Source organism: Lithobates pipiens, unplaced genomic scaffold (genome assembly GCF_037356315.1).
Source record: "Lithobates pipiens isolate NorthernLeopardFrog02 unplaced genomic scaffold, aLitPip1_a1.2 Scaffold_19, whole genome shotgun sequence".
Taxonomy (NCBI): domain Eukaryota; kingdom Metazoa; phylum Chordata; class Amphibia; order Anura; family Ranidae; genus Lithobates; species Lithobates pipiens.
Window position 1 is genome coordinate 479,781,318 of NW_027507764.1, and position 144,179 is coordinate 479,925,496.

General features: G+C 44.5%; 1 protein-coding gene across 2 annotated transcripts; it reads left to right on the top strand.

The window, feature by feature from the left end:
- The first annotated feature begins 21,946 nt into the window (after positions 1 to 21,946).
- PKIA (cAMP-dependent protein kinase inhibitor alpha) lies at positions 21,947 to 114,452 on the top strand. 2 transcript variants are annotated; one of them, XM_077492914.1, is made up of 3 exons: positions 21,947 to 22,109; positions 92,114 to 92,288; positions 113,325 to 114,452. In XM_077492914.1, exons 2-3 carry the CDS (start codon positions 92,141 to 92,143, stop codon positions 113,405 to 113,407), a joined length of 231 nt encoding a protein of 76 aa, XP_077349040.1. In that variant the 5' UTR covers positions 21,947 to 22,109; positions 92,114 to 92,140; the 3' UTR covers positions 113,408 to 114,452. The 2 variants fall into 2 exon arrangements, with proteins under 2 accessions (XP_077349040.1, XP_077349039.1); XM_077492913.1 differs by lacking the exon at positions 21,947 to 22,109 and adding an exon at positions 58,715 to 58,859.
- The last annotated feature ends 29,727 nt before the right edge of the window (positions 114,453 to 144,179 follow it).

A 144,179-nucleotide genomic window follows, 5' to 3' on the forward strand; every position in this document is an offset into this window, starting at 1 on the left:
AGGAGAGAAAGTGCCAGCAACCTTATCATAGTTTTCAGTAAGGCTACCTACCAAATGTTTCACGTGCTCTTCCTGTAAGGAAAATAAGTTAGACTCCTCACCTATTTTAGGGCTTTTGTGCTGGCCTACCCATTAGGTTTTCAAAGGGAGAGAGACCTGTCCTGGCATGAGGGGTGGTCCTTATCTGGAAGAGTACCCCTGGCAAGAAATGAAGCCAGTTCTTCATAGTACCCTGTGTGGCCTTCCTTAGCTTGTCCTTAATGTTCCTGTTCATCCTTTCCACTACTCCTGCACTCTGTGAATGGTAAGGAATGTGGAACTTCCATATCCCCAAAACCCCTGGTCAGAGTATATGGTAGCAGGTAAACCAAACCTACTGACTCCCTCCTTGTTTGACCACAATCCATCCGGATTGCGTGTCAAACCTGCATGAACCCAGCAATCCATGTCTTTGGGTTGTGCTTTTCTTTGTACAAGGTATCTTGTTGGCTGCTCTGTCAGCTAAATTGTTACCTTTAGTAGTTTCTGTTTTGTCAAAAGAATTGCCTTTCACTCTTATAATATTAACTTTGGATGGTAAATGGAGTGCTTGCAGGAGGTTTTCCACCCATTTTTAGTTGGCAATTTGTTTGTTGTCTGCAGTTTTAACCCCCTGATTAGTCCAGATCATTCCATAATCATGGGCCACGTTGAAAGCGTATTTGCTGTCAGTGTAAATGTGTAAATGTTCACTTCCTGTCCCTGAAATAACTGACATGTTCTAGTTAAGGCATGTAGCTCAGCTTGTTGTGCTTTAACTGGTCAGGCAAAGTAACTACTGCATACCCTGTTTTGTACGTGCTATCTGAGGGCCTGGAACAACTTCCGTCAACAAAAATGTCTTAAAATTCAGGGTTGAGAGTGTCAGTCTTGGTGAAGTTGTATTAGTCAATTCTTTAGAACAGTCATGGGTGGGAGTGATTGCACTGGATCTCTGAGCTGTCATGTGTTGAGTTGACATGTTTTGTAGAAGATGCACTACAGTGTGTGTGGTATACAGAGTTGTGTCAGTGCCGAGAGTAATTTTACATGCCTCCTTTACAGTCATTGCAAAGCAGCCACAGCTTGTTGACAGGCAGGCAGGCCCTGGACTTGAATTGGTAGTTTTTTTTTTTTTTTTTTTTTCAAAGGTAGGCCACGGGGCGGTAGTGAGTACCGGGCATTTGTGCTAGAACCGCAGCGAATGCAGGGTCCCTGACTACAAAGGATTTTCTGTAATCTGGCAAGCCCAGTGCTGGGGCACTGGCCAAGGACTGAAACAAAGAGTTAAAAGCTTGTGTCATTTCCTCAGTATATGTGACCTGTTTTGGGGCAGTCAATGCAGTGGCAGGGCGTAGGACTGAGTCATAAAAAGAACAGTCTGGGATCCATCACCTACAGTAGATGATAAAGCTGAAGAAGGAAAAGAACGCTGCCTTATCCTTCAGGGGACTGAGACAGGTCAGGGTTGTGACTTGTTCAGGTGACACCTGTCGTGTCACGCCTGAGATAATACATCCTAGGTATTCCACCTTGTCCCTGCACCACTGGATCTTTTTGCAAGACGCCAAGTGGTCCTTGAGAAACAGGTGATTCATCAGGCTTTTCAAAGTCTGCTGCACACTGCATCCCGCTCACACTACACAACAGTAGGTCATCTACATATTGTAGTAGGACAGATCCCTGGGGTGATACCCATCCAAGGTGACTTTCAAAACCATTGAAAAGGCTGCCAGACTGTCCACACATCCCTGAGGGAGACAACGTGTCCAGGTCAGTTGTTGGCCAGGGGCCCCAGGTAAAAAGGGAAGATTTCCTGAAAATCCTCATGTACATCAATGCTAAAGAAGAAACATTGGATAAGTCTAGTACCGTGTAAGTGGTTGATGTGGCAGAAATTTTTAAGATCCCAGTAATGTCTGAAACTATTTGTTTAATCCCCGCAGGTCCTGCACCATCCTCCACTCCCCACTGGCCTTTCTGACAAAGGATTCCCCTTTGTAAATACTCTTCAATTTGTGGCTGTATACTCTGTAGTTTTTAGTGTTTAGTGTGTATTGTTTCTGAAAGATGCAAGAGGTGCCGGGCTTGAAAGTAGGGACATATGAAGTGCATTTGATATGTCCTACATCTGTCTTGGACTACGCCCAAATTGGGTGAGTCTCCGGGGGGGGGCTGGTATGGACATGAAGTAAAATGTCAGGTCCCTTCGCTTAGGCATAGTTAAGTCACAGTTAACTGCTTTAGCTGTCATACCCCCTTGTAAGTCAAATTTAATGGCTATCGCCATCCTCAATGAGGACATAAGGTCCCGTCCCATTAGACATAAAGGGAAATCAGTGAGGATGGCAAAACTTTGCTTGGTTAAGGGTCTATCCTGCAAGTCTGACACCTGAAGTGGTTCTACGGGGTGTTTGTCATTAGGTTGATTTGGAGAACGACCGGGAGTTCTACTTTCACTTTGTATGTGAGGAGGTTTCCGTTCTTGCGGATATCCCTGTTGGTGTTGTTGACCCCTTCCATGATACCTGCCTCTGAAATCAGCTCTCCTTGGACACCTCACCGTGGTCTATAGCCCTTCCTTTGAGGACAATCAGATTTCCAGTGGGAAGAATCCCCACAGTTAAAACACCCTTGATTGTCATAGGGCTGAGGATATGACCCTCGTGGTTTGTCATTGAGAGCAGGAAACATGGCAGAAATACCAGGGGAGATTTCAAGTGTGGTTTGTGTGAATAATCCCCCTTTTGTATGAAAAACCCCGGAGGATGCTCGTTTTTTTAACGTCCTCCATAAAATATTTAGGACTCTGTGTAGCCCAATCAGAATTAACAAATTTTATAATTTGTGTGACTTTAGGGTCTCCATTATTCATGGCTGTACTGACAAACAATAGTGGGCTACCAATTTCACAGGATGTGTACATTTTAAACAACTGTGACACAAAGGAATAAAAATCTTCCCCTGTTACATCTTCTGACACTAATTCTGTTTCATTTACAGACTTTTGGAGAGGCATTTTAAGGTGACTCATTTTTAAAGAGAGGTCATCATCTTGTGACTCCTCTATTTCTTCTTCCTTGCTCTCTGACAAGAGAGCGAGAACGACTTCTAGAACTATGTATGTATGTATTTCTGTAACATCTGTCCCATTTATTCCCATAGAGCAGCCCTCGGTATAGTTCTCAGTGATAAAATGGGAGTCATTACGTAGGGGACAGGGGGCATGCATCTAGGGGATGAGGGAACCGTTTTCTATATTCCTTCAATGTTTTAGACCATACTTTATAACATTCAATCACATAATCATTATTATGGGGAAATGGTGGATAATTGTACTGTTTGTGTTGCTCATAAAATTTAGTAACCTCCTCCCAATTCTCTTGGCAACAACCAAAAACTTGAAGAATATGAGCTCTGGATAGTATGTTTGCCCAAAAGGGTTCAGTACAATGTTTTCCATAATTTCCCAACACGAAATCAAATGGGGTGGGCTGTTCCAGCTTACCTCCTGGACCTCCCTTACCCAGCTGATTTTCCATATTCAATTCTTATACTTTAACTTATAATATGACTTCTATTTATATACATTAGTTGCAGAACACACTCTTAATGATTTTGGACAGACTATAAATTGTTCACTTGTTCTGAATTCAATAATATTCCTGACACCTTTTAACAGTTAAACCTTCTTGAAACACAACATTATTATATATATTAAACCTTAATGTTTGTATCCGTGGTGCACCTTCACGGAACATAAGACCCTTTTTCCCACCTTGTGATAATAACCATCATCAACATTAGCAACCAAATAGGTTTGAGATTATTTGTATACAAATAATAAGCCTGTTAAACACTCAGGGCAGCGTCCTGCCAACAAATACCCAGGAAAATGTCCTGACATTAATTCTAGAGGTTTCCAGTGACCAGTCCTTTGTAATTGAAAACTTAAATCTATATTCTTCCCGGCCATCCTAGCGAGGAAAATTCATCCTATTACTGACCCCGGCCCGCCTAGCGAGGGTCTCAACTCTTATAACTCTTTAACTTAGCGAGCTTCCTTTTTTTCAAAGACAGAGACAGATTATATCACTGTTTTGAAAACCACAATCAAGTACATGACGTGTTCTAGGTACAGCATTAAAACAGGCAAGTTTCTCAAAAAGACTTATAAAAAGTAATTTCAAAGAAAACCTACCCGTTCAAATGACTGCACCCCACTTCTGGTACCACTTGTAAGGAGCGCCCCTGTTCTTGAATTAGCCCGGGCTGGACTTTAGTGACCACTGGAAAGCCCTTTCAATCGATTGGGTAAAATCAGACAATCACACGAGTTGAGGATTATCATGACTACGAGTTCTTTATTTCCTGTATACTACTTTTTATGTGCTTCAAATTGCATTGTCAGCCAATCAGATTTAGACAAGACATTCAAGACATTTGACCAATCATGAAACATTAACATCTAGTGCGTCATACCGTTAGTGGACTTTTTTAGGGGAATTCTGATCAAAAGTCTCCAGACATACAGACATATATTTATATAAATGACCTTAAGAAATCATCTATAATTAAACCACATAGCGTCATTTCACCTTATGAATATTTCCTACTTCCTATAAATTCTAACAGCTAGCTCTAACCACAAATGCATCCTGTTTCTTGCAGACTTCAGAAGTAACTTGCAAAGCATGGTGTTTCACTAAACTTCAGTAAATATCTGTTTAAACTTGTCTTATTACATTTAGACTCTGCTTGAACTTAAAGGGTGACTCTCCCTACCCTTACAGCCTGTATAGGTAAATGTGTGCAGACTTGGCTGGCAGCCAAGCCTGTGTGTTTTTTTCCTAGGTGGGGCAGAGATCCATAGAGGGCTAGGTGCCTTGCAGGCAGCATCTCTGAGACATCCCCCCTACTTCTAGAACTTACTGAAAAAACTTCTAGAAGAATGAGAGCGGAAATAAGGTGGAGCTGTTTGGAGTATTATGAGGGCCCTGACCAATCCCCAATAGATGGGTTGGCAGGGGGCAGGCCCCCTCAAATACTCAGGGTCAGCCCATGGGAGCAGTGGAGTTCAGATGGAAGCTGGAGATGGAATGTAAGCTGTTGGAGGCCTTTGAGAGTAATGCCCTACTCTGGGGGAGGGTGTGAACTCAGGCCTGGGCTCAGGTGCAGAAGGGACCCCTCTTCAAGACACACAGGGGGATCCTTATCAGGAGGCACGGTAGCAACGAGAGGACAGCAGGGGGACACTGCCGGTCAAATCTCCACGGAGGAAGACAGCCACGTGGGTTGGTGAGTGACACACAGTCGGAAGAACTGAGAGGCAGCCTGAGAGGACTGGGAGAAAGCCGTTTGGGATGGATGCAGAGTTAGTCAGGAAGACTGTGGTGGAACAGGCAGGGAAAAGGGGCAGCTGCAGCGAGGTGGGCTGGCAGTGCCTAAAGAGGTGGTACTGGGAGCAGTAGCCACAGATAGGACAGCTGTGACTTTTCTACACAAAATAAGCCCACAGTCCCTGCCCGTAAAGGGCATTTGCTACTAGTCTAACTGAGCTTTGTGTTAGACTATCCAAACAGTGCCAGCTGGTCCAGGGAGTTGTGGTTCCATGAGCAAAAATTGTGCTGGAGGAGAAGGAATAGATCTGCAAGCACGTTTATGCAGAAGGCAGAGGAGTGTATTTACTGGATGTATATAGCTGATCCTGAAGACTTTACTACACTGATCAAGTGGGCATTCCATATTCCCCATCCAAGTGTATATCCCCTAATAAAACAACAAAAAAAACAAAGCTGTTCAAACTTTTTCCTGACTCAGTGTGCTGTGGAAAATGCGGTGTGTCTGGCTATGCAAGGTGGGGGATCCCATTCACCAGCGTCTCCCACGGAGTAGCGCTACATTACATTTGTAAACATAAGCAAAGCATTTCTTTTACTATTTAAGTCCCAGTTGCTTTGAAAAGTTTTTTTTGTTTTTTTTTAAATCAGTAAGCATGAAACTACAAACACACATATACACTTACACACTAGATACGAATACACTGTATGTTTCAAAGATTTACATTTTATGACTGATTTGAAGAGATTTTCATGTTTTATCTTAAAGCACTGCAGAAGTGTAATCTAACAAAGCCCTGAGGATTTTCCAGCCCCCGCTTCACATGAAGTTGCTTAGAAAAACTCATGTGCGCTATGCAAATGTGCTACATACATCATAATACTGTCCTGCTCATTGCAGAGTCAAGTGCGAAGATGATTGTTTTCTGTTTTACCTACCTGATAGAGCTGTATTAAAAGGACAAGTGTATGTTTGTGTATACATGAACTTTTTTTTAAATGTACCGTTTCTTTTGTAACTAGCACTGCCAAATTGAACCATTCAGCTTACAGATCCATCATTGATTCCCTAGGGAACCACTAGAAATAATTGGATCCTCCTGACTATCCTTTGGCTACCTACCCTATATATGTATCCAACAGTTTATTGGCAAGCCTCTGGCATTAATCAGGCTCCAATCACAAGTGCTTTCTTTACTATTTATAGCAGTACTCTAATTGGAGAGAGGGTTTAGGGGTGCTGGTTACCAAAACACAAATTAGGAGACCAGATTTACTGAATTAGCAATAGGTCTCACATCAGCGATCCCCAGATATAAATGCCAATGATCAAAGGACAGCCATATAAATCTGTGACCCTTTGAGAGCAGTCAAAGGGGTGGATTTACTAAAGACAAATAGACTGTACACTGTGCAAAGTGCAGTTTCACTCTGCAAGAGCAGTTGCTGCAGAGCTTAGTACATAAGTAGAAGCTCTGCTGCCTTTCATTATCTAATCATGTGTAGTAAAAAATGCATTTTTTTTTATTTCCCTTGCTCGTGATTGGGTATTCTTTGCAAAGCTAAGCCCTACTTCATTTACTAAGCTCTGGAGCAGTTGCACTTGCACAATGCAATTACATTTTACAACATGCACAGTCTTTTTGCCTTTGGTAAATCAACCCCATAGTGTACTCTTGCTCCTGAATCTGCCTTCTTTAACCTCCCTGGCAGTAATCCCGAGTCTGGCACGGGTTGGGATTTTACTATCATAAGCGGTAACCCCGAGCCAGACTCGGGATCGCATCGCTGGATGCAGGGAGGACACAGGGAGAAGTTACTTACCTTGTCCCCTGGATCCAGTGATGTCCTCCGCGCTGCGTGATTGAGCTGTCCTCCGCTCGATTCACACAGTGCCGAATGCCGCCGAGCTCCATTCCCTGCGACATTACGGCGCACAGGAGCAGAGATCGGCGCCAAATTCAAAAAAGTAAAAAGACGCAAAACACACACAGTACTGTAATCTTACAGATTACAGTACTGTAAAAAAAAAGACACACCCACTTTGTCCCTAGTGGTCTGTGCAGTGCCTTGCATGCACTTTTATATTATAAATACTGTTTTTTCTGACTGAAATTTGGAGATTGACCATAGCAACCAAAATGTGTCCCTTTTTCAGTGTTTTAGGATTTGATTACATTATTGAATAATTTTTATTATTCTTTATTATATTATAAACTTTATCATACCCGGGATGTCTGCTAGACTCTGGTTTGAACAGATTTAAGAGAGTTATTCCTAAGAATTACAGGACTACAATATAAAACGCCAAATTTCCATGCAAAATAATTGTACCGCTTTCAGTACCTAAAACCAGAATGAATCATACCGCCAGGGAGGTTAAGCAAGTAAAATACCTGAGTTCATGGCCAAGAATCCTTCTTCCAAGATCCAAATGGCAGCTTATAGCCAGATCCTCTGCGACCCTCTTCAGACAAGAGTATCTCCGTTCAGTCCAGCTCCCTGCAGGCACGCACTTCAGCCTGTGGCATGGTATCTGGGGCCCTCAGTTCATTGCTTATTCTGCAGCAGTTCTTTACAATGGCCTCCTCCGAGAGAGAAACCCTAGGGGAGACAGCTCTGGAAAGGCAATTCCAATCATTTATCATCTAATCAAGCTATGGTGCTGAAGAACACCATTAGTGATTGGCTGAGTCAAATAAATATTCATGACCTAGTGCTTAAAGCAGTATTAAACCGCCCATAACAAAAATGTATTAAACTGAAGCCCACCAATTTTTCAACTTACTTTAACAGACCAAGTTGTACAGACAAAATAGCAGTAAGAGGGTGGAGACAAACCATTTAAACCTGACTGTATTGCATGCAATGGTCAGCTTTTATTTATTTACCGTATGTAGAATTTATATCCCAAAAGGAAAAAACTGTTGTCGTAACTGCTTATAAAATGTTAGCTGACATTCAGCTTACCCTTTCCCACACGGACTATGTTCCTGTCCAAATGTGTCTGCTTCACTAATTCAATCAAAATGGAGACACCCTAATATAAGAGGTGTGTTACTGGCTGGATCACCAAGTGAAAATAAAGTGAAAAGCCTTAAAGTGGTTGTAAACCCACTTTGAAAAAAAAAAAAACTAACACCTGCAAGACAAAGGCATAATGAGCGAGTATGCATAGCATACTAGCTTATTATGTAATACTCACCTGAGATCGAAGCCCTCGCTGTGGTGCCCGTACACAGCACCGCCGGTGACATCACTCCTGGGGGTTACTTCTGGGTATCGCGGCTCCAGCGCTGTGATTGGCCCGAGCCACGAAGACATCACTCCCACCGGTAACGGCACACTTACTGAAGCAAACGTGCCATTGCTTCTGTTTGCTTCAGTGCACACATGCAATAAAGGGGATATCTCCTAAACCGTGCAGGTTTAGGAGATATCCTGGGTAGCTACAGGTAAGCTTTATTATAGGCTTACCTGTAGCAACAAGTGGTCTGTAAGGGTTTACAGCCACTTTAAGAAAAGAAAAACAACACATCAAGGACTGGTAAACTGCAAAAGATTTCATTTTTGTTTCTGGGTTTTATACCGATCTAAGTTTTCCCACACTGATTACTTGAACGCCCTTCCAGCAGCAAACTGAAGCAATCAACCCACCAGGCTTAGGGAAAACCTACAAAAATGAAAAAAAGAAAAAATTTATTTTCTTAAATTTCCCAAAACTTGTGGCAACAGATGAGATCTGCAAAATACTCCCCATGCCTCTTAGCAAATACTTTAAATGTCTACATTCCAAAAAGGGGTCATTTGGGGGGTGTTTGTACTATCCTGGCTTTTTAGGGTCTTCAAAACTGTGAAAGGTAGTCAGGAAATCAAATGCGCATGTTATGTCCTTTGAAAGATTAAAGGTGCTCATTGGAATTTAGGCCCTGTACGTGGATAGGCTCCCAAAAAGTCTCACACATGTGGCATCCCCATACTCAGGAGAAGTAGCAGAATGTGTTTTGGGGTATAATGCCATGTATACCCATGATGTGTGAGAAATATCTAATTTGATAAAACTTTGTATAAAAAAAAAAAGAAAATGCTTTGTTTTGCCATTCTCCAAAAAATACAATCCTCTAAGGACTCAACATGCTTCTCAACAAATTCCTTGGGGTGTCTAGTTTCCAAAAAGAGATCATTGGGGGGGGGGGGGTTATACTGCCCTGGCATGTTAGGGCCTTTGAAAACGTAATAGGTAATTGGGAAATTCTATGCATAATTATCTCCTTGAAAGCCTGAAGGTGGTCATGGAATTTTAAACCCCTGCACGTGGTTATGCTGCCAAAAAAGACTCTAAAATGTGGTATCCTCATACTGAAGAGAAATAGCAGAATATGTTTGGGGTGTAATTCCATATGAATCCATGTTATGTGTGAAAAATAGCTAAATAAAGTTTGTGTTAAAAGTAACATTTTTGGTAATTTTCCAAAACTTTGTGGAAAAAAATTACATCTTAAATGGACCCACGATGCCTCTCAGCAAATACATTTATGTTTAAACTGTCCTGGCATATTAAGGTCTCTAAAAACATGTGGGCTGAATGAAAAAAAGAACATTCACATCAATCGATGTGGATAAAGAAATCTCTGCCAGAAAGTGAAAGTGAAAAAAACATATGCTGAAACATAAGAACTACCACCCACTGGCTACCCCAAACTCCTAATGCTGGGCACACATGTACTTTTTTTTAACTGCAGAGGGGAGAAATCTCCTCCTGCAGTGCTGCAGGCACTGACATGTGTATTTTAAGAGCAGCACCCTGCAGCTGATTGAAATGCCTGCAAAGCAAGAAACAACAGTTAACAATAACACACAGTAACAATATAACATTACCTCAATAAAATTACTTTTGTTTTCCCTTTTTTATATATTTTTTACTTTTTTTAACCTTTTTTGTAACTTAACTTTTTACAGCAATAACCTTTCCAGCCTTTCATTTTAGAGCCCCTCAACACGTGATAGACAGCTTCAAGTATCCCATCGGCAGCATCTGCATTATATGGTACAAGATTATGTAGGAGTGAAAACAGACATGGAGAGCTTTCCAGTAGACGATCCACTGAGTTACTGGGTCCTTAGAATAGACCACTGCCCAGAACTTGCCCAGTATGCAATTGAGCTGCTGGGCCACCCTGCACCCAGCATGCTTTCCAAATGGACAGTCAGTGTGTCTGTCCACAGACTTCATCCTGGATTAGCAGCAGCTATCAAGCCCCTGATGCAGATGTTGCTGAGTTAAGTTATTGTGTTAAGTATTTGTGTTAAGTGTTATTGGCATCTTGAATCTCTGCAAGACTGTCTAGGCTGCCTAGCTTTCTGGGTGTTGATTTTATCTTGAAGTAATTTTTTGGTAAAGGTTTCATGGGCATAATTTTTCCACAACTGTTTGACAGGTGCATAAAATTTAATTTTTTTACAGCAAAGCCAATTCTTGCTTTCATCAAGAGTACCTCTAGAAGGTTATGGGATGAAGGCATCACCAACACCCAAAGACCTATTTTTCCACAACTGTTTGAGGTGTCAAATTTCAATTTTTTACAGCATGGCCAATTCTTGCTTCCATCAAGAGTACCTCTAGAAGGTTTCGAGGTGAAGGCACCACCAACACCCAAAGACCATTTTTTCCACAACAGTGTGACAGGGGCATCAAATTTTTATTTTTCTACAGGAGAATCAATTCTTGCTTTCATCAAGTGTACCTCTAGAAGTTTACTGCATGAAGGCACCACTAACACACAAACACCAATTTTCCACAAATGTTTGACAGGGGTATCAAATATATATATATTTTTTTACAGCAAGGCCAATTCTTGCTTTCATCAAGGGTACCTCTATAGGGGTACAGTGTGAAGGTACCACCAAGGCACCAAGGGGACCCCTCAGGCACTATATTTAAAGGAAGTATTCATTTTTATTGTTTCATCATTAAAATCACTTCTTTAAAAACAAAAAAAATTAAGTTTTTTTTTGCATTGGTTCATGTCCCCCAGGGCAGTAGCCAGATCCCCATACCCTGTTACCCTGCCCTATTCTTTAGATACAGCATGCAATACACCAATTAAGAGAGACACTTCAGACCAGGCATTAAATAGTTAACAGCAACTTTACTGAAGAAAGCCTGCATACAGGAACAGTTCTTATCAGCCAGCTTCTCACATGAATTCTTGTACAAGGTGCTTTAGTGCCCATAGGATATTCATACTTGAATAACAGAAGAGAGTTCTTAATGTCCATTAGAGTCCATGAATAGTAAATAATCCACAAGAGATAGCACAGGGTCCATATAGTCAATGTTTGGAAAATATCATTAAAAGGCTATTGGTCCGTCCTTGGTGGTTAAGGTTCCAAGTCCCTCGGGGAACCCCGATTGCCCTACCTCCACAGCTGGGGGTGCCGTCCAGCAGCATAATGGCCTACATCCTGTATTTTAAGAAGTTCTCTCACCACTCAGCATTGTAACAGTTTCACAGGAAGGACAGCAGACTTGACCCAGATAACTGCAGAACATGAGTCAGCATAGAAATAAACATTAACCCTTCTGTAGGCACCTGCCTACAAGTGTATACAAATGTTTGACTTTAGTTGGTACATAAAAGGTAACTGGGCATCTTTAATTAAAAAAACAAGGACATACATTCAATTCACAAAGATAATACACCAGCATAAGGATTCCTATTTTCAAAAAAGTGAGTTATTTTCATTTGAGTCCTGTGATATTTGCAAATTAGTCTCATGCCTACTTTTACTTGTGTTAAAAGTCCCTTTTATTTTTCCTAATGATTGAGCCTTTGGCGGTGGCACTGTGCTCCTCTCAAGTGGGGGCATTAGAAATTGGATCCATAAGAGAATGCCTTTCGCTTTATGTGGATGACATGTTTTTATTTTTGAAAGATCCAGGTCTCCTTGTGTGGTTTTCCATTTGTTAGATCAGTTTGCGGTTTTCTCGGGCTTCCGAGTGAATTGGGACAAATCTACTATACTCCCGTTATACTTTCTCTGCAACTCTCCTGTTTGGGTCCCACGTTCATTTTTTCACAAAATATATGGTCTTTTCAGCTCATTTATATGGGGGTTCACTTCTCCCAAAATTGGACTTAGGGCTCTAGAAGATCCCTGGGAGCAAGGCGGCTCGGCACTTCCTGACCTATACAAGTATGTTCTGGCAGGACAAGGGGTTTTCGTGCATAGGTGGCTTCTTGGGGATGATGAGCACTCTGCCACAGTGTTGGAGGCAGCAGTGTTAGGCTCCTATGAAAGCCTCTGCCTTCTATTGCATAGAAGATCTGAGGCCCGGTTTCCCTTGACCATAACTATGAGAGCTACACTTAAAGCATGGGACTGTGTTCAGGACATGCTGCAGCCCGACTCTGACTCTTTACAATTGTGGGTGAACCCCCGTCTCTCTCAATTTCTTACCATTTCAAACCCCATTATATGATCAGCTAAAGGGATAAAGACGTTAGGGGATATCACCAGAAGGGGGTGAACTTTTGTCCTTTGAAGACCTCATGTTGAGATTTAATTTACCTAATCCCTACCAATTTAGATACCTACAATTACAACATGCTTTTACCTCCCAATTTGGCTCTGTTAGGGCCGGTTCACACAGCGATGCGCAGCGAGGCGTCTCCGACTTACCTCGCCGTGACTTGCGGGGAGCTCAGCGGCGACTTGCAGAGGACTTCTGCATAGAAGTCAATGCAAGTCGCCCCCGAAGTCGCCCCGAAGTAGTACAGGAACCTTTTTTCTGAGTCGGAGCGACTCGAGTCGCTCCTCTCAGAACGGTTCCATAGTACTGAATGGGGGCGACTTGCGGGAGCGAGGCGAGGCGAGCCGTGTCGCCTCGCCTCGCGTCGCAGTGTGAACCGGCCCTTAAGGTGGAAATTAAGCCATCAAGTTTAGAAAACATTTTGCTAGATGAGTCTCTGAAAAAAACACTCTCTGAGTTATGTGAATAACCCTGTACCTCCTCCCTTGGTGGTTAAATGTAGAGAGCAATGGGTAGAAGTTTCGGATTTTGGAGGGGAGGACTGGGATGATATGTGGAGTTTCCCCTTTACTCATCTGGTCTTGGCAAGGGATCGGCTAATCCACTTCAAATTCCTACATAGGATATACTGGCAAAACTAGAGTTGTTTAATTTGTTGTTGTAATATGCCCGTAAGGCATTACTCTTACATTGGAAACAACCAACCACACCTTCTATTTCCTACTGGAAAGGATTGGTTAATAAAATGTTGCCACTTTATAGAGCTGCATAAGCAGGGGCTGTCCCAAGAAATTTGAGAAAGTTTGGCAGACTTGGATTGATAGCCATGCAACCGTTACTCAGGATATCTAGGAGCACAATAATCAGGGTATGATTACATAAATGGAATGGTGGTTGCTGGGGAGAATTGTGCTTGAGTTTATCTCACACCTGTTGCATGGTATCCCTTTTTTCATCTCATTTGCTCCTTTGGTCCTTAGGGCCTCACTCTCTGGCATAATCTCCCCTGAAGGGACAAGTTGTGATTGCCTATATTTCTATAGACATATATATATACATTATGTCTCTGGTTATACTGATATGTAAGAAGGACGGTATGGTGGCCTGAATTTACGGGAGGAGCCCGGGGGGTATTTAACCAGCCCGTTCGCCTGTGGTCTTTGTCTGTTTCCTGTGCCCAATATGTTATATCACCAGACCAACTCTTCGAACTCATTGGCATTCATGAGTTGCATGTTTGAAAGTTTCCGAGGCTTTCGGTTCTGTTCGCAGTTTTTCGTACAATGTGTCTGGCTCAGCTGTCGCAGGTAGGGTTTTGTATAAACATTTCATTTCATGCATCATCATTTTCTAGACATCTGGTGTCGCACAAACCCCTAATCAGAACTTGCGAGTCATTCGTTAAAGAAACCCTGCACATAGCCGTAGTACTTAGCCACGGATTTGTGCCTCTATCATGCCTAAACATTTCATTCATTTTACGTACCTCACTCTGGTTCGAATCTCACTCTGGTTCGAATCTAGTCGTGTCTGCAGCGCACCGGTTCGTTCAGGCATGTCTCAGTTATTTTTTGCCTCATGTCCATACCACGTTTCATTGTCAGTCTCGCAGTTTGTGGCTCACCAATTCATGCCTCTGTCATGGCAAATCATTTAACTCATTTCACTGTCACGTATCACGTTCCAATTCAAATCCAGTCGCATCCATGATGCACCGATTCATTCCGGCTTGCCCCAGGTATTTTTTGGCCTCATTTCAGTGCATGCTCCAGAGGCCGGTTCGTTGCCAGTTGCAGTCACAGCACGCCGGTTCATGCCTCTGTCATGGCAATTGATTTTACTCATTTCACTGTCAGGTACCGTGCTCTAATTCAAATCCAGTTGCATCCGTGATGCACCGATACATTCTGGCGTGCCCCAGTTTGACCTAATTTCAGTACATGCTCCAGTCCGGTTCATTATCAGTCGCAGCTGTGGCATAATCGAATCGTGCCTCTGTCGTGCAAAATCATTTCACTGTCACGTACCGCTTTCCGATTCGAATCCAGTAGCACCGAGATGCACCGATTCGTCCTGGCGTGCCCCAGTTGCCTTGGTCTCATTTCATTATGTGCTCTACAGTCCGACTCATTGTTTGTCGCAGTCGTGGCACACTGATTCGTGCCTATATCATGGCAAAACATTTCACTTATTTCATTTCACACACCTGTCGCTTTGAGTCAAATCCACTCAAACCAACAACGTATCAATTTGCACACATCATTTCAGCCTTACGGGTATCATTTGTTACGTTAAAAATAAGGTACTAGTGCGCACAACCCCTATAACTAATAATAAATAATTTCTAACAAGTGCCTAATTAGTAACAAAGGAAGCTGCCAACACAAATAATGTTCTCAGCACTATCTAAACAATTGCATATAAAAGTATGTGGCGCTACCTTTAGAATAAATATCAAAATATGTGAAATACAAAGCAAACTAAGATCAAAATAAATGTGCAAATAGCAAAACACTGTGCTTACATACACATGCACAACACAATTGTGTATAATGACTAAAAAGTGCAAAATTACCTATGACAAAGTGATACATACAAATCGCATAAAGTGTGCAAAAAATTGCATAACGTGCAAAAGTCGCAGAATAATGTGTAACAAAATCTCAATAAAAATATCTAAAAAAAGAAAAAAAGAAGAAAAAAGGTGTCCATAAAATGTTCAAACTGATGTTCCAATGCTTATTCAATAGACTCAATATCCAAGCGTGCTGATGAAAACATGCCGTGTTCACTCAGATGAAAACATGCTTCACAAAACATGTGGAACAATCCACCTTCAGTGCTCCACCAGTGCACCCCCCGTTTCCCCCAGCCTCTCACCTCAATGATAGACCCCGCAGGGTCAAATACACATGCAGGGGAAATAGATGATATGGCTCCTTCTCAATAATTCCACCTCACAAAGTATTCCAATGCCAGTGATCATAAGGGAAGAAAGGGGACTCTCATGTGTAAAACCGCATCATTTATTGAAATAACAAAAAATATCCACTCACATGTCATTTCGAATTTGGCCCTTGTAAACAAAGGAACTTCCGGTCTTGGCCGGAAGTGACGATCGTAACACCTGGCTCCTCCCTGACGCGTTGCGTCACAGACACGTGACTTTTTCAAAGGGTCAAGGAGTCAGGTGTCACGGAGGTTTAAATAGAGCGAGCGGTGCTGCTATGGCCACTTCAGACAACAACCGCCGCCTATATCAGTAATATTCAATCTTCAAATGTAACTAAAAACTAAAACGCCTATTGATTATTAGAGCATATTCAACATAAATTATTATTGTTTTTTTTATAATTTTATGTTGAAAATGCTCTAATAATCAATAGGCGTTTTGTGCAATATTAAATGTACTAGGAATGTTTAGATTTTAGTTACATTTGAAGATTAAATATTACTGATATAGGCGGCGGTTGTTGTCTGAAGTGGCCATAGCAGCAGCGCTCGCTCTATTTAAACCTCCGTGACACCTGACTCCTTGACCCTTTGAAAAAGTCACGTGTCTGTGACGCAACAGGGAGGAGCCAGGTGTTACGATCGACCGGAAGTTCCTTTGTTTACAAGGGCGAAATTCGAAATTACATGTGAGTGGATATTTTTTGTTATTTCAATAAATGATGCGGTTTTACACATGAGAGCCCCCTTTCTTCCCTTATGATCACTGGCATTGGAATACTTTGTGAGGTGGAATTATTGAGAAGGAGCCATATCATCTATTTCCCCTACATGTGTATTTGACCCTGCGGGGTCTATCATTGAGGTGAGAGGCTGGGGGAAACGGGGGGTGCACTGGTGGAGCACTGAAGGTGGATTGTTCCACATGTTTTGTGAAGCATGTTTTCATCTGAGTGAACACAGCATGTTTTCATCAGCACGCTTGGATATTGAATCTATTGAATAAGCACTGGAACATCAGTTTGAACATTTTATGGACACTTTTTTTCTTCTTTTTTTAGATATTTTTATTGAGATTTTGTTACACATTATTCTGCGACTTTTGCACACATTATGCGATTTTTTGCACACTTGCGATTTGTATGTATCATTTTGTCATAGGTGATTTTGCACTTTTTAGTCATTATACACAATTGTGTTGTGCATGTGTATGTAAGCACAGTGTTTTGCTATTTGCACATTTATTTTGATCTTAGTTTGCTTTGCTATCATTTGTTACGCGTTGCCTGTCATTCCCAGGTCTGGCAGTCACTTCATATCGAGTCATTCTCTATTTTTTTAAACACGGCTCCACGGATGTTCGACCTCTGACGCCTCTATGACACAAAAAAACAACAACCCCGTCTTCCTTCGAAAGTTCAGTCATGGTCTTGATTCTTGATTTTTTAAACTTTCGCCTCACTGCTACTTCCCCTTATAGTCGCACAATCTGATTAATGTTGGTTTAATTTCATACACTTTACAACCAATTTGTATTGTATTAATTTCATACACTTTACAATCGATTCCTATCGGATTAATTTCATACACTCTACAACAATTTGTGTCAGGTCCATTTTCATATCCATCACAGTCTGATTCGAGTCCAGTCGCGCAGGCGGCACAACGTTTCGTATCGGATTTATTTTCTTACACTCTTGAGCACAGGTACAACCGGTCAAGCCCCATACACACTATCAGTTTTTCTGCTGAGTTTTTCCTTCAGGTTTACCAAAACCATGTAGTGCAAGGGCCTGCCTGATTGCATACACACTTCTAAGGTTTGACCTCATATTAGATGGTTTTGGTAAATCTGAAGGAAAAACTCAGCAGAAAAACTGATAGTCTTTATGGGGCTTGAGAGCCCGTTCACACAGGGGCAACTCTGGATCCGACCTCAGGTTGCCCCAAGTTGCGCTGTTGAGAAAATCAATGTTAGTTAATTGAGCCATCTTAATGTACACTACAGACTAATTGTCTGTCCAACCTGTATGATTGTGTAGCCCCCTGTTCCCAGAAATAGGGCTATAAGGTAAATTTAGTTTTTGGATGAGCTGTAACCAGCTCAGATTGATTGTACATAGTTTATTTGATTCTGTCCTTAATTTGACCGTGTCATGCATTTCCCACTGTTGCCAGTAGGTGTCATTGGTACTACAGGACAGTGTGAGAATAACAACTAAGTTAAGCTATAAAAATTACCTTTTTCCAGAAACAGTCCAGTAGGAGGTTCCTGCCTCTGTGCATTCTGGGAAGGGGTATTTACTGGACAGACGCCACGTGCTTAAGGGAGTTCTCACCTCATGACCTTTCAGGCCTGATGCTACACTGCTGCCAGCCTCCTTTCCCAGTCGAAGCCTCTTACAGAGAAACGCATAGGGTGGAGCTATAGGACCAGACGTACGTTGCAGCTAGCTGGCTTGTGCCGCAGTTGTTGTTTTTATATCGATACACCGCTTTTTTTTAATTTCTTGGATGTCAGCTATTTACCAAATCACCAATTTTTAAACTGGAATAAAGAAGCCTTTTTAAAAAAGTACTGCACCATAAAAAATTTTCTCTTCTGTCTTATGTGGTCATGTGTGAGGGATCCCAGCATGTTCAGAATTCCAGTGAACACGAACAGCACTGCAAACAGATGAGTGCTGTGTGGAGGAGATATCCCGCTTGCTTACACCAGGGAAGTGGATGATCCATATCCAGGGATCGGTTGAACTTATCTCCTGGTGATGAGGATTCATCCTCATACATGCCTATACAATCTCTATCATTTGAGATCCTACGGATCTGGTAAGCGGCCACCTGGTCAGACCTTACTTCTTTGATTGATGTTTTGCTGGACTGATCTAATGCAGTGTTTCTCAACTCCAGTCCTCAAGGCGCCCCAACAGGTCATGTTTTCAGGCTTTCCATTATTTTGCACAGGTGATTTGATCAGTTTCACTGCCTTTAGTAATTACCACAGCCATTTCATCTGAGGGAAATCCTGAAAACATGACCTGTTGGGGCGCCTTGAGGACTGGAGTTGAGAAACACTGATCTAATGTATGGTGCTTCCGTGTGAAGGAAGGAAAAGGAATCTACTACATTTTGTATTACTTGGCCATCTTTGCTACATTGAAAAGGACTTTTTTGATATATTATTTGAATATTTTGCCACATTACGTCCATGGATATTGTGGTTTAATACAGACATTTGTTTGAGCCTAGTAATTGATTTCTTAATTGATTTTATAAGTTATTTCCATTAATTAATAATTTTATATTTATTTTCATTTATTTTCTATTTTTATCCATTAGGTTGATTGGGTATTATGACACACGGATTATTGAAATTATCTCTTGGTGGCAATTTGTATAGTGTCACCATTCACTTATTTATTTAATACACGCAGGTTGCGCAATTGAAGATTTTTTACACAAGTAGGCCCTCTGCTGAAAGAAAGCTGTGTTTGTGTATCTTTAACCTAATGCCCCGTACACACGACCAGACTTTTCAACATCAAAAGTCTGACGGAATGATTCCGGCAGACTATTCGAACGTGTGTAGGCTGCAGCGGACTTTTGATTTGCAAAAGTCTGACAGACTTTAGAAATGGAACATGTTTCAAATTTTTCTGACAGAACTCTGCCGGACCCAGAAATCCGCTCGTGTGTGTGCTAGTCTGACGGACTAAAACCGACGCTAGGGCAGCTATTGGCTACTGTCTATGAACTTCCTTATTCTAGTCCAGTCATACGTCATCATGTTCGAATCCGTCAGACTTTGGTGTGATTGTGTGTGGCCAAGTCCGTTCATTCCGAAAGTCCGTCAGAACTCTGTCAGAACTCCGTCGAAAGTCTGCCGGACTTAAGTCCTGTCGTGTGTACACGGCATAAGGAGTCTGTAAGTGATCTGCTACAAAAGGGTATTTATAACCTCCCCTCAACCTCTTTACTACTACTTCTTTCAAGTTGTTCATTAAAGCATTTGAAAACTACATAAAGTGGCGCCCATGCATTTTAACTCCAAAAAATAAAAATAGAAAATAATTCTAAGAGATGGTTTGATTTTATTTTTTATTTTTTAAATAAAAGTATCCGGTTCCCGGCCAGCGCAGGCCGATGTACGTCGGCAGAATGTCACAGCTGCACAAATGGGCGTACCTGTACGTCCCTTTGAATTTGCGCCACCATCAGCGAGTGCGTCGGCCGAGAGCTCCATGAGTAGGATCGCGGGTCCCACAGACTCGCTGTCCGCGAGGATACCTGCAATCACCTCACAGAGAGGAAGAACAGGGAGATGCTAATGTAAACAAGCATCTCCCCGTTCTGCCTAGGGACAGTGTCAATGATCATGGCTCCCTGTAATCGGGAGCTATAATCAGTGATGTGTCACAGCTAGCCCATCCCCCCTACAGTTAGAACACATCCCTAGGACACACTTAACCCCTACATCGCCACCTAGTGTTAACCCCTTCACTGCCAGTCACATTTACACAGTAATCAATGCAATTTTAATGGCACTGTATAAATGTGAATGGTTACAAAATCATGCCAAAATTGTCTGACGTATCCGCCATAATGTTGCAGTCACAATAAAAATCACTGATTGCTGCCATCACTAGTAAAAAAATATTAATAAAAATGCCACAAAACTATCCCCTATTTTGTAGACGGTAACCCCATAACTTTTGCGTAAACCAATCAATAAATGCGTTTTTTTTTTTTTACCAAATATATGTAGAAGAATACGTATCAGCCTAAACTGAGGGAAAAAATGTGTTTTTAATATATTTTCGGGTGATATTTATTATAGCAAAAAGCAAAAAATATTGCTTTTTTTCAAAATTGTCGCTCTTTTTTTGTTTATAGCTCAAAAAATAAAAATCGTAGAGGTGATCAAATACCACCAAAAGAAAGCTCTATTTGTGGGGAAAAAAAGACGTCAATTTTGTTTGGGAGCCACGTTGCAATTGTCAGTTAAAGCGATGCAGTGCCGAATTGCAAAAAGTGCTCTGGTCTTTGGCCAGCAAAATGGTGCGGGGCTTAAGTGGGTATAGAAGCAATGAAGCAGTTGATTTACTATATGTGTGGTCAATCATAACTTGACAAAACAGTTTTTTTTCGAGCAGCTAAATGCAGAACATCATTTTACTTCACTATTCTCGCTTATGAATGCCCCATACCTCCTACAAAAAAATTTAAAAATAAATGAAAGAAATTTAAAACAAGGGTTTATTATTATTTTTATTTTTTTTATCAAAATACAGAAACAATTGTATTACAGGCAGTTCAGGGTTAATCTTCAAAAATCGTTCTGTTATGTTACACACTTTATATTACACACTTTATACACTCTTATGCCCTGTGCACACGGTCGAACATTTTTTCAGACGGATTTTGGCCCAAACTTGTCTTGCATATACACAGTTACACAAAGTTGTCGGAAAATCCGATCGTTCAGAACGAGGTGTCGTAAACCACGTACGACGGGACTTTAAAGAGGCCAGTAGCCAATAGCTCTCGTCTCGTAATTAATTGTGGGAATGCGTGGCACTTTGTCCGTCGGAACTGTCTACACATGATCGGAATTTAAACTATCAGATTTTGTTATCGGAAAATTTTACATCCTGCTCTCAAACTTTGTGTGTCGGAAATTCCGGCGGAAAAAGTCAGATGGCGCCCACACACAATCGGATTTTCCGAGAACACGATCCATCGGAAAGTCCGACTGTGTGTACAGGGCATTAGGAAAAATCTGTCTGATTGTCTGTCCAAACTGTATGATTGCATCTTAATTCCACAAAAAAAAAAATTCTAATAGATGGTTTAATTCATTTATATAATGTTTTGTAAGAAAAATATAGAAGCAATTGGTTTACTATATGTGTCTTAATTTGACAAAACTGTTTTTTGTTTTTTTTTTGAGCAGCTAAATGCAGAACATAATTTGACTTCACTATATTCATTTATGAATGCCCCAGATTTGCTGCTTGTCTCTACCGCCTACAAATAAAGCTTCTTGAAAAAAGGGGGGAAAAAAGCCCACTAGGCAGGCGTGACAAAAGCCTCCAAAAAAAAAAAAAGAGAGAAGCAGCAGCTGCTATCTGGATGAGGAGCATTGACATTGTCTGCCTGCAATTCTAACAGTCTACAATCAACCAATCCCAGGAGCCGCACAATCACAGAGCTGGAATCAGCAGATCCACCAGGGAAACAATTTCTGCATTAGACGACCCTTAAAGGTAACAATTTATTTCTATTTGTGATGTTGGAATCAGTTGTGATCTGTGCTTGTGTCATTTGTGTTAATGTGACATGCATGCTGGTGCCTCTATAGATGGATGCATTGTGCTATTACTGTGAATTAAAACCAAACGTGGGCTCATTCTATAAAAAAAAAAGGCTGCACTCATGTGAAGACTTCCTATTACATTGCATTAATAATTAAACATGTTATGTAAGCAATGCACAACATATGTCCTGGCTATAAATCCATAATTATCCAGCTCACGGGGAGAGACTACTATTCCCATTAGATAATAGTGAGGGTGGCACGTTGTACATATCAGAACTCTCATGGTTACATTTCAGTGATTAATTGCAACCAGGCGGCTTCACGCTATGCTAAAAATCTGAAGTCCTCCTGGTGGATCATTAATTATTAAAATTGTGCAATGGCCTCGTTTGTAGCATGTGTACGGAGAGAAAAAAAAATAAAAAAATCCAGCTAGCCATTGGTTCATAGGATGGGTACCATGTAGGCCATGCACTGTTGCCAGGCAACAGCATCTGCCTGATCTTAAATTACAGATGCCTAAGAAATGAACATGCACACAGCAAAGGGAGTGGAATGGTGTACTGGAAATAAAACAGATGCTGCAGTTCTTCCTAAAAGTCTAGTTTGTATTGAATATCTAGGTGCTTTTTTATTTTTTAGGTGGGGCACTGTAATTGCAATTGTAACATGTTATATGGTAGCATTCAAAGCTGTTTTTAAACCAAACAGGTAAAAATTTGCAGCTTACCACTCATTCAATGTGGTAGCTGCATTCGTTCACTTTTCTTAGGGTTTACTCCCTCTGTTTTCACCTGGTGATCTGACCAATAACACAAATCCTGTATTTAGCCGGGTTCACACTGGTACGATGCGACAGCCGTACGACTGTGGATCTGACTTTGCCGTGCGACTTGCAGTCCGACATCCATCCGACTTCAATGAACAGGGATTTGACAGTACCAGGCAGACACTTTGTGTCTAATATGAATCTTTAGGGGGAACTCCACCCAAAATAATATAAAAGAAAACAAAAACGGCATGGGGTTCCCCCTCCAAGAACATACCAGACTGAAGGGACTGGTATGGATTTTAAGGGGAACCCCCACGCCAAAAACCATACCAGACCCTTATCCGAGCACGCAGTCTGGCAGGCCAGGTAAGGGGGTGGGGACGAGCAAGAACCCCCCCCCTTAACCATACCAGGTCACATGCCCTCAACATTATGGTGTCGGTGCTTTGGGGCAGGGAGGCCCTGCGCCCCGCACCTCAAAGCACCTTGTCCCCATGTTGATTAGGACAAGGGCCTCTTCCCGACAACCCTGGATGGTGGTTGTCAGGGTCTGCAGGTGGGGGGCTTATCAGAACCTGAAAGCCTCATTTAACAAGGGGGCCCCCAGATCCCAGCCCCCACGCTATGTGAATGACCCTATGGTCCGACTTGTGTCGGACCAGTTAAGATGGCTCTCATAGGGAACCATTGATTTGCACACGAGCTTCCAAAGTCAGAGCATTTGTCGTATAAGTTTAAACCCGGTCTTAAAGCGGAGTTCCGCTTTAAAAAAAAAAAAGAAAAAAGTCTGCAGCTACAAATACTGCAGCTGCTGACTTTTAATAATCAGACACTGTCCCAGGGTCCAGCTATGTGGGGGAACGAAGTCCGGCTCATCTCCCCATCCGCTCGGCAGCATTGTATCTGTGGGCGCCCGGCTGTGGCTTCAAAGCCGGGCACCCTCTGCGCATGAGCGAGCTGTGCCCTGCACTGTGACTGGCCGCACAATCATCTGGGACCTGTGACATGTCTCAGATGATTGCCTAGAAGGAGGGGGGAGAGGTGATCTCCCTTCCGGCGCCAAGGGTGCCAGAATACAGAATATTGGCATGCATTAAAAAGGGGATCAATTCCAGAGATAAAACAATAATTTTCCCGCTCTACAAGACTCTGTCTGGTCCGGCTGCACCTGGAGTATGCTGTCCAGTTCTGGCCACTAGTCCTCAGGAAGGATGTACTGGATATGGAGAGAGTACAAAGAAAGGCAACAAAGCTAATAAAGGGTCTGGAGGACATTAGTTATGAAAAAAGGTTGCGAGCACTGAACTTATTTTCTCTGGAGAAGAGAAGCTGGGGGGGATATGGTTTCAGTTTACAAATACCATACTGGTGACCCCACAATAGGGATAAAACTTTTTCGCAGAAAGGAGTTTAAAAAGACTCATGGCCACTCATTAAAATTAGAAGAAAAGAGGTTTAACCTTAAACTATGTAGATTGTTCTTTACTGTAAGAGCGGCAAAGATGTGGAATTTCCTTCCACAGGCGGTGGTCTCAGCGGGGGGCATCGATAGTTTCAAAAAACTATTAGATAAGCACCTGAACAACCGCAACATACAGGGATATACAATGTAATACTGACATATAATCTCACATAGGTTGGACTTGATGGACTTGTGTTTTTTTTCTTTTTTCAACCTCACCTACTATGTAACTATGGAGAGGTACTAGTATCAGTATCGGTGCCGATACCGAGCATTTGCCGAGTACTTTTATGGAGAGGGCAGAGCAGAGAGAGCGAGTCAACAGGCTGGCAGCGTAAGGTAAGTTGGCAAGGGGTGTGGGCCGCAAACGCATTTTCTATCGGATAAGGTGACCCGGGCTGTTGCATTCGTTAATGAAAGTGACGTCCTGTGTCTCCATCAGAGATTTAACAGGGCGACGCCCATCTTGGTACACCCTGCACTCGGCCGCAGTTAGCCTGCAGTCACAAGGCGGCACCGGACATCTTGTTACACCCAGCCCATATAGTTCACTATCTATATGTGCTGGTTGTAACAAGATGTTCACTGCTGCCTGTAGGCTTTCTGCGGCTGAGTGCAGGGTGTACCAAGATGGGCATTGCAGCATTTGTACTAGAGCTACAAAATCCTGCAAGTTTCTCGTACTCATTTTAGTGCCACTGCTTGCCCATCAGTTCCACCTATCATTGCCCATAAGTGCCACCCATAAGTGCCACCTATCTGTGCCCATCAGTACCATCCAGCCATCAGTGCTGCATATAAGTGCCCAACAGTCAGTGCCACCTATCATTGCTGCCTCGTTATAAAGAAGATATCATTAGTCGATATTGTGCTTTGAAAACTCTCACATGACCTTAAAAAAAGTATTGGTAATTGGTATCGGCAAGTACTTGAAAAAAAGTATTGTTGTAAGTAAGTAAGTGGTATCAGTGCAACCCTAGTGCATATGTGTTGACAGTGAACATGCTGACAGGTAAAGGCAGCAGTTCAATCAGAACGCCAGGATTGGTCCTTGACTATGCTCTGCTTCTGCTGTTGAGAATGAGGTGCTCTCTATGCTGAGTTCATTGAAAAATCACACATTTATTTTTAAATGAATGATTTATTCAGATGTCTTGATATAAATCAGCTTTCTGTAATCCCATGTACAGCAGCACAGGGAAACACTAGCAACCAATCAGACTGTGTTGAAGTGTATGTGTGTTGACAATGAAAATACTGACAGGTGAAGGCAGCAGTTAAATCCCATTGTCCAGTCAGAAGGCAAGGGTTGGTACTTGACTATGCTGTCCTGTTGAGACTGAAGATCTGTCTACACTCTCTATGCTGTTCATTGAAAAATTATGAATGTATTTTTAAAGGAAACTATTGTAAGTTTTCAGATCTGTCTTGACATAAGCTTTCTGCAATCCCCTGTACAGCAACAGTCAGAGGCCCCTTTTAGGCTGGGTTCACACCATCACCGCATGTGGTTCTCGGCAGGGGTCCGGTGTGTCCCCGTACACTGTTTCAGGTCCGATTTCAGCACAAATTTTTGGCTGAATTTGGACCTGAAAGGGAACAAAAGATGCACAGGGCTCCTGTGCAAATTTGTTCCAGAGCTACTCTGGAGATATATAAACCGGATCCATAGGGAGCAGGTCAAAATCTCCTGCTATTGCGAATTATATGCGAAAAACCCACTTCAAATTCGCAATAGTGTGAACCCAGCCTCACAGGGGGTGGACTACAGCTGCGATTTGCTTGCTCAGCAGAGGACCTCTCCACTGATCCCTGATGGAAGGTTCATGTCCAGTCCACTCATACAGAGCAGACACGGACACTAGAGTGGCCACCTCATCCCTTGAAAACCGAACACATATTAATTACAGTGATTGAGGTAATTAAACTTACTTTGCCTTATGTGCATTAAATTAGCCTCAGAACCTGTGTAATTCATAGGAGTTTGGGTTTAAAGGGATGAGGTGGCAACCCTACCAGACACAGTCCACTCTCTTCTATGGGCCACCGGATGTAAATGGACCGCCTGTCAGTTTACACCCAATTGCCATCCAATCCGATCCGCTGGATGGTGAACATATCCCCATCCATCTGTTTTTGGCAGATCGGATTGGATGTAGGGGGTGTAAACAGACACGTGTGTGTTTACACCAGCTGCTCTATAGAGAAGAATGGAGGTTCTGATTGGGTCCACCTGAAAAAACGACAGGTGGACCTGATCGGAACGTCCATGTTTAAGGAGCCAGAGAGGGGAGGGAGACACTGGGAACCAATCAGGCGGTGTTGCGGTGCATGTGTGCTGGCAGTGAAAATGCAGGCAGCAGGTAAAGCCCATTCAGAAGACCAGGGTTGTTACTTGACTATGTTATGCTTCTGCTGTTGAGACTGAGGTTTTGCCTATGCACTCTGGGAGGGGTCTGTGGATCATAAATCTAATGCCACGTACACATGACCGGACTTTTTGACAGCAAAGGTCCGACAGAACGAGTCAGTCGGACAGGTTAATCATGTGTGGGCTCCATTGGACCTTTGCTTATCAAAAATGTTTTAAATTTTCTCACCGGGAACTCCGCCGGACTGAGAAATCCGTTCGTGTGTATGCTAGTCTGATGGACAAAAACTGACACTAGGGCAGCTATTGGCTACTGGCTATGAACTTCCTTATTCTAGTCCGGTCGTACATCATCACTTTCAAATCCCTCGGACTTTGGTATGATTGTGTGTGGCCAAGTCCATTCATTCGGAAAGTCCATCGGAACGCTGCCGAAAGTCAGTCGAAAAGACCGTTGAACCTAGTCCCTCGAAAAGTGTAATCTGCTCTTGAGTGGGAATGATATTGCTATTGAAGTAGAACTATAGCAAAACTTTTGCTTTCAATTTGGATAGAGTAAGGGAGGGTTATAACCCCTGTCAGATTTTTTTTTTTTCCCCATCTGTGTCCTAGGTCACCAGAATTAGTGTTTCCATTGGAATTGTTCCCCTCTATTATATTTCTGGGGACAACCCAAAATTGGGGATTGTCTTTTACTTTAATTTTCAATGATAATGGTAAACAGGAGAAATCGAGAGAGAGGGAATCTCCTTAACAGCGGCAGAGATGGCAATAAAAACTGACAGATGTTCTAATCCCTCCCCACGCTGCCTAAAAACCCTGTTTTGTGGGGGAACTTGTTCTATTCTGATCCCTCCCCACTCTATCCAAAACGAAAAGAAAAGTTTTGCCTTTAATTATACTTTAAACGGGAAAAAGCTGCAAACATATTAGGTGATATAAACATAATCGTACAAACAGTGGCATCGGGAGGGGGGCTGGAGCCCCGAATCGGTCCCCGAAAACCCCCGGGTCTCAGGCATGCACCATTCCATTGTCCGAGCGGGGGCCGATCTTATTCCGAGCGCTGCCGAGTGCGGCCGAGTGACATAGCAGGTCCCGCCTTCTGGAGCCTGCGGCACCTATGATGGATGTCCCACTGGTCCAATGTCAGGACAGCAGGACGTGTGACATCCATCATAGGCGCTGTAGGCTTGAGAAGGTGGGAATTACAATGCAGCCGCCACAACACCGTGAGATCGGCGCTCGGGTGGGCAGCTCTCCTCTCCTCCTCTGGCTGCCTGGTGTGATGATGATGGGGGCACCGCACACCATGACTGAGCTGAGCTGCTGCAGGACACATGAAGTCTGTCTCCTGGTCAGGTAGGTCAGTGTATGTATGTCAGGTAGGTAGGTATGTATGTCAAGTAGGTAGGCCAGTGTATGTATGTCAGGTAGGTAGGTAGGTCAGTCTATGTCAGGTAGGTAGGTCAGTGTATGTCAGGTAGGTCACTGTATGACAGGTAGGTAGGTCCCTGTATGTCAGGTAGGTAGGTCATTGTATGTGAGGTAGGTCAGTGTATGCATGTCAGGTAGGTAGGTCAGTGTATGCATGTCACTATCATCAGTGTATGTATGTCAGGTAGGTAGGTCACTGTATGTCAGGTAGGTAGGTCAGTGTATGCATGTCACTACCATCAGTGTATGTAGGTCCGTGTAATGGTCAGTATGTCAGGCATAGGAGTTTAGTAGTAGTTTAGTCAGCATTGATGGGCAGCAACCAGCAATTAAGCTTACCCCTGCCACACAACCCCACCGCCCAGCCAAAAAACCCAGCGCCACTAACTCCACCAGGTTACACCGTATAGCCTTACCAGATCGATATCACCCTCTTGTTACAGAAAGGTCAAAGCACACCTAGAACATCAGACATCATACAGGCCTCATTTTTCAATGTAGTCATCAGCAGGTAAAAGGTGCCAAAACCATCTCGGGGGACATTCAATGGAACTCCTCAATCACATATGCATCCAGGTATTTGACATATCAAAATCAAAGCAAGAAGCTCCTCTTAGTGTAAACAGGTTAAAACTGTTGCTTTATTAAAAGGTGAAAAAACACTCACATTTATGATGATTAAAGTGGTTGTATTGCCCACTTGATGATTTTTACTTACAGGTAAGTATAATAAAGCTTACCTGTAGGTAAAAAGAATATCTCCTGAACTTGCAAGACTTAGGAGATATTGACCCTGCATGCAGCCGCTGATGTCAGCGGCGCATGTGCTCTGCACATCCGGCATATCCTGCCGAAACGTGCCAGAATGAAGGGCTCCCATGCATCTGCACGGGAGTGAAGTCATTTCGGTTCCAGCCACTCACATCGCAGGAGCCAGTGCACTGGAAGAAACGGCGGGGAACATGTCAGCTTCCTCAGCGGTGACCGGGCGGCGGGTGGAGCTTCGTTCCAATGTAAGTCTTTTATAATGTTCTAGTATGAGATGCATACTAACACATTATGCTATTGTCTTGCAATTTATTTTTTCAGCAGTTTACTACCGCTTTAAAGGCATTTGTAAACAAACTCCAGGGTAACAGCAAAATGGCCTCCCACTAACGTCCAGTTTGCCTGGTGACGTCAGAGCAGGCTCCACCCATGTCATGTTTGGGAGTTAGCGCAACATTTTTTGTAAATATAGTGTATGAGTTTCAACAGTATATTGATGCTCATTCTTTTGATCTGCACATTAAATACCAATGTAAATACATTGTAACGATAATATTGTTACAACGTATTTATGAATGAAGCCTGCAAACATTGTTGGTTTCATTTATACATGAGTTTCTGTTCTTCTGCAGCAGAGAGCAAGACCTATCAAACTGATTGGCAGTCACTCTACACAATGTCTGCAGTGGGGAAAGAAGTGTGAAGAAAGTACTAGGTACTTAAATTACATATTTTAGGGCCTACATCATGCCTCCTAGGTTCACATTGGGTTAAATTGGAGCACGCTAGGTACTACACTGGCATAGCGCTCAGACCGCTCACACTAAATTGCCAGAAGATACAAGTTTAATGCAAGTGCTGCATGTTACGATTTAACCACTTCAATACCGGGCACTTTCCCCCCTTCCTGCCCAAGCCAATTTTCAGCTTTCAGTGCTGTCACTTTTTAAATGACAAATGCGCGCTCATTTGATTGCCTCTGCGGTTTTTTAATTTTTGATAGACAAATAAAAAAAACGAAAATTTTGAAAAAATAACATTTTGTAAATAGGTTTTCTCCTTCACTGATGGGCACTGATGAGGCTGCATTTATGGGCACTGATAAGGTGGCACCGAAGAGGTGGCACTGATGGGCATTGACAATGTGCACTGAAAGGGGGCACTGATGGGCATTAATAGGGGGCACAGATAGGTGGCACTGATGGGTACTCATGGATGGCACTGATGGGCACTGATAGGCGGCAGTGATGGGCAATGATGAGTGGCATTGATAGGCATCATTAATGGCACTGGCAGGCAGTGCTGATGGGCACTGATTGGCATCCGCCTGAGCACTGATTGGCATTTGCCAGGGCACTGATTGGCATATCCCTAGTGGTCCAGGGTGGCATACCTGGTAAGTGTCCTTTGTAGGCAGCCCTGCTGGTTTGGCGGTGTTCCTGGTGGTCCTGGGCAGGCATTCGTGGGGGGGCTGCACTAATAAACAACCAGCACAGACCCCCCCCCCATCAGGAGAGCCGCCAATCGGATCAATAAATGGCTTTTCCTGTTTACACTGTGATCAGCTGTGTCCAATCACAGCTGATCACAGTGTAAACAGGAAAAGCCATGGTTAAAGTGGCATTAAACCCAAAACCAAACATGTGGTGGTTACATTGTTTTTTTTTGTTTTTTGTTTTTTTGGGGGGGGGCTTTTTTCCCTCTGTTTTCACCAGTGATCTGGTCAGTAACACACCTCCTGAATTAGAATGCCTACACTCTGGGTGAAGGAGCAACAGAGACACCTTTGGAAAGCAGCATAGTCTGTCTGGGGAGGGAGGGTGTTAGATGCACAGATACATACAAACAGATTTAGATACACTAACACATTGAATGAAAACTGACTATTCTAAGCACCCATGTCAGTGGTAAATGGTTTGTCTCAACCCTCTTACTGTTATATCTGCAGGACAGCTAGTTCTGTTTAAAAACAACAGACTTACTGGCTGAATCACAAGGTAAGAATAATAGAAAGAAAGCCTAAAAAAGAAAACAAATGCAGCCATCATAACTACGAACTGATAAGCTGCAATATAACAAATTTGTTGTTTTATCATATGCACTCTCCCATCAGCACTGTCCAGACAGAGGGTCAGGGGTCCAAAAGCCTGAGAGGACAGTCAGGAGAGAAAGAAAACTCCTCCTACAAGCTTTAACCAGACACTGATAGAAGTCACAAGACTCTAACTGCTGATGAGAAAAGGGATTTAGCCATTTATATTTGCTAAAACAAATGTATTTCCATATTCTGTGTAATGTGGGAGACCAGATATAGTGAATGTAGGGTCCTGGGTTTAGTAACACTTTAAGATACATTGCTGAACATTTCTTCTGAAAAAATGCTAATAGCCTGGCTGTAATGCTAATGCTGGCCATACATTATACAATTTCCTGTATATTTACTAAAACTATATAATTTTCAGGTTCAAACACCTTCAATTTGTATGCAATCAGACAGGCCCTTGCACTATATAATGGAATAGAGAAAGAGACAGCGCCCTCTAAGTGCAGCAATAAAGTTGCTCAAATTTATTAAAAATGGTTAAAAAACACTCGCATTAAATTAGTGGTGTACAGGCACATCAGGGATGTAATGTTTCATCCGTATGTCCATGGGGGTGACTCGCAGGGCTGTAAGGCAAGGTTTCAGGCATCTGACTTTATGACCGATGGTTGGTGTTTTGGTCTATTCCATGTATTTCCTCGGAATGGTCAGAGCAGTCGGGGTAGTGCTGGTAGCTGTGGTGCCTTTGGTCCGATGTTCAAGGAGTCGGTGTCCTTAGGAGACGGGCTGGGCAAAGCGGCGCTTCGGAGCATGCATGCTCCTTCATCAGGCTTTAGGTCTATGCACTATATAGTTGAAGGTAAATCTAAAGGAAATTGAATTAAAAAAATTGTATAATGTATGGCCAGCTCGCTCTGCACATGTGTTCCAGGTCAGTGACTGAGAAAGTATTGGAGCCTGTAGGTCAGCACAATAACCAACCAATTTTCAGACTTATGCCACGTGCACACGACCGGACTTTTTGACAGCAAAGGTCCGACGGAACGAGTCGATCGTGTGTGGGCTCCATCTAGCCTTTGCTTGCCAAAAATCGGACTTTAGAAATAGAGCATGTTTTAAATTTTCCCACCGGAACTCCGCCAGACCGAGAAATCCGTTCGTGTGTATGCTAGTCCGATGGACAAAAAACGACCCTAGGGCAGCTATTGGCTACTGGCTATGAACTTCCTTATTCTAGTCCGGTCGTACGTCATCACGTTCAAATCCGTCGGACTTTGGTGTGATTGTGTGTGGCCAAGTCCGTTAATTGGTAAAGTTCGCCGGAACTCCGCCGAAAGTCTGTCAGAAAGACTGTCGGACCTAGTCCCTCAAAGTCCAGTCGTGTGTACGGTACGTGGTATAAGAGGTGTAATGACATCTCATGACATCTCAAAAAAATTTCAGTCTTCGTGCTCTAAGCAACGCAAAAGTATGAGCTGTGTTAGTTGTAACCTTATTTTTTAAACTTTCTGCCAAAAATTTAAAGAAATGTACATCGTCATTCAACTTTTAACTATAGCATAATATATTTTCATAGATGTGAAATGAACATCAACACCTACAGGCAGTCCACACATTTGTTTGCCTTCAGTGTGGGACACTTATTTTATTCCCTCTCGCAAGGATTTTCTTTGGCACGGGCAATGTAACAGTATTAAGAGATCTGACCCAGTGACATAATATAATGTGAGCCATCTGTTCCTTCATTACAGGCTGCTGTAGGGAATGTACTCAGTAAGCTTCTGTAATGTAAATCCACTATTTCAATCAGTATTGTTTTCCCTTTCGTTACCTTTGTAAGGTCCACCAAAATGCTTTATGGAAAGTTTATGTAAAACCAGAACTCATTTTAGATTAGAGTGGGCGATGGTTTAATTCCTTATTGGAAGCCTCCATAATGTGAAGACCCTCCATATTAACCTACCACCAGTACCCCAATGTGCTCCCACTTATTTATTTTTTGTTTCATTAATTTTTATTAACCACTTGACAACTGGGCTCTTAAACCCCCTTACTAACCAGACCAATTTTCAGCTTTCGATGCTCTCACACTTTCAGTGACAATTACTCAGTCATGTAACACTGTACCCATAAGAAATGTTTGTCCTTTTTTTCACACAAATAGAGCTTTCTTGGTGGTATTTAATCACTGCAGTTTTTTTTATTTTTTGTGCTATAATTGAAAAAAGACTTAAAATTTGAAAAAAAAAATTCTAAATTATTTGTTTCTGTTAAAATTTATTGCAGAGTATTGGCAAAGTATTGCAGATTATTGGCACTGAGCAGTGCTGTGGGCACTACAGATCCAGCCCACAGCACTGCTACAAACGATCTCTCACCTCTCCCCCTCTTCCCCTCTCCCCTCGCACTGTACAGATTGGTACAGAGAGGGGAGGGAGGAACCGACGTCATGACATGACGTTGGATTATTTATAAGTGATCGCTCCGCCATTTGACGGAGCGATCACGTGGTAAACGGCCACTGCCAGTGGCCATTTACCGTGATCTGTAATGCACCGGGTCTTCCGGACCCGGTGGGGCACGTGCAAGAGCAACACTCTGGGAGGACGTCCATGGACGCCCTCCCAGAATAAGCTGACCGCACTGTAGCCATCTTACGGCTATGGCCCAGCGGCAAGTGGTTAAAGAATAAGTGTAATATCAAACGGTACAACAAAAGAATAGGAGTATGTAGTACCCCAAGGGGGTGAACAAGACAACAAACTTTAAGGAACCAGAAATTGGTCCCTATATACTTGGGTATGTGGTACGTGTTGCACAGGATATAAACAACAGAAATGGAGAAATCCCTCAAGGGATGGGACTATAGCGGCACTGGTAGATTAAAGTCAAAGCGGTAGTAAGGACTGTAAAAATATCACATTTAATTACAAACTGAACATATACAAAACATCAAGTAAAATGGTGTATGGGCAACCATACATGAATATATTATACAGAATTAAGTTACAAAAATAAATATCATCAACAACTTTATGAGTACCCATCTGTGCAGCCTCACCTGTGCTCATCAATGAAGCTTCATATGTGTCCATCAATGCCACCTAACCTGGGCCCAAAAATGTAGCCTACCTGTGTCCATCAATGCCACTTCACCTGTGCCCAACAATGCAGCCTACCTGTGCCCATCAAGACAGCCTACCTGTGCCCATCAATGCAGCCAGCCTACCTGTGTCCATTAATGCAGCCTACCAGTGTCCAACAATGCAGCCTACAGGTGTTCATTAATGCAGCCTACCTGTGCAGGCGAAGAGAGAGGAGAGGAAGAGAATTGTCAGCCGGATCATCAGAGCGCCAAGGAACATCACTGTAACAGCTTACATTTGAATTGCTGTGTGTTCCCGCCGCTCACCATCACATACAGCCCCACCTCCGGTACTTTGATATACGTCACACATCCCAGCATTGGATGAGTGATCTGTCTATCAAAGTACCCGGGTCAGGAGGCAGGGCTGTGTGTGACAGTGAGTGTGGGGAACACTCTGTAGTTCTAATGAAAGCTGTTATAGCGATGTTATCCGGCACTCTTATGATCTGGCCTCCTGCTCTCCTCTCCCTTCCCCAGGGCGAGCGCTAGAACGTATCCCGTTCAACCCTGCCTGCCAGTGGTGCCCCCCCCCCCCCCCGCCACTCCCAGGCAGCCCATGCTCACTAGTCCTCATTTCCTCATTTTCCACTCGCAAAATGTGAGTAGGCAAGTGGAAAATGTAAGGGTTGCACCATAGGATTGTGAAAGACCTGGGTCACCTTTGGGTGCCCCAAGGAGAGCAGCAATGGAGCGTGCATGACATACCAAATTGCGTTAAAAGTTGGAGGGGCTTAAAGAGACATGGTTATATAAAACAAAAGCATTCTTGTACCCATAAAATATACTAAGATTACTAAAACAAATGTCGCTGTAAAAATATGAACTTGGCCTACCTTATAAGTTGACAGTGTCACTCAGTAGAGCAGTGGATGGTGTGTGGACAGTGTTAGTAGGGCAGTGGATAGTGTGTGGACAGTGTCAGTTATGTAATGGATGGTGCATGGACAGTGTCAGTTGTGTAGTGGATGGTGCATGGACTGTGTCAATAAGACAGAGATTAGTGTCAGTAGGGGAGAGGTTGGTGTCAGTAGGGCAGTGGACGGTATCCGTATAGCAGTGGAAGGGGTCAGTAGAGGAGAAGATGGGTGTCAGTAGGGCATTCGATGGTGTCAGTAGAGCGAGGAATGATTCAATATTGGGTCTTGTGGCTGGGGGGTGTTGGGGTCATCTTTTAAATTATAAAGGGAGCTGTAGTAGGATGTAAAGGCATCCACGATTTCCCTTGGATTGGCATTTTTATGCTTAGAGTCTGGGTCTAGCAGGTACTCGATCTGGGATTGGAGTTTTTTTAGTCTTAAATCAGTTCACTAAGAATTTGCCCACCTGCTTGCCCGAGGAATAATCCGTTCATTTAAGAGCTTTAAGGTTTATCATTTTGTTCTACCAGTAACAGTCAAAGGTCCATAAGTAATTTGGACAGGGTTGCACATGGGTAATAATGGGTAAGGTTTGCTTTGTTAGTGGATTCTAGAGCGCTTATGTCTCCCAGTAGTTTATCAAGCTGCAACGACCTTTGCCTCCTAATACGTTAACACATTTGTATGAAGATACCTCTAATGAAGGCCTTGTGGGCACACCAAACAACAAAAGGGTCAGAGACTGAGTGAGAGTTCAGCTGGAAATATTTGTTAAAGCGGAGGTCCACCCTAAAGTGGAGCTTCCGCTCATTGGAACCCTCCCCCCCTCCGACACCACAATTGGCACCTTTCAGGGGGGAGGGGGGTGCAGGTACCTGTACAGTACAGGTATCTGCACCCACTTCCGGCGTAGATTCTGCAGAAGGTACGCCCCTTTCCGCAGAATCTACGCCCCTTTCCGAAGGTCCCCCGCTGCCTGCTGGGAAACACATGGATCCCAAAGACAGCGGGGACCATCCTTATTGCGCAGCGCGACTCGTGCATGCGCAGTAGGGAACCGGGAAATGAAGCCGAAAGGCTCCACTTCCTGATTCCCACACCCAAGATGGCGGCGGCAGCACCCGAGAGAAGATCGAGAGATCGGCTTCGGGTTCTGACATCGCGGGCGCGCTGGGCGGCTAAGTGTCATTATTTTAAAAGTGTACATTTGGAGGGTCAATTCACAAATATTCAACTTGTCCCAGAATGTCCGTGACATTAAAGCGGGAGTCAGCCGGGAGTGCGCCGTTTTTTTTTTTTTTTTTTAAAGCCAGCAGCTACAAATACTGCAGCTGCTGGCTTTTAAAAAAAACAAAAACGGCGGACTCCCGGCAGACTCCCGCTTTAATGTCACGGACATTCTGGGACAAGTTGAATATTTGTGAATTGACCCTCCAAATTTATGCAGGGTTAGCTGTGTGTTCCTCCACTATTGATATGGAAACTGGAGCATAGTCTGACCATGAAATATCATGAATAGCGGAGGAAGGCTCAGCCTGCCATAACACCTTGTCTAATAGTATCAGGTCGATTCTAGAATACGAGTTGTGGCAAGCTGAGTGGAAGATGTAGCCATGCTCCTCAGCATGCTGACATCTCCATGTGTCAGGGAAGGTTCCATTCGCTGGTGTCACCGCCTGATATTTGGCATGCAGTACTGTGGTCCACCAGCAGGTGTCTCCTGGAAGTCTGGAACTGCCAGGGGAGATTTTCCCTGTTGATAGTAGTGTTATCTTTGGGCCGCAGTACTGGCGTCCACCAGCGGATGGGTCCTGGCAGTGTGGAGCAGTCAGCACCTCTTGCAATCAGGTGTTACTTGAGACCAATTACAGGCATATAAATACCCAGCAAACACTCACATGTTTGCCTTGGTATTGTCCTTGCGCCCTGACCTGCTGCTGTGTAATCTGATCCTGATTTCTGAACCTGTTCCTGTGCCCTGAACTTGTGACCCATGTTTCTGATCCTGTTTCCCTGTCCTGGTCCCTACCCTTTCCCACCTGTTCCTGTCATCCCCACGCATGACCTTTGTCTGGCTTGCATCTGAGTCTGGAACTGCTCTTTTGTTTATCTGCTGATCCTCTGTGCATGACCCTGGCCTGGCTTTGTTTATGATGCTGGTATTTCCCATTTTGTACATATCTGTCTGTTGTTATTTGGGGGTCTCTGTCTGTTGGTTGGTTTATTGCACTGTGTGGTTGTATTTATATTATTCACTTCCCTTAATAAATCTTCATATTTCACTTATACATGTTTGGATTTCCTCTGTTGCAGTCCACACAGTTCTGGTCTTATCCAATACGTGACACCATGTATCATAGACATCTTCTTTGTGGAATAGCGTTTGGAGAGTTGAGGGAAGACGTTTTGAGGATAAATCAAGGTGGGGGTCTGCAATAAGATTAAAGTCTCCATATATCACTAGAGAGAATGGTCTGATCTTGCAAAAAACATTTGTGTGCAAAGCGAATTTGGTGCGTATTAGGAGCATAAGCATTCACTATGGTGAAAGGTCTATTGTTGATATCACACAAGAGTATCAAGTATCTACCCTCTGGGTCACAGAATCATTCAAGGAGAAGGCTGCAGGGTTTAACTGCAATGATAACTCCTTTTTCTTTGTGCAGTGCAGGTGCAGTAAAATGTGAGGGAACTGTTTGTGACTTAAAGTGGATGTAAACCCAATTCATGAAATTTTAGCACATATATCTGTATTGTTGTCCTATCTCTCTTCAAGCACTATGTCCCATAGCTGTCTCCTGCTCCATTCTTCTGTTATCAGCATGATAACTCCTGACAAATTCTCTGTCACATATGATAAAAGCAGCCTTGTGTTGGGGAGGATGCAATAAATAGATTAACAGAGCCCTGAACTATTCAATAAACAGTGCTGAAAGTCTCTACCTATGAGGAGAGGGGGTGTGTGCCTTTCCTCCAATCAGCTGTCTTGGCTGTATACCCAGGATTCACCGCAGTGCTAACCAGGTAGAGAAAATCTAACACGATCTGAACTTTCTAAAGAGTATTTAAAGATGAAGACAGTAAGTAAAACTTATGTAGGGAGATTTGTTTTATCTCTGTTTATGATCTGAGGCTGTTCACTTCACTGGGTATATGTCAGGGTTTACATCCACTTTAAATTAGAAGGTGCTGATGCTTGAAAGTGCATTTCTTGCACACAAATTAGGCCACATCCCAGTTTAAGAGACATCTTCCATAGAGATGCTCTTTTGGCAGGGTGATTAAGGCCCTGCATGTTAAACAAAGTCACTTTAAGCACCATGGAGACCAACCATTTGTGTTACCTTTAGTCAACATGTGGGGAAGGCAGCAGGCTCAAGTGTAAGCTTCCATTAAAGCTGCATAGTAGTATGCCAGTTTGATACCCTACTGAGTTTTCATCTCAAATGAAAGACCTGTTACCAAGGAGTAGAGAAGACAAAAAAAAAACATACAAAAAAAGGCAGCGAGCAGTTAGTTGCTGGGCAGTGTGCTCCATCTGACTTGGGAAGTCAGGTAGCATACCTGTTTCAAGCTTGAAGGTTAGAGGCGATCAGAGTGCATGACTCTTTTGTTTGCGCTTATAAGAGACAGTCTGCCAGTCATCTTGGGTGTTTACCCTGGTAGGGGGTGACTGGGATGTGGGTTCTTGCTCTGGAAGAATGTTCCATGAGCAGAGCAATGCTAGGCCCTCATTGAGCGATGTGGTCATGGAAGTGGTATCATTGAGGGTGATAGTGAGTTTCATTGGGTAGGGCCAACCTTAATTGATATTGTGATTTCTTAGTGCTTTCGTTATTGGCAGGAGTGATTTCATTTTTTGTAGCGTATATTGGGAGAGATCCACATACATTTGAAGGCTGGAGAATTGCTTTGGGATGTTTTGCGGAAGTTGGACATAAGTTGGTCCTTTTATGTGGTAGAAATGTACCCTCATTATAACATCTCTGGGAACGTTGTCAGGAAGGTAAGAGGGTTTAGGTAAGTGGTGTATTCTGCGGAATACCATTTCAGAGGTTGAGATAGACGGTAGGACCGTGTGGATCAGGTCACATGCGTATTGATTCAATTGAATGTATTGAGTGACAGACTCGAACACCTCTGAGTTTCACATTGTTACGCCTTGAGTGGTCCTTAATGTCTGTAAATTTAGCTTTTATTTTTTTTCCAGCTCATCTTTCTGGTCATTGTGTGCATCTATTAGGGTGTGTTGTGGGAAGATGCAAATTTACCCATTTTTTTGCTTTGTGATTCACTCTCCCACCCAGCTCCTGCACTCTGTAGCTTTGAAATTTATCACACTGTTCCACTATTTACATATCTGCATGTAAGGAGTCCTGCAGGGACACCAACATGTCCTTTAGCATGGACTCAGAGACAGGCTTGTTGGTAGCAGGAAATGAGCTAAAGGTATCTGCCAGTTCCCTGGTAGTATTTGCGTCGTTGCAGCTATGGGTTACCTCTATGGGAGAGGAGCCAGCAGATAGCCTTGGTTTGCACTTGGCAGGGCTCTGTGATGTTGAGGTTGAAGCCGCTGGTGACCGTGGCTATGAGGTTTTAGAGGCTCTGTGTGGAGTGAGAGTAGCCGCTGGACGAGACCGGCGAGCCGGCGCAATTTTGTACATATGGCCGCTACATGGGGAGGGAGAAGTGTAGCAGCTTCTTCATGCTGGTAGCTTCTTTTTTCTTCCTAGCCATCTCCGAGGATGCAGGGACACTATGGCAGGTAGCTAGGGGTATTGTGGGCTTGGTCTATAGCCTCTAGGTGTTGTATTCAACGGTGATCTGGAGGAGCTGCTTGATCAGGCTTCCATCCATAGATATACCCGCATGCCCCCCCCCCCCCTTATTAATAGTCACCATTACACCCCCACCACCTCCTTCTGTGATGCCCTCAACAAATTCTTCCAGCAATCTCAGCCCTATGTTTTCCTTAGGGATCATTGTACAGCATATGTCCACATTACATTGGTTGTCAGTGTAGATATCTCTGTTACATTAGTGGTTACATTAGATCGTGCCCCTGCACAGCTCCGCAGCTCCTTTTGAGAGGATTTCATGGTAAAGCCATTGTCCAGACATCATTCTGCTATAGGCTGGGTGGGTAGGTGTTAAGGAAAGATTGGTTTAACCACCTCAATGCTGGGAACTTTCACCCCCTTCCTGCCCAAGCCATTTTTCAGCTTTCAGCACTGTTGCACTTTGAATAACTATTGCGCAGTCATGCAACACTGTACCCAAATAAAAAAAATAAAAAATTTCTTCACACAAGCAGGGCTTTCTTTTGATGGCATTTAATCACTGCTGGGTTTTTTTTTTTTTTTTACAAAAAAAAAGAAAAAACTCAAATACTCAAAATAAAAAAATAAAGTTTCTGTGAGTAAATGTTTAAATTTTTCTCCTTCACAAGAGACCCTTATCAATTTGTGATAATCTGTCATCATGCAACAAGCAATCCCCATGGGGACAGCACAGGCATAAATCATATTAGGCAGTTAGTCAGTGTTTGGGTTTTATATGTCTTTTTATTTAGAAAACACTAGTCTAGATGGAAAGGTCTGTAAGATCTGTGTTGGAATACAATGTGTATTTTAATCATAAACACTGCTGTCTGCTGCATGAGTTGGCAAACACAAGACAGAATATGCAAGTGGGCAAAATTATAACATAATGTACTAATGGGTAGTATTAAAATGATTTTATTTTTTATAGACCGAACATTAGCAATACAATAAGAGTGGAATCTGAATTGACAGAAAATATTTAAATCTCCCACAGACTATGCAGTACACATTTAAAGCTGAACTCCTGGATGAGCAAATATTGTCTAAATACAAAAGCCACATATATTTATATTTGAATATTTGTGTATTTCTTGCATATCTGTGCAGTAATCCAGTGTGTTGCCTCTGTGCAGGAATTCCTGTAATAAAGACAGGTCACTGCTGCTCTTTGTCCTTTTGCAGGATGACTGGTCTGGTCTCTGCCCCCCCCCCCCCTTGTGTTTACTGCAAAGATTCTTTGGTGGGTGGGACTGCTAAATCCCTCCCACAGCTCTGCTGTCTACACAGGCCTCCTGCAGCAATGTTACAATGTCACTGCTACATTTACAAAGTCTGCCAGGTTGCGTGCGCGGATAAGGGTCCGGTATGGATTTTTGGGAGGGACACCAACGCCACTTTTTTTTCTTCATTTTGGCGCGGGGTTCCCCTTAAAATCCATACCAGACCTGAAGGACCTGGTATGGAATTTGGGGAGACCCCCAGGCATTTTTTTTTTAATTTTGGTTCAGGGTTCCCCTTAATATTCATACCAGACCCAAAGGGCCTGGTATGGATTTGTGGGGGGACCCCCGTGCCATTTTTTTCCATTACTTTTATCTGTATTGCCGAGACCAGACAATTCATTATAGCCGCGGGTAGTTTTAAATTACTTTTTTTCCTTTAGAAATGTCACTTTGTGCAGGGACTGTTGTAAACACGGGAAAAATGCGCCACTTTACAGGCATACTATAAACACCCCCCAGGTACGAAATTTAAAGGAATATTTCACTTTTATTGTTTCACTTTAAGCATTATTAAAATCACTGCTCCCGAAAAAAAACTTTATTTTTTTTTAAAACTTTTTTTTGCATTGATACATGGCCCCTGGGGCAGGACCCAGGTCCCCAAACACTTTTTATGAAAATAACTTACATGTTAACCCTGAAAATTAGCACTTTTGATTTTTCATGTTCGTGTCCCATAGACTTAGGAACACATTTTTTGCCTGTTCGCATGTTCTGCTGCGAACCGAACCGAGGGAGTGTTCGGGTCATCCCTATCCATGAAACACACAAAAATGCAAGTTCACCCATCAGAACTTCAAAGTGGCTACACCTGTTAAGGATTCCCTTAAATTACTAACCCAAAAAAAAAAACACTCTCTGAGCATGCCCAGAAACATCCAAGTGCTGTTCACACACAAAAAGATCAAAATCCTGAAGTCTCTGAGCATGCCCAGACCAACCCAAATGCAGCTAGCACAAAATAAGCCACCCCCTGTCAAAAATTAAGCACATCATCCAGCATGCTACAAAACTACAGGTGGGACAAACACCCCCCAGGTCCAGGGGGTGCAAACAAAGAGCCTTACATGGGCAAAAGTTATACAACAAATACCATTGCAGTCTATTGGAATTGACTTGTTAATTTTGCTAGTCCCCACTTGGCTGGCTTATCTTCTAGTTATTGGACTTAAAATGGGTATGGGGGCCCAGGTCCCACTCTGAGGGCCTGAGGGACATATATCAATGTCACCAATTTGGAAAACCCCAAAAACGAAACAATGAGAAGTGCCTTTAAAAATGCTTAAAAGCTAGTAAGCTGGGGGGGCTTACAATGCCTGTAAAGTAATGCATCTGTAGCATGTATCCAAAATGGATGCTTCAAAGATGTACGGCTTTCGAGAGAAGTTATAACTCTACACTGCAGAGAGATGAGCTCATCAGTCAGTTGTTTCTCCTTTTAATGTCCAGTCACAGGCTGGAGCAAGGACAAGATCTGCAGATTTTCTGCCCAATTGGCATAGCTGAGTTAGTCTAAAGCTGACCACAGATGGTTTGAATCTCGTCCGGTTCAACAGAGAACAACCGAGAGTCAAACCATCTATGAGCAGGTGGATTGTACCCAAGTTGATCCAGCAATCGACTTTATTACAACTAGCATGTCAGATTTCTGCCATGCAATTATTGCCAGGCACTATAGCCACTAGCAACAATCACTGTGTTCTCCCAGACGGTTTAGCTTTTAGAATATTTCCGTGGAATTGTTTTATTATAATGTTAAATAGTGCAACCAAAATAAAAATGACAAGAATCAGCACAAGCGACATGGTATAACTTATGCCGCGTACGCATGACCGGACTTTCTTGCAGACTAGGTCCGACGGATAGTCCGATCGTGTGTGGGATAGTCCGATCGTTTTTCTTTTAAAAAATCCAACGGACCTAGAAATAGAATATGTTTCAACTCTGTCTGACGGACTCAAATCCTATCGGGAAAACAGTTTGTCTGTATGCTGGTCCGATGGACCAAATACGATGCAAAGGCAGCTATTGGCTACTGGCTATTGAACTTCCTTTTCTAGTCCCTTCGTAATTCATCACATTCAAAATGAATGGACTTTCGAATGGACTTTAGTCCGTTCGTGTGTGGGAAGTCCGTCGTAACTCCGTCGAAAGTCCATCGGGAAGACCGTCTGACCTTTTCTGCCGGAAAGTCTGGTCGTGTGTACGCGGCACTACAGTCAGTAGGATGTGTCCCTTGTGCTGATGCCTCCTTGGTCCCTGTCCCCCCACATACAGAGACACACGCACACACACACACACCACTGCCTCTTCTGGCGTGGTGGGGGTTAATAGAACCATGGGAGCTGTCAGGAGAGCCCACAATACTCACCCTTTCCCATAGTTGCCAACAGTCCCAATTTTCCCAGGACAATCTCGATTTTGGGATCTTCATCCCGATCGGAGGCCATCCCGATTTGGGATTTTGCCTTTTGTCCATGGAAAAATGGGAATGTTTGGCTCTGCAGCAGTTCTGGCTCCTGGCTCCAACAAAATGGCCACCAGGAGGGCTTTCCCCTGGTGTTCAGCTACATCTCCTCTCGTTCCTCGTGTTCGGTGGAGAGAGGAAGGGCCAATCTGTGCAGCCAATGAATCGACTTCTCTTCTCACAATTCTCCAGCCGGAGGTAGCTACACGGATCGGCCCCTCCCCTCTCCACTGAACACGAGGAACGAGAGAAGATGTAACTAGACTGCAGCCAACACTCCATCTGCAGCCAACACTCTGCTGGGGGCACTGATTTAAGAGGCACTCTGCTGGGGACACCTGATGTAAGAGGCACTCTGCTGGGGACACCTGATGTAAGAGGCACTCTGCTGGGGGCACTGATTTAAGAGGCACTCTGCTGGGGACACCTGATGTAAGAGGCACTCTGCTGGGGATACCTGATGTAAGAGGCACTCTGCTGGGGACACCTGATGTAAGAGGCACTCTGCTGGGGACACGTAATGTAAGGAGGGACTCTGTGGGGAATGCCTGATGGAAGGAGGCACTCCGTTGGGGACACCTGATGCATACTTGCCAACGGTTCCGATTTTCCTGGGACAATCTCGATTTTGGGACTCTCGTGGATGTTCTGTTGCTGGGGACACAAGATGTAAATGAGGGCTCCACTGCTGGGGACACCAGATGCAACAGAGGGCCCCGCTGCTGGGGACACAGATCTGTAAGGAGGGCCTCTGCTTCTGGGGGCACCTGATGTAAGGACAGACTCTGCTGGGGGCACCTGATTATGGTGAGTTGAATGATTTAATTCTATATTACAATGTAATAATGCGCTTCAATCATCCCGACACCACAACAATCATGGTGCTGGGATGATTGAAGTGCTAACACAAGGTGTTTGGAGTATCTTTATCTGCTGATTTGTTAAACTCTGGAATACACATTTCTATTGTGGTGTATGGTCTGGGCCTGCTGTCCCTCCGTCCCTCTTTCCTTCCTTCTCTCTCCTTCCCTCCTTCTTTCCTTCTTTCCTCCTTTCTCTCTCCCTCCCTCCCCCTTTTACCCTTTCTTTCTCCATCTCTCATTCACGTCAGACTCTAACACACCCCCATGTGAACCACGCCCATATAAGCCATGGCCGCTATTTCACGTAAATCACGTAAATTTTTATTTTTCCTATGTCATGCCTACAAATGCATGCCCCGCCCCCTAATTATAATAAGACTCTGCCTACAGCCAAAAAAGCGTGAAAGTAGATTTTTTTACAATGTTGGCAACTATGCTTTCCACACAGCTCCTCCATTCATAGAAACCATTACTACAGCTTCTATGAATGAAGCATGATCAAAGAATGGAGGACCTATCGATTATCCACCCGTCCTCCAGTCATAGATCCTGTTGCATTGAAAGAAGCTGTAGCAATGACTTCTATGAATGGAGTAGCTAGGCAGCAAGGGTAAGCATAGTAAACTCATTACTTTACCTGGGGATCACTTGATGAGAGCGTATGACAGCTCCACGGTTCTATTAATCTCCACCACACTGGAAGATTACAGCAGCATGAGTGGGGGCACGTGGAATGAGGATGATTTCAACTAAAAGAAGAGGCATCAGCACAAGGGACACATCCTACTGACTGTAAGTTATGCCCCTTGTGATGATTTGTGTGTTTTTCTTTTGTTGGCTGCACTTACAATAGGACTGGTACACTTTCTATTGTGCTAAAAAGCAAAGTAAGTCTACAGCCGTATATTAGTTATATGCTGGTACAACGCCTAGTCCAATTGCAACACCCTGAAGAATTTATACAAATACCAACTGAAAGTCTATATTTGCATGTCTCCTGACACCCTATGTGCGTCAAAGGTTTTTGGTTACATCACCAGCAATTTCTGAAGAAGGCTACTAAGCTGGCTAGAACTAGATTCTGTTTCACATTTTCAAATTTTCACAACTTACAGTAAATAGCCCTTTTCCATATACAGAAACATAGGTCTGCACAGCCTATTGCAGTAGGGTGTGCAGCGCAAAGTTCAAATACATGTGCTCAGTAGAGTGGTGGAGGGTATCAGTAGAGCAGTGGATGGTGTCAGCAACGCAGAGGACGGTCAGTGGCGTCGCTAGGGGGGTGCAGTATGCACCAGGTTGCCACCCGCTACAGGGGCGACACCCTCCTGACGGTGAGGAAAGCCCAGGCTCCCTTTGGCAGTTTTTTTTTTCAGCTGGAAACCCACCTCCAGCACCACAGGTGTTCTCCTCCTCCTCTCTGTCTCTCACTACCGTGCTGCTGCCTGAGCCTGTCACGATCCATTCTCCACCCGGGCAGGCGCGACTGCACGCTGCCCTCTCTTGTCCAGCTGCTGCCTGGGTGTTCCATGTACCTGAGCTGCCCGAGATGGTGCAGTAATAAGCGGGGGGAGGGGGTGTTGGCTTTTGATGGGGGGAATGGGGAATGTCCTCCAAGGTATTATGACAGGTGGGGGGAGGGGGGGGGACTTGATGATGAGGTTTGTTTTTGTTGCTGGACACAGCTATATTATATGGATGGGGTGGATTGTCCTGGGGGGGGGGGCTGTACTGATAGAGGGGAGTAGTTTGTCCTGGGGGGGCTGTACTGATGGAGGGGGGTGGTTTGTCCTTGGGGGGGCTGTAATGATAAAGGGGTGTAGTTTGTCCTGGGGGGGCTGTACTGATGGAGAGGGGTGGTTTGTCCTGGGGAGAGGGGGGTCTGTACTGATGGAGGAGGGGGTTGGTTTGTACTGAGGGGGGGCTGTACTGATGGAGGGGGTTTATACTTAGTGGGGGGTCTATAATGAGAGACTGGGGTCTGTACTAAGTGTGGGGGGTTCTATACTGAGGGGGGGAACTAAACTTTGTGGAGGGAAGGTCTATACTGAGGGGGGGACTATACTATGTTTTACCGCATTGGGTGACCCCCAACCCTAGTGATGCCATTGGACGGTGTCAGTAGGAATGAGATTGGTGTCAGTAGTTTTTTATTAGGTTATTTTGTTTTTACAATTTTAATTTCTTTATAATATTATTTTGGTTTATTATTTTTTTCACAATTTGTTAGGAGCCCATTGAGGGGCTTTGGTGAATTAGCAGAGAAGGGACTGAGAACAGAGATACCCCGAACCCTTTCTCAGTAGCATCAGCTGCCACGGGGGTTCAGCAGGGAGAATCTGAATTGCAGTGATTAAGGTGTGCCCAGGCACTTCCAGCACACCGTATGTGCACGTCTATGTGCAGAAACAAGATATACCTGTGCTCATATCCCAATAGCTTGCACATGCATATAATCTATCAGGTGATAAAGGGGTGTGACCGCATATTAACACTACAAATACTGAATGAACTGTTTGCAGACTGCTATACCCTTTCTAGCAAACTTTGCATTACAAAAAATAGGGATATTTAGTTCACACATATGGCAGAGCAAAGTATGACTGGTTAAAGAGGGATTACTTTGATGCAGTAGACCAGCTTAAACATGCATTATGATATGTGTGAACTAAATATCTCTTTATTTTTAATTGCAAAGTTTGCTAGAAAGGGTATAACAGTGTGCAGAGGGATTATCCAGTATTTTTAGCTTTTCCATATGCAGACGCAAAACCTCTTTTCCTCCAGCTGAAGAGGGCCTCCTTTGTCTTTAGAGCAAACAACTTTGTGCAATATTTACTTTCTAGACCATTTATGTGTAGCACTGACCCCCTAAGGAGCGGCTGATTTTGTTGGGCTTACTGTTACCTTCTTGACCTCGTGTACGTTTAGGGGTTTCCTGAGGTAGATGGCCCAAAGAACTGTAGAACTGACACTAGATCCGCTTTTGGGATTTTTATTTGCAAAAAAGAGTAGACAAAACACTCAATGAGGGTTAGAGTCCATCAAGTCCAATCTGTGTGTGTGATTATAAGTCAATATTACATTGTATATCCCTGTATGTTGTGGTCGTTCAGGTGCTTATCTAATAGTTTTTTTAAACTATCAATTCCCCCCGCTGAAACCACCGACTGTGGAAGGGAATTCCACATCCTTGTCGCTCTTACAGTAAAGACCCTCCTATGCAGTTGCAGGTTAAACCTCTTTTTGTAACTTTTGAAATCATATCCCCTCTCAAGTGTCTCTTCTCCAGAGAGAACAATTTCAGTGCTTGTAACCTTTCTTCATAACTAATATCCTCCAGACCCTTTATTAGCTTTTTTGCCCTTCTCTGGACTCTCTCCAGTTCCAGCACATTCTTCCTGAGGACTGGTGCCCAGAACTGGACAGCATACTCTAGGTGCGGCCCGACCAGAGTGGGAGAATTATCGTTTTTATCTCTGGAGTTGATCCCCTTTTTAATGCATGCCAATATTCTGTTTGCTTTGTTAGCAGCAGCTTGGCATTGAATGCCATTGCTGAGTCTATCATCTACTAAGACCCCCAGGTCCTTTTCCATTCTTGATTCCCCCAGAGGTTCTCCCCTCAGTGAGTAGATTGCATTCATATTTTTTACCACCCAAATGCATTATTTTACATTTTTTCCACATATTCATTGTTGATTTCCACTTCTTAAAGCAGTTGTATCCTCCACTTGGTGATTTTTACCTACTGGTAAGCCTATAATACGGCTTACCTCTAAGTAAAATGAATATCTCCTAAACCTGCACAGTGTAGGAGATATTCGCCCTGTGCTCTGAAGGTCCAGCGGATTCGAGCTATTTGCCGAAACTGAGGACTCCAGCACATGAGCGGGAGTGATGTCATTCACAGTGCCGGAGCCACAAACCTGGAAGAAACACTGAGGAAACATGTCAGCTCCCTCAGTGATGACTAGGAGGTGGTGTGGGCGCTTCATTCTCAGGTAGGTTTTTCTTAATGAGCTAGTATGCGGTGCATTCTAGGTCATTATGCCTTTGCTTTTACAGTTTTTTTGTTTTTGTCAGACATACAACTGATTTAAGAGAGAATAAAATCAGTTTGGTTAATCTTTCCTTATAGCAAAATGAGCGAGTGAGGGGAACAGGTTTGTTTGCCACCCCTCCCAAAATACTGAGCACCAGCTGCCACTGGTTTTGAGGCTACTTAGATTTTTCTTGTTTTAAGAAGGATGCAGCTCACAGGCAGGGCCACTGATAGGGCAGTACAACTGGTTCTCTTGTATAGGGCCATTCATAATGCGCAGCGCGCCTCGCACATGTGCAGTGTGCCTGAGTAAAGCCACAGCCGGGTGCCCACACTTGCGATGCCGGTGCCAGAGAGAGGAGGGGGAGAGAAATGAGGCTTCAGGGCGGCTGCATCGCTAGACTGTGGGACAAGTGAGTGTCTGTTTATTAAAAGTCAGCAGCTACACTTTCAGGCCCTATCAAGTCAATGGAGGGGTCCAGGAGGCAGGAGTATTGCTGGGACTTTTTCTTCATTTTCGGGTTGTGTACCTGCACTGCATGCTCGATAGTTCCGGCCGGCTGCTCTCTTCCTTCCCTGGTGCCTGGCGGAGTGATCTGTATTACACTGTACGTGTTCCACTCTCTCAAGTGCATAGACTGCTGTGAGGCAGCTGACAGGGAGGGAGCAGTAATGCCGCGTACACACGACCGGATTTTCCGGCAGACTAGGTCCGACGGTCTTCCCGACAGACTTTCGGCTGAGTTCCGATGGAATTTGCGAACAAACGGACTTGGCCACACACGAATGGACTAAGTCCATTCGCTTTGAACGTGATGGTGTAAGACGGGACTAAAAAAGGAAGTTCAATAACCAGTAGCCAATAACTGCCCTTGCATTGTATTTGGTCTGTCGGACCAGCATAGAGACGAATGGTTTTCCCGATAGGAATTGAGTCCGTCGGACAGATTGGAAACATGTTCTATTTCTAGGCCTGACGGATTTTTTTTTTTTTTACGAAAAACTATTGGATTAACCCACACACGATCGGATTGTCCGCCTAAACTAGTCTGCCGGAAAGTCCGGTCATGTGTATGTGGCATGGCAAACAATGGCAGCACACAGTGAGTCACATATCTTACTTATACCTTATGATGTTTATCATTAGGATATTCATTCACATAGCGCATCAGGTGCTCGGCTCTGTCACAGTGTCACATGCTTGTTGGGTGCTTACTTTTAACTTTTTACTGTTAACTTATGTATTGTTATTGTACTATGTGTTAAAGACTATTAGCCATACTTGTTTTTAGGCTGGGTCAGGGAAAGGGCAGTGGGTGGAGTCAAGGGCGATGTCCCATCAGGTAGGCTGCATGGGGCCCCATGATTTCTAACAGTGGCTCTGCTCACAGGAAATTCTGATGACATCAGAGATCACGACACAGAATTTCCCCTGTAACCAAAATGCCCCTATAAAGCATTTTGTAGTGAGATCAGACGTCGATCAGCTGGAAACCAGGAATTCAGCTTTCTTTGACGGCAGAAGTTCCAGTACAAACAACTCTGGAACCCACCACCAGAGTCATGGAAATCAGCCACTGCACCATATGCAATTTCAAAGATGCTTTCAATAATGGTTAGGAGAGAATTAGTTAAAAAAACAATTCAGCACTCATAGTTGTATCCTCAGTAGTTTTCTGTAACTGGAAAACCATAGCCATTCCTACCTGCATTTTTTACATAGTATTGTTTGATGTAAAATGACAGGTTAACTTTAATAACCTGGATTACTATATATAATGACTGTAGTTACTTTAATAACATATTTCAGTCAAGACCTTAAGTGAAACATCTTGAAAGCTTCTATATTTGCAGACAATCTTTACCATTGCATGCCCTCCTAAGTATTTACAGGGTGTGTTCATCAGTAAAAGTTTTTTTTTTTTTTTTTTTCCAAACAGCAGCTGATAAGCCTATCCATTTCTCATTTTCACTTGTACCCTTGATAAAACAACAGCTGTTTCTTCATGAGGAAGAGATAAATTCCATACTTGCCAACATCCGAACATAATATGCACAGACGTTTTTCTGCTGGTCATGGGCGTGCTTTCTCTTTAACTGTTTGAATAAAGGCCATTTTTATCAAATGAATATAGTTTATATGTTGGCAACCCACTTCCACTTTTTAGTTTATATTCTATGACCTAATTTCCCATAATATTGTTGCTAAGAACTGTCATTATTACCCCATAGCCACAAATTAGATTTTAAATTTATCAGACAAATTGCAGCTGGAACCTGGAAATCTGAATATGATTTGTGGCAATGAGAAAATGCAGACATTTCATATTATGAGCAGCAATGAGCAAATATTAAAACATTTGCTCTACTGGTGGTGCAGCTGAGTGGTCACTGAGTTTTGCTTTATAGGGTAAATATTCACAATTTGTTTGCCATGCAACAAATTAGTAAACGGGTCATTTGCACCTTTTTCTAGTTTACTAAGGGAGCCTCTGTCTCAACGTGGGTTCCCAAGTCTCAGTCGTGTATTGGTGACACTTTGGGCCAAGTGTCCTTCATGTGTAAATTTTGTTTTTGCCTCAAAACCGTAATGGGGTTCTGAGGGTTAATTATGTAGGTTAACTTTGACATCAGTTTGGCTGGGCTGTGTTAGAGTTCTGCCTGGTCATGTGTACAGTGAGGTGCACATGACAGGCCAGAACTAGGCCTGGTTGGACGTTTTGGGTATCAGCTTCCTCGGAGCCAATCAGTGGGTGTACCGGGCCCCACTGAGGAGTTTGGGGAGGGGTACTTAAGATGTTGAGGTCACGTGTTACAGGTGGTTCGTTCATGAGGCCCTAGCGGTCTGTTCCTGATTCTGGACCGGGGTAGCCCCGCGAGGGGTCCCGGTCACGGGAGCGTTCGTCGCTCCGCAACATTCTCTGGTTGGTTAACCCCAATAGACCCACCTGGTCTGGGGTAAGGATCCGTCTGTTCCTGAGTCTCGAAACCGGCTGGTCCGAGGCGCAGTAAATGAGGGAGGATTCAAGGTGTCCGCGTGTGCTCTCGGCTTGGAGGGGCACCACAGCTCGTGAAAGTGACCGGGGGAAGACTCTTCAGAGGAGGGCCAACAAGCTAGCATCCTGAGAAGTGCCTGGTTGCTGAGTTGTGAAGGACATTGGCGAATCCACGTTTTTTCCAGTACTGTCAAGGAGACAGAGAATGTTCCAGGTACTGAGGAAAAAGGTTCCTGTTCACTTTCAGTTACAACTTGTTCAAGGTCAGAGATTTCACAAGTTCTGAGTCAAAGTGCTGATTGCCATAATTTCTGGCTAGAAATTTGTTCAACCTTGAAGTGCCCAGCTGCGAGTGGCTACTCTCTGGGGGGTACTGGAGACTTGTGAGATTTGCAGTTCAAGGTGCCTGAGTTCTTTCACCCTTACCCTTTGTTCCCATATGAGACTGTCACGTACCTGGTATAGGAGCCCAGAATGCAGGGAGCGGCCTCTCGTAAGTCTCTGGCTCGAGAACCCCTGGGAGTGGAGACAGGGACTCAAGAGTTCAGAGGGCACAAGTGCCAAGCTGGTGCAGGACTGGTCCGGACCCTTAGGGAAACGGAAGGACAACAGGAGCGCTGGGTCAGCAGGCACTCGGCAGTCAGGCTTGAACAGCAGATGGCAGCAGGCACTCAGCGGTCAGGCTGGAACAGCGGGTGGCAGCAGGCACTCAGCGGTCAGGCTGGAACAGCAGGTGGCAGCAGGCACTTAGCGGTCAGGCTGGAACAGCGGGTGGCAGCAGGCACTCAGCGGTCAGGCAGGAACAGTAGGTGGCAGCAGGCACTCAGCGGTCAGGCTGGAACAGCGGGTAGCAGAAGGGGGTCGAAGGTAGGAGCCGGATCGGTAACAGGCGGGCAGCAACGGTACCAAGGAAGAGGCAAAAGCGTAGTCAGACAAGCAGAAGGTCCTGGCAGGCAGCAAACAGACATCGTCAGGAACAGGCCGGGTAAACAGGAATCAAAGACAACTAGGTAGCAGATAGCAGGATCACCGGACATGCTGTAGACTGGAAAGCAAGGAGGCACAGTGACAGATTCCTTTAAGTAGCCCTTTGGGCGCCAAAAACGGTCGCACGGCGTGTCTGCACGCACCCACGTGTAACCGTGCGCCCGTTCGTGACCCCGCGCACCCAGGTGCGCCCGTTCGTACCGACGCGCACCCGCATGCGTCCGTTCACGCCAATGCGCGCCCATGGATACAGGTTAGCTCTTAACATGGGGATTCTCCCATATGCCACTGGATTACAGGGACGACCATGACAGAGACTGTGTTGTTGGATGTTACCCCTGCAAATGAAAACCTTTCAAAAGGACTTTATTGGTGTCAGCATCCAAAGTTGTTGGGTACCAACCCTGGGAACCCCTAGACGTGGAAGAACTACCAAGCGGAGGTAACCGGTAAGCCCAAAAGTTAAGGCCACCCTGCAAAGGGTTATGGCCGCTACACTCACAAATCTCTTGTCCATATGTGAGTGAGATCCTGCATTTACTGACTAGTAAAGGATACAATATCATTGTAGCAAGATTCCAGGCCCCCTTAAATCTAACATGAATCTCCAGAGCCAAGAGCTGCTGACATCTTTCCGTATAGAATGGGTTGTGAGGCATAATGGATGTAATGCTAGATAGATTCATGGGCGCCAGACACTTCTTGAATGCAAAGAGATTGTATTTCTCTTGAACAGAACTTTGGGAGAGAGGGTTAGGGCTGTCACCTCATTCCTTTAAACCCGATCACATATTAATTACACAGGTTCTGTGGCTGATTAAGGAGGTAATTAAACTCACTCAGTGCCTTATCTGCATTAAATTGGACTCAGAACCTGTGTAATTCATATGTGTTCGGGTTTAAAGGGATGAGGTAGCAACCCTAGTTAGGGCCAGGACACCCTTAGGTAGTTGCAATGTTAATTAGCAGACTTCCAAGACTTCTACAGGTAGACAGCCATGGCAGGGAAAGGCATCCAGCAAGACACCACATCTGCATGCGTAGGAATGCTGTCTCCTATGGCAACAGTCTTGGAACAGTTCCTAACACAAGTTGTAACAAACTCCTTTACTTTCTCTACAGTCACTTCTTGTAGGTTCTCAACCCACTGAGCTCCCAGACTCTCTTACCAGACTTTCTGATTAACCGCTACTGAATCCCTTGAGCTCTTCCAATCTTCACTTAAGTGTCTTCTTCAAGCATCACCCCCCGCTTCTCTGCTGGGTCCCTAGCTTGGTACTCCAGATACTTCTCAAGCTTCACCCCACTGTCCTGCTCGATCCCTGGCTTGGCGCACAAGGCTGCTCTGCAAGCGTCACCTCTGCTGGCTTGGTCCCTGGCCTGACACCTGCTGAAGTTTCCCAATTCTTCACCGTCCCCGGTTGGTGCGATTACTGCTTCGGTACTTGCTTCAGCTACTCACTGTGGTCCCTTGTAATAAGGAGGTTGGTCCCTTAGTGGCGACAGCTTCCCCTCTACCTCCGACCATGACAGGTTCTCCGGCCGGCAGAACCGGCACTTCTGGTTAGACTGCAAGCCGCAGTGCCAACCCTACGCTACTCTCTTGCTTCTGGATAGGCCCTCAGACAGCCTAGCAGCCAGATGTGCCCGTGAGAAGGCCAAACTCGGGCCTAGCAGCCCGGGCAGTACAACACACGTCCACCCAGACAGCCGTCCAGGTGGCACAGAACCCAGATCACCTGACTCCACCCAAATATATAGGTTCTCCCAGCAGGCAACGGATTTAAGAAAACCCCTGCCCATTGGCTGAGATACTCCTAATCTGTCCTTGCTTTGTGCTTGTCTTATCTAATGTCACCAGATAATCGGCCACCTAGCGACAGAAGAGAGAAGTGCAGCAATTTCAGACTTAGGGTGAACTCAATTGATCCCTAACAATGAGCCAAGGTAATTACACCTGACAGGTAAATTTAGGAGCAACCCCGCCTAAACATCAGTGTGCTACATAATACTTGTTTATTAAAGTCTTGACAGCCTTACAATTTAATCAGGTCAGTAAAGTCAGGAAATATATATTTAAAAAGATTCTGCTCACTAACAGAATAGAGGTCCATGCATGACAGGTCGATAGACTTTGCTCATCTATACTACTGGCAATCTAATCATTCTGATCATTGTAAGTACAACAAATTAAAGACAGTCTTGTCTCGCTTATTATATAGCCATACAGGTTCCCGTAGGGGGTTTTAGAGAAAGAAAGAGGATTGAAAAAGGTCCTGCTGTCTAGTATGAAGGATGTGACAAGTGAGCTAGAGAGCAGGAGGTCATGGGAAGAGTGGAGAGGACTTGTAAGAGGGTAGTAAGGAGCCATGGGAACATCGCATCATCCTTTTTCCCTATATGGGTTCAGCTAGGAAGATAGGTGGAAAGAATACCCCTCATTGGGCAACTGCTGACTGCTTTGAATTAATGATTTTTGTGTGCCTGTTATGGCAAGGCAAGGTAAAGTTACTGAAAAACAGCATGGACTGGTCTCTGTTATTATTGCGTGACCTTTACCTGAGTAGGAATGTATTCACCTAGTACAGTCAGAGAAAGCTACTAGAATTGCAGTCATGAAAGTAAGTATTCATCACTTGGGACTGTTCCCATATCACTCCCTCTGGGACTGGGACCAACACTAGCTTAGGTTTAGGCCAGAAGCCTGCTGGTAGCACCCATTGTTGGAATGTAGGTGCAATGTTTACTTTGCCCCGGCTACAGACGTTTTATGTAATACTTTGAGATAACGTTGGTGATGTAAGTAGAGGCCCAGTTGTGGATGGCTTTGTATGTTGCTATGAGGTGAAAGTGGTAAGATTTGGACAATGATTGTATGTAAGGTTAAAAAAGTAGGTGCAGAGGCACAGGGGGATGAAATATTATGAGCTCTGGTTTTTAAAAATCAAATTTTACGAAGTTAGTTTAGTTTAGGGCAGTGATGGCCAACCTTGGCACCCCAGATGTTTTGCAACTACATTTCCCAAGATGCTCACCTACACTGCAGTGTAGTTGAGCATCATGGGAAATGTAGTTCCAAAACATCTGGGGTGCCAAGGTTGGCCATCCACTGGTTTAGGGTATAGAGGTCTCTATTTGTCCTGGATACCAATGTCACTGAAACAGCAAGTTATGGTAAATCCAACATTTTACAGATGTCACCAGAACAAAGACTTCCAATGGGAACACCTGTTATGGTAATAACTGTCTAAAGCCCCATACACACTATCAGTTTTTCTGCTGAGTTTTTCCTTCAGATATACCAAAACCATATAATATAAGATCAAACCTTAGGAGTTTCAATGTGTATGCAATCAGGCAGGCCCTTCCACTACATGGTTTTGGTAAACCTGAAGGAAAAACTCAGCAGAAAAACTGATAGTGTGTATGGGGCTTAAGAGGGTATTTCCCCTCATTTTGTGAAGATTGACTCTCACTTGCTGTTGCATTAGCAGAACTGGAAAAAAAGGAAATCTTCCCAATAGAACACAGACAGCAAGAAAAATAAAATGAACAGGGATTGTAATGTAAACCTTTTCTACTTGATCCCCCAAAAATTGCTTTGCATACACTTAAATGAAGGGATGTTCAATGATCATCTTCTACAGGGGAATAAAAATGGCAGTATTTTTGTACATGATTGGATGCTCTATATAAACACAGTTTCAGTCCAGAATGCCTCCTGCAGGAACGTGTGCAGTGAAGCAGCATGGAAGAACTTAAAGTGTATTTAAATGCAGTTTAATATAAATATTAAGCTGTCACTGGAACAAGTATATAGGAGAATCTTAGAATGGGGATGACTGTGTAAAAGAGCATTTCAAGAGAAAAATTCATGTAGTATCTCAAGAGAGAAAGTGAAGGAAAATGGCTCCAAAGGGACACACACAAAATAAAAAATCTGACAGGGTTATAATGGATCCTCCCAAAAAATTTGGCTTCAGATGCTTTAAATATGCTTTAAAGAAGAATTTCAAGTGTAACATTTTTTACATAGTTACATTGGTCCACCTAGGACCAATGTGAGTATGCATGTACCATACCTGTGGGGAGCCTCTAGAAGTTGGAAATCACTGTAGTAGACATCACTACCATAGTGATCTCCACTAGTTTCCAGGTTAAATGCCGAGGACCTTCCCTGCTGCAGTGTGAACGCAGGATGGCAGCAGATTGGCATGGGACCCGAAAGCTAGTGGAGATCACTGGAATAGCAGTGTCTACTACAGTGATTTACAACTTCTAGAGGATCCCACAAGTATGGCATATGCATATTTACATTGATCCAAGCTGGGCCAATGTACCTCTGTAAAAAAAAAGGCCATAACTGGAATTCTTCTTTAAAGTGGATCTGTCATGAGAGCACAATAGAGGCTACCATTGTTGACCTTTTTAGACAATGCTAGTTCCTTGGCTATCACGTGACCCAGAATTAATATAGACATAAGGAACTCCTAAAGCTTTTCTAAAACTCATTAACAGCTAGAAATGGACTGAACACCCTTCCGACTCGGTTCACACCAGAACTCTTGAACATTGCAAAAGTCGGACCCAAACCGCAGACCCTATTAAGATCTTTGGGACCCGAACTTGAAAAATCAAAAGTCCCCATTTTGAAGGAAAATATGGGTGTTCATTGAATGGGCGAACAGGCGATGTTCGGGCCAAACTTTTGCTTGGCCCGAACCGTTCACCCAACACTATTTACATGATGCTTTCTCTGGTTCTTTGACTCATTGTGCTATGTTGCATGATTTATTGGTTGGGTATTTAGGGACCGTTGATGTGGATTAGGTTTTTTGGAGCATTCCTCAGCCATTAGAGAGGCCCTAACCCTAAAGCCCCCTGTGTGACATTTGTCATATCAACCAGTAACGACTGCTAGCTGTACTTCTCAGTGAATGAAACACTGTACTACATTCTGTGCTTGAACTGCCTTGAACTTATCCTTACATGACGTGTGCATGGTGTTTATCTGTCTGCCAGTCTGCAGGGACAAGCCAGGCATGTCCTGACTACCTGAGAGCATCAGCTATTATCTGTATTAGCCATCCCTTTGCAAACCTGTTCTTTTGGCAGGTGACTCTAAACCCTTGTACACACGGTCGGACATTCTGACAACCAAATCCGTTGGATTTTGTCCGACGGATTTTGTCCGAAACTGGTGTTGCATACACACGGTCGGACAAAGTTGTCGGAAAATCCGATCGTACTTAATGTGATGACGTTATTTCGTTACGATGGGACTACGTTCAAGCTAGTAGCCAATAGCTTTGGTCTAGGAATTTGATCTGAGCATGCGTGGCACTTTGTCCGATCGGAATTCTCTACAAACGATCGCACAAAGTCCGATCGGATCATGTTGTCGGAAAATTTTAAAGCCCTGATCTAAAACTTTGTTGGTCGGATATTCCGACGGAAACAGTCCGATGGAGCCCACACACGGTCGGATTATCCGACAACGCGGTTTCCGATCGGACATTTTCCGTCGGAATGTCCGACCGTGTGTACAAGGGCTAATGGTCCATAAACAAGATCAAAAATCCTATCAAAAATACCGATTTGGTAGCGATTTTAAAATAATCTGATCATTAGAACACAGCTTCCTAGTTCCCATCAAGACAGTTTATGCAATATTATCCGATGAGACAAGCAAAAAAGACATTCTCATATGATACCAGATTATACGATTTTAATTTATTCAGTACAGTTTTTGTCTGCAAATACAATACATTACATCACTTCGGAATTTTTGTTCTGTCAGATGAGAATTTCATAACTTTTATAACCTCTCCATTTTTTGATATGGAGGCTAGCATGCACTAAAAAAAAAAAAAAAAAAGAAAAAGAAACAGATGAGCATTCGTCCAATAATCGTATTGTGTGTACCAGGCATAAACCTGCTGAGTATACTCTATTGCATGAGGCATATTTTTGTTACAGCAAATCACAATCCTATTGTGGCTGTATGCAATAGCTGCCCCATGTACGTAATAAACATGGAAGACATCATATGATATAAGGAAAAGTGAAACTGCACAAGCTGAATCACTGTTTATTAACATAATGTGTATCCCATGCACATTATATAAGTGTTTATGTTAGATCAGGACCCCCAAAGACCGTATGATCAGGCTGCAGGGAGTGCTTCTATCTAGCCCTTGGTAGTTGGTTAAAACGTCACTTATAGGGACAGCTGTCACAGTCTTTAGCAAGGTGATGACATAGCAATCCATAAATAGAGAAGCAGCAATGGAGGCTGCAATCTGCCAGCAGTGAGATGTAAATAGCACTCCTAAGGCCTTTTCCACCAGGATTCTGTATGCAAGAAACCGAAAAGTGAGTAATTCTGCTTTATTACATTATTGTAGTGAACAATTGGCCTCCACACACCTTGTACTTACAGTATACCTTTTATACACTGGGTATATATGTACAGCTGACTTTACATGTGTGGCATGCTGATTGCTGTAAGATATATTTTACAGCTGCCATTTTTGGACCAATAGATTATTTAGTGTAATGTTTTCAAAATGAACAATATATTAATTATTCTTTATTTTGTACATTAGAAAAGTGGGTGGATTGATGACATGCTCTGCATACAGTGAAGAAATCAGTTTTTACTTTTTAAATATCAATGCTGTCATTGCAAAGTCATCATCTACAATTCCACATCAGCGGCTTTTGACACCTTCCGAATCTCTAGCTCTAGCTCTGAAAAATTGCATGGAGATATGCCGCGTACACACGATCGGAATTTTGGTCGGAAAAAGCCCTGATGGTTTTCCCGATGGAATTCCGACGGAATTTCACTCAAGCTGTCTTGCATAAACACGGTCACACCAAATTCCGACCGTCAAGAATGCGGTGACGTACAACACGTATGCTGGGACTAGAAAAAGTTCAATAGCCAGTAGCCAATCGTTTGTGTCCTACTTGATTCTGAGCATGACACAGACGATCGCATTTTCAGATAGGAACTTTTCCTGACCGAAAAATTAAGAACATACTCTCAATCTTTTGGTGGCTGGAATTCGGCGAGCAAAAGTCAGATGGAGCATACATACGGTCGCATTTTCCGACGCAAAACTTTCGTCGCTCTTTTGTGGGCCAAAATTCTGATCGTGTATATGCGGCATTAGAAACACATAAGGCACTGAAGAAGTATTTAAAATGTAACATTCTGGTCACTGACACTAAACTCTAGTTTTAAAAAAACAAAAAGTATGCATTCTTAACTCACAAAGTTCTTTTGCTTCTATTGCTCTCAGATGCCTCCAAATATTCAAATTCCTTTTTTTGGTTGTTGTGATCTGACTTCCTGCTATAGGGTGGCTATATTGGTTCTCCACCATCCCACTGTATGTAGGAACTTAGCCAAGGGGGGAGAAGGAGAGGTTCAGGAGCTCATAGAGGACATTACAGGAAGGCAGAAAGACATAGTGAGAAGCACTTTCATGAAAAATAGATTCCAAGGCCAGTAAGTAGTTGATGTGCATTGATTATTTTTGGAGAAATAAGGTATCATTTAGCCCTAGTTCACACAAGATTTGCACGGTTTCCCCGCATCGCATCTCACTGCTTGGCAATCGCACAGTGTCCATGTGATCTGTTGCAGGTGTCAATGGTACATTAACAACAGCCCGAAACAGAACGCAAAACACAGTGCGATGACCAGCATTGCATCGCATGGGTGTGTACAACCATGCAATGCAATTCAGGTATGGGGGAAAAAAGGGTTCTGTGCGATTTTGATGCAGATGCAATGTGATTTGAGCCATACAAAATGCATGGCTAAAATCGCACTACGCAGACATCACATGTGATGTGCACAGGAACGGGTGCGGTTCCTGTGCGGATCACATGTGGTGGTTTCCTAGGCTCAGTGTCATTTTAAAAATACCACTGCTGTTTGCTGCTTACCCATGTGTCATTGATATTTATCCCCAAAATGAGCCTTAAAGCGGGAGTTCCGCCGTTTTTTGTTTTTTTTTAAAAGCCAGCAGCTACAAATACTGCAGCTGCTGACTTTTAAAATAAGGACACTTACCTGCCCAGCGCGCCCGCGATGTCGGCACCCGAAGCCGATCTCTCGATCGTCTCTCGGGTGCTGCTGCCGCCATCTTGGCTATGGGAATCAGGAAGTGGAACCTTGCGGCTTCATTTCCCGGTTCCCTACTGCGCATGTGTGAGTCGCGCTGCGCAATAAGGATGGTCCCCGCTGTCTCTGGGATCCGTGTGTTTCCCAGCAGACAGCGGGGGACCTGCGGAAAGGGGCGTAGATTCTGCGGAAAGGGGCGTAGATTCTGCAGATATCTATGCCGGAAGTGGGGGCAAATACCTGTACTGTACAGGTACCTGCACCCCCCTCCCCCCTGAAAGGTGCCAATTGTGGCGCCGGAGGGGGGGAGGGTTCCAATGAGCGGAAGCTCCACTTTAGGGTGGAGCGCCACTTTAATACAACCAAATAGTTTAGCTATCTTATCCAATAACTTGGGGCATGCCAATAAAAAAAAACATGATGGGGTTGAAAGCCAGCAACTATGGTACTTTTTATCTGCTGACTTTTATGAAGCACTGCCCTCTCCGGGGATGCTTGGTAATGCATGTTCTCCTGCGCAGCCATGACCCTGTAAACTCTCCAGCCCTTCTGGAGAGTTTTGAGCGCTAGCAGGGCACTTTTAACCCCCGCTAGTGGCCAAATAAAGGGTTAAATAGGCCGCTGCCAAAAGAGCGTTGCAGGTGTTTTTCAGGCGCTTCCTATTGATTTCAATGGGAAGGGGGCGCTTTAGGAGCGGTGTAAGAAAAAAAAAGCGCTGCAAAGAAGCTGCTTGCAGGACTTTTTTTTGACGCCCTGCCAGCGCAGCGCCTCAGTGTGAAAACACTCGGGCTTTCACATTGGGATTGCAGATGAGGCTTCTTTCAGGCACTTTACATGTGCTTTTTTTACCACTAAAGAGCCCGAAAAATGCTCCAGTGTGAACGGGGTCTACGTTTTTTACTTACTCAAGTAGAGAGATTTAAATAAAGGATTAATCTGCCAAATCCTGGTTACAGCCAAGACTAGGTTGAAATAATGTTTGCAGCAAAAACAGTTTAGTAGTGACAAATGAATGATAAGAATATACACAGCCACAATTGGGTACCTTGAGGAAGCTATTAATGGATATAAGGAAATGCCTTAAAGAAGAACCCTGGGGCGGTATATAATACATTTAATCCTAATGAGAGATAATGTACTATATTTACCAGTAAAGTGTCCCCTTTAAGAGCAATAAACAATAATGTCCTAAGAGCAAGACCTTGCACTGTCTTCACCAGCAAAGTTGGAGCTCATAGAAGAAATATTTCAGACTATGGCAAAGTGATGATAAACAAGGCAAGATAGCTAATCTTGGGTTATAGCAATACTGTTTGTAGTCCAAGTGAGTGTCGCCTGTGCACAGTGTTCAGAGTGTGGTACTTAACAAGGCAGTGGGATCAGTGGGCATGAGCCCCCTCACCAATCCTGATAAACCTAGGCCACCTCCCGGAGGGGCAATCAAGCAATTCTTCTTACTGCAGATGGGCAGAGATGGCGATCAGTCTGTTAATTCAGTGAAGCATCTGGTTCAGCGGTGTTCAGTGCTGCTGCAGGGCATCCTTCTGCCAGCAGTCAATGGCTGGACTCGCTGGGGCTGGAGCTGTAGGCTGTGTGCTGCGTGATCTCCACTCCCAGTGGCGGGGTGTTGCTTAGGCGATGGGATCCAAGAAGCAAGAGAGCGTGGGAATGGTCAGCAGATCCCTTTATCATTTCTAACAAGATGAGGGAACAGGAGAATATAATATAATCCCATATTCTAAAATGATGCTTTAGAAGGAACTAATGATATTTGATCTGCAGGAACTAATGAAGCAAGGTATTAACTTGTTCAAGAGTATTAGCTGACTGTTTGGGTTTTCAAGAAGCATGAGGGAATTTCCTTAAACATGAGTCTTTAAACCAATGTGGTGATATGGGATAATTTTTTTTTTTTTTAATACTTAAAGAAACACTCTCATTAGATTTACAAAATGTTAACAGGGCTAGAAACACCAGTACTCAGCATCCAAAACTTCTCATGGCGAGTACACACGATTGGACTATCCACCAGACTTTGCAGCGGAGGTTCGCTGGACTTTCCGAATGAGCGGACCTGCCCCCACACGACCGGACTTTTCCGCCAGACTAAGGCTGGAGTCCGCCAGACTTTTGAAATGAACGGACTTGCCCACACACAGAGAAAAGGTTGTTCATTCTCGTCAATGGAGGCGGCGACATTGACTTCCTGCGCTAGTCCCATCTACCTGGAGCCGCGTTCAAAATGAACAGATTTTTCTCCATGTGTGGGCAAGTCCGTTCATTTCAAAAGTCCGGCGGATTAGCACACAGACGGGCCTATATCTGAATTCCTCGCCTACACTCTCATATTCAAACAATGCACATTCTCTTCCCTGTTGTTATGGTGCTGAACTCTTCACTGTGGCAACTGGTTATATGGTGCACTGTGCATGTATGGCGTTAATCCTAGTGTGTTCTTGTGATGGTAGAGGCAAGCATTAATGGCCGGAGCATCATAGCAATGTTCTAGCAAGAGGATGAGGAAATACTGGCTATGGGAGTTTTTCAGGCAGGCTTCTAGAGCTCGTTTAGGCTTGCCTCTGCCATCACAAGAGCTTCCCCTTTAAGTCCATACCAGGTGAAGGGGACAGCGAGGTGTCGATCTCGCCGATGGAGGCGGCGACATTGACTTCCTGCGCTAGTCCCGTCTACCTGGAGCCACGTTCAAAATGAACAGGCTTTACTCCGTGTGTGGGCAAGTTCCGTTCATTTCAAAAGTCCAGCGGACTAGCACACAGATGGCCAGGTTGTCTGCCGGACTGACGAGTCCAGCTGACAATTTTGAGTCAAAACTTCTTTCTAAGTTCGCCGGACTTTTGGAAAGAAAAAGTTCACAGGAGCCCACACAAGGGCGGATTGTCCGCCGGACCAAGTCCACCGGATAGTCAGATCATGTGTACGTGGCACTAGTGTTTTATTATAACAGTATCTTCCCTGGCAGCCGGGCTGAATAGTGTGCCTGCGGATTCCACCCGCACCTGTCAGATTCAAAGGCAACCGGGACTTAACACCCAATGTGCATTGGGCCGAAGACAATTAACAATCTTTAGCACATGCTAAACATTTCGTCCGGCATCAGCCTGTTCAGAGTGCTTGTCTGTAAGGCCACACAGGCCTGGACACCGGCTACATGCTTGTCTATCTACACTCATGCAGTGCGCCTGCGCCAATCTGTCCAATGATTTTTACACCTAACCTGTTACACTGTCACAATTCACTTCTCAATCTTATTTTAAATATCATTATTTGTTGCGTACTGCATAATAATTTCATGTAGACGTTCTTAGAATGCATCTGGTTTTGAAACAAATTAGTGCAGGATCAGTACAGAATATACACTGATCAGCCATAACCTTTTGACCACCCACCCAATATTGAGTTGGTCCCTTTTTTGCCACCAAATCAGCCCTTTCTGCCTAAAAAAAACAGGCCTGACCCATTGAGACACCAATTGGTCAATATCAGATTCCTTTAAGTCCTGCAAGGTGCAAGGTGGGGTCAACATGGATCGGGCTTGTTTTTCCAGCACCTGCCACAGATGCTCAATTGGATTGGGATCTGGAGAATTTGGAGGCCATGCCAACAACCTCAAACTCGTTGTTGTGTTCCTCATACCATTCATGAACCATTTTTGCAGTGTGACAGAGCACATTATCCGGCTGAAAGAGGCAACTGCTCTAAGGAAATACTGTTTTATTGAAGGGGTGCACTTGATCAGCAACAGTTTAGGTAAGTGGTACATGTCAAGTAGGGATGAGCTTCGTGTTCGAGTCGAACGTACGTTCGACTCGAACATTGGCTGTTCGGCCGTTCGGCGAATTCCGAACGTTTGGGCCGTTCGCGTCAAAATTCGAGTGGCGCGCGCGCGGACCACAATGCACTGCGGTGGCGCAGTGCATTGCTGGCTCATGATTGGCCAAGCATGCACTGTGACCCCGCATGCTTGGCCAATCGTAGCGTCAGCAGCGAGGAGAGCCATGATTGGCCACAGGCATCCTTCCTGTGGCCAATCATAGCTCAGGCTGTGTAGTGCACGCCCCACACTATATAAGGCCGCCTTTGAGGCGGCCTCGTGTAGTGTGTTAGCATCTGAAGCAGTGGGTGTACTGTGTACCTTCAACACAGTACACACCGATCGTTTTTGGCTGATTTCCTATCTTGCTGCTGTGTAGTGGTTGTTGTCTGTGCCCTGACCGCAGTATACACCACTATATTCACCTCACCTATATAGCTAATGATCTAGCTTTAACCACTTAACAACTGCCCATTGGCGATTAACGGCTTCAGGGCGGTTGTTTAACTCTGAGAGGCCGTTAATTAACGGCCTCCCAGAATTCTGCTCTCGCGCGCCCCCTGGGGCGCGCACTCGAGAGCATCCGTGACCGCCGGGTCCACAGGACCCGGCGCATCACGGATCACGGTAAACGGCCGCTCGTCGCGGCCGTTTACCACGTGATCGCTCCGTCAAATGACGGAGTGATCACTTGTAAACAAACCGGCGTCATGTTATGACGCCGGTTCCTCCCTCCCCTCTCTGTACCGATCGGTACAGCGGAGGGGAAAGAGATCGGTGTCAGCAGCGATGTGGGCTGCATCTGCAGTGCCCACATCGCTGCTCACCGAATTTAACCCCTCAATTCCCTGCCAATACTCTGCAATACCAGTGCATACTCTGCAGTACCCTGCCATTACTCTGCAGTACCCCGCCATTACTCTGCAGTACCCCGCCATTACTCTGCAGTACCCCGCCATTACTCTGCAGTACCCCGCCATTACTCTGCAGTGCAGTACCCTGCCATTACTATGCAGTACCCTGCCATTACTCTGCAGTACCCCCCATTACTCTGCAGTACCCTGCCATTACTCTGCAGTACCCCCCATTACTCTGCAGTACCCCCCATTACTCTGCAGTACCCCCCAATACTCTGCAGTACCCCCCAATACTCTGCAGTACCCCGCCATTACTCTGCAGTACCCCGCCATTACTCTGCAGTGCAGTACCCTGCCATTACTCTGCAGTACCCCCCATTACTCTGCAGTAACCCCCATTACTCTGCAGTACCCTGCCATTACTCTGGAGTACCCCCCAATACTCTGCAATACCCTGCCATAAATTGCCATACCCAGCCATACTCGGAGATACCCAGCCATACTCGGTGATACCCTGAAATACCCAGCCATAGACGCCCCCCACCCCTCACCGCCCTCCGGTGCTTCTACCAACTCGCCAGTACGATCAAAGCAGGAATCTTTTTTTTATTTTTTATTTCAGGCTTCCCAGCCTAGAGGTGAGATGTGGGGTCATATTGACCCCCAGATTTCACTGTAAAGAGGACCTGTCACCCCATATTCCTATTACAAGGGATGTTTACATTCCTTGTAATAGGAATAAAAGTGATCAAAAATATATTGTTGGGGAAAAAAATGTCAAACTAAAATAAATAAAGTAAAATGAACAATAAAAAAAAAAAAAAAAAATTGAAGCGCCCAAGTCCCCATGTGCTCGCATGCAGAAGCGAACGCATGCGTAAGCCCCGCCCACATATGAAAACGGTGTTCAAACCCCACATGTGAGGTATCGCCGAGAACGTTAGAGCAAGAGCAATAATTCTAGTCCTAGACCTCCTCTGCAACTCAAAACATGTAACCAGTAAAAAAAAAATTAAAGCGTCGCCTATGGGGATTTTTTAAGTAGCGACGTTTGGCGCCATTCCACGGGCATGTGCAATTTTGAAGAGTGACATGTTTGATATCTATTTACTCAGCATAACTTCATCTTTCACTTTATGCAAACATTGGGCTAACTGTACTGTTTTTTTTGTTTGTTTTTTAAGCACAAAACTGTTTTTCCCCCCCAAAAAACGCGTTTGAAAAATTGCTGCGCAAATACCGTGTGAGATAAAAATTTGCAACGACCACCATTGTATTCTCCAGGGTCTTTGCTAAAAAAATATATATATATATATATATATATATAATGTTTTGGGGTTCTCTGTAATTTTCTAGCAAATAAATGATGATTTTTACATGTAGGAGAGAAATGTCAGAATTGGCCTGGGTGCTCCAGAACGCCTGATGGCGCTCCCTGCATGTTGGGCCTCTGTATGTGGCCACGCTGTGTAAAAGTCTCACACATGTGGTATCGCCGTACTCGGGAGTAATAGCAGAATGTGTTTTGGGGTGTAATTTGTGGTATGCATATGCTGTGTGTGTGAAATAACCTGATAATATGACAATTTTGTGGAAAAAAAAAAAGGAAATAGGCCGTCAGTACTTCAGGTGTGATCAATTTTCAGATATTGGCACCATAGCTTGTGGACTCTATAACTTTCACAAAGACCAAATAATAGCCACCAATTTGTACTTATTTTTACCAAAGATATGTAGTAGTATGAATTTTGGCCAAAATTTATGAAGAAAAAATTACTAATCTGCTAAATTTTATAACAGAAACAAAGAAAAATTAATTTTTTCGCAGAATTTTCGGTCTTTTTTCTTTTATAGCACAAAAAATAAAAAACTGAGAGGTGATTAAATACCACCAAAAGAAAGCTCTATTTGTGTGAAAAAAGGACAAACATTTCCTATAGGTCCAGTGTTGCATGACTGAGTAATTGTCATTCAAAATGTGAGGGCACCGAAAGCTGAAAATTGGTCTGGTTATTAAGGGTGTTTAAGTGCCCAGTGGTCAAGTGGTTAATAATAGAGCTTGCAGTCAGTAGTGTTAGGAGATAGTGCGTGCTGTCTGCGTGCTCTGTACCCAGTACATACCGCTATAATATAGGGCAGGCCCCTACTTTCAAACATCCAACTTACAAACATCTCCTACTTGCAAACGCAAGGAGACAGCAGCAAGTGAGATGAAAAAAGATGGACGACAAAACAAATTATACAGGGGTGATAACCCTTCCCTATGTTTTCCAAAAAGCTTAAAAATAGTTTTTTTGACTGGAGCTACACTTTAAAAATGTACCGGTTGAAAATTACAAACAGATTCAACTTAACACAACAAACCTACACAGTCCCTGTCTTGTTTGCACCGCCTGTATACTGCTGTTCTGAGTATATAGGGCATGGGGGCCACACGCATTTCCTTTTTTTAATATGGGTACGGGGTTCCCCTTAATATGCGTACAAGACCCAAATAGGCTGGTAATGGGCAGGGAGGGCTACCCATGCCATTTTTCTCAATGATTTTCAACCATATTGCAGGAACCAGATATAACATTAAAACCGCAAGCAGTTTTAAATGGTGTTATTTCCGTTTAATGTCATTTTGTGCAGGGACTGTTCTAAACACGGGAAACACGTGGCACTTCACAGGCATACTACAGACACCCCCCAGGCACCATATTTAAAGGAATATTTCACTTTTTTTTTTTTCACTTTAATCGTCATTAAAATCAGTGCTCCCGCCAAAACGGCAGTTTTTAAAACTTTTTTTTGCAGTGACCCATGTCCCCTGAGGCAGGAGGCAGGTCCCCAAACCCTTTTTAGGACACTATCTTGCATATTAGCCGTTAAAATTAGCACTTTCCAATTCGAACGTTCGAGTCCCATAGACTTCAATGGGGTTCTAACGTTTGGACCGAACGCGGGGGTCGTTCGCAAGTTCTGGTGCGAACCGAACCGGGGGGTGTTCGGCTCATCCCTAATGTCAAGTAACATCCACATAAATGGCAAGACCCAAGGTTTCCCAGCAGAACATTGCCCAAAGCATCACACTGCCTCTGGCAGCTTGACTTTTTCCCATACTACCCCCTGCTGCCATCTCTTCCACAGATAAGTGATGCACATGCAGCGGGCCATCCACATGATGTAAAAGAAAACCTTCTTGCATTGGTAAGGATTAGGGATGAGCCGAACACCCCCTGGTTCAGATCGGACCAGAACCTGCTAATGGACCAAAAGTTCGCACAAACGTTAGAACCCTATTAATTACAATGGACGCGAATGTTCGAAATCTAAAGTGCTAATTATTACGGCCAATATGCATGTTATTGTCCTAAAAAGGGTTTGGGGACCCGGGTCCTGCCCCAGGGGACATGTATCAATGCAAAAATAAGTTTTAAAAACTGATGTTTTTTCTGGAGCAGTCATTTTAATGATGCACAAAGTGAAAAAAAAGTGAAATATTCCTTTAAATATCGTACCTGGGGGGTGTCTAAAGTATGCCTGTGAAGTGGCATGTGTTTCCCATGTTTAGAACAGTCCCTGCACAAAATGACATTTTGTAAAGGAAAAAAAGCCTTTTAAAACTGCTTGCGGCTTTAATATAATGTCTTGTCCTGGCAATATGGATGAAAATATTTGAGAAAAATGGCATGGCTACCCCCATCACCCCCCTACCCCAGCCCATTACCAGCCCCTTTGGGTCTTGTATGGATATTAAGGGGAACCCTGTACCCAAAATATGTTATGTTAAGGTTAGGCAGATGCCTGTGTTGCACAAATGAGCTACACAACACCAGCAACGAGGGGGTAGATTCAGGTGTATGCTTTGCAGGAGGCACACTACACTGACTGAATATTAGCCAGATGCCTGTGTTGCACAAATCAACCACACAACACCAGCAATGTGGGGGAGTAGATTCAAGTGTATGCTGTGCAGGAGGCACACTACACCCACTGTAACAGTGCTAGGTTAGGAAGCAAAGCAAAGCTGACACTGTCCCTGCCTATCCTGCTCTCTCCCTGAACACTACACTCACTGTAATAGCGCTATCTAAAGAAGTAAAGCACAGCTGACACTGTCCCTGCCTATCCTGCTCTCTATGAACGCTGCAACACACTACACAAGGCCGCCACGCTGACGGCCTTATATAGTGTGGGGCGTGTACTAAACCCCCTGAGCTATAATTGGCCACAATTATGTCTCTCCTCGCTGCCGGCGCTGTGATTGGCCAAGCATGCGGGGTCACAGTGCATGCTTGGTCAATCATCAGCCAGCAATGCACTGCGACTGGCGCAGTGCTTCGTGGGCCGTTCGTATCACATGAATTTAATGCGAACGGCCCACAAAGTTCTGGTTTCGGCGAACGGACGAACGGCCGATGTTCGATTCGAACATGGGCTCGAATCGAACACCGGGCTCATCCCTAGTAAGGAACTAGTGATATATGGAATAATGCAAACATATAAGTGACAGTGCACAATTAAACATACATTAATTACATTGCCTGCAAAGCAAGACTAGTATGCAAAATAGTGAAAAAACATATACAGACATATATTGAGAACCTAAATGTCCATTAAAAGTCAAGAGACACTTAGATGAGTCCAAAGTGAAAAAAAGTTATTTTTAAAACGGTGCAAAATAAATACTTTATTTGATAAATTTTTAGCCAAGGATTTTATGCTATCTGTGACTCCTTCCTGTTGACTGGTGGAGCCGATGAGTCTCTATACGGTGAGCTTGGATCGTTATGCTTTCTTGATTTTGGTCCCTGAAAGCTTGATTGTCGAATCTGCACTGCTGTACAATCCACATGCTGGTTCCTGTGATGTTAACCACTTCAGCCCTGGAAGAATTTACCCCCTTCCTGACCAGAGCACTTTTTGAGATTCGGCACTGCAACGATTTAACTGACAATTGCGCGGTCGTGCGATGTTGCACCCAAACAAAATTGACATCTTTTTTTCCCCCACAAATAGAGCTTTCTTTTGGTGGTATTTGATCGCCCCTGCATTTTTTTTTTTTCGCTATAAATTAAAAAAAGCGACAATTTTGAAAAAAACACATTATTTTTACTTTTTTTTTAATAAATATCCTCCAAAAATATATTTAAAAAAACATTTTTTTTCCTCAGTTTAGGCCGACATGTATTCTTCTACATATTTTTGGTAAAAAAAAATTGCAATACGCGTATATTGATTGGTTTGCTCAAAAGTTATAACGTCTACAAAATAGGGGATATATTTATAGCATTTTTTTTTTTTTTTTACTAGTAACGGCGGCAATCTGCTATATTTATTGTGACTGCAACATTAGGGTGGACACATCGGACAATTTTGACACATTTATGGAACCATTGGTATTAATATAGTGATCAGTGCAATTAAAAATGCATTGATTACTGTAAAAATTTTACTGGCAGTGAAGGGGTTAACACTAGGGGCGGTGAAGGGGTTAACACTAGGGGGCGGTGAAGGGGTTAACACTAGGGGGCGGTGAAGGGGTTAACTGTGTTCCCTGGGAGGGGATTTTAACTGAAGGGGAGGGACTAACTACAGGAAGTGATAGATCGTGGTTCTTAGCTAATAGAAACACACGAACAGGGAAGTGTGTGTTTAAACACACTCGTCCCTGTTCTGTGTCTCCAGCTCACAATCGCTCGTGACCCGTGGTCATGGAGACCGTCAGCCACAAGCATCGGCACCCCCACTGCACTCCTGCTATCCGGACCCCGCGAGCCCACGTACAGTTATGTGGTTTCGCACAGGGGAGCCAACCCCTGTGGTCCGGAAGTGGTTAAAGACCAGATCAATTTTGCTTGTTCGGCTCTCTGCTGCTGGCAGGTAGCCCACAGCATTTGGTAAGAGTACCCTATTACCTTTACTGGTGGTGGTAGCACATTTGATGGTGAATATTGTTTCCTTGCTGAAGGTTTTGTGTCAAAACTTGTTTCTAAAGCCGCGTACACACGTGGCGGACTGTCTGGCCAACTTAGTCCGTCAGACAATCCGACGGACAGTCCGTCATACTTTCGAATGAACGGACTTGCCCACACACGGCACTTTTTGAGCAGACTAATATGGCGGACTAAGTCCACCATACTATCCGCCCTACTTTTGAAATGAACGGACTCGCCCACACACGCGGAGGAAAGTCCGCTCATTTCGAGCGCGTCTCCAGGTAGGCGGGGCCCGCGAAGGAGACGTCGCTGACCCCGCCGCCTGGTATGGACTTAAAGGGGAATCCAATGCCGAAAAAAATCGGCGTGGGGGTCCCCCCAAGTCCACAACAGACCCTTGTTCGAGCACGCTACCCGGCCGGCCAGGAAAGGGGGCGAGCGAGCGCCCCCCCTTCTGAGCCGTACCAGGCCGCGTGCCCTCAACATGGGGGGGTGCCTTGGGGAAGGGGGGCCGCGCGGCCCCCCCACCCCAAAGCACCTTGTCCCCATGTTGATGAGGACAAGGGCCTCTTCCCGACAACCCTGGCCGTTGGTTGTCGGGGTCTGCGGGCGGGGGGCTTATCGGAATCCGGGAGCCCCCTTTAATAAGGGGGCCCCGGATACCGGCCCCCACCCTATGTGAATGAGTATGGGGTACAATGTACCCCTACCCATTCACCTGTGGAAAAAAAGTACCAAAAAAAAAACAACACAGGGTTAAAATATTTTATTGCCCAGCTCCGGGGGTCTTCCGTCTTCGGGGGTCTTCTCGCCGGACTCCTCCGCTATCTTCTTGTAGCTCTTTTGCTAGCGGAGGAGTCCGGCTTTCTTCCTCGCCGCCGGCCTCTTCTCCCGACTTCGGGGGTCTTGTCCCCCTCTTCGGTTCTTCTGCCGGGCCACCGCGCCTTCTTATAGCTCTTTTACAGGCGGTGGCCCGGTCTTCTGTCGCCGCCGTCGCCGCCTTCCGTTCTTCTTCTTCTTCATCTTCGTCTTCTTCTTCTTCTTCTTCTTCTTCTTCGTCTTCTTTGTCTTCTTCTCCAGGAGATGTTGCCTCGACGATCTCTCCAGCCGGAATGCCAGGGCCGCGCTGCGCGGCCATTTATATAGGGACAATGGGGCGGTGTCACATGGCTTCATGTCACATGGGTTGGTCACATGGGTTGATGTCACATGGGGACTATGACATCGTAAGGGGGCGGGGTCACCATGTGACCAACCCATGTGACATAAAGCCATGTGACACCGCCCCATTGTCCCTATATAAATGGCCGCGCAGTGCGGCCCTGGCATTCCGGCCGGAGAGATCGTCGAGGCAACATCTCCTGGAGAAGAAGAAGAAGAATGGAAGGCGGCGGCGACGGCGGCGACAGAAGACCGGGCCACCACCTGTAAAAGAGCTATAAGAAGGCGCGGTGGCCCGGCAGAAGAACCGAAGAGGGGGACAAGACCCCCGAAATCGGGAGAAGAGGCCGGCGGCGAGGAAGAAAGCCGGACTCCTCCGCTAGCAAAAGAGCTACAAGAAGATAGCGGAGGAGTCCGGCGAGAAGACCCCCGAAGACGGAAGACCCCCGGAGCTGTGCAATAAAATATTTTAACCCTGTGTTGTGTTTTTTTTGGTACTTTTTTTCCACAGGTGAATGGGTAGGGGTACATTGTACCCCATACTCATTCACATAGGGTGGGGGGCCAGTATCCGGGGGCCCCCTTATTAAAGGGGGCTCCCAGATTCCGATAAGACCCCGCCCGCAGACCCCGACAACCAACGGCCAGGGTTGTCGGGAAGAGGCCCTTGTCCTCATCAACATGGGGACAAGGTGCTTTGGGGTGGGGGGGCCGCGCGGCCCCCCCTTCCCCAAGGCACCCCCCCCATGTTGAGGGCACGCGGCCTGGTACGGCTCAGAAGGGGGGGCGCTCGCTCGCCCCCCTTTCCTGGCCGGCCGGGTAGCGTGCTCGGACAAGGGTCTGTTGTGGACTTGGGGGGGGAACCCCATGCCGATTTTTTTCGGCGTTGGGGTTCCCCTTTAAGTCCATACCAGGCGGCGGGGCCAGCGACGTCTCCTTCGCGGGCCCCGCCTACCTAGATACCCGCTCGAAATGAGCGGACTTTTCTCCGGGCGGGAAAAGTCCGCTCAATTTAAAAGTACGGCGGACTGGCACACACACGGGCGGACTGTCCGCTGAAATGCGAGTCCGACGGACAGTATTTCCAACATTCAGAAATACTTAGTCCGCCAGACTGCACACTGAAAAAGTCTGCTGAAGCCCACACACGAGCGGACTGTCCGCTGAAATGTGTTTCGGCGGACTAAGTTGGGCAGACAGTCCGCCCGTGTGTACGCGGCCTAAGTCCGCCGGACTTTTGGAAAGAAAAAGTCCGCCGGAGGACCGGAGCCCACACAAGGGTGAATTGCCCGGCGGAGTCTGGTCCATCGGACCAAGTCCGCCGGATAGTCTGATCGCGTGTACGCAGCATAAGTGTATCAATATGGTTACATTTAATGAAGGTACAACATTTACCAACTCACATGGTTGATGATTAAAACAGGCACATCGAAGTATGTAGGCATCCAGGGTAAAGCTGTTCACATAGACCATCCTCCGCACTGCACCGCCTGCATACTTAGATGTGCCAGCTTTAATCATCAACTATGTGAGTTGCTAAATGTCTTGCCTTCATTAAATGTAACCATATTGCTACACTTAGAGGCGCCTCTCTTCTCTTTTATACTCTGTAGCTCCTGCTGTATTTTGCTTCTAATCCCCTTGTGGAGGCTGCCATTTGTGGATGGACATTTTATGGGTACACAACCTGGTCACATTGATATAATCTTTTTATATGCACTATAAACTGAAGGACTTATGAAAAAATGGTTGTGGAATGAATCATTTGAGTTTCCACTATTTCTTATGGGGAAATTTGCTTTGCTTTATGAGTGCTTTGGATTACAAGCACATTTCTGGAACGAATTACGCAATCCAAGGTTTTACTGTATACCTCCCTCTGTGTTTAAGAGAATGAAGGAATCCCCCACATGCCTATTTATACAATGTATGCAGTATATCTTACAAGCCAAAGGATTATACATTATTTTACCTGTAAAACATCATGGACATATTCATATGATTGTAAATCATAACACAGTAATATGCCGTGTACACATGACTGGACTTTTTTCGACAGCAAAGGTCCGACAGAACGAATCCGTCGGACAATTCGATCATGTGTGGGCTCCATCAGACCTTTGCTGTCCAAAAATCTGACAGACTTTAGAAATAGAACATGTTTCAAATTTTTTGGCAGGAACTCCGCTGGACCCAGTTCCTATTGAGAAATCCGCTCGTGTGTATGCTAGTCCGACAGACAAAAAACGACACTAGGGCAGCTATTGGCTACTATGAACTACCTTATTCTAGTTCAGTCGTACGTCATCACGTTCGAATCCGTCGGACTGTGGAGTGATTGTGTGTGGCCAAGTCTGTTCATTCGTAAAGTCCGTCGGAACTCCTGGCTGATGAATGCAAATGTTCCTCCAGTATTTTTTGATAACATGCTGGATTCATCTTGCCATCAATTTTGACCAAATTTCCTGTGCCTTTGTAGCTCACACATCCCCAAAACATCAGCAATCCACCTCCGTGTTTCACAGTAGGAATGATATATATTTCTACATAGGCCTTGTTGACTCCTATCCAAATGTAGCCTTTATGGTTGTGGACAAAAAGCTAAATTTTGGTCTCATCACTCCAAATGACTTTGTGCCAGAAGATTTGAGGCTTGTCTCTGTGCTGTTTGGTGTATTGTAAGAGGGATACTTTGTGTCATTTGCGTAGTAATAGCTTTCTTCCGGCGACTCGACCATGCAGCCCATCTTTCTTCAAGTACCTCCTTATTGCACATCTTGAAACAGCCACACCACATGTTTTTTCGAGAGTCCTATATTTCACCTGAAGTTATTTGTGGGTTTTTCTTTGCATGCTGAAGAATTTTCCTGGCAGTTGTGCCTGAAATTTTAGTTGGTCTACCTGACTGTGGTTTGGTTTCAACAGAACCCCTCATTTTCCACTTCTTGCTTAGAGTTTGAAAACCACTGATTTGGCATTCTCAATTCCTTGGATATCTTTTTATATCCCTTTCCTGTTTTATACAGTTCAGCTACCTTTTCCCGCAGATCCTTTGACAATTCTTTTGCTTTCCCCATGACTCAGAATCTGGAAACGTCAGTGCAGCACTGGATGAAAGACGAAAGGGTCTGTCAGGAGTCCAGAAACTCATTGACCATTTATATACACACTCTAGTTACACGCAAACAGATCACAAGTGAGGATGGTTATCTTTAATAGTCATTCAAACCCCTTTGTGTCAACTTGTGTGCATGTTATCAGGCCAAAATCACCAGGGTATGTAAACAGTAAACAGAGTAAACAGAGTTGATTGATAATACATGGCTTCAGACAAACACTAACCATGAGTGAAAAAAAAGTTTGTGTTATCATTCATATTCTCTAAAAAATGGCCAAGAAATCATAAATTCTGCCAGGGTATGTAAAGTTATGAGCACAACTGTATGTGGCAGTACCCCCGTAAGGGCTGCTGAGTGACTGTGGCCCACCTGTCACCCTGCCAAGCCCCGGAATTCACTTCCAGACACTCCAAGACAATGAACAAGTCCGTCAGCTTTGTTTTTCTGTATTTTATTGAGGGATTAGAACTTGGATGGGTTAAGGAATTCATGGGATGCCCAGGAAAAAGATTCTTGCCTGGTTTGGGACAATTTAGATACTCTCCATCTGCACAACACTTGCTGCAGACCATCTCTCCTTCTCCCTCCAGCACGATTCTTCAGGCGCAGCTAGCACATGGTTAGGCCTGACTCTGATTTCAGCCAGGCCTTAGCAAAAGTACCTTAATACAGGCAGGGACTGCGGGCCCCTGTGGTGTAGCAAAGAAAGTTCTGATTCTACCTGCCCTCTTTGGTGGACTACTGATCCCAGTCAGTCCTCTGCAGACCCTGACAGCCCTCAGATCTGCAGTGACCCGACTATACGTGGCTATACCGGGGCTCAGAAAGGGCGATTTCTGCTATTCAGGTCAGCGGGACGGGGGGGGGGGGGGGGGGGGGAGGCTGGGTTCCTGTGTAAGTTCACCTCACAGATTTTTCTGTAAAGGTGAACTTACACTTTAAGTAGGCCTGCCCCCTGTCAATCCAGATTGGGGATTGGTCAGGACTCCTCAGAACACCCCAGACAGCTCCACCTCTCTTCCCCTACTTCCTTCTAAAATCCTCTGGAAGCAAAAGGGAGGTAACCGAAAGATAATGCTAACTATGAATCTGCCTACTCTGAGCCTCTCCCAGTCCCTAGCTTTTAGCTAGGCCTGCCTAAATTTACCTGTTCTACAAAAAAAACTTACTCTAGCACCTACACTAGGCAGAGGGTGCTTTTATATATATATATATATATATATATATATATATATATATATATATATATATATTATTTAAAATATCACATGGCCAGACTCATTATAATGAGAAAGTGAACATTCCTATACCAAATTATTTTTCACAAGATTTTAGAACAGACATTTCTTGTCTTAGAAGTGCCACATATCAGTGCCTAATATCAGTGCCCAACAGTGTGACATATTAGTGCCTCCTCATCAGTGCCACCTCACCAGTGCCCATCAGTGCAGCCTATCAGTGCCCATCAGTACCGCCTCATCAGTGCACATCAGTGAAGAAGAAAAATTACTTATTTAGAAAATTTACTGACAGAAACTAAGAAAAACTTTTTTTTTCAACTTTTTTTTCTTTTTTTGTAAAAATTTAAAAATCCAGCAGTGATTAAATACCACCAAAAGAAAGCTCTATTTTTGTGGAAAAAAAATGACAAAATGTAATTTGGATACAGTGTTGCATGACCGCACAATTGTCATTCAAAGTGTGACAGCGCTGAAAGAAGTTCCACCTTCTGGGCTAGGCTCATTAATACTTTTATGAGCTTATTGTTCAGAACTGAATATCGGACAAGTGTAGGAAGCCATTAGGAATCAGACATACACCCATCCGACCACAATTCATCCATCCAGATAGCTATCCATCCAGAGAGACTTGCACCATCACGTCTCATCATCTGACACCTCAGGGACACCAAGACGCAGCTCCAACCTAGCGAGATGTCATTTTGGAAAGGTAGCCATTCAGACTCTGGTAACGACCATTGTAAGCCAGCAGCCATTTAAAATGGTAACTATAAAACATTGACATTTCGTTGATTCCTTGCTTAGCTTGATAGCCTACTGATGTATCTCTGCTTATACCTAAATTGCTGTACCCTGACCTTATAACCATTTACATTTTTCTCAAATTGTATTTTTGTTTTTCCATTTTAATTATTTCTTGTTTTTGGGCTATAGTAGCATACCATTTTTACGTAGTTTAACACTTATTCCTTCTGCAGGGGAATAACTGTTGGACTTTCTAAAATGTAGACTATTGTCTTACACCAAGTTTCATATATGGTTATTTTGTCCACAGGGAGAATTTAATAATTTTGTTTTATTAAATGCATAGCGATATACATATATTATCAAGTGTTATTACAATTTTGTTATTTTTATGTAGAATTCTTGTATCTATGTCCATCCATTAATCTAACTATATATTGTGAATACGAGTCTTATTGAATAAATATCAATGTATTGTCAATAGCCCGTCCATGGTCACATTGATCCTCATTGTGTTCTTAAAGATTTCTGTATTGGTCTAATATTACTCAACATAATTAATCGTTCAGGCAATTCCTGACACAAATGCACAACAACAAAAGTTTACAGTGCGTGAGAGAGAAAAGAAAAGAGGGCGCACCAGCCTTGTGCATTATTCTTTAGGTACGTGTTTATTGAAGACATAAAAAGAAAACTACTCACAAACTGTATAAAATCTTGCAGTAAGACAGTAAAAGTAGTCATCAAGTGGCAGCATCTAGTACTAGACAAACGGGACTCTCCGGAGGTCACAAAGGAGCTGCTGAAGGAGAGCCCGCTAATGAGCTCTGAAGAAGTGGGGTCGGTCCCCTCGAAACGCATCAGCGGGTAGTGTGTGATGTGAGCTCCTTTGTGACCTCTGGAGAGTCCCGTTCGTCTAGTACTAGATGCTGCCACTTGATGACTACTTTTACTGTCTTACTGCAAGATTTTATACGGTTGTTTGTGGGTAGTTTTCTTTTTATGTCTTCAATAAACACGTACCTAAAGGATAAGTCAAAAGTCCAAGTCCTCCAAGCATACAAAGTAGTTTTCAGCATTAAGCTACCCCCTCACTTTCAAAAGTGGGGGAAGTCTGTTGACCTTTGCAGACACCTGATTAGCAAGCATCTCAGATATATGGGTAGAAGATGTCGAAGGGCTACAAAAATAATGTAATTCTCTACCTCCACTCCAATTAATGTTATCCAATCTACCTGTGCATGTGCACAAGCTAGAATACTTCAGAGCTTCTCTTGCAGATCTTTTTCAAATGCAGAAATGTTTCACTTTATTTTCCAACCTTTTCTCTTTTCCAAAAACAAAAGCAGGCATTCTCTCTATCTTAGATCTGTAAACTCAAAACATTTGGATGCCCCTATCTTTTCAGTGCAGTTGGGACACAAAGCTAGCCTTAGATACTATCCTGCAATGGGAATCATTGAGGTATCCATGGTTGGATCCTAAACAGTGGCGTATTATCCATGGGTGCAGGGTGCTCACTGAACATGGGCCTCGAGGAGGGGCCCACTGTGGTCTTACCCACACTGCACCCCTGGATGATCCGTACCTGGTTGACAGTCAGGGATGATGGGGATAGTTACAGGCACAGATTTCCCTGATTGGCTTTAAATAAAGCATCTGAAAGCCGTGGAAGACAGAGGAGGAGATGCGGAGAGGGAGGATCGGTGCCTGAAACTGCCCCCACCACTGCACCAATCATCCCTGACTGTCCCCCTGTGTCCTCCTTAGGCCGCCCTGTGTGCTCCAGCCCCCTGTATCCTTCTCTGGCCCCGATGTCCTCCTGTATCCACCTGTCAGTGATCACTGGCTCTGTCTATTCATAATTGAAGCATCACAAACTGTGTTTTCAGTTTATGAATGAACAGCAGCCACCTGTTCATCTTCAGTGGAGGTCAGGCTACAGAGAAAGGGACTGGGCAATCTCTGTCCTCACTCCCCTTTTCTGTCACAAAGGGGAGATGTCAGGGGTTTGGACCCCTGACATCTCATCAAAGCCCCCCAATAGGGCTGATTAAAAGAAAAAAAAAAGAATTGTAATTAATACAAAAAAAAATTGTAAAAAAATAAATAAAAAAAATGAAATTGTAGAAAGTAATATAAATGAAAAAAAAAAAAAAACGACTTACACTGTTCACCATCTGTCATGGTTATACAGTGAGCTTCCTGTGTTTGCTTACCTCCCCTCATGTGTTCAGACTAAGAGGCCAGCCACTTCCACCTGGTGGTTTTTATAACCTCTCCTCTAAGCATGGCTCCCCCCCAGGCCCTATCAGGGAGCCCTATATTAACCTGTGCACTGCAGACCATCAGTGCTGATCAACCACTGTGTAGTCCTTTGTGTGTTAGCTTCCTGTTACCTGCCGTGTGCTCTTCTACTGTTCCAAACTGACAGAGCTTGAGCTATTTTGCAAGGAAGAATCAACAACAATTTCACTCTCTAGATGTGCAAAGCTGGTAGAGACATCCTCAAAAAGACTTGCAGCCGTAATTGCAGCGAAAGGTGGTTCTAAAAAGTATTGACTCAGGGGGCTGAATACAAATGCATGCCACACTTTTCACATGTTTATTTGTAAAAAAAAATTGAAATCCATTTATCGTTATCCTTCCACTTCACAATTATGTTCCTCTTTGGGCTGGTCTATCACATAAAATCCCAATAAAATACATTTACATTTTTGATTGTAGCATGACAAAATGTGGAAAATGTCAAGGGGAATGAATACTTTTTCAAGGCACTGTGTATAAAGAGTGTGTCAGGCCAATAGGGAAATATTTAGAGCAGTACTGTGAAAATGTGAAAGCTCAGATAAGATCCATACAAGTCCAATAGTAAGTGGTCATTGCAATTACCTAGGGATACATAAATCCGGTAAAAACTTTAATAAACGTACATAACAACAAGAGAAACAAAGAAAATGGTAGACTCTACTATAAGTACTGGCACTCAGGGCCATCTTTTAATATTGACTAGACCCTGGGCAATTTTCTTGGGCCCCCTCTTCCATGCAATTCTCCATGCAATTTCTCTGTCCACATGCTCTGAGACATACAATAAATATGAGCTAGACTAAAAATCAGTTTACTGAATCAGATCTAGCAGCGATTGCGATTAGTTGCCAGAGGTTAGAGTGTATCATTACCTCTCACTGACTGGCTGCTAGAGGTTACAGCACACATTATGGCACACTGTTAATTTTCTAGAGGTTACAGCACTTGACTTCTGCCTGTTTGGTTGCTAGAGATTACTGTACATCAATACTGCTCACTGATTGGTTGCTAGAGGTTACTGGACATCTATACCACTCATTAATTGGTTGCTAGAAGTTATTGCACATTATTACTGCTCATGATTGGTTCCTATAAGTTACTGCATAGCCATCCGCTCAATGATTTGTTGCAAGGGGTTAGTGCACAGCATTATTGCTCACTGGTTGCTAAGAGTTACAACAGATCATCTTCTCACTGCCTGCACACCATGGACTGGGGATGTGAGGGGACCCATCAATAGACAGAAAAGTCCTAGGAATCCTAGGACTCCTGGGATCAGTGGCACTGCTGAGGGAGGAGGGGAGGAGGGGAGGTTGATCAGTGGCAATTCTGGGGGGTTGATGGGATCAGTGGTGGGGGGATGGGATAACATGGCAAATGAGGCTCAATGTAGAAAAATGTAAAATAATGCATCTGGGTGGAAAAAATATGAATGCAATCAATACACTGGGGGGAGAACCTCTGGGGGAATCTAGGATGGGAAAGGACCTGGGGGTCCTAGTAGAAGATAGGCTTAGTAATGGCATGCAATGCCAAGCTGCTGCTAACAAAGCAAACAGAATATTGGCATGCATTAAAAAGGGGATCAACTCCAGAGATAAAACGATAATTTTCCCACTCTAGAAGACTCTGGTCTGGCCGCACCTGGAGTATGCTGTCCAGTTCTGGGCACCAGTCCTCAGAAAGGATGTACTGGAAATGGAGCGAGTACAAAGAATGGCAACAAAGCTAATAAAGGGTCTGGAGGATATTAGTTATGAGGAAAGTGTAAAAGTGGGTACTCCTGCGCTAAAATGAAATTGTGAATCAAAAATAAAGACAAAACAAGTGCTGCATACACCGTATGGACCAAACTCGCGTCCAAAAAAATATAAAAGAGAAGGAGGGGTGGTGTTGCGCTCTTATTTGAAATATTTGGTGTGATATTAGAGAAACTACTGTGATTGACCACCTAATATATATCACAGAAGTACATAAAGTGCAAAGTAAATTAAATAATTAAAAGGAGGAGAAAAAACAAACTAGCATAATCATAACAGTAGTGTAAAAGATGAATACATGAAGCAATTATTGAGTGATATTACCAAATATCCACATTCAAGGTGCGACTATAGGTGATTAAATCACTGTGCAAAATATATAGCATATACGTGAATTATTCGTATGGTGACTGATATACAAAAACATGGAGCAGATTAGCAAATAAAATTCAAAAGCAACATAAAACTAGTCATTTAAATCATCTAGCTAGATAAAAATAACCAGTGCGATTTTGGACTTTTAAAATCCTTAGTCCAATGTGCAAGAAAAGTGCAAATGTGCAGAGTGTTGCGCTGGAACACTGTGTATTGCTGTCTTTGACTTCAAAGTGACACTGTGCCTTTAAGTGCAAATACAACAAAGCAGATCTTCAGCGTCGCTGACACCCGTGGAAGAATTGAATAGTTACCTTACTGCTGTAAGGTAACAGCATATAGTAGATACAGGAAGAGGGGAGCGTTCCCTTCAGCTTGATCCTTCCCACGATGTCCTTTTCAACTTTTAGGTATAGACAGGGGAGGTGGGGGAGGGGGGTGGGGGTAATCCTTATCTTCCTATCCTTCCACTGGGTACTTCAGATGATATAGTTCTCAATATGTATTTAAAAAAGATAAAGGGAGTCCACCATAGTGTAGTACTTTTAAACAGGAACAAAACTTTTTATTTACATTTAAAAGGAAACTCACATTTTTCAAAGGGTAAAGTTGTGTTGAAAAAACGAGCGCCGAGCTCGTGTCACTGTCTGAGCGTCCGTTTCGTTATCAGGAATGCCTCGGATCCTACGCGTTACATCACCACGTGACTTCAACTGGTTATTTTTATCTAGCTAGATGATTTAAATGACTAGTTTTATGTTGCTTTTGAATTTTATTTGCTAATCTGCTCCATGTTTTTGTATATCAGTCACCATACGAATAATTCACGTATATGCTATATATTTTGCACAGTGATTCAATCACCTATAGTCGCACCTTGAATGTGGATATTTGGTAATATCACTCAATAATTGCTTCATGTATTCATCTTTTACACTACTGTTATGATTATGCTAGTTTGTTTTTTCTCCTCCTTTTAGTTATGAGGAAAGGTTGCGAGCACTGAGCTTATTCTCTCTGGTGAAGAGACACTTGAGAGGGGATATAATTTCAATACACAAATACCATACTAGTGACCCCACAATGGGGATAAAACTTTTTCGCAAAAGGGAGTTTAACAAGACTCGTGGCCACTCATTAAAATTAGAAGAAAAGAGGTTTAACCATAAACTACGTAGAGGTGTCTTTACTGTAAGAGCGGCAAGGATGTGGAATTCCCTTCCACAGGTGGTGATCTCAGCGGGGGACGTTTAGATAAGCACCTGATTGACCACAACATACAGGGATATACAATGCAATACTGACATATAATCACACACATAGGTTGGACTTGATGGACTTGTGTATTTTTTTTCAACCTCACCTACTATGTAACTATGTAACTATGAATTAGTTAGGTGGCAGTACACTGTGACAAATTCTGAATCATGTAGGGAAAAGCTGGACAGTTTTGGCAATTATATAGTGGGGGATTCTACCAATGTAATGGGGAAATTACAATGGCCAACAATGTGAGGGAGGATTTACACTGACCATCGATGTGAGGGGGAATTTGCACTGACCACTATGTAACAGGGGATTTTTTGCCACCCACCAATAAAAAACGAGGGATTTCTACACTGACACCAATGTAATAAGAGCATTTACACCAACCACCAGTGTAAGGGGGAATATACAACGACCTCCATGTAAGGGGGAATATACACTGACAACCATTGTCGAGGAGATTTGTACGGACCACAAATGTAAGGTGACACTTCTTCACAGACCACCATTGTTAGTAGGGGTTTACACTGACAACCAATATAATGGGAGATTTTACATCAATAGCCCATGAAAGGGGGATTTCTGCACTGGCTACCAATATAAGGGGGATTTACACTCACCACCAATTTAAAGGGGAGGATTTGAAACTGACCACAAATGCATGTTTGGATTGTTTATTGATTACCAATATAAAGAGGAGTTTCTACACTGGCCAGCAATGTAATGGGGATTTACACTGATCACTAATGTAATAGGAGCATTCACAGTAACCACCAATGTAATGAGAAGATTTACACTGACCACCAATGTAACGGAGACATTTAGCCTGCGTTCACCTTTGTGTGTGTCAGGAATACATGCAAAATTGCTTACGTGACACTACAGAAACATGCTACCCTTTAGCAGATACACAAATGTGACATTAATTGTTAATGACATCCTCATGCATCGGCTGAGATGTGCGTATTCACATGCACCAAAATCCAGGGTGCTGTGGCACCATGTTCTTCTGAAGAACAGTTCCACCTTTGATTTGCTTAACTTTGTAGAACAGGCTGATGTTGAGCTTAATGACTATAGTTGTGGGCAGGCCTTTCAAGTATGCTTCTTTACCTCCCCAATGGACAGCATTCAGCAGAAGTGATGGTAGATACGACCTCAGGGGGACATGATATACATATCAATGCAGGTTATTTACATGTAAACACAAGGTCTGCAGGTGAGTCATCTGTACATGGCAATAGTTACATAGTTAGTAAGGTTGAATAAAGACACCAGTCCATCCAGTTCAACCTGAGTGTGTGTCTACAATTGTCCCTATCCCTGTACATTGCACACTCACATCATACCCTACCCTCAAGGAGCCCACAATCCAAGGTCCCCATTCATATACTAGGGCCAATTTTTTTTGTACAGAAGCCAATTAACCTACCTGCATGTCTTTGGAGTGTGGGAGGAAACTGGAGTACCCAGAGGAAACCCACGCAGGCACAGGAAGAAACTCCAGGCAGGTAGTGTCGTGGTTGGGATTTGAAGCAGCAACAGAACTTTACACTGAGATGTCGGAACACAGCACGGGGCTAAAATTTCAAGGGATATGGGGATTTAAACTGGGAAAATTGGCAAGTTTGAGGCAGCTGCTTTGGGCCCCACAACCATGATGGTGGGCTGAATGAATAGACAAACAGATTTGTCCAACCACACAAGCTAGGTGGATGGAGTAATCCCCCTCACCAGGACATTGTATTCTGACAGCAGCTGTCAACAGCGACAGTCAGAATACACTGATAAGTGGCTGCAGTCAATTGACTGATCGACAAACGTTTTCCAACATTCCTTTTCTACAGAAGTTGATATTACAGTTGACTTCTGTCAAACAGGAAGGACTACACGTGATTTGGAATTTGCCTGATCCCTGCTGATTTCAAATCATCTGTGGCCAGCTTTATAATGGCTAACAGATAGAATGTGGACCAAGGAACGGAGACTTTATCCCACCCAAAGCTCTAAAAAGCCTCCAGGCACTACAACCCACACCAGAGCTTCTTGATATCTGAGAACCTAAAAAGTTTGCTTTGTTAATAGCAGACACAAATCCTCACCATGTATCCTATAGTCTTCATTACAGAAAATGGATGCACTTTTCAAGCTTGCCTGAAATCAATTTCCATTAATTTATTGTATGTGGTCCATTTGCAGAGCAGAAACAGCCGTTGTTATAGAAAATGTGTCTGAAAAGCACAGATCTTATTACAACATTTAATCTGTTGAAGGTTATCACTTTGAACATGTCATTACTCAGCAATCTGTTTAATCCGTTATTTTTAGAATGGTACACACAGTTGTTGTCAACTTGGTTTCTATTACTGGTCTTCGTTTAAACCATACACAATCTATTTATGAAAAGTGGCACACATAAACATACATACATATAAAAATATATATATATAAAAAAAAAAAAAAAGTACAACGATTATATAGAAATGAGCAGGAACAGTTGGTGCAGTTTCATTTTTTTTTCTAGTTGGAAAACATAAAACTTACAACCTTGTGGAGTTTCTACTGATTTGTCATTAACTTGTGATATTTCTAGATCGAGAAAGGATATGGTATCCTTTTTTCAATTTGCCATGATATTTTGATGTTCATATCGTTATTGTTAAGCACATTAAAAAAACAATTGATCCTGGTCTCCTTTCCATATGACAAACACGTCATCAATATATCGTCTATAAAGAATAGGTTCCCATTCACCCCAAAAAAAAGTGTCAAAAAGTAAAAAACACAAAAGACAGTTTTTGACAATTCCTTTATTTAAAAAAAAAGTGTCCCGCGATGTAAATCCATCGTCAATCATGCTGCTTGACTGACCCGAATAATAGAAAAACCCCAAAGCACTCTCTCCATGTTGTTGTCACTCACCCCCCCCCCCCTTTCCTGACCTGCCAGGCTGCTTGCTCGGCTAAGGGTCTGGTATGGATTTTGGGAGGGACCCCACGCTGTTTTTTTTGCTTTTTTTAATTTTGGCGAGGAGTTCCCCTTAAAATCTATACCCGACCCAAAGGGCCTTGTATGGACAGGGGAAGGGGGAACCCATCCCGTTTCTTTTCTTAATTCTGTCATAGGGTTCCCCTTAACCACTTCAATACACTGTATTATATAATGCACCGACTGCACTGTGTGTGTGTGTGTGTGTGTGTGTGTGTGTGTGTGTGTGTGTGTGTGTGTGTGTGTGTGTGTATGTGTATATATATATATATATATATATATGTATGTATGTATATATATATATTTATATACACACACACACACACACACAGTGGGGATGGAAAGTATTCAGACCCCCTTACATTATACTGCAGCCATTTGCGAAAATCATTTAAGTTAATTTTTTTCCTCATTAATGTACACACAGCACCCCATATTGATAGAACAACACAGAATTGTTGATATTTTTGCAGATTTATTAAAAAGAAAACGTAAACATCACATGGTCCTAAGTATTCAGACCCTTTGCTGTGACACTCATATATTTGACTCAGGTGCTGTCCATTTCTTCTGATCATCCGTGAGATGGTTCTACACCTTTATTTGACTTCACTGTAGTGTGGGGAGTGGACTTAGCCACCCGAGCACCCTGCCTTTGGCCAATCATGGCTCTCACAGCTCTCATGGCTCTCACAGCAGAGTGCCCTGTGATTGGCTAAAGCATGCAGGTCAGGTGCATGCTTTGACCAATCATCAGACATCAATGCACTGCAAAGCATCTCGCATTGCATTATGGGGCGTTCCGCGGCTCTCAAATTTACTAATTTATTCACTGAACGAGCGAACACCCGATGCATTCAACTCAAACATCGGGACCATCCCCAGTATGTAGTGTAACATAGGAATACTTGCATAATGGTCTTTGGAGTCTGATCTGGGTGAAAGTACAGCAGCAGTAGCAGCCCCTGTGTGTATAAAACTATGTGTCTCTCTTCACTTCTTCCTTCTGGGTTTTCAAAGCCCGCTCCATGAGACAGGCAGTGTTAATACATAACTATACACACCACTGTGATGTCAGAACTAATAGTAGAGGGCAGCAGATCCTTATAAACATATTATATTTTAGTTTTAAAGGATCATGCACCAAAAACCCTATTATTGTTAATGGACAGATGAGCTGAATTACCTACTGGCTTCCTAAAGTTAGCCTGTGAGCTGAACCAAAAAATATATAACAGATTCCTCCGTCCATACTATACAGCACAGATAGATGCAACTCCCAATGCTCCTATTGTACTCTAACAGCCACCTGTCCATATACCTGGACAGCGGCTGCAACTGCTGTTCGATCAAAAATTTCTGGGCGGCTTCTTTAAATTTTCAGTCAAAGAATGTCATGTGGGAGGATAGCGACAGGGCCACCATGGAGCTAATTTCGGCCAGTTCATCACATAGTCTATAGCCGTATTTCATCTTTTCAAAATTTCAGAGGCATGATGTAGCCTATTGCATGAGTGTGTGCACCCCAAAGCTCAAACACACACTAACGATCACTCACAATGTGCATTCAGAAAGGGAAGGGGCCAGTAAATTACATATTTACTGGCCCCTTCCCCCACTCATCCTAAAACATCCCGTAGCAACAGCTGGTGGGAGAGGAGAGGTGAGAAGCAGGCAGTGCTGCACAGTAGGGGGAATCTGTGCTGCACAGGGTCATTAGGGTGGGCCTGGGCACACCTGGAACACCCTGTGCACACGCCTCTGGACATGATAGTTTCTGGTCTGTCCTCCCCAATCCTTACTGCAGAGTCTCCTTGGGGTAGCAGTTGAAGTGCTAGTCTTCATGTTACCTTCTTTATCATGGAGAATAAATAAAGCACCCAGGAGCTCGAGGCTCCTTTTAAAAGATATGGCCAATGGGCAAACCTGAGAGCACAGAGTCCCTGGTAAACAAGGCCAGGAGGTCATTCAAAAAGCTAGCATTTGTTCGGAACTTTAAGGGAATGTATAGTAGTTTTGTATACATTTTCTTAAGTGGCCAGGACTGGAAAAATAAAAATGTAAAAAATAAATATAGATACATATTTAAAATTGTATGTAAACATTATTGAATCTTCTATCCAAAGTTTTCACTTTCTCTTTTCCACCTGCTATATAAAGTCTGTTGATCAGTTGCTCAAGCTGACATTTATTAGCCCTTTATTAGACCTTATGCACAGGGGCGTACTAAGTGGGGGGGCGGGCCGCCCCGGGTGTCAGGCCAGCGCCCCCCCCCCCCCCGCAACTGAAGTGTCAGACAGCGCCGTGCCTCGGGTTCGCAGCCCACACAGAGAGAGCCTGAGGCACTGGCAGTAGGCGGCATTGCAGGGGGGGGGGGTGCGAGCAGCACCCGAGTGGAGTGACATCAGCCGGCTCAGTGACCCGGCACAATAATCCCCTTGTCTCTGTGGTCGCGTCGTGCAGCCGTTCTGAGTGAAGCCGCCTCCCCATCCTCCATGCACAGCACTGTGTAGACAAGGAGGGGGAGGCGGCTTCACTCTGCTCGGCTGCGAGTGACAGCCGCTGCCCGAGACTGATCACAACGGCGCGACGTGAGTCACGTGACCACAGAGAGAAGGGGATTATTGCGCCGGGTCCCGGATCACTGAGCCGACAGGTGACACTCCACTCGGGTGCTGCCCACACCTCCCCCCTGCAATGCCGCTGCCTTGGGCTCGAGGTACACTATGGGTCCTTAGGGGAGGCTGTGCACTGTAGGGTGGTTCTTTACTGTGGTGGGTCCTGCACTGTAGGGGGGTCCTGCACTGTAGGGGGGTTCTGAACTGTAGGGGGGTCTGCACTGTAGGGGGTCTGCACTGTAGAAGGGGTCCTGCACTGTAGAAGGGGTCCTGCACTGTAGGGGGTCCTGCACTGTAGGGGGGTTCTGCACTGTAGGGGGTCTGCACTGTAGGGGGGTCCTGCACTGTAGAAGGGGTCCTGCACTGTAGAAGGGGTCCTTCACTGTAGGGCGGGGGGGGTCTGTACTGTAGGGGAAGATTCGGCACTGTAGGGGGGTCTGTACTGTAGGTGAGGATTCTGTACTGTAGGGGAGTCTGTACTGTAGGGGGGTCTGCGCTGTAGGGGGAGGGGTCTGTACTGTAGGAGGGTCTGCACTGTAGGGGAGGATTCTGTACTGTAGGGGAGTCTACACTGTAGATGGGGGTATGTATAGTAGGGAGGGGGGTCTGCACTGTAGGGGATCTGTGTAACAAGCAGAGGGTCCAGAGCTGTGAGGGGCTGTGTAATGTAAAGGGGTGCAGAGGTGCAGGGTGCTGTGTAATGTAAAGGGGTCCAGAGGTACAAGGGCTGTGTAATGTAAAGGGGTCCAGAGGTTCAGGGTGCTGTGTAATGTAAAGGGATCCATAGGTACAAGGGCTGTGTAATGTAAAGGGGTCAGGAGGTTCAGGGTGCTATGTTATGTAAAGGGGTCCAGAGGTACAAGAGCTGTGTAATGTAAAGGGGTCCAGAGGTGCAGGCTGCTGTGTAATGTAAAGAGGTCCTTAGGTGCAAGGTCCTGTCTAATGTAAAGGGGTCCAGAGGTGCAGGGTGCTGTGTAATGTAAAGAGGTCCTTAGGCGCAAGGTCCTGTGTAATGTAAAGGGGTCCAGAGGTGCAGGGCGCTGTGTAATGTAAAGGGGTCAGGAGGTTCCGGGTGCTATCTTATGCAAAGGGGTCCAGAGGTACAAGAGCTGTGTAATGTAAAGGGGTCCAGAGGTGCAGGCTGCTGTGTAATGTAAAGAGGTCCTTAGGTGCAAGGTCCTGTGTAATGTAAAGGGGTCCAGAGGTACAGGGTGCTGTGTAATGTAAAGGGGTCCAGAGGTACAGGGTGCTGTGTAATGTAAAGGGGTCCAGAGGTGCAGGGCGCTGTGTAATGTAAAGGGGTCAGGAGGTTCAGGGTGCTATGTTATGTAAAGGGGTCCAGAGGTACAAGAGCAGTGTAAAGTAAAGGGGTCCAGAGGTGCAGGCTGCTGTGTAATGTAAAGGGGTCCAGAGGTGCAGGCTGCTGTGTAATGTAAAGGGGTCCAGAGGTGCAGGCTGCTGTGTAATGTAAAGGGGTCCAGAGGTGTAGGCTGCTGTGTAATGTAAAGGGGTCCAGAGGTGTAGGCTGCTGTGTAATGTAAAGGGGTCCAGAGGTGTAGGCTGCTGTGTAATGTAAAGAGGTCCTTAGGTGCAAGGTTCTGTGTAATGTAAAGGGGTCCAGAGGTGCAGTTGTGGAGAGGGGGGGTACACAGTAGTGACAAAAAGATATTGAAGGATGCAGAGGTATGCAGGGGACACGGTGGGTGTTTTTACATTTTATGGTGGGGGGGGTGCCAGATATAGGATCTGCCCTGGGTGCCAAATGCTCTAGGTATGCCCCTGCTTATGCACATGGATGGTGATAGGCATAAAAAATTGCTGGGCATAGAAATCTGAGCGTTTTGCTGTGTGGGGGGAGCCTCAAGTTCCACACACAGCACTTACGGCTCTGAGCAGATAAAAAAACACCCAGATTTCTACACCCAATATTTTTTATGCCTTTTACTGCCCATGTGTAAGCAGCCTAAAGCCTAGTACACACGATGAGAAAATTGTAGGAAAAATACAGATTTCTAAGGCGATCGTAGCGATAATCTGATTGTTCATCTTTCAAGAGCCGATCATGACAGTTCATCCAAAATTATCCCAAGGGACAAATACGAACATTTTTCTCGTACAATACCAGATCGTATGATTTTCATTTAATCAATACAGTTTTCATCGGAAAATATTATACAAATGCAATACAATATATTACATCACTTCCGAAGTTGTATTCTGTTGCATGAGAATTTTTCGTAAATATAGTAAGCTCTTCATTTTTGATACATAGATTAGCTTCCAAAAATTAAAAAAGGACGATATTCTTATCGTGTGTACAACCCTTCAGATGGCTGTCTAAAGTTTCAGATGAAGCAGTGCCTTAAAGTGAATATAAACCCTCACATATACCCAGTGAAGTGAACAGCCTCAGAGGATACACAGGGATGAAACGAATCTCCCTACATATGTTTTACATGTATATACGCTGTCTTCAGCTTTATATATTATTTATAAAGTGCAGATCATGTTAGAAATTTTTCTTCTTGTTTCAGCACTGGGAGGGGAATCTGGACATACACTGCGTGAAAACTGATTGGTGGAAAGGGACATCCCCCCCCCTTCCACATAGGGAGAGAAAAGAAGAAACTTGCAGAGCTGTACTGTGAATAGGCCAGTTCTCTGCTTAACTGTCTCTAAGTTCCCTCCCTGACACAAATATCCAGCTGCTTTTATCTCCTGTGTCGGAGAACTTGTCAGAAGTTATCATGCTCATAACGGAGGAACGGAGCAGCAGAAAGACACAAGACTTAGGGCTTTAGAGAGGGATAAGTAAACACTATAGATATATGTGCCCAGGTCAGATTTCATGAATGGGGTTAACATCCACTTTAAGGTAGGTAAGATGGTGTTGAGATTTAGTAACCCATATTGCTGCAGTCATCCTTTGTCACGTATGTGTGTTTTTCTTTTAACAAACTCTAAAGAGTTAAAACCACTATCAGGTTGTTTTTTTATATTTTTTTTCTTTGACCCACTGTTCTCATATCAATGTGATGGGCAGACTTATTGACCAATAGTGAGGCAGAGGAGGATAAGTCAAAATCCATACTTCCTTGCAAAACTTGGAATTTTCATTATAAAAATTTGAGGCTGTTGTAGATCTCATTGCACTTACAGTAAGTGTGTATTCAGAATCGTGATAGTCACTGTAGGTACATTTCCACCATCAGTTTGGGGTTGACTGACCCTTTGGTATTGAATGTTTGTTTTTGTTTTTTCTAAATTGTAAAATATTTCTTTGTTTCTCTATAGGCACTGCTATGTGGATACTTGGTAGCAATGACTGATGTGGAATCTACATATGCAGATTTCATAGCTTCAGGGAGAACGGGAAGAAGGAATGCTCTGCATGATATACTCACCACAGCAGGAGGGAATACAAGTGAATTAGCCATAAAGTTATCCGAGCTTGACATAAACAAATCAGGTAAGCGTCTGTCGCTTTGAAAAGTATGGTGTCCTTACAGGGCCGTCTTTAATATTGATTGGACTCTTGGCAAACATTTTCTTAGCCCCCCCCCCCCCCCCGATTCTGACATATACATTAATTAGCAGCTAGACTCAAAACTCACTCACCGACTGGTTGCTAGAAGCTAAAACACATTATTTCTGGTTCCTGATTGGTTGCTAGAGGTTACTGGAAATCCTTACCACTCACTGGCTAGAGGTTACTGCGCATCATTACCGCTCACTGATTGACTGCTATAGGTTACTGCTAACTGATTGGTTGCTAGAGGTTAATGCACATCACTATTGCTCACTGACTGGTTGCTAGAGATTATAGCAGATTATTACTATTCACTGATTGGTTGCTAGAGGTTACTGCACATCATTAGCTCTGCACGGTTGAGGGGTAAACTTTGTATAGAGTTCAGGGTTGATGGGTGTGCTACGTATACTACCTGTACTGCAGTGGTCAGACTTCTACAGACATGCTCCCCTGCACAACTCTTCACTGGGAAGACCAATGTATGCTGTTTCTCTGTATCCTACTGGCACCCCCCCCCCCCGCAGCCTATATATATATATATATATATATATATATATATATATATATATATATATATATATAAAATATAGAGAGAGAGGGAGCGGTATTACCAAAAGTATTGGGACACCTGCCTATACACGCACATGAACTTCTTTAACCACCTTCAGACCGGACCATTTTGCTGGTAAATGACCAGAGGTCTTTTTACAACTTGGCACTGCGCTGCTTTAACTGGTAATTGCGCGGTCATGCAATGTTGTACCCAAACAAAATTTGCGTCCTTTTCTTCCCACAAATAGAGCTTTCTTTTTATGGTATTTTATTGCCTCTGCGATTTTTATTTTTTGCGATATAAACGTAAAAAGACCGCAAATTTTGAAAAAAAATGATATTTTCTACTTTTTGTTATTAGAAAAATCCAATAAACTCAATTTTAGTCATACATTTAGGCCAAAATGTATTCAGCCACATGTCTTTGGTAAAAAAAAAGTCAATAATTGTATATTTATTGGTTTGCGCAAAAGTTGTCACATCTACAAACTAAGGTACGTTTTCTGGAATTTACGCAGCTTTTAGTTTACGACTGCCTATCTCATTTCTTGAGGTGCTAAAATGGCAGGGCAGTACAAAACCCCCCCAAATTACCCCATTTTGGAAAGTAGACACCCTGAGGAAATTGATAAGTGGCATGTTGAGCCCATTGAATATTTTGCCTCAAGCGATTGAATAATGACAAAAAAAAGTTTTTTCTTTTTTTTTTACACAAAGTTGTCACTAAATGATATATTGCTCACACATGCTATGGGCATATGTGAAACGACACCCCAAAATAAATTCTGCTGCTTCTCCTGAGTATGGGGATACCACATATGTGGGACTTTTTGGGAGCCTAGCCGCGTACGGGGCCCCGAAAACCAAGCACCGCCTTCAGGCTTTCTAAGGGCGTAAATTTTTGATTTCACGCCTCACTACCTATTACAGTTTTGAAGGCCATAAAATGCCAAGATGGCACAAAACCCCCACAAATGACCCCATTTTAGAAAGTAGACACCCCAAGCTATTTGCTGAGAGGCATTTTGAGTCCATGGAATATTTTATATTTTGCCACAAGTTGCGGGAAAATTACAAACTTTAATTTTTTTTTTTTTTCTTTCACAAAGTTGTTACTAAATGATATATTGCTCACACATGCTATGGGCATATGTGAAATGACACCCCAAAATAAATTCTGCTGCTTCTCCTGAGTACGGGGATACCACATATGTGGGACTTTTTGGGAGCCTAGCCGCGTACGGGGCCCCGAAAACCAAGCACCGCCTTCAGGCTTTCTAAGGGCGTTACAGTTTTGAAGGCCATAAAATGCCAAGATGGCACAAACCCCCCCCAAATGACCCCATTTTGGAAAGTAGACACCCCTAAATTTAGGGGTACACTAGTGAGACTAGGTAATAAATGGCGGGTGCCCTGAAACTATAAAAAAAATAACTAACCAATCAGCGTCACCTGTAACAGTTATATGGTGATCACTGGTGAAAGGGTTAACTAGGGGGCAATCAGGGGGCTTTATGCGGTAGTATATGGTGGTCCCTGGCGCTATAAAAAGCTGCGGCGAACCTAAATACCTACCTGCCTAACTAGCGTTACCTGTGACACTAATACAGCGATCAGAAAAACGATCGCTTATTAGGCTGGGTTCACACTGGAGCGATGCGGGAACGCCACGAATCCGCGGCGGGTTCCCGCATCGCATGCCTCCCGGCGGCAGTTCACACTGCCCTATGCGAACTGCTGGGAGTGTCAGTGAAATGTTAATGACACCCCCAGATCAGTTCGCATATCGCAGTGCGATCTGCAAACTCGGATCGCATGGTGTGAACACCCATGCGATCCGATTCTGCTGCGGACCAAAAAAAGGGTCCCGTGCGAGTTTGCGGCGGGTGCGGCGGGTGCGACACGAATTCAGCCATACTATCTGTATGGCTGAACTCGAATCGCACAGAGATCGGATGTGATTTGCACTGCAGTGCGGTGCGAATCACATCCGTTCTCATAAACCGCTGCAATGTGAACCCAGCCTTAGTGACACTGGCGACGGGGGGTGATCACGGGGTTAAACCTTTATTGGGGGGGTTAGGGGGGTACCTTAGAACTAAAGGGGGCTAACCCTAACTGCCCTAACAGTTATTACAGTCACAAATGACACCCGCCGGGTGATCAGGGGGTTAAACCTTTATTAGGTAATAAATGGCGGGTGCCCTGAAACTATAAAAAAATAACTAACCAACCAGCGTCACCTGTAACAGTTATATGGTGATCACTGGTGAAAGGGTTAACTAGGGGGCAATCAGGGGGCTTTATGCGGTAGTATATGGGGGTCCCTGGCGCTATAAAAAGCTGCGGCGAACCTAAATACCTACCTGCCTAACTAGCGTCACCTGTGACACTAATACGGCGATCAGAAAAATGATCGCTTATTAGGCTGGGTTCACACTGGAGCGATGCGGAAACGCCACGAATCCGCGGCGGGTTCCCGCATCGCATGCCTCCCGGCGGCAGTTCACACTGCCCTATGCGAACTGCTGGGAGTGTCAGTGAAATGTTACTGACACCCCCAGATCAGTTCGCATATCGCAGTGCGATCTGCAAACTCGGATCGCATGGTGTGAACACCCATGCGATCCGATTCTGCTGCGGGCCAAAAAAAGGGTCCCGTGCGAATTTGCGGCGGGTGCGGCGGGTGCGGCGAATGGCTGAACTCGAATCGCACAGAGATCGGATGTGATTTGCACTGCAGTGCGGTGCGAATCACATCCGTTCTCATAAACCGCTGCAATGTGAACCCAGCCTTAGTGACACTGGCGACGGAGGGTGATCACAGGGTTAAACCTTTATTGGGGGGGTTAGGGGGGTACCTTAGAACTAAAGGGGGCTAACCCTAACTGCCCTAACAGTTATTAGTCACAAATGACACCCGCCGGGTGATCAGGGGGTTAAACCTTTATTAGGTAATAAATGGCGGGTGCCCTGAAACTATAAAAAAATAACTAACCAACCAGCGTCACCTGTAACAGTTATATGGTGATCACTGGTGAAAGGGCAGTGCGATCTGCAAACCTCGGATCGCATGGTGTGAACACCCATGCGATCCGATTCTGCTGCGGGCCAAAAAAAGGGTCCCGTGCGAATTTGCGGCGGGTGCGGCGGGTGTGGCGGGTGCGGCGAATGGCTGAACTCGAATCGCACAGAGATCGGATGTGATTTGCACTGCAGTGCGGTGCGAATCACATTCGTTCTCATAAACCGCTGCAATGTGAACCCTGCCTTAGTGACACTGGCGACGGGGGGTGATCACGGGGTTAAACCTTTATTGGGGGGGTTAGGGGGGCACATTAGAACTAAAGGGGGCTAACCCTAACTGCCCTAACAGTTATTACAGTCACAAATGACACCAATGCAAAAAAAAAAATAGAGTGCATTAAGGTGAAAAAACATTTACCTTTACAACCCCTTTAAGATTCTGAAATTTATAAAAGCCACATGTAAATTTTAAGCTCTATGACCCTAATTGATCAAACTAAGTTCATAGAAATGGTTAATAGTAGTTTTTAAATGAGGCAAAATTACTTTGTTTGTGGTTTATTGCTGGGATGTCTAGTAGAGAAACAGCAGAGGATATTTGCTGGACCCTAAAGCCCCGTACACACGAGCGGACTTTTCAACATCCAAAGTCCGACGGACTGATTCCGTCAGACTATTCGATCGTGTGTGGGCTGCAACGGACTTTTGACTCGCCAAAGTCCGAAGGACTTTACAATATGGAACATGCTTCAAATTTTTCCGAAGGAACTCCGCCGGATCCGGTCCCTTCGAAAAATTCGCTCGTGTGTATGCTATTCCGACGGACTAAAACCGACGCTAGGGCAGCTATTGGCTACTGGCTATGGACTTCCTTATTCGAATCCAGTCGTACGTCATCACGTTCGAATCCGTCGGAGTTTAGTGTGATTGTGTGTGGCCAAGTCCGCTCAGCCGAAAAGTCCCTCAGCACTCCGTCGGAACTCCGGCAGAACTCCGACGGAACTCTTTCGGAAGTCTGTCGGACATAAGTCCTCTCGTGTGTACGGGGCTTAACAAGACCCAGATACAGATCAACAGCACTCCTGCTGAAAAGTCTGTTTTCCTGGGAAATCAGCCAGCATAATTCTAAAAGAAAAATTGTTTCCTTTTAATGGAAATGTGTGTGTGTGTGTGTGTGTGTCTGTGTGTATATATATATATATATATATATATATATATATATATATATTATAATATATAATATATAATATATATCAGACTTTCTACATATGTTCATACAAATTTGTCCTGTCCTAGATGGGGCTGGAGCATCAGTACTTCAGAGGAACAGGTGGAAACAAATCACCTCTGGTTGAAAAGCTTCAGCATACCAATACATTGGCGACAATTTCATGCTCCCAACTTTATGGGAACAGTTTGGGGATGACCCCTTCCTGTTCCAACATGACTGCACACCAGTGCACAAAGCAAGGTCCATAAAGACATGGATGAGCAAGTTTGGGTTGGAGGAACTTGCTTTCCATGCTGATGCCTTAAGGCCCGTACAAACGATATGAAAATTGGATGGAAAAATTTGTATGACGAGCTGTCTGACAATTTTTGGATCATTAGTATGGTGCTATCGACAGCTGATTTTGCTTTTTCGTCAGACAAAAGCTGGATGTGCAGACTATAAAATTTTTGTCAGATGTGAACTCAACGTCCGATTTTCATTTCATTTGTATGGTTTTTGTATGAAAATAAATTCTAAAGGCAAAACGACGCATTCTCAGAAACGAAAGAATACATACAAAACTATTCAGCACATTAAGTCACTTCTGAAGTTGTATTCTGTCGAATGAAAATTTTCGTATTGTGAGTAACATCTTCACTTTCGACATGGGACTAGCATGGCCCAAAAAACTGACGTTCGGTCGTCCAAAAATCAAAGCATGTGTACGAGACTTTACCCATGTGAAGGCTCACTCTCTAATTCCATAATTTGTCTGTAATATAATTATAAGATAATTTCAACATGCAGAGATATCAACCTGGATAACCAGTTTGTATGGTGAGAATTATACCCAGCATACAGAACAGGAAAATGCTATGATGCAGCATCCATACATAGGAAGTGCTACTGTGCACTTGATCCATCAATGGCCAGTTTTGCAGTCTACAGACCTTTGTCATATGGCTGAATTCAAAGCACTTCCTTCAGGAAATACAAATTAATTGAGTGGTGTTAGATATTTGTTAGCCAAACATCCATGTAAGTATCATGTTCAGATTGGGTGTGTCAGAGGATGGTGAAGAGGAAGTTATAAGAGAGGTAATGCAGCTGTCACAATTTGATGAAGTGCGAAAGAGGTCATAGAGACAGTGCTACAGATTGCATATCTTTTCACGTGCATACTACGGGGGCACATGCAATCCTTCTTTTTGTAGAGCCTACGAGGGATGTTCCTGGGTTCACTGTGTGGGATGATCACTGAACTGATAAAAAAGTTCAGAAATTGCAAACGGTAATGTTAACCCAGCAGCTGTCAATGGGAGCCAAATTGTGAAATATGTAATATGTAAATAACAGACATAGGGAGCTGGACACCGCCAGGGAGGGCATGTACCAGTGCCTCATTTTTCAGGAAACATTTTTTATAATGCTTAAACTATAATCCCATGCTTTCTAATTGTCCCTGTTCACATTTTTAACCTCAGTCACCCTTTGGTCTGTACCCTATGCTCAAAAAAGTATGTGAGCTTTTTTAAGTGTATTTAGGCATTTTTGGTCCAAGAGACTTCAATAAGAGCACCTATATATTTACGATATGTGTATTTTTATGCTTGAATAACTCCTGTTTTCCTATAGATCTGCTCTCCTCCCCTTTGCCCAACCCAGGAAAAAAATCCTTGATACATGGGAAAAAACACTTGAAAAAAGCCTGATAAAAACATGAAAAAAAGAGGTACAAAATCACCAGGTATAGGGTCTGCTTAGGTGTAAAAAAATTCACAGTTCCTTTAACTATCTCAAGACCGGACTGTTTCACCCCCTTCCTGCCCATTTTTCAGTTTTGGGCACTGTTACTCTTTAGCCCCACGGTCGGTCTTTCTGATGGGAAATGTTGGATGTGAGCTTGTTGGCGGAAAGTCCGACCATGTGTATGCTCCATCGAACATTTGTTGTTGGATTTTCTGCCAACAAATGTTTGCTAGCAGGTTCTCAAATTTTCCACCAACAAAACTTTGTTGTTAGACTTTCCGATCATGTGTATACAAGTCCATCGCACAAAAGTTCACGCAATGCTCGGAATCAAGTACAAGCCGGAAGCACTCGGTCTTGTAAAACTAGCGTTCCTAATGGAGATATCACATGACTATTGAACTTCCTTTTTATGTCTTGTACATCACCACATTCCTAAGTTCGTAATTGTTGGCCAACATTTGTGTGACCGTGTGTATGCAAGACAAGTTGAAGCCAACAAACTTAGAACAAAAAAAAGTTTTGTTGTCGGAAAGTCCGATCGTGTGTACAGGGCATTTGAATGACAATTACACAGGTATGCAAGACTGTATAAAAATACATTTTTATAAATTTTTTATAATTTTTCAAGAAAGATAGAGCTTTCTTTGGTTTCGGTTGCTAAAAATAAAAAGTCCAAAAATGTTGACGTTTTGAAAAAACGTTTTGAAACTTTTTCTGCATTTGCGTTGGCAAATAAGTAATCTCTCTTCATAAATTTATGCCGAAATGTCTTCTGCTATGGGACAGGAGCCAGCACTACAGAGGAGGCATCAGTTTATGTGGCCCTTACTCCCTACTACAGCTTCAACTTTACAAGTAGTCCCTCTGCATTACACTCTGTTTGATGCTCTGCAATGGCGGATCAACAAGCCCAAACAGGTAATCCATCAGTCACCTGTCCACTATCTACTGGTAGATCGTGATCTACTGGTTGCCGACCTCCGAGCTATGGTATATATATATTTGAAAATTGATCAGTCCTGATATACCGACTGCCTTGCTAATTTCTTAAGGCCCTAAAATGCCAGGGCAGTACAAATACTCCCAAAATGACCCCCTTTTGGAAAATAGACAGCCTAGATGCATAGAGTAGACCAAAAATTCAAGACGTACCTTTCAGGGAGCATAAATTACACATCCAATTTTCTTCACTGAAGTGCCAGGACAGGAGAACCACCCACAAAATTACAATATTTTGGAAAGTAAACAAGGTATTTTCCAAAAAGCATAGTGAATCTCTTGAAAATTTCATTTTGTTACAAGTTTTTGAAAAATGCAGGAAAGAAAATGAAAACATATTTATTTTTTACACAAAGTTAGTCAATTAATAAGATTGTTCTAATTCACATCATAGGCATACTTAGAATTACACACCAAAACATATTCTGCTACTCCTCCCGAGTATGGCTGTAACATACCTGGTCAGAGGCCAAATTTCAGAGAGGGCTTCCCATGCAGCTGAGTGCAGGGCACACCTGAAGGTGGTAACAGGGAGTACTATGCCCAAAGAAGCAGGGATTGCCAGCTGCGATAGGCTGAGTGATGATATGTCTGCTGGATGGTGGCTGGACAAGCAGGAAGCACTGCTGGGTAAAGTCCCTCATATATACCAGATGAGACTTGGTCAAAGAAAGAGCCAGGAGCAAGGTCAGGAGCCAGGCCAGTAGTCATACACAGAATATCAGCCAGGGGTAAGGCAGCAAGCAAGGTTGGGAGTAAGCCGGGGTCATACACTGGTAATCAGGCAGCAGAGGAGTCCAGAAGAGCAAGCTAGAGGTCATACAAGGGTACAGCAGACAGGAGCAGAGCCAATGGAACCAGCCAAGGGTCAAAGCCAGGAATGGAGACAAGACAGTTCAAACAAGAAATCCAATAATATCAAGAAGAGGAACACACGGGTGAGCTCAAGATCCTCCAGCAACTAGTGGCTGGTGCTGCTGGCTTTAAATAGGCCACTGGGCGCCAGAATCCATCACGTATTGTGTGCACCTTTGCGCATGCACACTGGCACGTGAATCTTTGCAGCCGTTCATGCACATTAGCATTGGCAAATTTCTATGTGACAATCTGCGATTCTGCTGGGCATTAGTTGATCTGCTAGTTCTTCTGCGGACTGTTCTCTGACATTGATGATACCATAAGTGTGAGAAGCATTTTTAGGCATTCCAGGGGCATAAATAACGCATCTAATTTCTTGACTATCACATTTTAGAGGCCCTAGAGAACCAGGATAGTGGATACACCCAGAAAATGTATTTCCTGACTACCTATCACTTTCTTTTGAGGCCCTGGAGAACCAGGATAGTGGACACACCCACAAAATGTCCACATTTTGTGAGAAGCATCTTTAGGCATTCCAGGGGCATACATTACGCAACTAATTTCCTGACTACCTATCACATTTTTGGAGGCCCTGGAGAACCAGGATAGTGGGCACACCCACAAAATGTCCACATTTTGGAAGGCAAACACCCAAGGTATTTTCTAAGAAGCATGGCAAATCTTTTGAAGACTTCCTTTTTTGCCACAACTTTTTGGAAAATGTGGAATGGAAAAGTATTTTTTTACACAAAGTTGTCAATAATAAGATTTTTCTAACACACAGCTTGGGCGTACTTGCTCTCTAAAACACATTGTGCTACTCCTTCCAAGTGTGGCAATATGACATGTGTGAGATAGAGAAGCCCAAAATCTAAGGAGAACCTTCAGGCTTTTTAGGGGATTAAATTCTGCATCTAATTTCCTGACTACCTATAACTTTTTTTGAGGCCCTGGAGGACCAGGTCAGTGGAAACAGATACAAAATAACCACATTTTTGAGAGTAAATACCACAAAGCACTTCCCTTTTTTGCCACAAGTTTTTGGAAAAAGCATAAATAAAATGTACAATCATTTTTTTTTACAAAGTTGACAATTTAATAAGATATTTCTCACACAGAGCATGGGAAATTACAGCCCAAAACACATTCTACTAGTATTGCAATTATGAACCGGACATTTTATTTTGTGACCCCAAAAAACCCATAGAGTTCCGCTCTAAGCATCAACATGTAAAAAATATGGTGACTACAGTGCTGTAGAGTACCGGTGTTCTGTCGATACGTGCCCACCGTCGAAAAGTGCCCATGCATGCGCAAAATGGAAGGGCACTCCAGCTGAGTTACCGATTAGCTGGAGTGACATCCCATAACGCATGCGCGCATCGTAGGAGCCTTTTTTCGACTGAAGATACCATTTCTCTGGCACAATTTAATGCTATGCAAACAGCGGAGGGACGCGGTATTTGTAATATTGTGCTTCGCTGTTGTGATGCGAGTTTACAGCGAGGCACAATCTGACAGCTACGTTGTCCCTCTGCTCCTTGCATAGCTTTCAATTGTGCCTGCGAAATTGAATCTCCCGAACAAACCCTCCTGTGATGTGCACATGTGCTATGCTGATGTCACTCCAGCTGATTGGCAAATCAGCTGGAGTGCCCTTCCGTTCTGTACATGCGCTGGCACTTTTCTACAGGAGGCACATATCAATACAACACCGGCATCCAGTTGGGGCTCACCTGGTCGGCTGAAAATGACTATAAGAAAGAAACATAGGTCCCTGCATTTTTATTAACAAATTTGGATAGCTGAATTTTTGACAGCTCTATTTTTTTGGCTTTCAATGTGTGAACTTTTCTATGGTTGAAGCTCGATGTCGTGTTGTCCTGAACCAAATTTACCTAACCTATAGACACTATGTACACAAGGGGTTGCTACATCTATTTTCTTTTCTTCTGTTCTTCTTTTCTTTTCTTCTCTATTATTTAGTCTGGCTGATCTTCATTTGTTGCAATGCCTTATGATGCATGTAACCTGAAACAAACTGTCACTCCTATCTCTACAGTGGGAGGGTGAATCACGTTAAAACCACATTAAAACCAATTACCGTATATACTCGAGTATAAGCCGAGATTTTCAGCCTCTTTTTTGAGGCTGAAAGTGCCCCCCTCGGCTTATACTCGAGTCATCGCTGTCTGCCCGCTCGATCAGCGTGTCGAGCAGACAGACAGCGGCCATTCTATAATTCAAAAGCCGCGCCTCCGGCTCCGCCTTCGCCTGTGATAGGCGGAACACTGAATTTCCCAGCAGCCTGTGTTCCGCCTATCACGGGCATCGTCTCATCCTCGTACTACGGACGAGGATGATACGATGTCCGTGATAGGCGGAACACAGGCTGCTGGGAAATTCAGTGTTCCGCCTATCACAGGCGAAGGAGGAGGCGCGGCTTTTGAATTTTACAATGGCCGCCGAGGCGCCGACGAAGAGGGCACGGGACGGAGGCAAGGCAAGGCAAGGCAAGGCACGGCACGGGACGGAGGCAAGGCAAGGCACGACACGGGACGGAGGCAAGGAGGCAAGGCACGGGACGGAGGCTCGGGACAAAGGCTCGGGACACAGGTAGGCTGGACACACACACACACACACACACACACACACACACACACACACACACACACACACACACACACGGATGGATGGAGACACACACACACACGGATGGATGGAGACACACACACACACAGGGATGGATGGATGGATGGAGACACACACACACACAGGGATGGATGGATGGATGGAGACACACACACACAGGGATGGATGGATGGAGACACACACACACAGGGATGGATGGATGGATGGATGGAGAAACACACACACAGGGATGGATGGATGGATGGACACACACACACACAGGGATGGATGGACGGACACACAGGGATGGACGGACACACAGGGATGGACGGACACACAGGGATGGACGGACACACACACAGGGATGGACAGGCATGTCTCACCCTCGGCTTATACACGAGTCAATAAGTTTGCCAGTTTTTGGGGGTAAATTGGGGGCCTCGGCTTATATTCGGGTCGGCCTATACTCGAGTATATACGGTATGTCAAAATCAATGTACTGTAATGGTTGCCTCTGTACCAGTGGTCAGAGAATATATCTTAGTGTAGTGTCACCTATAGCAGTCTCAGTTCCTATAATCCATGCAAGCTACTGAACGCAGGAACAATAAAAAGGCCAGGGTTGGTACACGTGGTAGGCAGAGGCAACTGGACTGGTGTGGCTATGATCAGGAACACTGTTGCTGGCTAAAGTTGGGTGAATAGTTCAAGCCGAGCCAAAGTTTGGCCCGAAAATCATCAGTTCGTCTGTTCGGCGAACACCTGAATTTGCGGGACGCTCTGTGTGATGTTTGCCGAGTGCCCCACAATGCGCTGCACAGTGGATTCTAGGACCCTAACTGGATAAAGCAAGGCTTTGTCCAATCAGGGCACCGAGCACAGTCAGAGCGATGATTGGACATAGTCATGATGACTTTACCCAATCATGACTCAGTGCTCATAGTCCCACCCCACACTATAAAAGGTTCCTTCCTACAGGAACCTTTTGTAGTGTGTTGTTGGAGTGGAGATAAATAGAGCAGGCTCTGTTTGCTACTAGCGAGTTAGTGTCTGAGTGTAGAGTGTCAGTGTAGTGTTAGTGTAGTCTGAGTATGGTGTCAGTATAGTGTAGTGTCAGTGTAGTCTGTCAGTGCAACGTTAGTGTAGTGTGTCAGTATAGTGTGAGTATAGTGTATTGTCAGTGTAGTGTCAGTGTAGTGCAGTGTTTAACACAGCATTACATAAAATGTTGTGCTGTATACAGTGCTGTATACCCTTTTTCTTTTTTTTCTTTTTTTTTTCAGTTGTTGCGTTTTTTGTTTTGTTTTTTCTCCTATGCCTACCCCATTTTTTTTCAATTGTCAGCCACAGTTTTTCTGCGACACTGTTGTTTCCCCTTTTAAATTTTTTTATAGTTTTTACATTTCTGTCTGTGGTAGTCGTCAATTTAAAGTGCACAAAACACCACTTTCCATTGAATAAAGTGCATCCACCAACACATTTCCCAGTATCTATTAAATTCGTCATGTCTGGGTGGCCAAAAAGGAGAGGCAGACATTCCCCTGCCACTATGAGTGGTCCAACAGCATCTGTGTCCACAGGCAAAGGTGGACATGGTCCATCCTCAGGCAGGGCATGTTTGTCTTTATTTAGTGATGTTTCCCATGCTATCCTGCCATAGCATGCAGAGAAGGTGGTGGACTGGCTTAGTAAACCATCCTCATCCTCTATCACTGAAATTGAGACTTGTGTGCAGTCCAGCACTGCTGCCAGATCAGCTTATTCTGCCTCTGTGTCCACAGGTACTCCTACCATACCGCAGCATCATACATAGAGGATTCAGCTGAATTATTAATTTATTTATATTTATTTATTTTTTCAAATAGTTTTTATTGAATTTTTCCGGTACAATATATGCAAAATATATCAAAACATAGGAAATAAATCACTTTCCGACAGATACATTTTAACAGATGCATTTTAACATTTGTGCCTCTAAACATATGTTCTAACTCTACTTCTCCTGGCATACCTGATATACATTGTTGCTAAGATTCAGTTACCATTATCATGGAGTTCGACTAACACTCTTTTCATACTTCAAAATGTAACATTGCATTGTAATATACTCTGCCTAGCTCCCTCCCGCACCCCAACTGGGATCAAGCTGTGCCGGAAGGGCCATGCAGAGCGCCACTAGTTCTAAAAGCCTGATGCAATGGACCATAGCATCACAACAGTATTGCCCAAAGTATTATATCCATAATGGGGGGTCGCCATCAGCTGAATTATTTGAATACAGTGTCAGCCACATGCTGCTTGATAATGCACAGGCATTACTTGATTGTGATGTTGGTTCTGAGATTGAGGAAGGGAGTAACGAGCCTACAAAGGGAGAACACTGATAAACAACAAATTGGCAGTCATGTTCCCCCAGCCACAGCTTATTGCCATGTTTGCTCAGGTGATGATGAGAATGGAGGGGGTGATGATGATCATTCATTCATTATTCATTCATAATGCATGCGTCAGTGATACTTTCCCTGTTGTGTTCCTGCTGAAGCATACTCTGCTTGGCATTATGGACAGGGCACTTGAGGCAGAGCAGCGGGAGAAAGATGAACACTTCCTTTCCTCTCAAGGCCCACTTTATGCAGAAACCATTCTTGTGACATCCCAGGATACACAAGGGAAGGGAGGAGGAGGATTATGGCAGTTTTGGAGGCATTGAAGCAGAGGAAGACATACGTCAAACCTTAAGAGATGTTATTCAGTCCCCAGAGTAGTGGGAGTAGTACATGCCTGGGAGGAGGCAGTTCCAGATAGTGTAATCCTCAGTGACCCCAAGGACTCTGCTTTTCATGCCTCCGCAAATTTTCTTCAAAGCCTGTGAAAAGCCCCGAGAATTTGTGGCATCAAAGAGAAAGATCATTATTGGTTGGTAAAGCTCTATGACCGCCGTTACAAGGGGAAAGTCTCGGAACTCATCCTGCCATCGCAGAGTGAGCACAGGATGAAATATCTTGAGGACACCTTAAAGGGGAGTTTATGTAACAACTGGTAGGTTACAGTCTCATGGAAAAGCTAGTTTTGAGGTGTCTGTGGGTCAGAGGAGGAGTGGTGGGGAAGGAGGCCACTTAAGTGATGCAGTTAAAAACAATTTTTAGACCTCTGCGTCCAGGGCTGTCAGCTTCCACAACCCATCAGCAGCGTCTCCATCTTATGGTGGAAGATCATCTAGGGGCAAAATCAGACATGCAGAGCTTTCCAGTAGACGATCCACTGGGTTACTGGGTCATGTGAATAGACCACTGGCCAGAAATTGCCCAGTATGCAATTGCCCTGCTGGTCTGCCCTGCATCCAGTGTTCTTTCCAAAAGGGCATTTAGTATTGCCGGAGGTTTTGTGACAGATAAAAGAGCGTGTCTGTCCACAGACTCCATTGCTTAACCCTAACGCAGCTGGCCAGACACTATAGCTGACATCTGTGTTCTTCATCTATAGAAGCTCGCTTTCCCATAAGGCAACTCGGTTGCCCCCAGGTCTTACGCACAATGCTATAGTGCCTGGCCACCCTGGGGCAGGTGCGAACTGAGCAAACAGGTACTTGTGGTTGGCGGAGAGGCAGAGTGGTTCAATGACAGTCTGGGTACAAGGCAGGCAGAGCTCAGAAAATACTACACAGGGAAATCCAATCAGCAGAGCAGAGGTAGCTAGAATACGTGTAACAAATGCAATATCACAAGCATGACACTGCAGGCTTGGCTTGCTTAAATCAGGTTTGGTCTACACCCATAGACTGGCCACATTTAATCACTTTGCAGGTAGACAGACAGACAAGGAGAATGCCACAGTTGCTGTGAGCGGCCCAGCTAATATGTGATCGCTATACAATTACATGACACCTAGTAAACAACAGTCATGATGGAATCCATTCATGACATCATGGTTTACTACTGTGTGTGATCTGGCCACCAGTGATCACATGGTACCTGGGTCAATCACAGCACCCTGTACTATGTGATAGCTGTGGCCAATTACATCATCATAATAGGAAACAATAAGTCATGAATGAAAGTCATTATGACAGTTCAAATGATTGTTGTTACATTGACCATCACTGTAACAAGCAATCACAATGTAAAAAATAAAAAATCCCTGATCACCTCACCCAGAGTAGTACAGTGTCAATAAGGTGACCCTGAACTACTCTGATAAGTAAAAATAAATAAAAGTTAAAAATAATAAACAAAAGTTTTAAAAAAATTGAATAGAAAGTTATTTGATTTTTTTAAAATGCTGTCACCAGTCAGTGTCCCTGATCTCTGCCACATCAGCCATATGACAATTGGTGACAGCATGTAACAAAAGAATGTAAAAAAAAAAAAAAAAAAAAACATAATTTTTTTTTAATTTTCCAGTAAATTGTGAAGAAAAAAAAAAACAACTTAAAAAACTTGCCATGCTTCTTACTAAATACCTAGGACTGTTTACTTTCCAAAAGGTGTAATTTGGGGGGTATTTGTACTGTCCTGGCATTTTAGGGCCTCAAGAAATTAGATCATCAGTAAATCAGGATTGCTCAAAGTTCAAATATACAGTATATACCATAGTTTGTAGACTGTATAACTTTCAAACAGACTAAATAATAAACACATATTTGGGTTATTTTTACTAAAGAAATGTAGCAGAAGACATTTTGACCTAAATTTATGAAGAAAGATTATTTGTTTGCAATATTTTAGAAACAAAGGAATTTTTTTTTTCTTCATATTTTTCATTTATGTATTCAGCCACATGTCTTTGGTAAAAAAAAAGTCAATAATTGTATATTTATTGGTTTGCGCAAAAGTTGTCACATCTACAAACTAAGGTACGTTTTCTGGAATTTACGCAGCTTTTAGTTTACGACTGCCTATCTCATTTCTTGAGGTGCTAAAATGGCAGGGCAGTACAAAACCCCCCCAAATGACCCCATTTTGGAAAGTAGACCCCCTAAGGAAATTGATAAGAGGCATGTTGAGCCCATTGAATATTTTATTTTTTTGCCTCAAGCGATTGAATAATGACAAAAAAAGAAATTTTTTTTTTTTTACACAAAGTTGTCACTAAATGATATATTGCTCACACATGCTATGGGCGTATGTGAAATGACACCCCAAAATAAATTCTGCTGCTTCTCCTGAGTACGGGGATACCACATATGTGGGACTTTTTGGGAGCCTAGCCGCGTACGGGGCCCCGAAAACCAAGCACCGCCTTCAGGCTTTCTAAGGGCGTAAATTTTTGAGTTCACTTCTCACTACCTATTACAGTTTTGAAGGCCATAAAATGCCAAGATGGCACAAAACCCCCACAAATGACCCCCTTTTAGAAAGTAGACACCCCAAGCTATTTGCTGAGAGGCATGTTGAGTTCATGGAATATTTTATATTTTGCCACAAGTTGCGGGAAAATTACAAACTTTTTTTTTTTTTTTTTTTTTAACAAAGTTGTCACTAAATGATATATTGCTCATGCATGCCATGGGCATATGTGAAATGACACCCCAAAATAAATTCTGCTGCTTCTCCTGAGTGCGGGGATACCACATATGTGGGACTTTTTGGGAGCCTAGCCGCGTACGGGGCCCTGAAAACCAAGCACCGCCTTCAGGCTTTCTAAGGGCGTAAATTTTTGAGTTCACTTCTCACTACCTATTACAGTTTTGAAGGCCATAAAATGCCAAGATGGCACAAAACCCCCACAAATGACCCCATTTTAGAAAGTAGACACCCCAAGCTATTTGCTGAGAGGCATGTTGAGTCCATGGAATATTTTATATTTTGCCACAAGTTGCGGGAAAATTACAAACTTTTTTTTATTTTTATTTTTTTCACAAAGTTGTCACTAAATGATATATTGCTCACGCATGCCATGGGCATATGTGAAATGACACCCCAAAATAAATTCTGCTGCTTCTCCTGAGTACGGGGATACCACATATGTGGGACTTTTTGGGAGCCTAGCCGCGTACGGGGCCCCGAAAACCAAGCACCGCCTTCAGGCTTTCTAAGGGCGTTACAGTTTTGAAGGCCATAAAATGCCAAGATGGCACAAACCCCCCCAAATGACCCCATTTTGGAAAGTAGACACCCCTAAATTTAGGGGTACACTAGTGAGACTAGGTAATAAATGGCGGGTGCCCTGAAACTATAAAAAAATAACTAACCAACCAGCGTCACCTGTAACAGTTATATGGTGATCACTGGTGAAAGGGTTAACTAGGGGGCAATTAGGGGGCTTTATGCGGTAGTATATGGGGGTCCCTGGCGCTATAAAAAGCTGCAGCGAACCTAAATACCTACCTGCCTAACTAGCGTCACCTGTGACACTAATACAGCGATCAGAAAAATGATCGCTTATTAGGCTGGGTTCACACTGGAGCGATGCGGGAACGCCACGAATGCGCGGCGGGTTCCCGCATCGCATGCCTCCCGGCGGCAGTTCACACTGCCCTATGCGAACTGCTGGGAGTGTCAGTGAAATGTTACTGACACCCCCAGATCAGTTCGCATATCGCAGTGCGATCTGCAAACTCGGATCGCATGGTGTGAACACCCATGCGATCCGATTCTGCTGCGGGCCAAAAAAAGGGTCCCGTGCGAATTTGCGGCGGGTGCGGCGGGTGCGGCGAATGGCTGAACTCGAATCGCACAGAGATCGGATGTGATTTGCACTGCAGTGCGGTGCGAATCACATCCGTTCTCATAAACCGCTGCAATGTGAACCCAGCCTTAGTGACACTGGCGACGGGGGGTGATCACGGGGTTAAACCTTTATTGGGGGGGTTAGGGGGGTACCTTAGAACTAAAGGGGGCTAACCCTAACTGCCCTAACAGTTATTAGTCACAAATGACACCCGCCGGGTGATCAGGGGGTTAAACCTTTATTAGGTAATAAATGGCGGGTGCCCTGAAACTATAAAAAAATAACTAACCAACCAGCGTCACCTGTAACAGTTATATGGTGATCACTGGTGAAAGGGTTAACTAGGGGGCAATCAGGGGGCTTTATGCGGTAAGTATATGGGGGTCCCTGGCGCTATAAAAAGCTGCGGCGAACCTAAATACCTACCTGCCTAACTAGCGTCACCTGTGACACTAATACGGCGATCAGAAAAATGATCGCTTATTAGGCTGGGTTCACACTGGAGCGATGCGGAAACGCCGCAAATCCGCGGCGGGTTCCCGCATCGCATGCCTCCCGGCGGCAGTTCACACTGCCCTATGCGAACTGCTGGGAGTGTCAGTGAAATGTTACTGACACCCCCAGATCAGTTCGCATATCGCAGTGCGATCTGCAAACTCGGATCGCATGGTGTGAACACCCATGCGATCCGATTCTGCTGCGGGCCAAAAAAAGGGTCCCGTGCGAATTTGCGGCGGGTGCGGCGGGTGCGGCGAATGGCTGAACTCGAATCGCACAGAGATCGGATGTGATTTGCACTGCAGTGCGGTGCGAATCACATTCGTTCTCATAAACCGCTGCAATGTGAACCCAGCCTTAGTGACACTGGCGACGGGGGGTGATCACGGGGTTAAACCTTTATTGGGGGGGTTAGGGGGGTACATTAGAACTAAAGGGGGCTAACTCTAACTGCCCTAACAGTTATTACAGTCACAAATGACACCAATGCAAAAAAAAAAAAAAAAATGACATTGGTGTCACTGTGACTGGGGGGCAGGGGTAATTGGGGGGGTGATCGGGGGGTAAAGGGGGGGTGTGAGTGTGCCTGGCATGTTCTACTGTGTGTGTAGAGTGTTGGTGCAACTCACCGATCCGCTCTCCTCCGTGTCGGAACGAAAAATACCGACACGGAGGAGAGAATACATCACTTCCTCTCCTGTGTTTACATTACAGGAGAGGAAGTGATGTCACCGGAGATTTCTATTCGTCGGGAGCGATCGCGAGGGGGTGGCCATGAATGAATGGCCGCCCCCTCGTCCCGGATCGCTCCCGGACGAAAACCGACCGCCGCAGGCACCGGGCGGGGGCCCGACCCGCGGGAGGCAAGGGACGTACATGTAAGTCCTTATGCCTGCCCGTGCCATTCTACCGACGTACATCGGCGTGCGGCGGTCGGCAACTGGTTAAATACCACCAAAACAAAGCTCTATTGGTGCAAAAAAAATTATATAAATTTAATTTGGGTACAGTGTTGCATGACCAAGCAATTTCCAGTTAAAATAGTACAGTGCTGAATAGTAAAACATGCCCTGGTCATGATGGGGGTAAAACCTTCTAGAAGTCAGTGGTTAAATTCTTGGTTCTTCTCACTGTACTTCTATTCTGGCCATGCCCAATGCTGTATCCTGGCGTGGGCCGATGAGGCCAAGGCCTAGAGCAGCACTTTGCGGGGGGGGCAGCATGGAAAGAGTTAGCGTAGCGCCAATCTTATGGGGCAGCTGGGCTGAGAGGCAAATAAGTCTAGTGCCCCCCCCCATAAAGCAAGCACTGCTTACGAGGGGGGAGCTCTTCTAATTTTGACTGTCCTGTCATCCTGGACCACAAACCCTCCTCACTGTGCTATATGTTTTCTGCTGCACCATTGGCATGGTTATAACCTCTTAGTCCTCTCCATAAAATTATCATAAATTTGTGCTATAAGTAGAACTATAGGCAACACTTTTTTTTTTTCATTTTGGAAAGAGTAAGGGAGGGTTATAGCCCCTGTCAGTTTATTTTTTGTCATCCCTGTCCCATTGCAGAGATTTCCCTTCACTTCCTGCCCCATAGCCAAACAGGAAGTGAGAGGAATTATCTGCAAATTAAGGGAATTCATTGCCCCCCCCCCCCCCCATCCCAAGCCCTCAGAACTAGTGTCCCACTCAAAAATTTTAGGATGGGTCTTAAATAGCAAGGGGTGTGGCCTTGACAGGAAGGGATGGGTCATATTTAAATTGGGGTTGCACGAGTTTAGTCAGGCCTAGGGCAGCACAAAACCTAAATACACTACTGCCGTGCCTCTGGTCCCTGCTTTTTGTTCCAAGGAGCAGTAAGACAAAATAAAACCCCAACTTCTCCAATTTATATATTTATTGCATGATGTAAACTCATCATCTAGCTCAGTGATTCTCAACCAGGGTTCCGTGGAACCCTAGTATTCCTCCAGAGGTTGCTAGGGGTTCCATTGGGCCATTTTTAGCCTCTCAGTTCCCACTGACACCATTGATCTTTTTAGCTATCTATAAAGAGGTAATTCTTCCCACTGACACCATTGATCTTTTTAGCTATCTGTAAGGAGGTAATTCTTCCCAATGACCACAAGTGTAAGGACCATTCCTCTCACTGACCATCATACTAATGTATCATGAGTTGTAGATCTCTAATTTTTAGCAGGGGTTCCTCTAGACCGTATAACTATTTCAAGGGTTCCTCTGTGTTGAAAAGGTTTGCGAAAAGCTGATCTAGCCTCATGATAGTTATGACCTGACCACATGCTTCTGCAAGAATGCACAGTGCATAAATTGGAACTCTGCTGAGATAGAGATGATGATTGTGACCTGCCTGAGCTGCAAAGTTTCTTGTGATTCATTTATTCTGCTCTGTATAGTTTTCACCACCTCATATCTGGTGTGTAAAGGCAAAAGGAGATAATGCCTTCCCAAATGTATTATGCCCCAGACAATTCCATACTATAGCATTTGCTATTATTGCTTCCATAGTAAAGTTGACCAGCCATTGAAAATACAATGCCCTCCTTCCATTTCTGATACTGAATTTTTACACAAGTTGTCTGTGCTTGCTAGAGAAAAAGGCAATTATTTTATTTTTATTTTTATTGAATTTTTGTTCTCCCCATGCTTGCCTTGTGGTATGTTACAGTAGTATGGCCCTGGAAATGTATCTTGTGCTTCTTTATATTTTTATACATTTTGTATATATTTTTTATATATATATATTTTTTTTTATTACAGAGGGTGATGAGGAAAATGAACAAGCAACTCCAAGCGAGAAAACCACAGATGAGCAAAACAAAGCACCAAAACAGGAAAGCTAAGGACTCAGTGTGATAGCTTTTAAACAAATCATACCTGTGATATGCCTCAAAGCAATATGAAATCCACTAGCATCGAAAGCAAAGAATACGGTATAGATGCCAGAAATTACTGGATCATATCAAAAAAATGGCTGGCTCTAAAACCGTGGGAAGGATTTTTTCCCAATTTTATCATAAGCAATGGCTGACATGAGGACAGAGTTAATTTAATCTCACAAGATGTTAGTGAAACACCACGGCTTGCCACAGAAATTCTTGTTGTGGCAAAGAAGCCCATAAAGGGTTAAATTCTGTGCTGTTGTAAAGGCTTCCACGAATTTTTAGAACTCTAGTACATATTCAAGTTTCCCAAATGTAGAAAAGCAAAGTAAGATGAGAAAAAAAAATCAAGAATATTGTATTTGCATTTCAATAGCTTTGTTGTTTACAGATGTTTTGTACGGTACATTTTAATAAGCTACACTGCCCCTAATTAAGATGTGCACACGTCATATGGTTATCACACAAATGAAGGGCTGGATATTCTTATTCAATGGATTATTTAATCACCTTGAAATACATAACATTTCATCACCATAGATGTTTTCTAGAGCGAGACACTGTCTATTCAATAGCAGTTAAATTCACTGTGTCATGTGATTTGTCCACTGAAATTTTCACTGTGGCTTAGATGTTTAAACAATGGTGAAGCCAATTTTCACAGGTAAATTTTTCACAAAATTGCAAATGAAATTCACAAATTTTTGTTACTTTTTTACCTTATACAAAATCTATATGTGTTTTTTTTTTTTTTTTTGGCTGAATAGTTACACAAGGGGGTAATGCACTACAATAAATGGATAAAAATATAAATGCACTTAGGAAGTGTGTGGTGGTATCCAAGCACACCTATTCCTTCCAGAATCAGTATTGATTTCTAACACTGTACTTGTTACAAATGTAATAGTGCACTTTTTAATGTTTGTACGTTTTAATAATGAATTGTGTGGTTGTTTATCAGTTATAATAACCAATAAAGTTAACCAAATAAAACAAAAAATATCGAGCTGTTTTGTGTCGTTCCCTACATATTTCTTAATAGAGCAAAGGTTATTTAAAATTTTTGCTTAACCACTTTCAGACCGGACCATTTTGCTGGTAAATGACCAGAGGTCTTTTTACACTTTGGCACTGCGCTGCTTTAACTGGTAATTGCGCGGTCATGCAATGTTGTACCCAAACAAAATTTGCGTCCTTTTCTTCCCACAAATAGAGCTTTCTTTTGATGGTATTTGATTGCCTCTGCGATTTTTATTTTTTGCGATATAAACGTAAAAAGACCGCAAATTTTGAAAAAAAATATTTTCTACTTTTTGTTATTAGAAAAATCCAATAAACTCAATTTCAGTCATACATTTAGGCCAAAATGTATTCAGCCACATGTCTTTGGTAAAAAAAAAGTCAATAATTGTATATTTATTGGTTTGCGCAAAAGTTGTCACATCTACAAACTAAGGTACGTTTTCTGGAATTTACGCAGCTTTTAGTTTACGACTGCCTATCTCATTTCTTGAGGTGCTAAAATGGCAGGGCAGTACAAAACCCCCCCCAAATGACCCCATTTTGGAAAGTAGACCCCCTAAGGAAATTGATAAGAGGCATGTTGAGCCCATTAAATATTTTATTTTTTTGCCTCAAGCGATTGAATAATGACAAAAAAAAAATTTTTTTTTTTTTTTTACACAAAGTTGTCACTAAATGATATATTGCTCACACATGCTATGGGCGTATGTGAAATGACACCCCAAAATAAATTCTGCTGCTTCTCCTGAGTACGGGGATACCACATATGTGGGACTTTTTGGGAGCCTAGCCGCGTACGGGGCCCCGAAAACCAAGCACCGCCTTCAGGCTTTCTAAGGGCGTAAATTTTTGAGTTCACTTCTCACTACCTATTACAGTTTTGAAGGCCATAAAATGCCAAGATGGCACAAAACCCCCACAAATGACCCCATTTTAGAAAGTAGACACCCCAAGCTATTTGCTGAGAGGCATGTTGAGTTCATGGAATATTTTATATTTTGCCACAAGTTGCGGGAAAATTACAAACTTTTTTTTTTTTTTTTTTTTTTCACAAAGTTGTCACTAAATGATATATTGCTCACACATGCCATGGGCATATGTGAAATGACACCCCAAAATAAATTCTGCTGCTTCTCCTGAGTACGGGGATACCACATATGTGGGACTTTTTGGGAGCCTAGCCGCGTACGGGGCCCCGAAAACCAAGCACCGCCTTCAGGCTTTCTAAGGGCGTAAATTTTTGAGTTCACTTCTCACTACCTATTACAGTTTTGAAGGCCATAAAATGCCAAGATGGCACAAAACCCCCACAAATGACCCCATTTTAGAAAGTAGACACCCCAAGCTATTTGCTGAGAGGCATGTTGAGTCCATGGAATATTTTATATTTTGCCACAAGTTGCGGGAAAATTACAAACTTTTTTTTTTTTTTTTTTTTTTTCACAAAGTTGTCACTAAATGATATATTGCTCACGCATGCCATGGGCATATGTGAAATGACACCCCAAAATAAATTCTGCTGCTTCTCCTGAGTACGGGGATACCACATATGTGGGACTTTTTGGGAGCCTAGCCGCGTACGGGGCCCCGAAAACCAAGCACCGCCTTCAGGCTTTCTAAGGGCGTTACAGTTTTGAAGGCCATAAAATGCCAAGATGGCACAAACCCCCCCCAAATGACCCCATTTTGGAAAGTAGACACCCCTAAATTTAGGGGTACACTAGTGAGACTAGGTAATAAATGGCGGGTGCCCTGAAACTATAAAAAAATAACTAACCAACCAGCGTCACCTGTAACAGTTATATGGTGATCACTGGTGAAAGGGTTAACTAGGGGGCAATCAGGGGGCTTTATGCGGTAGTATATGGGGGTCCCTGGCGCTATAAAAAGCTGCGGCGAACCTAAATACCTACCTGCCTAACTAGCGTCACCTGTGACACTAATACAGCGATCAGAAAAACGATCGCTTATTAGGCTGGGTTCACACTGGAGCGATGCGGGAACGCCACGAATGCGCGGCGGGTTCCCGCATCGCATTGCCTCCCGGCGGCAGTTCACACTGCCCTATGCGAACTGCTGGGAGTGTCAGTGAAATGTTACTGACACCCCCAGATCAGTTCGCATATCGCAGTGCGATCTGCAAACTCGGATCGCATGGTGTGAACACCCATGCGATCCGATTCTGCTGCGGGCCAAAAAAAGGGTCCCGTGCGAATTTGCGGCGGGTGCGGCGGGTGTGGCGGGTGCGGCGGGTGCGGCGAATGGCTGAACTCGAATCGCACAGAGATCGGATGTGATTTGCACTGCAGTGCGGTGCGAATCACATCCGTTCTCAAACCGCTGCAATGTGAACCCAGCCTTAGTGACACTGGCGACGGGGGGTGATCACGGGGTTAAACCTTTATTGGGGGGGTTAGGGGGGTACCTTAGAACTAAAGGGGGCTAACCCTAATTGCCCTAACAGTTATTAGTCACAAATGACACCCGCCGGGTGATCAGGGGGTTAAACCTTTATTAGGTAATAAATGGCGGGTGCCCTGAAACTATAAAAAAATAACTAACCAACCAGCGTCACCTGTAACAGTTATATGGTGATCACAGGTGAAAGGGTTAACTAGGGGGCAATCAGGGGGCTTTATGCGGTAGTATATGGGGGTCCCTGGCGCTATAAAAAGCTGCGGCGAACCTAAATACCTACCTGCCTAACTAGCGTCACCTGTGACACTAATACGGCGATCAGAAAAATGATCGCTTATTAGGCTGGGTTCACACTGGAGCGATGCGGAAACGCCGCGAATCCGCGGCGGGTTCCCGCATCGCATGCCTCCCGGCGGCAGTTCACACTGCCCTATGCGATCTGCTGGGAGTGTCAGTGAAATGTTACTGACACCCCCAGATCAGTTCGCATATCGCAGTGCGATCTGCAAACTCGGATCGCATGGTGTGAACACCCATGCGATCCGATTCTGCTGCGGGCCAAAAAAAGGGTCCCGTGCGAATTTGCGGCGGGTGCGGCGGGTGTGGCGGGTGCGGCGGGTGCGGCGAATGGCTGAACTCGAATCGCACAGAGATCGGATGTGATTTGCACTGCAGTGCGGTGCGAATCACATTCGTTCTCATAAACCGCTGCAATGTGAACCCAGCCTTAGTGACACTGGCGACGGGGGGTGATCACGGGGTTAAACCTTTATTGGGGGGGTTAGGGGGGTACATTAGAACTAAAGGGGGCTAACTCTAACTGCCCTAACAGTTATTACAGTCACAAATGACACCAATGCAAAAAAAAAAAAAATGACATTGGTGTCACTGTGACTGGGGGGCAGGGGTAATTGGGGGGGTGATCGGGGGGTAAAGGGGGGGTGTGAGTGTGCCTGGCATGTTCTACTGTGTGTGTAGAGTGTTGGTGCAACTCACCGATCCGCTCTCCTCCGTGTCGGAACGAAAAATACCGACACGGAGGAGAGAATACATCACTTCCTCTCCTGTGTTTACATTACAGGAGAGGAAGTGATGTCACGGGGGATTTCCATTCGTCGAGAGCGATCGCGAGGGGGTGGCCATGAATGAATGGCCGCCCCCTCATCCCGGATCGCTCTCGAAGGAATGCCGACCGCCGCAGGCACCGGGGGGGGGCCCGATCGGGCCCCCCACCCGCGGGCAGGCAGGGACTTATATATACGCCCATATGCCTGCCCGTGCCATTCTGCCGACGTATATCGTCGTGCGGCGGTCGGCAAGTGGTTAAAGTGGTTGTAAACCCCATTCATAAAATTTGAACTAAGCATATATCCGTAGTGTTTACTTATCTCTCTCCAAAGCTAGTGTTGTGTCTCTCTGGTGCTTCGTTCACTTCTGAAAAGTTCTCAGACACGTGAGATAACTAGACATGTGCGCCGTCAATAAATTAGTTTTGTTTCATTCCACTTCGTATTAAAATTAATTAGTAACATTGTATATAGGTGGAATTTCCCCTTCCAACTACAAATTAAGAAAGACGGCAGGTGGTTAAATTTACGTGACCCATCCGATATTCCTGTTATACAATCTGCCTTAGGTTTGCCTGATCTCCCATTAATAATTTGGCCCCAGACTTATACACAGTTTAGGAGAATGGAATATCGGGAGGGTAATAGAATAAACCAAGTAGAAAACCCAAAGTCCAACCTGGCAGATTAAATCCGCAGGTGATCTAGAGTGTAACTGTAATAATAGCTAACTTAGTTTAATAATGGATTAAGAAGGGCAAAAGAATGTTTTTTAGGAATGTTTGTGTGTAAAGGGATTTCTGAGGAGTGGGAAAAAGTGGGGAGGGAAATTAATATATGTGAAAATTAATATATTTTGCTCTCCCCCTTCTGTGGGGTGTTTTTTACTGGTGTTTTTTTTTTCCCTTTCTTTTTTTTTGTTTGTTTGCCCACTCCTCACCCTCCTCGTGTTCTTTTACACTTATTATGGTTTATTGCTGCTCCATTTATCTGATTTTGCTCTATAATTTTCTTTTTTCCTATATCTTTATTCCTTTGCATTCTTTATTATTACTCTGTTTGTTTATGGATGCCCATAGTCACTGCGTAGAGACATCCTCAATGCTTTTCAATTGTCCCCCTTTGTAGGAACACCGTCCCTCAGGTAGGGCTTGGTGTGTTTTTTGGATTAAATTCCATATTGGGTGGGGTTTTTTTGTTTTGTTTTTGTTTTTTTATTAAATTAGTCAACGTTTTCCTGGATAACTCAGGGATCGGGGAGAGGGAGCCTCTCCAATTTTAGTGAGCTCAACTTTCAATTTTCTTTTTTTTTTTTCTCTCTTCCTTTTTCTTTCTCTCCTTTATAACTCTATATGGCAGCAATTTCTTCCTCTCCAGCGTCACTGAAACTTTGCACCTACAATGTTAAAGGCCTCAATAATAAATCAAAAAGAGGCCAGATTTTATATCATTTACACAAAGCTAAGGTAGATATTACACTCCTTCAAGAGACCCACTTTCGAAGTGGTAATATCCCAGTGTGTTCACGTAAACATTATTTGCAGTGGTTTCATAGCACTATGTTGAGTTCAAAAGCGAGAGGGGTTTCTATTGCTTTCCATAAACACTTACCACTACAGAATTTGGAATATAAAGCTGACTTAAATGGAAGATATTTGTTTCTTAAAATCAGATTGTGGGACAAAATTGCAAACTTTTATATTCCAAATCATGATCAAACTATGACAATCGTGCGTTATCTTAGTCTCTTAGCGGACTTTGCAGAAGGCACTGTTTTGGTGGGAGGAGATTTTAATCTAGCCTTGAATCCTATATTAGATACCTCAGCTCAACGATCGAATATTCCATACTCTCGTTTGAGGGCACTCAAGAATAAACTTTTTGAACATAGGTTGATTGATCTATGGCGAACCCTAAATCCTGAAGATCGCAATTATACATATTTTTCATCAGCACATAAAACATATAGTAGAATAGATTTTTTTTTTAACTGGCCTGAAGGTGTTGGAATAGAACCCTTCTATAGAAATCGGATCATTTATTTGGTCCGACCATTCACCAGTATTTTTGACCATAACACCCCCCCAGATTCAGGGTACAAATTGGTTGTGGCGTATTAATGACATACTTATGTTAGATCCAATCTGTCATAAAGCAATTGTAGAGGCGATTGTTAATTTTATTTCTGATCATGAACAGGATGAAACTGCCCTACCCTTAAAATGGGAAGCCTTAAAGGCGGTAGTAAGAGGGGTGTTCATCCAACACGGTTCACGTCTTAAAAAAGAAAAATTTAAAATTATTGAAAATACCTTATTAAAACTTCATACTTTGGAAACTCTACATAAAGCCCATTGTTCTCCAGAAATATCAGCCATTATTTTCTCTACAAGGTTATCATTATTACAGTTTTTCAAATCGTCCCAGAGTTTACATCAACAAAGACGAGCAGTGGGTAGATATAGATTTGAGAATAAGTGTGGGAAAATGTTGGCTGATATACTACATCCACGTCCATCACAGACTTTCATACCAAGTATAAAAAAACATCGGGAGAATTGACATCAGATCCACATGTGCTTCAACAAACCTTTAGGGAATATTTTTCGGCCCTTTATAACCTGACCGCTCCATTAATATTGGAGGATAAGGGAGCTGGAGAAAATATTATTAAAGAATATGTGCGGGGAAAACGCCATTTCGACAATAGATGATGTCACTAAGGAATCTTTGGATTCTCCATTTTCACTTGAAGAATTATTGGAAGTAATCTCCAATATTCTGACAAAGAGTCCAGGCCCAGACGGATTTACATCTAAATTTTATAAAACTTTTAAGGAACATATAGCCCTGTTTACGCTTTAAGTGTTTAATTCAATCTCTTTTAGTAATCAATTTTAAACACAGACTTTAGAATCTCATATTACTTTGATTCCTAAACCAGAAAAAGATTTAACACTCTGCTCTAGTTACCGACCTATATCTCTGATTGGGGTAGATTTAAAGATATATGCTAAACTGATTGCGCTTCATCTCCAATCACCTCTCCCAAGCTTAATGCATACGGACCAGGTAGGATTTGTTCAAAGTAGAGAAGCACGTGATAACACGATCAAAACTTTCTTATTAATGAACTATGCACAAAGGGCTAAAGTATCAGTATGCCTTCTCTCAGTTGATGCGGAAAAGGCATTTGACCGAGTGGGATGGCTCTTTCTCAAACATTCCCTAATGCAAATAGGACTAGGGCCTAATATACTCCATAAGATCATGGCACTATACACTAAACCAACAGCTAGAATAAAGATTAATGGCTCACTGACAAGGAGTTTTAATATACAAAACGGTACCCGGCAGGGATGTCCGCTATCCCCTATGCTTTATGTTATAGTAATGGAATATTTAGCAACAGCTATTAGACGGAATTCTTCCATTACTGGTATACAGATAAAACAAAGGGAAATAAAATTGGCTTTGTTTGCTGATCTATTACTTTATATCACTAATCCACATATTGCACTACCTTCTATATTATCTGAATTTCAGCGGTTCGAGATATTGAGCAACTTCAAAGTAAACATATCAAAATCAGAAATCCTTAATGTGTTGCTTATACCCGAGCAAGTTGCAATGCTGAGAGCTAATTTTTCTTTTAAGATTTGCTCTGCAGCATTAAAATATTTAGGTGTTAAAATTCCCCCAGACCCAAACCACTTATATACAATGAATTATGTTCCTCTCTTGCAACGTACTTTACAAGACTTAAAAAAATATGATGTCAAGCAACATTCATGGTTTGGGAGGATTAATATATTAAAAATGGATATAATACCACGATTTTTGTATTTTTTTCAAACTATCCCTGTCTGTGTCCCTAGATCATTTTTTTCTACTTTACAATCGGCTTTTACAAAATTTATCTGGGGCCATAAAAAACCAAGACTACAAAAGAAATTATTATCATTACCAAAAACGAAAGGAGGTGCGGGTGCACCTGACTTGTATTATTACTATGTTTCGGCAGTCTTGACTAGACTGGTGGATTGGTTTTATTGTTCGGAAACTAAACAGTGGGTAAAATTAGAACAAGGGTTGAACCAATTAGATTTAAAGGTGTTGCCATGGGTAGATTTATCTGGTAGCAAGCTACATCGAGAGTTATTAGAGAATATGCCCTCTCTTACATCCCATCTGTTGAATATATGGGTTAAAACAGTTATACAATTGGAACTTTCTTCATACGAAGGACCTATGACACCCCTATTTGGCAACCCTTTTTTTCCCCCGGCATTAAATAGGACAAGTTTTCTTATATGGAATAGGGAATCTCATATTAGACTGAGCAATATTTTATGTCAGGGAACAGTTTCGTCTTTACTAAACCTATTTCCTATACAGCGACCATCTTTCGTGCAAATGCTGGAACACCGGCAGTTACTGTCGTTTTGGTCTTCTGTTCGTTCGAGTAAGTCCCTGGGTAGAGATTTAACTCAACTTGAAATTCTTCTGACACAAGATCAAAAACCAAAACACGTTCTATCAGCGCTTTACAAGATGTTCAGAATTAAAAATCATCTGGAGCCCCCAGAATATATAAATAAATGGGCTAATGAGATTAATGTTCAAATTGAGGTTGGGGAATGGGAGAAGGCATTTAAGCTATCCCACTGTTTATCACCGAAAATTAAAGAACAAGAGACAAACTACAAGTTGCTCTCAAGATGGTATTGGAGCCCAGTGACACTACATCGTATATACCCAGAAAAACAGATATATGTTGGCGGTGCCATACAGAGAGGGGCTCACTGCTCTTTATTTGGTGGAAATGTCCCCTAATTTTTTGTTTCTGGGAAAAGGTTATGCAACTATACACATTAGTTACTGGGGAGATAATCCCCAGATTATAAATGTTTTACCAGAATGTCCTCATGGACCTCTAAGTCTTCATACCACCCATTGATATTATAACAGTAAATGTTTTAACTTGTCAAGAGAGACAACTGTGTGGATTAAATGCCAATGATTAATAATTTCATTATATACTTTATTTCAGAAATACTAAGGATGAGGAAGAAGCATTTTAGCATTGTGGAGAACTAAAGAATAAACAAAAAAGTTGTACTGTGCACTGACAGGCTGTTTTGGTGGGGTGGGGGGGGTGGGATTTGGGGGCTCCCCTTGTTAAAGGGAGCTTCCAGATCCCAATAAAGTCTCCCCACCCACAGACCCTCCACAATCACCATTAACCTGCCCCAAAGCACCCCCCATGTTGAGGGCATGTGGCTTGGTATAGTTCAAGGTGGAGGTGCACATGCCCCTTCCCCTTTCCTGGCCAGACTGCATGTTCGGATAAAGGTCTGGTATGGATTTTGGGGGGGAATTTTTTTACATTTTGGCATGGGGTTCCCCTTAAAATCCATACTAGACCCGATTGGCCTATGGATTATTTTTTTCTGAATTTTTATTTGCCGCCAATTCTGATTAGTCATCGGTTGTTAAGGACGTGGAGGCCCGCTCCTTCAAAACCAGTTATTCTTCACACCGAATTCAAATTGATCAATCATTTTTTGACCGATCCAAATTCGAATCGTCCTGGGAATCTGAAATTCGTTAGAGAACATATAAACAAAATTATACTGGACGAATTTCAACAAAATTCATTACTATTGTCATCCAGAGATCCGAATAACCAAAAAAGTGTGCAAATTTAGATTTGGACCAAAATTATTTTGCAGATGTTTAGTTCTTGCACCCAGCCCCTTAATGACACAACATTGTACATGTTTGCGATTGCTCTGATAATGTCAGTATCAAAGAGTGTGTTAGCTTGCATGCGGCTGCGAAATATCAGGTTTCACCAGACAGCACTGGATTCACTGGACATGTGAATATGTTTTATGAGGACAACCAGCAGTACAGGTAAGGGGGGGGGGGGGGTAGAAATTTAAGAGGGAGTAAAGTTCCTCTTTAAGATCTAAAAGAATGTGATTTGGTTATTGTCATTTATTGTCAATGTATGACCAGAATGTCCTCATGGGCCTTTAAGTCTTCATACCACCCACTGATATTATAACAGTAAATGTTTTAAAATGTTAAAAGAGACAACTGTGTGGATAAAGTGCCAATGATTAATACTTTTATTACATACTTTGTCAGAAATAAGAAGGATGGGGAAGAAGCATTTTAGTATTGTGGAGAACTATAGAATAAACAAAAAAAAATGTACTTTGCACTGATATGCTATTTTGTGGACGGTATATTAAGAAACAATGGAAGATAATATGCAAATAAGGCAGTGGAGAAGAGCAAATCAATCCACGTGAACCAAAAACAAGGTGATACACAATGGGATGATACATATTGATGATATACAAATTATTGTTTTTTATGATGTACCAACAGGAACTTATGGGCTCAGCTATGTGCAAAGACCAAACAATGCATCAATTCTGAAAGTGTTAGCCTTGCTATGACGCATGCTTCCTCGGTTCCTTTGAAGTCCCCAGTGTGGTACAAGGTAACTTATCTGAAAATTACAACTCTTTTTGTTTTTCCTTGTGCAATAGAGATGAAGGTGATGAAGATGAATGATCTTCCATTTCTTGAAAGTTCCCTTTGTGTAACATTCTTTACCTAGTTCTGCATCTATTTTTCCTAATATATGAGATTCCTAATGACCACAGCAGCTATTTTACCAGTTCAGTGGGATGAGTTAATCAACAATTCTCTCTTTTTTTTGCTTTTATTCCTCTAAGCATTTGAAAATAAATTTAAATAGTGGACTAGAGTTAGTCACTGGTGACTCCTAAATTTTAGTAAAATAAGATCCATGTTTAAGGGTGTGCTGTTTAATGTGACTGATATATCTGGCTCCTATCATCTATACTTTGGAGTTGTCCCATAAACAATGTTTTAGATCATTTGGAGCCTGTGATCTTTTAGAACTCCTGCAAAGTTGATTTGTACATTAAAATCTGACTGCGCTGTCCCTGATCTTCAAATTGCAACCTATCAAAAGTGCTTAAAAACTTTCTATTGAATTGCTAAAATATTTCTTATTTTTTACTTAAAAACTATATACAGTACACGAATGCAGATTTTTGGGCTGTAAAACTGCATGCAGTGTGTCATTTTTTAAATGTGGCATTCAAGAGATTGTTGAAATACTGTCTATGCAGTTTGTTGAATATACCTCAATTTTAACAGAGACAATATTGTATATACATACTTTGTTTTGGTTTTTGCCCTCAAAGCTGCATGAGGTTGGTGTTCTATCAAATTAAGCTTCCAAAGTTTTTATATAATTATGCCTATGAAGTGTATGCCATATTATTTCCATTTTCAAATAAAAAATATAAACGTTTTTTTTCCTGCAGGAATACCACTGGCAATTGCTTCTCCCTGCCTATTGTCCCCTACCTCTGTCCCCCCCCCCCCCCCCCCCCGGAACTCTCTGCATCAACATCTGATAAAATTATTCCTACACATCCTTCTGCAGCAAGTTACTGATTATCATAATGCAGCCGACTCCATCATGACAGTTTTTGTGGCAGAAGGAACATTTACAGCTGTTGATGAAACTGCACTGCTCTGTGCCTTGGAGAAAGAAGATGAGGAAGACTTGGTTGTCCACTCAACCTCAACATCTGTATGTTCTGGCTATATAACACACCAACTACCAGAAAGGCAAGGCTGATGTACCCTGCCTCTCAAACGTGTGGCCTGCATACCGCTTTAGCAAGTGGAGGCAGAACCTGCTCGTCCCACTACTAGCTGCATGTGAAGAGCCTCTGTATCTCCCTTAGTCCAGTATTGCCTTATTTTAGATTAATTAAAACTAAAAGTTTGGTTCGCACCAGAAAATCTCGAACAGGGAAAAAGTTCTACTGAACATGCAAACTTCAAAGTTCATTAAAGTATATGGGACAGGAACATGAAAAATCAAAAGTCCTAATTTTAAAGGCCTATATGCAAGTTATTACCATAAAAAAGTGTATGGGGACCTGGGTACTGCCCTGGGAGACATGAATCAATGAAAAAAAGCAGTGATTTTATTGATGCTTAAAGTGAAAAAAAAAAGAAAAGTTCCTTTATATATTGTGCCTGGTGCCCAAACAGGTACACAGCTCATCGCGACAGGTGTAAGCACCTACTCCTCTGACCACTACCTCTTCACTACTTCCTGTCTTCCTGGCTGTTTCCTGGAGACCTTTAAGCCCTGTGTGCTGAATCCATGTGGTCAGGGAGGGAGGCTCTTTCCCACCCGAATATCACTTCAGAGCCCCCCAAATTCAGTGTCCCAAATAACTCTCTATTAATATAGAGAGGATTGCGAGTCAGTCCTCTCCTGATTGACTACTCCCGGAATTCCTCACCCCTTCTGGGTGACCCACTGAAGTCTACCGTGACTCCCTTAAAGGGACCACAACCCAAATACTGGTGTTACCTGTATATAGCACCCACCCAGGACCCAACCTTGGCGTCCTGTACAATATCTAAGTAGAATTTGAATCGAGGTGGTAACTTATATCGGTAGCACCAATACTCAGCAGAAAGCAAACAAAAAAAGGGTTCAGCTGTTTTTGACCAAATTTGCCATGTCCACTAAAAATAAATAATTAATTTAATTTGGACCTACCTTTTGAAACTACTGTAAAAAGCAAAAAATTTATAGCTTTAAACAATGTATTACACTAGAAATATACTTATGTTTGTGCTTTAGTTCTCTAGTTGGCTAAAAATAGGCCAAATCTTTAAATTTCTGTTAAAAACAGTGTTCAACTTGTGACTTCTTGGGTCCCTCGCCAGCTCTCCTGGCCCCTCCCCCTTGCCAAGTGCCCCCACAGCAAGCAGCTTGCTATGGGGGCACCCAAGCTGAGCCGCTGCTCTGTGTGTCCATTCAGACATGGAGCTGTGGCTTGGCCCCACCCCCTCTCTCTCCTCATTGGCTCACTGACTTTGAATGCCAGCCAATGGCACCTGTGTGTCTAAGTTGTGTGTCTCAGCCAATCAGGAGGGAGATTCCCGGACAGCCGAGTCTCTCATGCAACATTTCTGGATCAAAATGGGGCTAAAGTAATTATAAGGGGGGCTGCTACACACAGAAGGATTTTTTATCTTAATGCATAGGATGCATTAGGATAAAAAACCTTCTGCCTTTAGAACAACTTTAAGGCAGTCCCCGACTCATAGATGAGTCGCTTGTCTGTAGCACTAATGTACAGAGTTTCTCTATAGGTTAACACTTTCCTTCCCATAACTCATGATCAGGCCATGAATCTCCTTAATGCTAGTCTGTTCCCAGAGACCAGAGGAGATAGACAGCTAGGGAGGGAGTGAGAGCACCAACCCCCTTGCTGACGGAGGCTCTGTCACTTAACCAGGTGCCACGCCAAAAGACTGGTTGCTGTAACTGTTCTTCCTCAGTTACCCTTAACAACTACCTCCTCTTCTTTACCTTGCCGTGGTAACCTTTTATGGAGATGTTACTCATACCATATAGTGCGTTTACAGACACAGGTTCTTTAGGAATCCACCAAGACCCATCATGCACCTCTTGAATAAATTCAGACCAGGCCCAAACAACTTTTACTGAGAACTGAAAATGTATAACAGGAATGAACGTCCTTTCCCTAACTATCTTTAGTTGTGGCTGCCCCAGCATACCTGCAAAGGTGAAGTCCTTTTTTGGAAAAGTCCAATATTGGAAAAACCTGAGTAGAGATGTCCATGGTCATGGATGTCCTGATGAGTCAGTGCTCCAAAGGTCACAGCCAGCTTCTGCAAGGTTACCATTCTTGTGCCCACTCTCTAGCCCCTCTGGGACCCAAACTGTTTATCTTTTACAGTATATAACATGGGAGGGGAGGAAGGGGGGGCAAGACACCAGACAGAAAAAAAACATGAACATGATCAGGGAAGGTTAACCCCCCCCCCCCCCCTCCCCTGACCTGGGCAGCCAAGTAACTAACTAAACACACACAGTACAATAGGCAACCTGCCTACAAACTGGTACAATTTTAGGGGCCAAACTGAACAAGACTTGACTATATACACAGAACTCCCTAACAGCAGTCTTCCAACAGTATTTACCACTAAGCCATAGACTTAGATTATTATAAGACCATATACTGTATATTGTGCTGTATCGTTTATGAGACTACTGCTGCGGGATGTTTTCTAAATTGTACAGTATGAAAAATGTTGGCATTTTTAAATCGCATAGTTAAATTAGTACAATTTCATTTTGGCAATGCACCCAGAAATATGTAATTTGTTTTGCAAAAGATATTGCTTAGGAAAAGTATCCGCATGTCTAGATATGCCCAAAGGTTAGATAATTCCCTAGTGTGCTTGCTTATGCCGTAATTTCTTTGTATAGCAAGACCACTTACTGTTATCTCACATATATATTGAGTGGGAGGTGACAAAAGATGACAACCTCATGATCAGCTAAAATATTATGTCCACCACATGATTGGCCAAAACATTATGACCCCCCCCCCCCCCCCCCATGATCAGCCAAAACATTATGACCCCCCCATGATTAGCCAAAACATTGTGACCACAACATGATCAGCCAAAATATTATGACCACCCCATGAAAAAAAAAATAATAAAAAAAAAAAATTGTAAAAAAAAAAAAAAAAACATCTTTGAGCTAATGATGGGACTTTTTAAACTTTTTACTACTATTTATACTTTTTAAAATATTAAGCTTTTTAACACTTTTCACAGTTACTCCAGCCACTCCAACCACACAACAGTTACTCAAGCCACGCAACCCAGTTATTCCGCCCACTCATTATGAAGAATAATGACACATGCTTTAAATGGGTGAGAATTAAATTGCAATCAAATTGGATAAAATACCCCAGCATCAGTGGTAAGTAATAGTTATAAATTCCCTGCATCAGTGGTCAGTGAGAGTAAGAAATAGCTCAGCATTAGGGATGAGCTTCGTGTTCGAGTTGAACGTACGTTCGACTCGAACATTGGCTGTTCGTCCGTTCGGCGAAATCCGAACATTTTGGTCCGTTCGCGTCAAATTCGTGTGGCGCTCACGGCCCACAATGCACTGCGATGGCACAGTGCATTGATGGCTCATGATTGGCCAAGCATGCACTGTGACCCCGCATGCTTGGCCAATCGCAGCGCCAGCAGCGAGGAGAGCCATGATTGGCCACAGGCAGGATGCCTGTGGCCAATCATAGCTCAGGCTGTGTAGTGCACGCCCCACACTATATAAGGCCGCCATCGCGGCGGCCTCGTGTAGTGTGTTGGCGTCTGAAGCAGTGGGTGTTCTGTGTACCTTCAACACAGTACACACCGATCGTTTTTGTCCGATTTTCTATCTTGCTGTTGTGTAGTGGTTATTGTCTGTGTGCCCTGACCGCAGTATACACCGCTATATTCACCTCACCTATATAGCTAGTGATCTATCTTTTATAATAGAGCTTGCAGTCAGTAGTGTTTGGAGATAGTGCGTGCTGTCTGCGTGCTCTGTACCCAGTACATACCGCTATATCCACCTACATAGCTGTTCTCTATTTGAGACCACTTGCCATCTGCAGGAGTTATTGGAAGTTGTGTGTGCCTCCAGCACAGCACAGTATACATCTGTATATACCCCTTTATCTCTGGTGTTCTCTGGTTATTGTCTGCGTGCCCTGACCGCAGTATACACCGCTATATTCACCTCACCTATATAGCTAGTGATCTATCTTTAATAATAGAGCTTGCAGTCAGTAGTGTTAGGAGATAGTGCGTGCTGTCTGCGTGCTCTGTACCCAGTACATACCGCTATATCCACCTACATAGCTGTTCTCTATTTGAGCCCACTTGCCATCTGCAGGAGTTATTGGAAGTTGTGTGTGCCTCCAGCACAGCACAGTATACATCTATACCCCTTTATCTCTGGTGTTCTATACTAAAGGCATCTGCAGGAGTTAGTGGGTGTTGTGTGCCTCCAGCACAATATACACTACCCAACTGCTGTTTTACCCAACTCCCTTCAGGCCATTACCATGTCTGGAAGGCCAGCAAGGAGAGGCAGACAGGTGCGAGCCGATAAAAGAGGGCAAGCAGGCTCTGTGTCTAGAGACAACAGTGCTGGTCGTGGACGCGGTGCATTGTCATCAGCACGTGGCCATGGGACATGCTTGTCATTCTTTTCGGCAGCTGGACATGTTGAACCGCAACATGCCAACGACTTGGTAGAGTGGATGACCAAGCCCTCTTCGTCCTCCTCATCCTCTCTCACCCAGTCTCAGGGTAGTAGCAAAGCAGCTGCCAACGCATCGTCTTCCCTCCTCTCAATGTCATCATCAGTGACTCCTTCCCTAGACCCACCACGTCCTCCTGAGGAGTCTCCTGAACTCTTTGAGCACAGTGTTGGGTACATGCTCCAGGAGGATGCCCAGTGTTTTGTGGGCTCTGATGATGACACTCAGCTAGAGGAAGGCAGTAGCGTGAGCGCAGAGAGAGGGGATGCTCAAGAAGGACAGCAATCTGACAGTCATGTTCCACAAGCTGCAGCATACTGCCAGGTTTGCTACAGCGATGAAGAGGGAGGGGATGATGAGGGCACTGACTCCACGTGGGTGCCTGGAAGGAGGGAGGATGAGGAGGAGGAGGAGGCACATGTCCAACAAGGCAGGATGCCCTCCGGGGGCCAGCTTAGGGGCAGCACACCGACTGAATCACACCGCAGTGCTCCGCCTGTGCAGAGCGCTGCCTCTGCGCGTTATTCTAAAAGTTCTTTGGTGTGGGCCTTTTTTGAGACGAGTGCATCAGATCGCACCGCTGCTATTTGCAACATATGTCTCAAGCGTATCTCACGTGGCCAAAACATCAGCCGCTTGGGCACCACATGCTTGACCAGACATATGTTGACCTGCCATGCAGCTCGTTGGCAAGCGTACCTCAAAGACCCACACCAAAGAACAAAGCGGACCTCTCCTTGCTCCTCATCAGCTGGCATCTCCAACCCCACTAGACCTTCAGTTCTCTCTGAAACCTGCTCTGAGAGGAATGAAGGTGTAGAATTAGGTGTGTCACAGTCAAGTGCTTCCGGGAACTCTGCTAGCGGTACACCCACGTCCGATTATAGCAGGCAAATGTCCCTGCCCCAGCTGCTGGACCGGCGGAAGAAGTTCACTCCCAGCCATCCACATGCCCAGCGATTGAATGCTAGCTTGGCTAAATTGCTAGCACTTGAACTGCTGCCTTTTCAGTTGGTAGACTCGGCCCCCTTCCGTGAGTTTGTACAATGTGCGGTTCCTCAGTGGCAGGTCCCCAAACGCCACTTTTTCTCACGGAAGGCGATTCCGGCTCTCTACCGGCATGTGGAAGGCAATGTCCTTGCCTCGCTGGACAGGGCGGTCAGCGGTAAGGTGCATATTACCGCTGACTCATGGTCCAGCAGGCATGGACAGGGACGTTACCTGTCTTTCACGGCCCAATGGGTCACTCTTCTGGCAGCTGGGAAGGATGCAGGACAAGGTGCAGTAGTGTTGGAGGTTGTTCCACCACCATGCCTCCAAAATGCTACTATTGGTTGTGACACACCTCTCTCCTCCACCCCCTCCTCTTCTTCTTCCTCCATGGCCTCTTCCAGTGCTCTGTCCTCAGAACCAGCGGTGCTCCGTAGGCGTTCCAGGGGCTACGCAAGTACGCAGGCAAAACGATGCCATGCCGTGCTTGCGCTGGTTTGTTTGGGGGACAGGAGTCACACTGGGGCGGATGTTTTGTCAGCTCTGCAGGGGCAGGCCGAGAGGTGGTTGACGCCACGCCAGCTTAAGCCAGGAATGGTGGTTTGCGACAATGGCACCAACCTCCTCTCCGCCCTCCGACAGGGACAACTGACCCATGTGCCCTGTGTAGCTCACGTCCTTAACCTGGTGGTGCAGCGGTTCTTGGGCAGGTACCCCGACTTACAGGATGTCCTGAAGCAGGCCAGGAAAGTCTGTGTGCATTTCCGCCGATCATTTAATGCCTGTGCTCGGCTGGCTGAGCTCCAAAAGGAGTTGAACCTGCCCAAGAACCGCCTTATATGTGACATGCCCACCAGATGGAACTCAACATTGGCCATGCTGCAGCGGCTGCACACGCAGCAGAGGGCCATCAATGAGTACCTGTGCGACTACGGCACCAGGACAGGGTCAGGGGAGCTCGGTTTTTTCTCACCACACCAGTGGGGCATGATCAGGGATGCATGCACTGTCCTGTCACCGTTTGAGGAGGCCACAAGGATGGTGAGCAGTGACAGTGCATGCATCAGTGACACTGTACCTCTTGTCCACCTCTTGAAGCATACGCTGCGTGGAATAATAGACAGGGCACTTGAGGCAGAACAGAGGCAGGAAGAGGAGGACTTCCTTGCCTCTCAAGGCCCCCTTTATCCAGACAGTGTTCCTGCTGTGCCACCCATCACACAGGAAGAGGATGAGGAGGAGGAAGAGGAGGAGGAGGATGATTGTATCAGCATGGAGGTGGAGGCTGGCACTCAGCATCAGCATCAGCAGCAGCAGTCTTGTAGGGATGATTTACAGTCCCAAGAAACACGTGGACTTGTACGTGGCTGGGAGGAGGTAGCTGCGGATCATGTTGTCCTTAGTGACCCAGAGGACTCCGGACCGAATGCCTCAGCTAACCTACGCTGCATGGCCTCCCTGATCCTGCAAAGCCTGCGGAAGGATCCTCGTATTCTTCGGATCAAGGAGAGGGACCATTACTGGCTGGCCACTCTCCTTGATCCACGGTACAAGGGTAAGGTTGCCGACCTTATCTTGCCATCGCAGAGGGAGCAGAGGATGAGACATCTCCGGGAGGCCTTGCAGAAAGGTCTGTGCAACGCGTTCCCAGAGACTGGGAGGTTACAAACTCCTGGTCCTGGACAACGTGTTGCTGAGGCATCGGTCAGAAGGAGCAGTGGAGAAGGTGGCCGTCTGACTGATGCTTTCAGACAATTTTTTAGTCCACAGCCCCAAGGTATGATCGGTTCCAGCACCCATCGCCAGCGTCTGATTTACATGGTGCAGGAATACCTAGGGGCAAGGTCAGACTTGGACACCTTTCCCACCGAAAATCCTCTGGCTTACTGGGTCTTGAGGATGGATCACTGGCCAGAGCTTGCACAGTATGCAATTGAGCTACTGGCCTGTCCTGCATCCAGCGTTCTTTCGAAACGCACCTTCAGTGCTTTGTTACCGATCACAGGGTGCGCCTGTCCACCGAATCAGTTGATCGACTGATCTTCATCAAGATGAATCAGTCTTGGATCACCCACAACTACCAAGCACCTGAAGCTGATGTATTCGAATAATTTTTTTTGAAATACCACATCCCTTCAAGACTGCCTATGCTGATGCTGAGTGACTGTCCTGTTATGTTGATTGTCTATGCTCTTCCTCCTCTGCTGATATGTTGGAAGAACATTTCTGGTTCTGGTTGATGCCATCAGCCCAATTTTTCTGCCCCTGTTTAAAAGCGGCGTTTAAGTACAATTTTTGATGCAATGCTTTGCAGCAGGGCTAATTCCTGCATTAAAACTAGAGTATATGGCAGAGGTTGCAGTGTGGTGGCACCAGCACCAGTGCCTAAGGCCCAATTTTTCTGCCCTTGTTTAACAGGGGCGTTTAAGTACAATTTTTGATGCAATGCTTTGCAGCAGGGCTAATTCCTGCAATAAAACTAGAGTATATGGCAGAGGTTGCAGTGTGGTGGCACCAGCACCAGTGCCTAAGGCCTAATTTTTCTGCCCCTGTTTAACAGGGGCGTTTTAAGTACAATTTTTGATGCAATGCTTTGCAGCAGGGCTAATTCCTGCAATAAAACTAGAGTATATGGAAGAGGTTGCAGTGTGGTGGCACCAGCAGGGACATGTAATTACAATTCTTGATATAATATTTCACAGGAGGGCCCCTTCCTGTGCCCACCCAGAGTAACGGTGAGGACTTATAGTGTTGTGGCACCAGCACCACAACCACCAAAGGTCAATTTTTCTACCACTGTTCAACAATGGCATGTAATTACAATTCTTGATATAATCGTTCACAGCAGGGCGCTCCAGCGCCCACCAAGAGTCACTTTGAGGGCTTACAATGTTGTGGCAAAACCAACACCTTGTTCCGCTATTTCTGCAGAGCATATAGGGCAGGCCCCTACTTTCAAACATCCAACTTACAAACATCTCCTACTTGCAAACGGAAGGAGACAACAGAAAGTGAGATGAAAAAAGATGGACGACAAAACAAATTATACAGGGGTGATAACCCTTCCCTATGTTTTCCAAAAAGCTTAAAAATATTTTTTTTGACTGGAGCTACACTTTAAAAATGTACCAGTTGAAAATTACAAACAGATTCAACTTAACACAACAAACCTACACAGTCCCTGTCTTTTTTGCACCGCCTGTATACTGCTGTTCTGAGTATATAGGGCCTGGGGGCCACACACATTTCCTTTTTTTAATATGGGTACAGGGTTCCCCTTAATATGCGTACAAGACCCAAATAGGCTGGTAATGGGCAGGGAGGGCTACCCATGCCATTTTTCTCAATGATTTTCAACCATATTGCAGGAACCAGATATAACATTAAAACCGCAAGCAGTTTTAAATGGTGTTATTTCCGTTTAATGTCATTTTGTGCAGGGACTGTTCTAAACATGGGAAAGACGTGGCACTTCACAGGCATACTACAGACACCCCCCAGGCACCATATTTAAAGGAATATTTCACTTTTTTTTCACTTTAATCGTCATTAAAATCAGTGCTCCCGCCAAAACGGCCATTTTAAAAAACATTTTAGGCATTGACCCATGTCCCCTGGGGCAGGAGCCAGGTCCCCAAACCCTTTTTAGGACAGTATCTTGCATATTAGCCGTTAAAATTAGCACTTTTAATTTCGAACGTTCGAGTCCCATAGACTTCAATGGGGTTCTAACGTTCGTTCGAATTTGGGGTCTGTTCGAAAGTTCTGGTGCGAACCGATCCGGGGGGTGTTCGGCTCATCCCTACTCAGCATCTGTGTGTGTACAAAACAAACCTGCCATCAAGGGTGTCATGAACCAGATGTGACCAGAACTGTGTGACTGCGACAAGTGAACCAGACACAAATAAGTGAAGGTAAATTTATTAAGCAAACGCATATAAATGTGAACACACCACCAATACAAACTAAGTGAACAAACTAACAACCAAACAGTGCAGATAAGCAAGTAAACCAGTATAATGTAACAAAAGGGAGAACCAGAATCGTAGTCAAGCCAGGCCGGGGTCATAAATAGGAGGTAAGCAGAATAGGGGGACAAGGAGAGAGGGAACAGGTACAAGAGGCAGGATACAGGAAACAGGGATCGGGGATCAGGTAACAGGTAACAGGTAACAGGTAACAGGTAACAGGTAACAGGTAACAGGTAACAGGTATCAAACAAGCTGCAGGTCAGGGCTCAAGGACAATACCAAGGCGAAGTGTATATGAACTTGCCGGGTATTTATAATGGCTGCTGTCAGTCATGTGACGCCTGACTGCAGAGGGCAATACCTGCTCCATACTGCCAGGATCCCTCCGCTGGTGGACACCAGTACTGCGGACCAAAGATGACATAATTCCAGCAGGAGACACCTGCTGGTGGATCGCAGTACTGCATGTCAAATGATTGATATTACCAGCGGAGGGAACCTTTCCTGACAGTACCCCCCCTCAAAGGAGCGACCTCCGGATGCTCCAACTAGCAGTTGCTGGGGAAAGTCCACTGCGTCAAGCTGGGCTATGGGCAAAGTCACATTAGGTTGGGTAACAGACACTTCAAGCAGGGCAGCAGACATAACCACATCGGGCCGGGAAGCTGGCACGTCAGGCTGGAAGGCGGGCAGCGGCACGTCAGGCTGGAAGGCGGGCAGCGGCACGTCAGGCTGGAAGGCGGGCAGCGGCACGTCAGGCTGGAAGGCAGGCAGCAGCACGTCAGGCTGGAAGGCAGGCACATAAGGCTGGACAGCAGGCACATCAGACTGGAAGGCATCGGACTGCAAGGCCGGGACATCAGACTGGAAGGCGTCGGACTGCAAGGCCGGGACATCAGACTGGAAGGCGTCGGACTGCAAGGCCGGGACATCAGACTGGAAGGCATCAGACTGCAAGGCCGGGACATCAGACTGGAAGGCATCAGACTGCAAGGCCGGGACATCAGACTGGAAGGCCGGGGCATCAGACTGGAAGGCATCAGACTGGAAGGCCGGGGCATCAGACTGGAAGGCATCAGACTGGAAGGCCGGGGCATCAGACTGGAAGGCATCGGACTGGAAGGCCGGGGCATCAGACTGGAAGGCATCGGACTGGAAGGCCGGGGCATCAGACTGGAAGGCATCGGACTGGAAGGCCGGGGCATCAGACTGGAAGGCATCGGACTGGAAGGCCGGGGCATCAGACTGGAAGGCATCAGACTGCAAGGCCGGAACATCAGACTGGAAGGCATCAGACTGGAAGGCCGGAACATCAGACTGGAAGGCATCAGACTGCAAGGCCGGGACATCAGACTGGAAGGCATCAGACTGGAAGGCCGGGACATCAGACTGGAGAGCATCAGACTGGAAGGCCGGGGCATCAGACTGGAAGGCCGGGGCATCAGACTGGAAGGCCGGGGCATCAGACTGGAAGGCATCAGACTGGAAGGCCGGGGCATCAGACTGGAAGGCATCAGACTGGAAGGCCGGGACATCAAACTGCAAGACATCAGACTGGAAGGCCGGGACATCAAACTGCAAGACATCAGACTGAAAGGCCGGGACATCAGACTGCAAGACATCAGACTGGAAGGCCGGGACATCAGGCTGCAAGACATCAGACTGGAAGGCCGGGACATCAGACTGCAAGACATCAGACTGGAAGGCCGGGACATCAGACTGCAAGACATCAGACTGCAAGACATCAGACTGGAAGGCCGGGACATCAGACTGCAAGACATCAGACTGGAAGGCCGAGACATCGGACTGCAAGACATCAGACTGGAAGGCCGGGACATCAGACTGCAAGACGTCAGACTGGAAGGCCGGGACATCAGACTGCAAGACGTCAGACTGGAAGGCCGAGACATCAGACTGCAAGACGTCAGACTGGAAGGCCGAGACATCAGACTGGAAGGCGTCTGGCTGGAAGGCCGGGACATCAGGCTGAAAGGCGTCTGGCTGGAAGGCCGGGACATCAGGCTGGAAGGCGTCTGGCTGGAAGGCCGGGACATCAGGCTGGAAGGCGTCTGGCTGGAAGGCCGGGACATCAGGCTGGAAGGCGTCTGGCTGGAAGGCCGGGACATCAGGCTGGAAGGCATCAGACTGCAAGGCCGGGACATCAGACTGGAAGGCATCAGACTGGAAGGCCGGGACATCAGACTGGAGAGCATCAGACTGGAAGGCCGGGACATCAGACTGGAAGGCCGGGGCATCAGACTGGAAGGCCGGGGCATCAGACTGGAAGGCCGGGACATCAAACTGCAAGACATCAGACTGGAAGGCCGGGACATCAAACTGCAAGACATCAGACTGAAAGGCCGGGACATCAGACTGCAAGACATCAGACTGGAAGGCCGGGACATCAGGCTGCAAGACGTCAGACTGGAAGGCCGGGACATCAGACTGCAAGACGTCAGACTGGAAGGCCGGGACATCAGGCTGGAAGGCGTCTGGCTGGAAGGCCGGGACATCAGGCTGGAAGGCATCTGGCTGGAAGGCCGGGACATCAGGCTGGAAGGCGTCTGGCTGGAAGGCCGGGACATCAGGCTGGAAGGCCGGGACATCAGGCTGGAAGGCGTCTGGCTGGAAGGCCGGGACATCAGGCTGGAAGGCGTCTGGCTGGAAGGCCGGGACATCAGGCTGGAAGGCGTCTGGCTGGAAGGCCGGGACATCAGGCTGGAAGGCGTCTGGCTGGAAGGCCGGGACATCAGGCTGGAAGGCGTCTGGCTGGAAGGCCGGGACATCAGGCTGGAAGGCGTCTGGCTGGAAGGCCGGGACATCAGGCTGGAAGGCGTCTGGCTGGAAGGCCGGGACATCAGGCTGGAAGGCGTCTGGCTGGAAGGCCGGGACATCAGGCTGGAAGGCGTCTGGCTGGAAGGCCGGGACATCAGGCTGGAAGGCATTGGACTGGAAGGCCGGGGCATCAGACTGGAAGGCATCGGACTGGAAGGCCGGGGCATCAGACTGGAAGGCATCGGACTGGAAGGCCGGGGCATCAGACTGGAAGGCATCGGACTGGAAGGCCGGGGCATCAGACTGGAAGGCATCAGACTGCAAGGCCGGAACATTAGACTGGAAGGCATCAGACTGGAAGGCCGGAACATCAGACTGGAAGGCATCAGACTGCAAGGCCGGGACATCAGACTGGAGAGCATCAGACTGGAAGGCCGGGGCATCAGACTGGAAGGCCGGGGCATCAGACTGGAAGGCCGGGGCATCAGACTGGAAGGCATCAGACTGGAAGGCCGGGGCATCAGACTGGAAGGCATCAGACTGGAAGGCCGGGACATCAAACTGCAAGACATCAGACTGGAAGGCCGGGACATCAAACTGCAAGACATCAGACTGAAAGGCCGGGACATCAGACTGCAAGACATCAGACTGGAAGGCCGGGACATCAGGCTGCAAGACATCAGACTGGAAGGCCGGGACATCAGACTGCAAGACATCAGACTGGAAGGCCGGGACATCAGACTGCAAGACATCAGACTGCAAGACATCAGACTGGAAGGCCGGGACATCAGACTGCAAGACATCAGACTGGAAGGCCGGGACATCAGACTGCAAGACATCAGACTGGAAGGCCGAGACATCAGACTGCAAGACGTCAGACTGGAAGGCCGGGACATCAGACTGCAAGACGTCAGACTGGAAGGCCGGGACATCAGACTGCAAGACGTCAGACTGGAAGGCCGAGACATCAGACTGCAAGACGTCAGACTGGAAGGCCGAGACATCAGACTGGAAGGCGTCTGGCTGGAAGGCCGGGACATCAGGCTGGAAGGCGTCTGGCTGGAAGGCCGGGACATCAGGCTGGAAGGCGTCTGGCTGGAAGGCCGGGACATCAGGCTGGAAGGCGTCTGGCTGGAAGGCCGGGACATCAGGCTGGAAGGCATCAGACTGCAAGGCCGGGACATCAGACTGGAAGGCATCAGACTGGAAGGCCGGGACATCAGACTGGAGAGCATCAGACTGGAAGGCCGGGACATCAGACTGGAAGGCCGGGGCATCAGACTGGAAGGCCGGGGCATCAGACTGGAAGGCATCAGACTGGAAGGCCGGGACATCAAACTGCAAGACATCAGACTGGAAGGCCGGGACATCAAACTGCAAGACATCAGACTGAAAGGCCGGGACATCAGACTGCAAGACATCAGACTGGAAGGCCGGGACATCAGGCTGCAAGACGTCAGACTGGAAGGCCGGGACATCAGACTGCAAGACGTCAGACTGGAAGGCCGGGACATCAGGCTGGAAGGCGTCTGGCTGGAAGGCCGGGACATCAGGCTGGAAGGCGTCTGGCTGGAAGGCCGGGACACCAGGCTGGAAGGCGTCTGGCTGGAAGGCCGGGACACCAGGCTGGAAGGCGTCTGGCTGGAAGGCCGGGACATCAGGCTGGAAGGCGTCTGGCTGGAAGGCCGGGACATCAGGCTGGAAGGCGTCTGGCTGGAAGGCCGGGACATCAGGCTGGAAGGCGTCTGGCTGGAAGGCCGGGACATCAGGCTGGAAGGCGTCTGGCTGGAAGGCCGGGACATCAGGCTGGAAGGCGTCTGGCTGGAAGGCCGGGACATCAGGCTGGAAGGCGTCTGGCTGGAAGGCCGGGACATCAGGCTGGAAGGCGTCTGGCTGGAAGGCCGGGACATCAGGCTGGAAGGCGTCTGACTGGAAGGCCGGGACATCAGGCTGGAAGGCGTCTGGCTGGAAGGCCGGGACATCAGGCTGGAAGGCGTCTGGCTGGAAGGCCGGGACATCAGGCTGGAAGGCGTCTGGCTGGAAGGCCGGGACATCAGGCTGGAAGGCGTCTGGCTGGAAGGCCGGGACATCAGGCTGGAAGGCGTCTGGCTGGAAGGCCGGGACATCAGGCTGGAAGGCGTCTGGCTGGAAGGCCGGGACATCAGGCTGGAAGGCGTCTGGCTGGAAGGCCGGGACATCAGGCTGGAAGGCGTCTGGCTGGAAGGCCGGGACATCAGGCTGGAAGGCGTCTGGCTGGAAGGCCGGGACATCAGGCTGGAAGGCGTCTGGCTGGAAGGCCGGGACATCAGGCTGGAAGGCGTCTGGCTGGAAGGCCGGGACATCAGGCTGGAAGGCGTCTGGCTGGAAGGCCGGGACATCAGGCTGGAAGGCGTCTGGCTGGAAGGCCGGGACATCAGGCTGGAAGGCGTCTGGCTGGAAGGCCGGGACATCAGGCTGGAAGGCGTCTGGCTGGAAGGCCAGGACATCAGGCTGGAAGGCGTCTGGCTGGAAGGCCGGGACATCAGGCTGGAAGGCGTCAGGCTGGAAGGCCGGGACATCAGACTGGAAGGCGTCAGGCTGGAAGGCCGGGACATCAGACTGGAAGGCGTCAGGCTGGAAGGCCGGGACATCAGACTGGAAGGCGTCAGGCTGGAAGGCCGGGACATCAGGCTGGAAGGCGTCAGGCTGGAGCTCTGGCTCTGGCACTCCGGGCTGGAGCTCTGGCTCTGGCACTCCGGGCTGGAGCTCTGGCTCTAGCACTCCGGGCTGGAGCTCTGGCTCTGGCACTGCGGGCTGGAGCTCTGGCTCTGGCACTCTGGGCTGGGACAGATTGGTAAGTGTGGAGGCAGGTTGGGTTAATGGTAAGACCATTTTGGTTGGGAAAAACTTTCGTTTTTTCTTTGGCTTAGCCACTGAAGCTCTGTAGGTGACTACAGGACTGTAAATAAGGGGTGCAGCAGACTGGAAAGGAGGATTGTGATATGGCAGAGAAGAGGTACCAGTAGCTGGGGAAAGAACTTGTGGGTTTGTAGACAGCGGAGAGGAAGCAGGTGGGTTGAATGCAGGATAAGTACAGGGAGTAGAGACTGGATAGGAGTATTTGGTTGGGAGCAGCGTGTACTGGGGTGCAACTGAGGCTGACATGGCTGGTGGGGAAACATACTTTTGGGTAGGCTCATACCTGATGGCAGAGGTGGATTGTTTGGCTGGGGCTGAATGCACCATGTCAGACCATGCTGAAAGTATGGGTTGTACAAACTGAAGTTTTAAACCTCCCTGTCTAACCAAAGACTGAGCAGATACAATGCACTCAGCAATCACCTGTGGGGAACAGGCTGAGTAGTGTTCACAAAAATCAGAAGGATCATCTTCAAAAAGCCATACTAAAGATACAACCTGATTCATATCAAAAGGAGGAGTGAAATCATCACGGCCATCTGGGATACAGGGCAGGGTTAGCTCAGCACAGATCTTTATCAAAGGCTGCACCTCCTCAAACAATGTATAACCCTGATCGACCAGGGAGTGAGCCAAACGCATAGCTGCAAACAACTGGTCACTAGACCATCCTTTCAAAGCCTGACGGCAATAATCACCACTCTCAGATGCCAGCAGAGAAAAATAAATGATCTCATCAGCATTCATGTTTGCAACCAAACTAAAGCAAATGGTTCCCCTGTGCAGCCACTTCTGGTCAGGAATGGCCTTGGTATTCTGTCATGAACCAGATGTGACCAGAACTGTGTGACTGCGACAAGTGAACCAGACACAAATAAGTGAAGGTAAATTTATTAAGCAAACGCATATAAATGTGAACACACCACCAATACAAACTAAGTGAACAAACTAACAACCAAACAGTGCAGATAAGCAAGTAAACCAGTATAATGTAACAAAAGGGAGAACCAGAATCGTAGTCAAGCCAGGCCGGGGTCATAAATAGGAGGTAAGCAGAATAGGGGGACAAGGAGAGAGGGAACAGGTACAAGAGGCAGGATACAGGAAACAGGGATCGGGGATCAGGTAACAGGTAACAGGTAACAGGTATCAGGTATCAGGTATCAGGTATCACCAGTACTGCGGACCAAAGATGACATAATTCCAGCAGGAGACACCTGCTGGTGGATCGCAGTACTGCATGCCAAATGATTGATATTACCAGCGGAGGGAACCTTTCCTGACAAAGGGGAATAGCAAATGCCCCAGCGTCAGCAGGGGTAAAAGGATCACTTGAATTTAACTGGAGTAAAAAATAACTTTGCATCAGTAAGAATAGAAAGTATTCGAATAGGGTCATAGAGGGTGAATACTGGCCATCTTTGGAGTATGGTGGGAGAAAAAGTTTCCCTGCATTGGTGTTCAGTGGCATTATTAAAGTCCCATTATTGGTCTATACTGGGAATCTGAAAGTACCCAAATTGAATAGACCTCATAACAAGTTAATAATGTGCAAACAGTTATATATGTACCATCATCCGAATCAATTGAGAAAGAATGTTTGGGAGTCAGGACCCCACCCAAGACTCACCAAGGGAGAGAGGCAAGGGGACTATCTTGGTACAAGCAAAGAAAATATATATAAAAAATACAAAGTAAATTAAAGCCAAATTAACAAAGTTTATTCATACAAAAAAAAGTATACACATAGGCGCTAAAAAGCTACACAGATGACATGGTGTTTCGACTAGTTTCGCAGGTTTACCGCTTCTTCAGGAAATACATCTGTGAATAGAAAGTACAGTAATCTATAGAAATTTAACATGCATACATATATATATATATATATACAGTGGGGCAAAAAAGTATTTAGTCAGCCACCAATTGTGCAAGTTCTCCCACATAAAAAGATGAGAGAGGCCTGTAATTGTCATCATAGATATACCTCAACTATGAGAGACAAAATGTGGAAACAAATCCAGACAATCACATTGTCTGATTTGGAAAGAATGCATTTACAAATTATGGTGGAAAGTATTTTGACAATATCAAAAGTTCATCTTAATACTTTGTTATATATCCTTTGTTGCCAATGACAGAGGTCAAACGTTTTCTGTAAGTCTTCACAAGGTTGTCACACACTGTTGCTGGTATGTTGGCCCATTCCTCCATGCAGATCTCCTCTATAGCAGTGATGTTTTGGGGCTGTCTTTCATGTACACGGATCAGTTGTCCTGTTCCCTTTGCAGAGAAACAGTCCCAAAGCATGAAGTTGCCACCCCAATGCTTCACAGTAGGTATGGTGTTCTTTGGTTGCAGCTCAGCATTCTCTCTCCTCCAAACACGATGAGTTGTGTTTCTACCAAACAGTTCTACTTTGGTTTCATCTACCCAATTAACATTCTCCTAATCCTCTTCTGGATCATCCAAATGCTCTCTAGCAAACCTCAGACGGGCCCAGACATGTACTGGCTTAAGCAGGGTGAGACGTCTGCCACTGCAGGATCTGAGTCCATGACGGCGTAGTGTGTTACTGATGGTAGCCTTTGTTACGTTGGTCCCAGCTCTCTGCAGGTCATTCACTAGGCCCCCCCGTGTGGTTCTGAGATTTTTGCTCACCGTTCTTGTGATCATTTTGACCCCACAGGGTGAGATCTTGCGTAGAGCCCCAGATCGAGGGAGATTATCCGTGGTCTTGTATGGCTTCCATTTTCTAATTATTGCTCCCACAGTTGATTTCTTCATACCAAGCTGCTTGCCTATTGCAGATTTAGTCTTCCCAGCCTGGTACAGGTCTACAATTTTGTTTCTGATGTCCTTCTACAGCTCTTTGGTCTTCACCATAGTGGAGTTTGGAGTGTGACTGTTTGAGGTTGTGGACAGGTGTCTTTTATGCTGATAACAAGTTCAAACAGGTGTCATTAATACAGGTAATGAGTGGAGGACAGAGGAGCCTCTTAAAGAAGAAGATCTGTGAGAGCCAGAGATGTTGCTTGTTTGTAGGTTACCAAATACTTATTTTCCACCATAATTTGCAAATAAATTCTTTCAAAAATCAGACAATGTGATTGTCTGAATTTGTTTCCACATTTTGTCTCTCATAGTTAGATAGAGGTATACCTATGATGACAATTACAGGCCTCTCTCATCTTTTTAAATGGGAGAACTTGCACAGTATGTGGTTGACTAAATACTTTTTTGCCCCACTATATATATATATATATATATATATATATATATATATATACAGTGAATATTTTTACTACATAATAAATAAACACGGCAAAACAATAAAAAGAGTTTTATACCAAATAAATAGGGCAGCTTA

What these genes read in the sequence shown, in the direction of transcription:
- PKIA (XM_077492914.1), top strand. Translation starts at nt 92,141, where the DNA reads ATGACTGATGTGGAATCTACATATGCAGATTTCATAGCTTCAGGGAGA. An exon ending in GCTTGACATAAACAAATCAG is followed by an intron (nt 92,289 to 113,324) that starts GTAAGCGTCTGT and finishes TTTTTATTACAG; the next exon opens with AGGGTGATGAGGAAAATGAA.